Source organism: Phalacrocorax carbo, chromosome 7 (assembly GCF_963921805.1).
Source record: "Phalacrocorax carbo chromosome 7, bPhaCar2.1, whole genome shotgun sequence".
Classification (NCBI taxonomy): Eukaryota; Metazoa; Chordata; class Aves; order Suliformes; family Phalacrocoracidae; genus Phalacrocorax; species Phalacrocorax carbo.
The window spans coordinates 6,863,946-7,008,124 of NC_087519.1; the positions used below are offsets into that span (position 1 = coordinate 6,863,946).

At 41.5% G+C, this 144,179-nt stretch overlaps 1 protein-coding gene across 1 annotated transcript; it reads right to left on the reverse strand.

Annotated features, from left to right (window-relative positions):
* Positions 1-2,778: 2,778 nt before the first annotated feature.
* On the reverse strand, positions 2,779-110,249 carry MCTP2 (multiple C2 and transmembrane domain containing 2). The gene is made up of 22 exons (XM_064456166.1): positions 109,719-110,249; positions 104,961-105,023; positions 103,689-103,797; positions 92,255-92,397; positions 91,383-91,459; positions 90,100-90,211; positions 88,024-88,059; positions 79,381-79,545; positions 77,407-77,537; positions 70,421-70,607; positions 69,487-69,580; positions 65,443-65,545; positions 62,955-63,057; positions 52,469-52,570; positions 51,613-51,687; positions 50,694-50,813; positions 26,834-26,956; positions 23,956-23,997; positions 13,310-13,419; positions 10,851-10,960; positions 8,456-8,553; positions 2,779-6,148 (listed from the first exon to the last, which is right to left on the reverse strand). Exons 1-22 carry the CDS (start codon positions 110,190-110,192, stop codon positions 6,080-6,082), a joined length of 2,646 nt encoding a protein of 881 aa, XP_064312236.1. The 5' UTR covers positions 110,193-110,249; the 3' UTR covers positions 2,779-6,079.
* Between the last annotated feature and the right edge of the window lie 33,930 nt (positions 110,250-144,179).

Sequence of the window (144,179 nt, forward strand, 5' to 3'; positions counted from 1 at the left end):
AGGCTCTTGTGATGAGCAGTGATTTAATTACATGACAATCACCGCTAACAATGCATGGCGAATACCAAAAATATGCAGAGCAAGAGTGGCAGTGATAAATGCACGGGAATGGCATTGACTTTCAGTAAAGTCGTCTACTGCCAGAGATGGAGGGAGACTTCCCCACCTCCCCGCCCCTTCTTCTAAGGTTGTAGCTGCTGTGCTACTCCAGATACTCCGTGGAGTGAGTTGACCACAGGCAGACAGAAGGTGGAGGGAGAAATCAGACAGCCATGATCGAGACAAAATTTAGCACACAAGTCAATGAAACTAACAGTCTTTTTGTCTGTAGGAACATATGCTCTTTCTACTGTGCATCTCCACTTGAAAATTATAACAAGACATTTACTCTATTTTGGGAGGTGGTGGTACTGAGCAAGTGAATAATATATGGTTTTGCTATGCACGGCCTCAGGACCTTAGAAGCAGTCAAATCCCACCTTCCACATACAGTAACTAGAATAGAAGTAGCAGCAAGTATTTGCTTTTTTGTTTTGCTTCTCTTCAGGTGATCTCCTTAAAAAAAATACGCAAAGTAGGAATGAAGGGTAGCGTCACTAAGACAAACACCCTTTTATTCACTCACCCCTATGGAGGATACAGCTAAAGTGCTTGCCAGCATCTCTGAAATCACTGCAACAATACTGGTGACCAGACTTTGCACTCCTCTGAAGGAGTTTGGATCCAGCACAGTTTTATTCCCACATGCCTTTGAGAGTGAGGAAGAATCTAAGCTAACCATGCATTTGAAAGTGTAAGTCCCAAGTCCTTAGGCTTTATCTAGTTCGTAGATGACAGGTAAACATTTAATATTCTTCCCAGTCATAAAAGTAACTTACCAAAAATGCAGAGATCAAAAGCAGAAAAATTCTTCATTCATCTGCTAGAAATTTGATGACAACAAGTCAGGTGTAGAGGAGAAATGTCTAGCTAAGCAGTCCCAGATTCCCTGGGGAAGCAGCCCCTAGAACAGTTTCCCTACTCATACCCATCCATCTACCCCTCAAATCATTGAAGCTCAGTGCCTTATCCATCCTTCATGAGCTGAAGGCTACTCTTTAAATGCACTAGCTGTGAGCACATAGCTTTATGGAGCCATTCTAGCAGCCAAAGAGCACTAGTGCGAGGCACAATCTGTTGACCATCTGAATCTGACCATGGTTGGCCCTGGAAGACCCAGAACCAGATGTATGTGCCCAGTCTATGAGCATGTCCTACCTTCCTTCTGCAAGGAAGCGCTCAAGAGGTGAGAAGGCCTGTTGCACTAGGATATCAGCACAAATGAAGGTTACACCAGCATGTCTTCCAGCTCTTACTTTCTTCCCCTGTAATAGGCATATCATCTTATTCAGCCAAGAGGGAAATCGCAGGTGTTCAATGCAACACACAGGAACTGATTGGCAACATTCCTTCACGTAAAATTTAACAAGAATCACCAGCCCTCAGGTTAAAGCCACGCTGAGAACTTGAACTCATGCCCGGCCAGGTGCTGCTGCTCTTGCAAACATAGAGACCTGAATGCTGCCTCCTGCTTCCCCATGCTCAGGTTCATGATTCATGTCAGAAGAGCACGTCTTCTATTCAAAACAAAATGACCTTCTAAATTCTTTTGAAACGCTGCACTGTTTTAAGTCAAAGCATCACAAACGTAGGTTAAAAATACTACAATCTCAAAAGGCTGGTTCTTATTCCAACATTATTTCTAAATTATTGTTAGTCTTAACAATAATCATAAACATACCTTTTGCTCACGTGTTCCTTGAGCTATATAATTGCTGTTGCTGCTGAGGGTCTTCCCCACTAATAAACTGTCAGGCTTTGTCCCAAAATGATGGAATTTCATCTGGCTTAATTTACCCCAATTTGAAACACTCCATCTGCAATGCAGCAGCTTAACAATCATTTGTAGTATCTCAGCTTCCTTCCAAGTTGCTAACTTTAAGGATGCTAAAGAGCAGATATTCTTATCATGGTCCCTGTGTGATTTGAAGGGGTAGATGCACCAGAGCCCTGACACGTGTAGCTTTACAGATAAAATACACACACAATATTAAGTCAGAACAGGACTCCCTTCTAATACATGCCATAGTCTCTAAAGTCAAAGCTAACATTTCCCAAACAGTCTATCAGCTTAGTTTAAAGAATGGAGAATCTAAAGGTTAAGGTTTGATTAGAATGTGTTTTGCTGATTTTATTTTTTTTTTCTTAACGCATCAGAGCTGCCAAATTCCTTCCTGGCGCGAACCTACCAGTCTGATGGGAAAATAACTCTAGTTCCACTTGTGGTAATGCCTGCAGGATCGGGCCCTCCAAATTAAAAAAATAAAATAAAACATAGCCCCATGTAGAGTACAGGAAATTAAATGGCAAGTCTCTGTTTTCTAGTGGGACAGCCCAGTTCAGGGAGTGGTTAGCACTCTTACCCCAGGCACTGAATTAGCAGCAGCCAGTCTAATTTCTAGGGGCCAAGCACTTTCCCTTCCCTATGCAAACGGGTGCAGGGAGGCCGGTCTGCGGGCAGCGCTCTCCGGTGGGAGCCCCAGGTGAGCAGGGCAGGGCCTGAGCCCTCCACCGCTTTGTGGGTGGCTCAGCAGAGGACTGAGCGGGAAGCAGAGGGACGAATGGCTACGGCTGAAGGTTAAAACTGAAGCTTTACGAGCAGAAAAGAAGAGGTGCGTGACATTTCCACTGACTTTGCTTTATTCAGTTGTTCGCTTGCTTTCCACAAGGTGTGTTTCAGTGACTGAGTTTTACTGACAGTGATCCATACGGGAGCTGAGTCCTCAGTCCTATTCATGATTATTCATGAAACCAACCTGCAGCAGCAGCTTATGCTTGGGCAAACATGAGCACATATTTCATTTGCACATATACACCAAATCCAGTTATTTACACAATGTACAAGCAGCGGACATTTTAGTCCTATTCCCATATCTTCGTGATTCTGTAATCCAGAGTCATCCAAAAGTCCCATAGTTACATTTAAATTTCTGAATGCCTTCTGTTCTGTAGACTTTAGACTGCAAAAGTACATATTATTGCACTGAAATGACTTCCTTAAATTAAAAATATAAGTTTCTACTACCCATGCTATACACTGAATAGATTGACAATGTAAAACCTGATCATTCACAGGGACAAATGGACACACAGAGGTAAGTATCAACTAATATTCTTGCTTTAAGAATGAAATGAAAAGTCTGAATGAAGAGTTTGATTACTGGAGTGTGCAGTAAATGCACATAATCCTCCTTTCCTTTAGGTAGGGCCTAGAAAATCCCACTAAATAGTTGTAAGCAGGTGGGGTAAAGCTTTACCTCATCTCCTGCTGCAGCTCAGTCTCCGTTTCAAGTAACCTCCGGCATTAGTTGTTACACTGCACTGTCAAGCGACGTACTTGCTTACCTAGTCAGATATTAAATATTGTAGCACAGTAAGCATTTTGCAAAGAATGGGAAACACATCTCCTAATCCCGACAAATTAAAAGCATCAGCTTAACCTCAAAGGTTTATTTCATTTCAAACAGTATTTATCAAAACAAAGAGCTCATTACAACATATATAGTTACTGGACCATCCAAAACCCTTCATTTGGTATGTCTCCAGCATAACAATCTAATACAAATTATTCTAAAACACAACATATCTACATTTAAAAAAAAAACACAACTATTAAAGTATCAGTCCCAACTTCTGAATAAATAAACACTTTTCCCTGCAGTTGAATGTTTTCACTCAAATCAACAATCAGATCTCACATGCCTGCTTAAATATGTCTGACTTTGGTCCTTACAAAATGACAAGACTACAGTATGATAAACCAGATGATCCTTTAAAGCGAGACAATGAGGCATTGTTTACACAGAAGATTGAGAAACTGGTTTAACGAAAGGGGTGCGTGGACAGCTATTGTATGTACAAGAAGGAGATTTACTGGAGATTTTATAATTTCTACAAGGCTCTTTCCAACCAGCTTCATTAACTTGAAGTAAATCAAATCATGCAGAGATCTGGCTCAGCCAGAAAGACATGCCGGGAAAGATACAAAATGAAGAAGAACAGACGCAAGATGATAAGCTTTAGAATCTTTGGCATTTTTCAAAAAACATTTTCAAGGTTTTTAAATCTGTATATTCACCCATTTTCCCCCACACACTTGCCTATAAATACATTATACATATACTCTTCTTTATATACAACTCTGTATATTCATGAGTACACAAGCACACGTGCACACAAAGAGGCATTTTTGTGGCTTTTTAACCAGGATAATCTTTTTTCTATCTTGCCATTTGCAGCTACACACAGCTTTGCATGAGCAAAATACATTCTTTATCCAATCAAGTCTATGAAAATGTGCCTCTTCTAATTCAAAGGCACAGTTGGGCTTGTTACTTTGAAAAATAAACTTCTTGAAAAATCACTGAACCTGGCTAATAATCCACTGGAAGATACTCAGCTGTTAGCTTTCCTTCTTCAAAATCATGCAACAGTCCCACAAGATCGCTTTACTGAAGGACACAGCATGGCTACAGTTGGATCGCCGATCCACAAGCAACGTTTTATCTGTTTTACCTTTAGTTAGATAACTTCTAAAGTCTTTTTACTGTGAACTACCCCAGGGGATGCTGGTGGTAACCCCTGCCTGGGAATCACAAGCAGCAGCTCCAGCTCTCGTGCTTCCAATGACTTCTTGCATTGGCAAGTCGCTCCCACAATGTCCTTCAGCACCTAAAGGAGCGAGGGCTACACTCCTACCAAAATTAAGCAGGTTTACATAGGATTCTGTGTTTCAATTTCCCCCGTGACGTAACATGGATAATGCTGGTTACCCCAATCTTATAAAGCAAAAGCACAATAGCTGAAAAAGTGGTAAGCAAGCAAGAAATCACATTCTCCTCAGAACAGAAAACAGGGTCCTTTCTCCTGTTTCTTCATTTGCTCAGTTTCCATAAGACTTCACTTTCTGATCCTCCTCTTGTGAACCACCAGGAAAGACTCCAATGAGACATCAGTGGTGGACCAAGGTCTACACACTATTGCACAACCACGTCTGTGGGCACTATGCTCTTTCTGCACAAGCACTTGCTTCTTTAAGCCTATGAAGTGTTTTTTCTCTTGGATCTGTAGTGTTGACCCGTCTGGATTTAGACAGGAAAACAACAGTTACGCTGAAAATATCTGATGAGATGGAATTATAAAAGGCAAGCCAACAGGGTCTCTTCAGGTCAGTGAGTCGGGCTTTTCTACAGTCTCTTAAACCTTTCATGCAGAAGGTTCTCATGCATCCATCGCCAGCAATGGATCTCTGACGATTCCAGTATCCAAAGAGTTAACCACAGGGTGAGCTTTAAAAACAGAAGGAGGAAAAAAAAAAAAAAAAAAAAAGAAAAAGGAAAACCCGCAAGGGCTGGATGAAATATTGAGATACCGTTGGAGCTCCTAGCTCTTTCTGCTAATTATGATAAAAAACTTTTTAGAATGTACACTGCTTGAACAGAAGATGGGTATCAAAGACTCGTTAATTCAGAGCTTAAACCTTTCTAGGCACAGTGATTTAACTCGGAAAAGAATAGTTTTCATATCTTAATATAAATCTGTTGGATATGTTAAAAACTGGTTCAGAGCATCTCCTCACATCAGCTCAGTTGATCTGCTACACTAAGCGGAATTAGCTCTTCCTACATAAAACAGGGGGTGCTGCCACATCCTGTCTTGCCTCTGCAATCGAAGAAAAACAAAAAGAAAGAAAAAGAAAAGGTGCAGTTGCACCATCCTTTCACATTCTCCTCCCCACCCACAATGTAGTTCATACGTTCCACCTTGCTCTTTTTTGGGCTATGACTCCATGCCGAAAAGACAACCCAAAAAAGACGACCCAAGAGAAGTGTTTATCAAAAACCACGTCTTAGGAAAAAAAAAAAAGTGTGCGGCAGTGGTCATAGTGTTGTTCTGCAGCAAGAAGAAGGGGACGGGGAAGCGCATGTGCACACGTGGGGGGTGCGGGGGGAGATGCTGCATTCTGAAATTGCACTGCATCCTATAACGCACTCCGCTTCTTCCTAATGGGACTGGAGCTGCTGTATGGTTTCAATTCAGCATGCTGCACCTGTAAAAACAAATAGACATGACGTTTGCAGTTAGGTAACTCTAGCTCACTACAGTGTGTGTTAATGGCTCCCTGAGGACAAACCAAGGGAAACTAAGGAAGGTTCAAAAGTAATGAATCATTTTCTAAACACTGGAACATGGGGGATTAATTGCAGGAAGGATTTGAGAAGTCATGCATCATTTCTTGAAACGAAAATATTAAAAGCAGATTTTTCTAATGAGATACATGGGGTTCTACCTGATTTCAGCAATGTAGGCTAGATCTTTGGGGTTTGTTTTGGTTTGGGAGTTGTTTTTCTTACCTTTCTGGCATTAACCTATAAGTTTAATAAACTTCTCTCAGGAGTTTCAATTCAAGAGGATCCCAAAACGCAGGAAGATGACAGTTGTCAAAACTGTACACAGACCTTGGGATGCTGACATACTTAATCATTTCAAAAAAGGAAAATATTTTCCCAAATAGAACCTGGGCAAAGCTGCCTCCACCTTTCAAAACAATTTCTTATACAATATAATGGCTAAAACATGTGTGATACATGTAGTGATAACTGACAAGGATGGTGTAATCTCCAAATTGTCTGTTGCGCTACAGAAAAGTATTCCCACTGAAATCACAGGGAAACTTTTGCTGAACATGCCATCTTTTTCACTCCTCCTCTGCCTTTGGTCCAACACGCGTGGGTTGTAAATGGCTAATGAACAGAGGTAATTTCTAACTCATTGCAGTACCACAGTGAAACGATGAGGTACTGATAGCATGTAAAACGAAGCAGACAGAGGGGCGCTGGGAGCTGCCATAGATGACTTTTCACTAGAGTGTGTGGCTGTCACACAGGCTCACTGTTTTTAGCACTAGTGGAAAACTCTGAGAAGGTTTGGCCCATCCTAGGAACTTCTATTACTCCTCCCATAGAAAATAGTTATCATTTTCTTTGGAGAGCTCAGAGGATCCCAAAATGATAGAAACCACTCAAGGAAATGTTATAAAAGTAAATATTAAGTAAAGAATAAATAGAAAAGCAGCTTATCTTTAAACATAAACACTAAAAGGGCATATGCAAACCATCACTGCAAATTCAGCGTGCTCTACAAGAGCAGTGACAAAAAAATAAAAGTACACAGCAGCTTAATGGCTGATAATTTCTGTTTGGCATTTTTCCTCCCACCAGTCTATGGCAAGAATTCACTCAAGTTATTAGTGCTGCCACCAACCAATCTGGTGGCCCCTTGAAATAAATGTCACCAGAAGCCTTTTCCAACCTTGTTTCCACCAGATGCCCCCACACTGCTTGTGGGAAATTATTTTTCTGTCTGCAACAAAGTAAAATCACCATAGGCGAGATTGTGATCCGCTTATCCACAGTGAGCAACACCCCACTGTGAAAGTACCAAGATTCACAGGGGAAGGTACAATGTCAGTGGGATCCAGGGCATTGGGATCAGGGCTTGAGGACACGGATTCCAGTTGATTAAAACAAAAGAAAGAATCCTTTATATCATGTGGCTTCGTTACCCAGCAAGACTATTTTTCTTCCTCCAAGAGAAATAAACAGATCTTGACATTCTAAAAGACTTATTGTTCAAATAATTTCCAGGAAGATAGGCGAGATTACTGAAGACAGTGTTGTTGTTTAAAAGAAATAAGAAAAGAGACAAGACTTGACTGAAATTGAGGGAGAATAGATTCTGGTTAGATTAAAAGTTATAATTCCATAATGGTAGAAGATTGATCTGATCAACCGCAGAATATTTTATACACATCTCAAGGCTTTCTCTAAACAAAAAGACGAGCAGAGCATTGTCCAAAGGAGGCCTGGAGTTCAAGGTGGGTGGGGAGGATGAATTTTGAGGGACAGCTGATGTGAAGAAAACCACAGCAAGCACAAAGTAATGGAAATAATGTCATGTGTCCCCCCTTCCCGTCTTGAGAAAACAGACAATTCAGCAAATCCTTTTGGATGGTTATCTCTATCAAAAAAAAGACTATTTTTCTCTTCCCTCCATACAAATACCGGAGCAGAAAGGTGACGGAGACCAGAGTTCAGCAACCACACTGGGAGATTTTTCCAGATCGTTTTTAAGTAGGCCTTTTCAGGATAATTTTTCTGCAATCATTTTATCCTTCTGACAAAGGACTTCGGCTCCCCTCTCTTCTAACACCCTCACCCTCCTCCCTTTGTGGATTTTTCCAATTCCTTATCTCTGTTATTCAAAAGTGCACTGCCATCGTATTCCCCAAGCAGACCACCCAGCCGCTCTCAGTGATGCTTGTTGCCTCTGTTGGCGGTGGCCATTCATTACCTACCTTTTGAACATCAGATGGTACCCTGGAGAGGAAATCTAGTAGCTCATTGTTGTCAATAGCGTAGGGATTTCTAAGCTTCTTAGTAAATTTATTTATGCCTAGGAAAAAAAAAGCAAACAAAATAATACAACCCCTTTCTATTCCCTCCCTCCTATATTCTTCAGGCAAGGTGAAAACGGGAAGAGAAATTCACAAGTAAAAATTAGTGTGAAAACAGTGCCTCGGACTTAGCACATGTTCCCTGTCATGGGGAATCATTCACAAGTGCCTCCTGGAGGAAGCAGAGGGCATTATTTATAAAGGTATCTCTCTACTTTGGGGATCACCTGTTGTCAACAACGTGGCAAAAAAGATTGCAGCACGCATTCATTCGGGAGGATGTTGTGGGGAGAATACACAAATTTGCAGCTGAGACTACCGTTAAATCTGCCATTCTGCGTGACCAAAGACATTCCCTCTCCTCATATCCAGGCAACTGCAGGGCTCTGAAAAGAATTAGGCAGGATAAAGGCTTTTTGCCTTCCATTTCTTCTGAAAATGAAAGCTTCCCTTCCCCATCACGTCTTATAGCTTGTACTCTCTTCGCAGAACCAGATTTGACAAGTTGGTCATATTACGATGCTGTGGGAAACTATAAAACTTATCACAAGGTTTACTTTATCTTGGTTTTAGGGTCAATAATTTGACTTATTAACTGCAACAACAGTGTTACCAGTGTTCTCCCATGGACTTTGTTATGCTTCAGCTATTAGAGTCGTTCCCTGGTGAGAGAAGATCCATAGGACTGTATTGTTCATGTTGTTGTGGGTATCATAAGGCCTTCACTTCTCCTGCCTTTGAGGACAGGGAGCGATGAGCAGGCCTCAGCCAACACCATCTCTATTGCATGGACTAGGATGAGAAAGCAAGAGGCCTGAGCACCCTTTCCAGCTCTCGCCTTGGGCCAATGCAGCCACTTAACAGCCTACTGCCACCACCTCCCCAGTGAGAAATAGCAACTAGTAGTGTGGCTATGTAAAGATGTGGTAGAAGAGCAAAGGATCATTAGGCGAAGAAAATCAGCTAACCCGTTTTAAAGAGTAGCAAATAAATTCAAATGTCGGTTGTCTCTGAGGATCATAATACAGCTTTCAATTCCATCATGCCCTGTCCAAAATCTCATAGCAGTTTCCCTGAAGGTGATTTCAAATGTGATGGCTGCTCCAGCCTTCTCCTTTCTCTGAAATGTACCTGCTTCACATCTGAGATTCAGCTTTTAAGCCATATACTTGTAGCAAAATGCCAACACAAGTTTCTGTGTACCTGATTTTTAAAAAACAGAAAATACCATAAGGTCTTTTAAGGCCTTGCCACAGGGTAGTTGTTTAACATGTATCATATTTGAAGGCGCTGTCAGTGTAGATGATGTTGATCGGATGTATAGTTTTCATGTACTCACCATGTCTTCCATACAAGAACAGCAATATTTTGTTACTGAACTTTTTACTCCTAGCAATTTCTCTCCTTCCCTTTTGCCCTTTCTTTTGTTTGATTTAATCCTTTATTTCATTTATTTTTTGCCCAAGAGTGACTTTTTGTCCTGCCACCTTCTCATCCCCTCTCTTTTCTGCGCCCAGAAGAGCCAAGACAGCAGCAGATGGCTCAGCCCTGGAAGGGTGATGGGGGATCCCTACAGCCCAGAGTCACACCAGGGCTGAGCTTCAGTGGCTTGGTGAATGTTACCTGTACTGTGTTCTCAGCCATTGTACCTCAAGGCTGAGATAAAACCATCACCCTAAATAAGATAGAAGGCCATTTTCAGATGAAGAAATTCTTCAGCAGCTGGAATGCCGTCTCCTTTTGTGAAAGACCATCTTACTCTTCTTCATCCCACCACCAGGAAAGTTTTCATTTTTAAAAGCTCATCTTTTACTTCTTGATGCACTTTCATACAAATGTTTTCTGACCCATGACACAAAGAGATGCTCAGTGCCTCCTATTGGACCATGGGGTAGTGGGAACGCTGTTCCTCCTGACTACAGGGGAGTTAAGACCCAAAATGCTCCTGGGGCCCAGGCTTCCAGCTCTTCAAACATGTTCTGTCCACTCCCTACCATTTCCCAACCAGGGGCTCCAGAACCAGGGAGCTAATTACTCTCCTGCAGAATAGTGACAATATTGAAAGTAGCTTATCTAGACCAATGCTGCTTTTGTGGTACTGTTGGAAACTTATAAAGAACCCTAAGAAAAGCAGATCATCGGACCACCTCGTGGGGGGCGGAATGGTAATTATAAGAAGTTCAAGCACCAGCACTTCATTTTCTGAGTAAAAGTTATTTAAAGCTTGCTTGATTTCATTCTGTACATACACATATTGTATTTATTGCATGCAAATGAGACACAGTGGAGTACTTACCCCAGATTAAAACAATGTACCTCAGTGGTATAAAATACAAAATGACTGTTGCTGCTGCCAGGACCAAGCAGGCCAGGACAGAGAGGAAAGGCACCGTCCAGTTGAATGTGCTGTAAAGAAAGACAGTAAACCTGCTCAATGTTTCTGCTCTTGGACACTGTACTCTGCTTACCGAATAATAGTTTAATGACCTCTTTGCAGCGCTCGGCATTTTCAAATGCACTGTAAATTGCAGTCCCTTTGGAAGGTGGATAAGTAGATTCCTGCATCTGGATGCTGTAACGGATTAAGGGAGATATCTGAGAGGCAGATATCATGATAAGGAGAGAGATGATAGTCTCCGGGGAGCTCAGTGAAGTTGTTAAGCATGTAGCAAGTTGTTTTTGTTTCTTCTTATACGTGTCACACTTGTTACACATCTCTGCTCACCAGTCAGCTCTCCATTATTCATGGGCAGCTTATCTGATCTGGAGGGGAGGCCGTGCCGCAGGTGCGAGCCATCTGAGCTGGCTCTACTGGGCCACAGTGGAGATGACATGGGATGTGTGTCAGCGCGTGACTCAAATGTGGCAGGTAGCCGGGCTCAACCCTGCCAATAACTTGGAATGGCTTAATGATGACTGATGCTAAACCTTAAGAGAGCCGTTAAAGTCATTTCTCTGTATACTATTAGGGAATAATATTCTATATAAAGCTCTCAATATTTATATATTTGCCTCTATTTCCTTATGTTTTCAACAATTCCATACTACACTGTATAGAGGAGGCTGTCCTGCGTAAGGTAAATGATGCTAGCAGCAGGCCAAGCTTCCGCACACCAACCTGCATCAGGTTTTTATCGAAGAGGAGCACGCTCAGGAGGCTCGGTTACTACAGTCATCCAGAATTTTGCAGCACTGCAGCACAAAAGAGGACCTCCTTTCACTCAGATCACTCATCTGTAAGCCCGCAGTAGACTTAAGGTGAGCAGCCATTTGAAATTCTTTTGTCCCCCTGTGCCCTTGTACGATACAGCTCTACAGCATGCACCAAACATGGAGAAACCTGGACTACATGAATGCCAATTCGTCCATAGATGGATTTATGGATCTGGGCATCTCTGTTTCACACGATCTGCCTGCTAACTCCATCACATCATGGTGGCGGTGAGTAGGAAGAAGAAAGAATGAATGTGGACCACTTATCAGGCTATAAAATAAGATGAACTTCCCTTGACAGATAAAATTAATAGGACGTTAAAGGAATTACTTTTAAGCTTCAATATATGTATTAAATATTAAGTAAAGATAGGTGGGAGAGGACCCATCATTATCAATCAACGCAGCTTAAGCTGAAGTAAAAAAAAAGCAAAACATCTCAATTCAGTTAAACTATTAAAACTCCCTACGCTTGTATAACTAGAGTGACAGACAGAAACTGTAGCACAATTCAGTCTGTCACTTACAGAAAAACTTTGGCGGCAATTTTTTAATGGTACATTACTGTTGAGATACAATGGAATTCTTCTGAAATTACATCGGGCATCCACATTAATACCCAATGTGTTCTTTAAGACCGTTGTTACCAAAATGAATAAAAGAATTAATAGTGCTTAAGCACTCTGACTCTTCCTGCCATGCAGCTGGGCAGAACAGTGCCTTGTTCATAGACTGGAATACATCTTGGGCCACTTCCACCCCAGCTGGGGTGTCCGGCATGGAACCACATGCGTTTGCTGTATTTTTAGCTTGAACCCAGCTCCTCATTAAAGTGTGGCTCGATCACAAACCATCACTGTGCTCAAAACAGAAAACAATGTGGGTCAATTAAGCTCCAATAAAGATTGGGTTATAAAAGTTTGTATGTGTTTGTGTGGGGGATTTTTTTTTTTTCAGGCTTTTCACCTCCTTCCTTGTAAGGTCAGGAATACCCTATGTGCCTCTCCTTGCGATGAGACCCAGAAAACGCCCTTTGGGCTTCCCTGTGGCACCGGCAGGAAGCAGAGAGCTCAAAATGGTAAAGACAGAAGATCAACCCATAGGGCAGGGAAATAAGTGACTGGTAACCCCTGTAACAAGGCCAGGGTGGGGAGGGCGTGGGAAAGGCAACATCAGCCATCAATTCCTACCTATTTTCCATGAAGGAAATGAAAAGAAATTCCTGATACTTCTGTGCTTACATAGTCAAGCAATATTTTCCCTTGTCTGGCATCATGACTCCCTACCCCATCACAAACAGACAAGACCAGAAATATGGGCAAATGCAAGAGCTGCATCAGTAGAGCACATGGCTTCTCCTCTTCTCTATGATTTGGGAAGGTTTTTGGAGTAAAAGACCCCAAGAGAAGAAGTGGTGGGACTGGCCAGGTTCTCCCGCTACACCTTGCAGTCATTTTTTGGAGCAAGACATTCACTCCATCTTAATCTTCCTGGCTCTGCTTCACTGCAAATCATGGCTAAGCAAGAAAAAATATCACTTACTTTTTAATCCTCTCTCCAAAAGATGCTATTTCTTCTAGGATGCTTTGAACAGCTATGATGATCTCTTGGACCATGTGGATTCTGTCAATTAAGCCCTTTTTCTCAGATTCCTAACAAAAAAAAAAAACCCAAAACTTTTTATACATTCAGTATAACAATGTTCATGTGAAGAAAGTAAGATTCCCAGTACTGCTGATGCATCCATGAACTCGAGTATATCACTGAAGGAAGGAGAGAACACACACCCTGGGTTTATCCCATGCAATGACTACGAAGGCATATAGTTCCCTATATTTTCTCCTCTTGCTCAGCTCATGGGCAGAGGTTTCTACATCTCCTAACACAAATCAACCGCAGGATCTCAAACCAGGCTTTCACTGAAGAACCCAGCTGCATGCCAAACCAGAAGAGATGTTGAACACCCCTAAACCCGGTTGACCCGTAGGGGTGTGCTGGGTGCTCAGCGCTTCCTAAGAATATTCTTGTGCAGAACTTCTGGGTATCACTTTTCCGAGCTTTACAGGCTCCCAACAGCCATGCTGTTTTCTGTACATAAATTAGCAGCAAGACAGTGAATATAACAATTTTTTTAACATTCTGTATACAGAGACCTATTCTTTTACTGGAAAAAAAAGAATCAAAGGAAAAAATGTCATTTTCTTTTTACAGCAGCCATCTCACAACTTCATTTCTTACTGCTTATTTTAGGCAGCAACATTACAGGACATTACTACACATGTGCAGAAATAAAAAGGAAGCACAGAATGAATTAAAAATCAAAATTACTTAAATCAGCCTTGGAAATCAGTATACAATTATCAGCATTCAGCATTTCTTTGCCAGCAATCTAACACACATACAGGCATGCAAATTGGTGTGGTTGCAGATATTCTAGCAAGAAATCAGCAAAACATTCACTTATTACAAAATGCAGAGCCCTGGACACCGATTTTACATCATATTTACACTCTCCAAAATCAGCTCTATTTAGAAAAAAGACATTTTAAGTTGTGTTTTAACCAGTCAGTGCCCAGAGAGGGGAGACGCTGGTAAAACGCAAATTGCATCCATGGTCTCTTGTGGTCCTCAGCAGGCAGGGCAGGGGAAAGGGGGGGTGGGAGTAAGGAAAGGCCAGAGACTCTTGGGCCAACACTGCTGCAGTTCTGCTTCTGTGCTGTGAACCCCCGTTATTTCTCCACGCAGAAGAGAGGGTCGGAGGCTATTTAAAGCTGCACTAGGCCAGACAGGTGAAGGCTCATTGCCTCAGCCTTTTGGCGCTACTGCTCCACGAGAGGGTTTGTGTGCATCAGGGAGGGCACCGCACTGCATCGCTGTGTGCTGGAATAACGTATGAACCACCCCTGGCTGCTGAGAGGCAGACATGTCAGTACAGCCCTTGTAACCCTTCGAATGAATTACTGCCTGTTTCTCTTCATAGTAATTTTTAAGTTCAAAAAGTCAGCCAAAACCACCACGGAGTTATCAAGCTCCAGACATTTGAATATTTGCCTTTAGGTTGCAAGCGAGTGCACAATGAATAGAAGCGGCATTTTAAATAATCACACATTTGGGTGTGAAAATGAGTATTTTAACATTAATAAAACAACCAGCAAAAAATCAAACCCTTGGGGTGTGAAATAACCCCGGAACAAAATAAATAAATAAATAGTCAGTTTATGTGAAAATAGCACCAAAAAGTCATTTTCACACAACTCCAGTTATAACCTTGTTAGGCTTAAATGTAAATTACACATTAAGATTATATTTAATTATTCACTCACTAGAATGGTACAATGGCCCCTTAGCAATAGTTGGCTTTTTTGCACTAAACTTGGAAGTAGAAGCTGGGGGAGCAGCTCATGGAGAACCAGGTAGTGGGAATTTCATTGTGTCCAGATTCAGACAGAGGGGTAAAGAAATCACTTTAGATAAAGTGATATTCCAGGGCAAGCCTACTCTTGCTACCCAGAGCTGCAAGGAAGATCATCTGTCAGCTCTATCTGCATCATGCTGACTTCATTTACACGTCTTCGATTGAGCTTAGAAATGTGGTGATAATACAGTTTAACCAATACAACATAAATTCTGCTGTAGCCACCAATCAGGCTAAGAAAATCAAACTACCAGTTCCTAGGATATAATGGCAATTGCATGCATATTCTTACCTAGCATGCATGCTAAAATCACCCCTAGGCAACGGCATTTTCAATTTATAAAACAAAATATGCCCAACCAAGGAAAAGGAAGAGACAGACTGGGATTAGAAAGCCTCGTAAACTAAATCATTTATTAGAGAGTAAAACAGGCTAGCGACTGCCCTCGCAGTATGCACTGCAATGTGTGTGCAGAATCTTTTGAAAATCCTGGAAATTTGTCAATGTTTTTCCTTTGTTATTATTGTTTTGTTCTGGAAACCTGCAGTCTAAACACATCTACAGGACGATTGGGTCACTGGTTAAGCAAGAGAGAAGCAGACAAATGAAGTACGAAAAATGGGGTTTTCCAAATTATTTAGGTTTTGGAGTGCTGTTTATGCTTTCTGAAGTCATCAGCTCACAAAACACTGTCAGAAGCAATAAGAGAGTTCATAGTCCATCAAGACAACTGTCACTGGTCCATATTTATTAGTAAATGGCAACTGTCATATAGAAAGCTATATTTGAATGTTACTATATTTGTGGAAGATGTAAAAAATTATCCTAAATACATCTTCCACTGAATACGCTTTCCCATCTGTGCAAGGCCCCACCACCCAGATAAATTTTCTCCATCTTCCTCAGGCATCATTCGTTTCTGATTTCTTTCAGAATCAACATATTTATGCTGCTTGAAAACAGGATTTGGATACCTATGGTTTAAAACCACAGCTCAGAAGCTTTTGGTTCAATTAAAAATAAAATATCCTGCCTGCTTCTGGCATTTTTTTCCTAACACTGGTCATGAAGCTTCCATTCCTTCAAGGCCTTTTCCTTCTTTATTTCTTAGCTGATTACAGCACTGTAGGTGGACCAAAACTAGGCTTCAGCCTCTGGGAAAGAATTAACTCCATCAAAATGAATTTACAACTGAGAATTAATTATATAATCAGTGTGTTACTTCAAATCTTCCTCGCATATCCTGATTTAAGAAACCTTCATTTCTACATTAATTGCCTGAACAAAAACACAAAAGGGGTCTTACAAAAGATTAAGCATGTCAGGGGAAGCAAAAAAAAAAACAAAAAACAACACCCAGCAAATTCGGAAATTAAGTCTTTTGTGTCCAGCTAATATACATCAACTTAAACTTGTAAACGAAGACACCAAATCTCTGCCATACCGAAAAAACGGTGCCTCTAGATTTTTCTATTTCTGAAATAGGTAACAGTTAATAAACAGGACACGTAAGTGCATTCCAAGTGTTACTACAGCATTGCGGTCTTCCTTCCCTACGACGTTATGCTGCTCCCAGACATTCAGGGACAGTTGCAAAAGAAACTGTCACACGACCACAAAATTGAGGTGCTTCCAACGATCATGACTTTCAAGGTGTGTGAAATATGGGGCAGGCCAGGAGAAGTCATCTCCAGCATTAACACAGCAACTAGCATCGGGTGAGCTACCATGGTCAGAGCTGGGCTTGCACGGGGAAATCATAAGGCCTGTGGAGGAAGAGACTAAAGGCAAAAATTATCAATCGTCTGGTGCTCTGCATCAAAGACCAAATAACGTTAGTTACTGCTTCAGCAAAGCACCCGTTACTGAATTGAAAACTTGGGTGGCGGAGATCATTTACTTCTTGTGATCATTTGTTTCAATGATTAATATCTTTAATCTTCACAGAAAGCAGTGGTATATTTTTTAAATCTATCCTTCAGGTATTTTTCCTCTGGGTGCACCCGAACCAGTAAGCAACACTCAAAACACACAGACAATTTTTAATGTTCTCTGAGTGTATTTCTGATGCATACTGTAAATAAAAACTTAGGCTTGAAGTCACAAGCAAGTTCTAAATATTTGCTTGCTTGGACTTCATATAAAACACTTGCACAAAATGAAATCTTGCATGAGACTCTGAAACAAGTGGTATTCATCAGCAGATTTTTTGCATGCCAAGGGAAACTCAGTATATAAAGCTGAGGAACACTTGGGGGCAAAGATGAGGAAAAGGGGAAGAGGAAAAATAAATAGGGATTAATGCAAAAAGTGGAAGAAAACAGGATACAGGCGACTCAGTCAGAAATGAAAATCTTTAATATCTTCAGGAATTTGAAGAGTTAGTCTGCCTAGCCCTGGGCTGGCCTAACTTTCAGGTTTAGGTTTTTTACAGGAGCTATCTCATTACACCACTGCTGCTACGAGCACATTAGGGCAATGTTTTACCTGGATTTATCCCACATAACCAGATATTTTTTCCCCAGTGTATTAGCAACAAACAAGACTGATGGAAAGGTGAAAGAAAGCAAAAATGTTCAGGTACGTACGCCTTTTTGTTACACCATTATTCTGGGTTTTTTTTTTTTAAAAAAAAAAACCACTGAAACAAAACATGCTGTAGTCACATAGAGAAAAGCAGGCTTAGCCAAAGCTGGATTTCACTTGCAACTTGCTCTGTGCTAGACTACAAAACACCAGCCTCAGCAGCGTCCAGCAAAACCTGTGCTAAGCAACATCTTAAGGCCAAAATACTCATAGATGAACAACTTCTGAAACCAAAAAGATTATATTGGATATAAACAGCAGACCACTAGCCTCTATTGTCTGCAGGGAACACTTCACTAGCAGCTTCAGTCTAGCAGCAGAATGGAGCTCTTGTGGGAGGTGGCAGCCACGGAGCGACAGACAGTCTCTTGGTAGCTAAAATGAATTCCAGGCAGAGCTTTGAAAATAGTCACCACAGCAACCTTGAACTGGATCCTGCCTTCGGTGGGAGCCAAAGGGGGCTGAAACGAACCCAGCAATCTGCCTTGCTGAGTCACTGTCTTGCCCTGTGCTGCAATGTCTGCTGCGTGTCGAGGAGGGCTTCTTGGCACTTCCAGGAGGACGGGTACCCAGGGAGGATGGCTGCCAAACTCTGAGCGATTGCCTCGTGCAGTCCCAAAACTGTGCATCACAGGATCTTTTTGTTTATTAACACCATGCTGCAAATGTGCCTGTCTGACTGTGGAAATTCAGCGAATCTGAGTGTACTTGAAATAATTACCAAGTAGAGGAAATGCAACACATACAGGTCAATTTATGCTCTCAGTTAAAAAGGCGTGAAATCTGGAATAATTCCACCAGAGCCAATAGAATTACTTGAGACTGATATGAAGGAGAACACCATCAGCCTTAAAAGGACACAGAGTTTAACAGCCGGTACATCATCCTACAGCCAAGGCTGGGAGACCACTGGCTAAAAGGCAGAAGATGACCACCTCATGCCTTAAGCAATGCTTACACTTTTTTTTGCTTACGTTAGACAAATTTTACCTATGCACAGAGGACCAGCAAAAGTCTCCTAAGCCCAACCCAGAAAAAGTCTTATATGGGGAGGCTCACGTCATAACTCTGTTGCTTTCCCCCTGCACAGGCACGAAAAGCAGGGGGTTTAAGAGGCATTTTCTGTTCTTGTTCACGTTTTCATGGGGACGTAAAGTAACCCAAAGTCTGGCGGTATTGCAGTCTTAAAGCAATACCAGGAGTCACAACAGAATTCTAACGCCATTCAGGTGAGGAACACGTGCATAAGAAGCAACAAGAAAGGAGCTTGAATGGAGATAAAAAGTCATCAGTCATCTTTGATTTGAAAAAGTGGAAGGAAAACAACTCTGGCCAAAATAAGCACTTTCTCCTGGAAGTACATGAGACCTAAGAACAATCACATGGTGATTAGATTTAAACTACTAGATCATCTTCTATAATCTAGGTAATGATCTTCAGCAATTTGGGGTACAGAAGAAAGTTAGACCTATTCATACATCTGCTGAATTCAAAAGAAATTTTAATAACATTTTAAATTGTTGGAATTTTTAAGGGACAAGAACCCCCTAAGGTTTATGTGCTTGGTCCAGTGGCCTGCCTAGTGCTACTTAATATTCGTCCAGAGACTTAGAGAAGTTACATGGTTAGATTACCTACCTCTGGGGCAAGAGGGAGAATTTTAGACTGCTGTATGGCTGCTAAGGTTTATGCATGAGATGAGTCATACCACCGTTCTCAGGATACCTACAAGTCCTCTGCAGGTCCCTCCTTTCAACTCCTCTCTCCCATCAGTCCTACACCTATGAATGGGTGGGTCATGATGCTGGGATAAGGATTGTGCCAATTTATGGAATGCCTACAGATAATAGCAGTCCTAAACAATGCTGCAGTTTAAATAAGAAATAACAACAGACCATTTATCTTCCAGTTTCTTGTACACAGGATGCTCCTGAGCAAAGAGCAAAGCACAAACTGAGCAACCCCTGCACTCTGTCTTAACTAGAAGTTGATTGGGTTAATAAGAAGCTTGGAGAAAACTTACAGAATCTATAATTGTGTCTTAAGTGATACCTGGAAACTTGTACTACACTTTAGTCAAGGCGGTTGCAAGACCAGATGATTATGTGTGCTTAGAAGTGCCCATTCGTCCAGCTTTGCACCAAGCATATCTCGGGCAAGTGGCAGAATCTGCCCCTTAGGCTTCGCAATCACTAACGTATTCGTGGCCTGTGCATAGACTCATTAAAGCAGTGAGGGAGGAGCCACAAAGAGCCACCTGAAGAAAGAACAGCAATTTAAAGGAGTCCACACCTACACAAAAACACACCTTGGGGGTTATTTTAGGACATGATCTTGCAGAGAAGGTGGGTGCTCCCTGTTAGTCAGAACATACCCTGTCTATCACGGGGCATTTTCAAATATTTACCATCATTTCTCTTCAGCAATCTTAATGGGAGATGTTGAAATATTATATTGCAATTGTTGCATTGAAAAGAGGAAAACTAATGAAATTATTTATACTTTCAGGGAAGAAAACAATGAGATGATATTGTCTTGAATGACCTTTCCTAAGTACGGGGATATAGCATCTTACACAATAGACTCTTGGTTCATGTTTCAATTACTGACCTTTACTGTGGAGAAAATTAATGCAATTTTCATCGTAATCCACCCGTACAAATAAGATCCATACAGAAGGTTTCCACATGCTGAATCTAACTCAAATGGAAAATGTCAGCTGTTTGCTACTGGATGAATTTGACTTTAATTTGTTCAGCTGGAGTCTTTTTGAACTGTGTTCATAAAACTTTATATATTTTTGGTACCTATTTTTGACAGAGAATTTCCTACTTTAGAAACACTGGAATTTTCTTTGGGGATTTTTTTTCCCAAATCTCTTTTTTCCAATACACAAGACAGATACTAAACATTTTTGGAAGTTGCCAAATAACTTGGCTTAAAGGCCCAGTATCATCCGAGCCTTCCCTATGACATCCCACTACCCAAGCAGGGCTACATTGGCTCGCTGCTGGATAGAAATCCTCCAAGAAAAAAAAACAAACAGGAATTGTTATTGATTTAGTTTTGTGTCTGATTTTCTTTTGATTCAGTTACTAGACCTGGAAATAGTAGTAATTTAAGTTTTGTCTGTTTTGGAAGAGATACAAACTTTTATCCAGACAAATTAAGATCATGAGAAGACTCCAGGACTCTTTCCAGTCGGGTGCTATGACACACTCATTCAACAAGGTAACTGTCTGCTTGTGAAGCTCTACAGTCGTCGTCAAAGAAAGGGGGGGGGGAAAAAATAAAATAAATATAAATGGTCAACAATTAGACAACTTACATTCTGAGCTGCATGTAACTTGTCTATACCTTTCTACTGGTGGGAGAAGGATGTTTCAGTGATGTAATTTTAAAACAATCCTTATTCAGACAGCCTGACAGACCCCAGAGCTGACAAGACTCAGCCTGAACTCTATGTCCAAGATGGCACGAATCCGAGAAGGCATTCATCCACCGAGTAGCTTGTGCCAAAGGGACAGAGTGCTGTTATCTTTTACAGTCCTCCATGCTGGTATACGGGGAGGGGAGAGGGGGAAGGAAAGGGGGAGTTGGCAATTAGGCCCTGTCATTTCAGACAGATAGTTTAGGTGGAGGGAGTTAATCTGCTCTTGGGTTTTTGAACTAAGCGTCTGTGTATTTATAATTTGTAAACAGTTCGTCTCTTAGAGGGTGTGTTACAATTCCCAGAAGCATGGCGTGTTATGTCTAACGTGCAGCAGAACCCAGAAAGGCTATGTGTGAGAGTATTTTGATACAGCACGATGATAGGAAACAGAAACAGTGACCTCTTATTCCACAACCCAACTAACAGATTTCAACTTTAGGAGCTCTTGTATTCAGGAGGAAAAAAAATATACAGACTTCTTTTTAAAGTATAGTTGTCTGTTTAAATGTTGACATTGCCATGAGATAATGTCATAAAATTACATTTTTCTTACACTCCCTAGAGAGCATTGGCCACCCTCAGACTTGGAAAAGTCAGTTAGAATAACTTAATGTACTTAAAGATGCAAGCCATCAGAGCGCAAGCATGGTGCATCGCTGATGCAAAGGGCATATACCCAGGACAGGACGAGGACACTGAGGCAATGTTGCACAGCACTTGACATGGGACATACATAGTGGCTGGCAATTCTCTCTTCTGGTAATTCTGTGTCAGAATTCCATAGACCCATAACACTAGTATATCAATTAATACAAGTTTTGAATTATTATTGCTCTAATGTTGGGATATAAAACCTTATCTTGATGAGGAAGCCTGCTGGATGTGTCTACTGTGAGCAGCTTTAGCCAGTGCTACCATCTCTCTATTTCAGAGTCACTCTGCTTGCATGAAATGGAGATAGAGGCAATGCTGATTACAAAATAGGAGGGCCAAATCATCACCAGCTCAACACCGATTCTCAGGAATTTTCCCAAATCTGCGTACCTAGTTAAAAGAAACCAGGAAAGAGAATGACAGTGAAGTTGTTGGGGTTGGGAGGGAGAGTGAGGAGGAGGGGAATGCAAAGCAATTAGATCCAATTTAAGTGACCCGGGTTGTGGTTATGGAAAGAACTAAAATGATGGAGTTAAATCTAGGGTAAATTTAATATCGAATATTTTGGCTTTGCAGCAATGAATCTGTTGCACAGCACAGGAAACAGAGGATTAAATACCCATTTAATACATTTTTACTTTTTTTTTTTCCACTTTAGCACTTGCAAATGAAAAAGAGGAATATTAAAAAAGAAGAAAGTAAATGGGATTGGTTCCAGCAAATAAGTTACACCTTTAGGCATCACACAAATAAGATGTAGGGTCAACATTTACAGGTGTCTAGTTTTGGGTACCCACAAAATAGGCATTATCTACTGTTAGACATACACAGTATTCCTTTGAAAAATATGCAACTTTCATTTAGCAACTTCTGATGAGTTCCAGATACCGGTCCATTTCCTTGACCAATTTTACAATGCAAAGAGTGAATTATAAATGAGAACATTTAAACAATCACTGTGTGTTGCAAGAAACCTGTAATTCAACTAGATTGTCTAAAGTTCACTTTATAACTTCGATGAATTTCTGGTTGCTCATTAAAATATAACCGCCACAGAAGAGCAGGTTAAATTTAAATAACTATTCCCACCAATTAGTCTGCGAAGCTTCAATTCTAGGGTCTGTGATGGAGAAGAGTTAAGGTGCACTTGCTAACAGCGGTATGGATTTAGTTCTCAATGATCAACAATTTCACTGTAACACTCTTAAAACATAGAATATCCAAGAAGAGTCTTATTAACTTCTTATGCAATTTGAAAGTTTCACATTGCTTTGTGAACATTTTCTTCCTAACAGCTAATGTTCCTTCCCATGCTGTTGCTCGTTAAATAATTCACCTTTTAGCTTTAGAGTATTTATAGATTACCAGATCCTCCTTCACTTACTTATGTTTTTTCTAGCTGTATACACTAAATTTTCTTAATCTTTCTTCTTATGTCATGCTCTCTAATCCTTTTACCATTTGTTGCTGTGGTTTCATAAACTTAAAGAAATCCAATGAATTTTTCACAGTGAGAAGAATGAGTAAGTACACTCCAATAAAATAAGAAACAGGCCTTGCTAATTCCAATTCTTTCTACATTTCAGCCGATGAACTAAAACCATTTTTTTCCCAGGCTCTGAAAGAAATGTTGAGAAAGTTCTAACCAGTCCTCCACAGACCACACCAATTCTGGCCTACAGAAATGGAAATGCCAAATCATTTGGGAAAAGCCATTAGCACAGAGTGTCATCCAACACTTGAAATGGAAGTGATCAGGGATTTTTGCCTACTCGTGCATATCTTTGCACCTCGTCCACCCATACACATACCTATAAGTGTACATAAAGGAACGTGTGCCTGTTATGATTTCCAGCACAAACTGGGGACTGCTCAGATTCAGTTAATGTTCAGAGGTCTCGCGTAGGTAACGCCACTGTTGAATGTTATACAAACTCATCTTTTCACCCTTGCAGATTTGGCAACCAACAGACTGGTAACAATTGTTTTCCCAGTTAACAGATGTAATACATGAAGATCTCATGGACGTAGAATGGTGGATTTGTGCTCTCCCACATCCCTTCTGATTCTAGCTAACACAATCGTGAGAGATTCTTTACCTTATCATCTTCATCCTCATCTTCATCCAAGCTCATAAGATCCTGCAAAAGCAGATGTCCATATTACAAAACATTACACTTATTTTTCAGTGACAGGCAATGTTCAAAAAGCTTATGATACTCCCACAACATTTCATTACACAGTTTTCTCCCACTTCCATCGCCAGTCATCAAAAAAACCCACCACTTTCACCTTTCAGAAATAACATTTTGTATTCAAGGACTTCTTATTTTTTGTTTGTGATATCCAGAACAAAGCAGGCAATACCCTATACAAATTTTAAGTCTAAATAAAGCATTAGTGGCTGTGTCCAGTAGTTTGAAGGCAACAGGCTTTCAAATTCATTGCCAACTTTTACTGTCTGTAAACAGCTTTGTTCTTAGTTTGACAAATGAACCAGCCGGTATGTCAAGGCTGAGGACTCTATACTCAACTTGTTCCATCCTCACTGCTACAATGACTTCTCCCTCCCTTTAGGGCCATTACGGAAACATTAGACTTTAGAAAATACATTAGTATGAACATAATCAGTCTCACGAATCACAGCCAGGTTTCTATGCAGCATTATTTCCTCCCTTTAACTTCTCTGCTGACAGGTAGGGGAGAAAACAGAAGACTTGGCTAAGCCTTGAAATTAGGAGCACTTGGCTTTCAATTGAGGTATTTAATAAGCTGAGCCTTTAACAGGGTCCTCCGAGTTTTCCTTGGTTATTTAATAGGTACATTTGAATTGGTGTGCTACAAGTTTAAATACAGCAAACATGCAAAGAATGTGAAGAATCACAATAAAAGATGTTTTAGATTTGGAAGTTTTGGGGAGTTGTTTTTTCTCCCAGAAAAGCAGTTGCATCTAGTATGCAGAAGGTACTGAGAGCTCAGATACCCAGATTTACTCTTCGGCTCTCTGGAGCAGCTGAATTAAGACTGATCATGGCTTACATTTCTAAAGAAGCTCCCCATCTGTAAATCATAAACCATTTTACCAATATGCATGAATTTAGCCTCCTGGCAACTGGATCATGCATACAAGGTTAATACCATTATTCCCATTTCATAGCACAGAAATCAGAGAGCATTTGAGGTCCACTTTTGCAACGTCTATTTCTCACATTCCTCTGTATACATGAAATGTGCATGCTGGCACACAGAACCCAAAGGTAGCGCACATGCAGCCAAGGTCTGAAGAAGCAAAAAAATAAATAAATGACTGTAAAAAGTAAAAAGCTTCGGTATTTTGAAGAAAACCTTTTCTCATCTGCAAGACAGATGTGACTAGGGGCAGCACCTGATTGTCCATTTCTGACCTACAGATGGTTAGAATCACAGACACACATAAAAAAGAAATCAGGTAATATTAAAAGCACTTTGACTACTTGTTCCATATGATCCTAATCCTGCAAAGCACTTAGGTAGATGCTTACGCAAAATGCACCCTTGACCTTCACAGCATCGCATGGCTCACAGGATGTGTGACAGCGAAAAGGCCAACCTTCTGATGAACCTTTCTTCAGCATTACTAAAATTAACCTGTATTTTCAGATATAGCCTTTTTGTAGTAGCCACCTAAATGATGCACTGCTCAACTTTGCTGACTTATGTGAGACTCTCCTCACTTGAACGTGCAACAGACTCACCACAGGATGAGTGATGGGTGCTGGAAGGTATTCTCTGTGTATTTTTTCCTGGGTAAGTTGTTATTATTTTATATTGTCTTTTGTTTTAAAAATAAAAAACCTGTTTGCCTGGGATTCTCCCACATGGGAAGTTCTCATTTTCTTGATGAAATCAAGTAGTCACTGAAGACACACAATATCTTTCTATGTTATTCTGTGGACTTGGCTAAAATTGGAGAAAAGCATTTCTTTTACCATTCGTTTTCAAATGAAGTCTCTGTCCTGGGCTGGATAATGTGACTTTCCCTATTTTCTAACAATCCTTTCACTTCAGGATGAAGTGAAAACTGAACTAGCAGCAACTTTTCTTGCTAAAAATAATAAACCAACTATTGACCTTTTTAATTCAAGGGTATTTTTTCTATGTATAAAATCCACTTGATTCATTTGGGTAAAGCTATTCTTCATGGGCACAAATGTCCATCATCTTTTTATCAAAAGTTAGAAGGAAGATATAATTCAGCCTGTATTTTGTTTCTGTACTGATTAAACACTTAAAAACAGATTATGGACATCCATGAATTTACTTTCATTTCTAACTGTAATTCCATTGTTATGTAAGTAAATACAGTAGCCAACATCAAACAGCATTTCATATCCCAACAGTAGCACTTTGCCACACATGTTGTAATTATTTTTGAATTTAAATCTTTTTTCTCCTAGATCAAGTTAAAAAAACTGAAGGCTAAATTTCGGGGGGGGGGGGGGGGGGTGTGTGTGGCGGGGTGGAAGCATTTGTCATTCAAAAGTTATGGGGTAGGATTAAAGGCTTTTTAAAGTCTCACATCACAGGACAACATTTTAAAACAACTAACTTCCCTCGCAGCTTCTATTGACTTTCGTCTTCTGTGAATCATGAATCATCAGTGTGATGCAAAGTGTAAGAGCAGTAGGGGCATGGGTTTTAGGTACTTGTTGCTTTGTAAGCCTTTCTTAATTCAACTAGGTTAAAAATGTCTGTAGTTATTTAGCAAGTAAAATCCCCCTCCTACACGCTCTCGTTGTCTTCTCCTAGTACTCTGAATGCTGTATGGCTTGAATTGAATCATCAAAATTGAAAGGGTTGAGGTTTCTTTTCAGTAACTTTGAAATAAAAATGTCGTTTAGTTACACAACTAGCTTAATGCCATTAAAATGCATGACACTACGCTCAAGGGCAAATTCAAGCTGGGGCTGCCAGAAATGTTACTGCCACTTTACTTACCTGGGCATCTTGGGTGTTGTTGACCTTCCCTGTCGTGACAAGGGAGAAGTTGTATGCAAAGAGCACCAGCAGAGCCAGGGGCACCATGTACAGTTCCACACTCCATACGGTGACCACAAATACCTGGGAGAAATAAAGCAGCAGAAGGGAATACGTACAAGTGTTTAAAGAGAAAGACATGTAAGAAGCCTTTCAGTCATTATCCCTATGTACCTTCATCCTTGAATCTCTGTTAACCTCATTCATACTATTATTTTGGCAAAGAAAATCTGCTCGCAAAGCATGCTCTCTTTCTTTTCTGTCTGAATCCATTAGGCTGCCATTTGTTATCTTCTCCTCCCCTGCATCTGATGAAGTACAAGGCCATGAACATAAGGGTAGTCTGAAGGCATTATTCACTCCTTCCTGGGACCTCCTCAAGCCTGAAAGCCCTTTGTCCTTAGTGCTAGTGCATAACAGCCCCACATATAGAGGTAAACCTGCTCCCCTTCATCAAACCCTAATTGCCAGGGGGTCTTTCACAGGCTAGAGGAGAGTTTCTTCCTCTTGGAAACAGGAGCCATCCGATTCCCTCATCATGCCACAGGGGATGATCAGCAAATGCATCACCATTGTTAATCCACCTATGTTCTTGGCATAGCAGCACAGGGAAAGGACCATCGCCTTCCAGGAAGCAAGGCTTTAGGTTGTATGTGATACATTATTTTGGAAAGGGATCCAGTAAGCCTAGCCTCCATTCCCATACCCTTGCCAGTTTTCAGCACAGCATATTCTGATTTCACGGGTTGCATGGAGACTCCCTGCCCAGAAATGGCATGAGTTTGTGTGTTTAGAGTCTTCTCTGACAAAATCCACTAATAGCAAAACCAGAAACAAAATTTTGAAGTTCTGTTCTGCAGATCAGATCAGCAAAACATGTAACTAACATGATGAGGATTTAAAAAACACTTAGGATTTTCTTAAAAAAAATGATACCAAGCCAAACTGCAACCCTACCTTACAAGTACCAATGATACCTGAACAGACTCCAAACTTGGAGTGGTTGGCAATGCAAAGTTAATAAACTAAATCCAGAACTGCCATAAAATGCATTTTGTGATCCCATTTCCTTTTCTACTCATAGAATCATAGAATCCTTAAGGTTGGAAAAGGCCTCTAGGATCATCAGGTCCAACCATCAACACTACACCACCGTGCCTCCTAAACCGTGTCCCCAAAGTGCCACGTCTACATGTTTTCTGAACACCTCCAGGGACGGTGACTCCACCACCTCTCTGGGCAGCCTGTTCCAATGCCTGACCACTCTTTCAGCGAAGACATTTTTCCTAATATCCAATCTAAACCTCCCCTGACGCAGCTTGAGGCCGTTTCCTCTCATTCTATTGCTTGTTACTTGGGAGAACTGCCACCTAATGCTGGTAGTAACTTGAAGCTATTTTAAACAATCTCCTTTAAAGACAAGCCACAAACACATTTATCTTGATTTTTCTTCCCCCAAAGGAACCTGGAATGATCAGAAACAAAAATCACATTTTTAGAATAATACAGGTAGGTGAAAAAGAGTCAGATCTAGTTAACGTATCTCAAACTGCAATGAAGGGAAAACTCTATGGTGATCAGAAAGCTAAATCTCTACCTCCCTTCATTCTTGGGCCATCAGATGTTACACAGAAAGGCAATGCTGGCACTTGCAGAATGGGATACTTACGGCAAGGTATTTTGCGTTACAGACCTGAAAATCTAACCACACTGTACCAAAGAAGCACTTTCCACTGCATTCAGCGGGGTGAGAATTTATACCTCTTTATACCTCAACAGCAGCTGTTGTACCTTTTAAACAAAAAGACTTGTCTGACATCAGACAAATGGCCAGTTTATATCTACCAGGGGCCAAACATACACCAAGAAGCAATGACTGTGTTCGTAACCCCGCCCAAACAACAGTTGCATTTCCTAGAGTGAACCTGATTTTATGTTAGCTGTTGCTATGCAAAGAATTAGACTGTCATCCTGTTCTTGGCATTTGTAGGCCCATAAAACAGTCTTTGAGATATATTCTTATATAAAATGGGCTGACATCCAAACAATGTATCCCCATATTATTTATTTGCAGCATAGGAACGTAGAAGAGGATTTGGTTTTGATTTTTTTTTCCCTTTTTGATTCTGTTTTTCAACATACTAAAAAACTAGAAGTGATAATGATTCCAACAGCTACATCTCATATATAATCAAGGCAACAGAATCACAAGAATCCTGGCCAAGAAGGCATGGTACTTGATCCATCTTACAGGAGTCCTGCATGGCTTTAGTTAATAGAGACTTCAAAAACTGTGATATTGCAAGCTAAAAATTCTTCCATAAATGGAAAGTTCTAACCCAAACAAGTTCCTCTGAAGCTATTCCAACTCCCTTGGATGAATCTCTACTTGCTTTGTAAGACAAAGGAAAGGTGACACCAGCTCCTGTCCTTTCTCAAATGCTACTCTAAAGAACAAGGACCTGTTATTGTACATATCTATACAGATATCTATTCCAGGTACATATATATACAGATGAAAATAGACACACACATATAAGTATACATCTGTTCTGTATGTAAACTCCATGGAAATTCATATTGCAGGTATTAATGCAAAACATTTGCTCCAGCGTTAAAGCAGGTTGCATTTACATCACCTCCCCGGGGTATTAGCAAACTCAGTCTTCTCTTAACACAGCAATAAGACTCCACCACCAGTCAGCTAGGCAAAGTCCTACAGGAGTCAATGAAGCTCTTGAAGAACCTCTCTTCATTCATCCAATTGCAGGACTTGAACCAATTTTAGTGCATCTGCCACCATCCTAGATGAACATCACTTTGCTCAGTTGCAAGTACAATATAACCTTGCAATCACAGGTCATTTAGGCAAGATACAAAACCAAGACCTTGGTGATTTTAGATCCAACAGTACATTTTGTGTATTATTAAGTTTGAGACCTTAAATAAAACTTAAAACTAAATTACAAAACTCTCACTCTAGTCTCAGTGGATAGCTGAGGCATACTCCTGCTTCCTTTCCAATGCCGACTGGTTAATCAGTTGCTGAGTTATAACTCAGGCAGCGGTCCTTTGAATGGGCTCCCACATCTCCTTAAGAAGAGTCGCTTTACTGCTACTGCCGCAGTAGATGGAACTTTCATTACTGTGACACAACGCAGACACAAGACAAATTGAGTTAGCTATTCAGAAATTGTTTAGCCTTGGAGGTATGGGAAGTGATTGCTGTGAACGTACAGTACATAATAAGAGTTCAGAGGGTGTTTACAAAGCGAATAGAAATATTTCTGTATTCTAACAGCCTTTTGAGTAGTTCTGCAGCATCAGTTGTCAAAGTGGTTCCCAAACAGGCCCATGTCCTATTTCAGCAGCTCTCATGCAGCTCCCTGACACTGACTACAGCATCAGCAGCCCTGTGATACAGACACCCACTCCCCAGATTACAAGGTTCTCAGTCACGCATGTTTTTATTTTCTCCTCAGTGATACCTTTTGCCTGGGAGAAGCTCCCACATGATCCTCCCTAAATTATTTTCTTAGCAATACTTTTTGCCAAAACTCCAGAATGGTTCAGCCGCTGATGTATATAATGGCTATTGCAAGGAACAATATCTTCTTGATTTCTTGCAACCCCTGGTCTGCCTTTTGCCTAATACATGACTGGTAAGGGAAGCCATTAACAGGTTCAGATCACTTGCTCAATATCACAGAAGTCAGGGGTGGAAACCAAGCCCCGGTTTCAAATGACCCGGTTTTAACAAACCATTCTTTTTTCAAAGTTTCACATCATGGTTAGACCAAGTTCTGTCCAACACAATCCATTACATCACCGATACCTTTTCTGCTGGGCTTCACGCTGTGCGTGAGAGAAGTTAAAAAGACAGTAACCAATTTCTAAAATAAAAGTCAAACAAGCGGAAGCTAGCTTTCTGCGTTACTTCGTTTAATGCAATTTGAGAGCATAAAAGCCCATTATAAACTGTGCAATTTAATTCACAGCATTATAAAACAATGATCAAAACAGAAACAGAAATGGGATAGACGTACCTAGAGGGGGGAAAAGGAGAAAAATAAAAGAGCTCTTGAAACTAATATTTAGACTAGAGTTCTACCTAGAAGAGAACAGCAACATCACAGCCTGGAGAAAGGACCACTTGATTTCAGCTGATTAATGTGTTGCTATTTCAAAGGGCCTAATAACTACAAGTTAAAGCTCTGGAGGTTTGGAAGCTGTTTCATCTGAAAATCATTGAAGAGGGGTCCAACTGTTCCTGTCATGAAGCATGGAGTTTGAACAACCATGAGAGTGGCCCTTTTGACAGCAGTACGAAAGATGAGAGAAGGCAGTCTCAACTGAAAGTAAAAACAAACCCTTAGAAACACGTTTCAAATCTAGTTTTTTCTGCCCCTCTGGTTCTAATTTAAGATCTGACTATTAAGAACAGATTTTAGACGGGTGTCTACTAAAGTATGCCCATAAAACATTTGTCACCAGCAAACCCACAGTCATGGGATAGAACAGTTTTAAGAGGTTTAGAAACCTCGCATTAGACAGGATTTTCTGTGTAATTTTTCTATGCAGTAATTATAACTTTTTAAACTCTAAAACCCAGGCTTTTTCTGAGCTGGTAAGTCTTTGTGGAGAAGTAAAAGATGCTGTGTCGTGTGACAGAATAATTCTTGGAAAACAACAGTGATGGAAGAAGGAGAGGGATACATTCCATCAGATGGAAAAAATAAAAGTGGAAAGAGATTAAGTGCATGCAAGCAACCTATGGTAAAAGGTTATTTTCTCAGCCAGTATAGGCTCCAATGCTAATGAAATGCCTCATCAGTGGAGCTGTGAAAAATATTATTCAAAACCACACACAATTTAAATGAACTCTAAACTACTAACAGCTTTGTCAAAATTTCCTTGCAATTTATAAACACGGTTTATGCAATTCATAAAGTCAGGAGGAAAACTTAAGCTGATACTGCTGTGAGTGTCCAAGTTATGGTTTGAACTAGACCAAAACACTGACTTTGATTTGAGGCACAAAGACGTGCTCCCCTTTATTTACAAGGGAGAGGAATTATATATTCTTAACTTATCTCTGGGTTATGTAGCCTCAAGTTGCCATGTACGCACAAATGGACTCTATAAAAAAGAGAAATTTCTGCAGCTAAATATTCAGGGACAAACACCAGTGGGTTTTTTTAAGCTTTCAATCCCTCTGCCCCAAACAAAATACAGGATATTAGCCAATAACGTAAGAAACTGGCTCCCCAAAAGGGCATTCAAATCCCTTGGAGGCAATAAGCCTGTCGACAACAAATTATTTCTGACAGATACTTATTCCTGCCCTTAGAAAGGGAGAGTAAAAGAATAGAGGAGAGAATGAACATACTCACATAGAGCTGGACATTTGTGCATATGTGTATATACATCTGTATATACAGAGCTATCTCTTCCAGATACGGGCAATACGGATGCACGAACACAGTGGTGCTGAGCCCACGCAAACAGAAACCCGGGTACACAGTGTTGGCTCAGCCTGATGTGAGGGCATTAACAACACTTCTGCTCTTGGGCTGGCTTGTGCATTCAACTAGTAAGAATATTTTTAAAAGAAGCCTATAACAATTATGGAAATTAGTCTGATATAGCCCCACCTCAGGGAATGGCAAACAAAGGTACATGTCGAATGTGTTTCCCACTAAAGGCCCTCTCCCAAAGATTTTATTTTTTTTTTTAATTTTTAAGAACGGATCCTCTTCCAAAGATGCATTCAGGATCACTTTTACTAGTATTATTCTCCCTGCATCTATATGATGCTCCCTCACTGTGCCAGCCTCAGCTGAGAGTGCTCCTACACCACTTCATAGCCACCAACCTGGAGCTCAAAGAGAGGTTGGTTATGAGTAGAGTTGTTCTCTCATTGTGATGCAATAAAGAAGAACATGGCAGGAAGAGAAATTATACTTAAATAAACCAGCACTGTCAGAAGAAAGCTATTTCCTTTCGATTCAATTTGCTTTTTGTGTCACCAGCAAAAGAACGCAGAGCATCTCAACAGTGGTATGAAACGTGTGCTGTATTGAAGAGCAATGTCCAAAATCAAAAAAGACCTGAAAGAATAAAGATCTTGAAATATTTATGCCACGTTACAAATTATCTCTGCGTTGCTCCATGCATCAGTGTACAACTTACTTATTTTTTAAGGGTGTATCACAAGGAAAAAGCTTAGGTCTTCCACACAAGATCATAATTGAAAGTGCAAACACAACTGGAATCTAAAAACACAGACACACACACAAAAAATCCACCTAAACACCCCAAAGCCAAACCAAAACATCAAATTTTGCCCCAAAATAGCTCAGTCTGTGTTATATGCATGACAGCATAGAATTGAGAAATAAGAACAAGGAATGTGTTTGTACAATTTGCCACCTTGTAGATCTGACATATTTTTTTTTCAGAAGATGCTTTGGGTAACAGAAATAAAGTGGCCACGTTTGCCCACCTCAGCTGTCTGCGTGGACAAAATGACACAGCTTCACAGCCATGTCCTGCTGCCACACCTACACGTCCCATCCCCGCTTGTCCCAGCTGCAGCTTGCTGAGAAAGTGGCCCAGGATGAGGTTAAGGGGGAGAAAACCCAAGAGGCCCAATTTATAGTGTGAGGATGTGACAAGGAACAGGAGTGACAGAATAAAGCCTTCGAAGGAGGGAGGCAGGAGGATAGGAACTACACTCAACCAGGGTCACAATTTTAACACCAGTTTGAACATTCAAAAAGAAAAAAAACCTCAATGTCTTCCACTCCCAACAAAACAAGACATAAAACAACCAACAAAAAAATCCCTGAAGAACATCTGAAAAATCTCATACAGTTTAAGTCAATATGTGTTAGGGAGGTTTTTATCACTGTCTGGTTTAGACTCTTCAGGGGGATCTCATTTTCTTTGCTGCGCTAGGAAGTAGAAACTCATTTGTGTTTTAGATGAAAGCTGTGATTCATGTGCAATCACAGGACTCTAAGAAACGGCGCTTTAAGAAAAAGCATGTTATTCTGCAAAAGTCACAACGAAATCAGAAGAGTTGACAATATTACAATCTGTTCTCCACCATCCTCTTGGGACACTGCCGTTGGTAACTCCATCAGGGAAGGTTGGGATGCAACGCTTAAGACTGCAAACACTTACAAAATGTCTGCACTCTGATCCTGAATTACTTTTGTCATTAACATGTTCCGTGGATTTATTTTTTTATTCATAACAATGGCTGGAATAAGAAAAAGATAAACAACAAGAAAATAAAATCAAGCCAACTAGACAGTGATGGTTTTCCTTTATTTTGATTATTTTGGTTACATTAATGAGATCAGCCAGCCTAGGAAATTAAAAACGAGATCCTTAGAGATCGATCTTTAATGAGGGGTCAGGGAAGAGATGCTTGGTTCAAGTTTACTTCACTGAACTTATCACCTGTTAAGTTTATAGATTAAGATTTATCTATTGCATTCCAGATATTTGGAGATCGTCTGTCAAATTGGTGTAGATGACAATTTTCAACATAAAAAGCTGTGTGTCTGGGGTCATCTTCTGTGTCCTTTAAGACACATACATTTAAACCCCAAAGCCTAACAGTCCACCACAAGTCTAACGGGGTGCCTCTATACAGTTTTCTTGTGGCTGCTATTTTCTCTTTATCCCTAGCCCCGAAAAAGGCTAATCAAAACAAAACCCACTACAGGAACACAAGTTCTGGGTTCTATATTTACGTACATACAACAGTTTTAGAGTAAAAGACTTCAAATCCTTTTAGGTGGCAGGCACTGAAGAAATACCTGTTTGCTAGCATGCTGACTGGTCTAATCTCTCTCTCATGCTTTTGTCTAACATATTTTACATTTCCTGTGCCAAGTAAAATACAGTTAAGACCCTCAAGCAATAAAGCTTAAAATTGAAAAAACAGGGGAAAAATATATTACAACAGTTTTCTATCTTTTGGGCTAATCCACTGGGAATGGGTCAAGGAAATAAATCTGCATGTTATTTCTAAAGGGGTAACTGTCACAGACAAAGGCAATGGGGGAAGATGCTAAAATAAAGGGGGAGTGGCATGCTAAAAAAATAAAATAAAAATCTGTTGGTTTATGTCATAGCTAAATTAAATGGTCATTTTTATCTCTAATGTTTTGGTTTGTTTATCAGCAGGGTCATAGTTTTAGAATTACTCTCATACAGAAAGTTATGATCTATTTGCAGGCATTATGCAAGCTAAAAGCCTGATCTTATAGTGAATAATTCTTCCAAAAACTGTCAGAAAAACTATCTGTGCTTTTTAAAAGGAGGCAAAAACGTAGGTTAATTTTATTTATTCTGGATAAGGTGAACACCTTAAAAGGGTCATGAAAAAAATTTATTATTAGCTGAGCTGATAAATGTCCACTTACTTTGGAGACATATTTGTTAACATTGTGAGAACCGTTAGCAGTGAGGGTCAGATGGTGACGTAATCGTACAGCGAGTGGAAAGGGGATTTGGTGGAAGCGTTCTTAAAGTTTGGGCTCTCAACATTGGGTTACAATTGGTAGCAAATGAGAGGCTTAAGCGATATGTTTAAACTACCTTAATGACTTCCTCCTTCACGTTCATAGTGTGTATTAGAGCTGAATGAGTGAAGGAAAAAGGGCTCTGTAATAAAGCAAGCATGTTTAATTAGACTTAATTTGCTGTTCAGGAGCAGGAGGAGCTCACATAAGGTTACTTCCATGGCAGTCTCAAACAATGGCCCAGGGAAAAAAAATATGTTTCTGTAAATCCACATAAATGAGAAATAGATGCTTGTACATACTAATGCTGCAGAACTGTCTCGTACCCTCTTCTCCAAAAGCTCCTGTCCTGAAGAAATGTTTCCTGAAACAGAGCAGGAGGAGGAAAAAAAAAAATCCCAGAAAACCCAGATCACAAAACCAGAAATCTAAACCCACCTATAAGGCACATATAAAGCAGTAAGGTGACGTCACTTCAGGCAACAAATTTCAGATTATTCTCTTTCCTGATGCTGTACCTGGGATTCCCCACCACAGCCCCATGCCAGTGCCCAGGTGGTCTCTTCATGTACCTGAGACCCATTTCCCACAGTCAAGAGGAGCAAAATTCATGGCTGGACCCCAGCCCTCCCCACACCTGACACACACCCTGGACACCGGGAACAGAGAGCGGTAACACCACACTTAAACAGTTTCAGCAGGTTCATAATCCTGTGTGACAAAATTGCTGCATTAGAGAACAAATGCTTGAAGATGACTGGGAGACTTACTGTAATTATACCCTAAATAGTTACTACTGTACGTTAGCAACGACAGCAGCAACACAAAAAAATCCTGAGTATTGACAGGTTTTCCTATCCAGAGGAAAACCCACCCTGAGGTTTCCCGCCAGCAGACCTATAGCATCTTGCTTTGCAAAACACAGAACAGTCTAACAAAAAAAAAAAAGTTGCAAGACTCTTGCAATTTCAGGCAGCTGTTCAGGTAAAACTAAAGCCAGAAGATTGTTTATTTTAATAAAGCTATTATATGTGCAGCTCCAAATTAGGAATGGCAGGAGACTAGGGGATGCCTAAACCATCACCACCTGTTTGCCCTGAAAATCAATTAAAGTCACACTATCACAGCAATCCCTTCTTAGCTAATAAAAGTTATACAGCTTCAATGTGTGACTTTAGGTGCTTTGTAGGAATGCGCCTGAAATCTAAATCCTTAGTCTCACGTTACTTCGATACTAAACACAACTCTCAACTAACCACTGTAAAATTTGCCTTTTTGGGGTTAGAGAAGGTGTTAAGGGAAAAGAGATCCCGAACTGCTGTTTTGATGCAGTGGATTGAACTAATATTCAGTAAATTCTAACAATCGAGCCAAGAACGTTATATAGAGTTTTAAGTAGGAGAAAACTGAAGTCCTTTATGACACATGCCTGTTCAACATATTCTGTGCTGCAGAACAGATCCAACTTTACAAGTTGAAAGCAAGGGCAGTAGAGACATCCCAAGTGTTTTAGTAATTAAACGAATATGCATAATGAACCATATGCCCAAAGGGCCTGTTCTTCATGTGGGCCAGATTTTTGTTTGAATTTTTAATTTTTATATACAGATGAAACATTTCATGTAATATAGCAACAGTGCAAAGGAACATGCTATGCAGGAAGGGAAGGAGGAACTACCCATGTGAGAATGATCAGAATACACTTGATGAATTCTGCTCCTCAATTTCCGATTCAGAGCCAAGAGGGCTTTTTTCTTTTTTTTTTTTTAAAAAAAGGCAAAAAAATTCCTTTTCTCCTTTGAACAGCTGTATTAGTCATCTGCTCAGAGTCTAGAAGAAAGGCATTAAATGTATGTATATTTATATAGGTCATATTTATACATTTATATGTGTGAAATGGATTATATACATCAACACATTTAGATGCTGCATGACTAGCAAAAACACAGGCACTATCTCAAATTAAAAAGCTTCTGATCCACCAGAAAAAATAACTACAGGATGACACTCTGTTCAGCAGGACCCGTCGTGTTGTGTGAGCTGCAGTGAAACAGGACACACTCACATCTGTCTGTGAAACAGGAACGGACATTTTTTATAAAGATGGGTCAAATTCCACTGTCATTACAATAACATTACCCTACTGTCAACGCTGGGATACCATAGCCCTGTTGCAGAAATATTAAATCTTCCAAACCCTCCTGGGGCTGAGCCGTGCTTCTTCTTTCTTAGCAACATTCACCTTTTTCATCCCTTGCTCTTAAAGTGCTTTTCCAAGCAAAAGAAACATCCTTTGCAAACAGAAGCCATTAAAAAAGGTTAGTCCTCTAAACTAGGAGCAAAACTATTTGGTGCCGATCTTCAAATGACTAGACTGCAAACTAATAATCTGGTTCTTTTAGGTGGTTCTGATCCACTGGACAAATTTCTGTTTTGCTTTGTAAAACCAGCGATGGGAGTCAGGACTTGCCAGCGTGGACATGCTGGTTAAGCAGCAGAAAAAGCTTTCCTGCAAGAACTTTACCAGGTTGTTTTTTGTTTTTTTTTTTTTTTAAATGTGATTTAGGCTCTCTGAACCAAGGGAAATCAAGTCCTTATCAGACTTAGTGAGGAAAAGGTAAAATTTGGGGTAAATAGCAAAGAGTGCCTCACAGTAACTCAAAATTAGCACTGCAGTTAGCTAAACAAACAGTACTACTTACAACAGCAGTGGCTGTTAGATGCACCGACTTGGTACTGCAGAGGTGCGGTGGGGAAGCACCAGCCATGCTCTAAAGGATGCAGGTAACAACCTGATCCACTTCAGAACTGAAAGGGCGACTTTTCGTCAAACTCGGAGAGTTAAACTTTTCATGGGACTTTGGGCATTCTCATTGCCAAATGGAAATGGAAGGGCATGCAAGAGTGATCCGGTCCCCAACCCTTAAAAGTATTTAAAAGCTGAAATAACGAAGTTGTAAATAATGGCATTCATTGCTCTCAGTCCTAATTCAGGGTTCATGCTTTTGACATTGCCTGGTTTAGGTGATCTAGTGGTCTCCGCGGAAAGACAGATAAACTTCAACAGCTGTCAGAAGACAAAAATTGACAAGGAGCATCACCTTTCCTGACTGTTTAAATCCTTTAAGGAAGTGTTGGAGCAATTAGAGAGGGAGTCTAATCTTTGCAGAGTGCATTAACACTCTCCGACCTCCCAGACAATAGATCAGACCTCAGACACATAATGCTTCCCTAAGGCTTTTTAACCAGAGCATTTGATCTCATAGTCGCTCTGTATGTGTTACTATAGGTATCAGTGTGTACGACAGTATTCACTGGGCACTAAAGGACCACTATCTCTGCTAGTATTCAAACAACTTTTAAAATAGAAAGCCAGAAAGCCAATGCAACACATGCTGTTACAGAAGTACTAATTCCCAGAAAAAAGAAAACAGATGAAAAAAAATAAGGAAAAAAAAAGACTAAAACAATCCAGAGTGGCTCTGCAAAACGTCTTCATTTTTATTAATGTCATGTTTCCTTTCTACTGCCACTGTTTATTTCCCAGCTTTAGAATATAAATCTATTTTTTTTTAAAAAGCATGGATTAGGGTTTTTTTTTATATAGAAACACTTATGTGATCATAATTTCAAAATACTTCATTTCTTAACCCCCGTGGAGGGACTTGAGGGGAAGGGAATTAGGAAGACAGGTCTAGTTTATTAAGGAAATTGAAATATTTCATTGCAAATAATTTTCCCAAATGCGTGCATGGAAGTATCTGGGGAAGTTTTTCTTAACTGCTAGAACAAGTCATCAAGTCATCTTCTAATTCCTGATGGGGATGCTCCGTTAAAAAAAAAAGAAAAAAGAAAAAAGAAAAAGAAAGGCCAGTATCACTGTATCAGTTACACATTCCCGTTTCATATTCTAAACATTTTAAGATCATTTGCTTTCTATATTTTTTTAATGCAGTTAGACTTCCTTGCCATCATGTTCTGACAGAGGCCACATCTGAACAGTTCTCGTATGGACAATGCACAATAGGGTTTTAAGACCAGCTAACTGGATTCCCACCCACTGCTAAATAACGGGTGCTGCGGTCTCGCTAAGCAGTGGGTTTATTTCCCCCCACGCGGTGTACCTGAGGTACAGTGCTAGCTAACAATACTTCACATGAATCTATTAATATTTTGTATTAGCTGCAGGATTTTGTTTTACTTTGCTAGACCTACAAAAAGTGCCTGTTGTGAAGTACCTGCATTCCAAATAGTTTTTGCTGCTGCTTAAATGAGTATCTCAAATTTGTCAAGCCAAGTGCATCACAAATGACAAAAAGGTCACATATACCTAGTATATTTAAAAACAAACAAGCCTTCAAAGTCAAAGTGTAATGCAGTTATTTCTAATCTGAACAAACAATAGAATACATCTGATGAAAGTTGACAGTTGGCTTTGATACAGAGCTGTGCAGCTCCTCTGTTCCATTAAAAGATGAAAGCTGAAGGAAAGTACAGAAGACAGCAAATTCTCCCAAAAAGCGAGTAGAAAGTTCTGAACCTGAGCTAGTTGAGTAAATAAAGGCTGTTTTAGTGGAGACTTTTGCTCACATACAACACTCAACTTTCAGTAAACATGCTGAGTTTACGTGGGTAATGTTAAGGCAAAAATAAATCAGCATATTAGACTAGGACAAAACACGGCATGGTTTACATATTTATTAACACTTCTCAAAATCACAGCACTGCCTTTAAATGAAAAAACACCTGACACCAGGCTAAGCTTGCCTGCATTGTGGATGTCACTGTTAAGATTAATACATTTAATTTTCATAAAGTGGTGGGGGAAGTGATCAAAACTGTATTGATGCTACTGATACCAGTGTAAGCCTTTAATGTGGCAGTAGTCAAATCTATTAATAATTAATAGTACAGATTGTGGGTTGTTTTTTGGGTTTTTTTTAATCAGATTTCTGGGATTCTTTAGTTATCCCATTGCTCCAGCTTTATTTTCCAATAAATACTAAAAATAATGGAAGGGACATATTAGGGTATTTTTATTGCTATCCTTAAACAACTTGAGAACTTTCTGGTTCCTCAGGACTAACCTCTAAGTCAAAGCACACCTTAGCTGCAAGTGAAGGAAGGTAAAATCAAAAAAGAACAGGCTTTTAAAAAAATATATATTTGCTCTGTAGCTTCTATACTAATCCCCTTTTATTCCAGATCTTGTAAAGGATCCAACTCTTTCCTACTTAGAGAAAAAACAAAAAGGCAAAAAGAAAGTCCCACAAGAAGTAGAATGCTTTAAGAGAAACCCCTCAAGGCGCATCTGTCTCCATCATAAAACCAAAATGTTGCATTACCTTCAAATAGGAAATTTCTTCCAGTTGTCAAGATTTCTGCAACTAGTGTTAGATTAGCGCTGAGAGAACGGGTGAATTAAATTAAAAATAAAATAGTTCAAGCAAGAGAAAGAAAACCTGCCAGAACAGTCTGACAAAAGCCTGAGCGCCAGAGCTGGCTCATTCATGAGGGTCCATCGCCACCTACAGGATTTTCCTCCTCTTCAGAAAACCTGCTACTCCTATTCACACAGGATTTGCGCCAAAATGAGGACGGAGATTTTCAGCTGATGTTAAATTACATCGTTTCGCTGAAGTTAATGGAGTTACAGTGATTTAAACCACCTACAGACATGTCTCTACTTATTCCCTCATTTTAGAAGAATAAAAACTTCTTATATGTTTCAATGGAATGCACTGTTTGAAGCTTATATCTGCTTTACAAAAAGGATTTACCTTTTTAAAAATTAAAAAAAAAATAAAACCACACAAAATACTGATAGGGTCGCCCCAACAATGACAAGGGAGATAACAGTCAATATCTATAATCCTTCTGTAAAAATAAGTGCTTTAAATTACTTTCTAAGAGGTGCCAAGTCAAAGTAATGTGAATAATGAGACAAAACCAAGCAGATCCTGACTGAAAGAAAAATCAACACACCTGGGGTTCTGGGGGAAAAAAGCACATACTAAGAAAGTAAAGGAATTTTTACTTTTAATGACAAATTCACTTCCTAATACTTAAGTTTTCCATAATAAATACCATGGGTTTCCTACCTTTTTTGTTTGGGCTGAGCTGTATACCTTTTCCTATACAGCTTGCATAGTGCAAAGCCATGCCAGACTTTGGGAATTTTACACATAAGCTTCTCAAATTCTGGTATTTCCAACAGTGGTGGGTAAGTAGCTTCTCTCTCACGCTCCTGTTTGATGAGTCTCACACAGATGTAGCACTCATTAAGTTTAGCATTTCATCTTTGTTTATGCAATTTCTAATCTATGAATAAAGTGAACTTTCAGGAAAGGCAACAGGTAAAGTGGGAAAATAGAAGTGACTGGATCCTGATATGGAATATCATCTCATTATGACCAGATAATCTAGCAAACAGTTACAAGTAAATTCCTCTTGGTTTTCAACCTACCAGTCAATTGATAAGAATTAAATTACTGCTTTCTCACAAATTCAGAGGGTGCTCAAGACATTTAATCCGAAGTTCCTCTAAAGAATCTAAACCTGCAAAAAAAAATACACCGAAGGGCAAAGCCGCTGTCAAGCAGTGTGCACACTTCAGTCTCTCCTACAATTTTTTGTAGCAAATTCCTAACATTGGGATGTAGATTTGTAAGGCAACAGTAAGAATTGCGAGCTAAACTCGCCTTTGGCATATGCAAGCTTTGCAGTTCCACTAAGAGTAAAGGAACCAGTGCTGCCTTCATGGATATTGAATTTGTTTTTTTTATATAACAATTAAACAATAGTCAAAGGCAAAAAACCCCATAATTAAATGATAATCTGTGATTAGTCTCACAGCTAGGATAACACAGCATATCTGCTAATGTGTGGGTAGAAACAGGAGTTCAGCAATGTTAAATATACAAACAAAACCAGCAACAGGCAAGAGTACGATTTTACCCTGCTGGACAAAGGAAAATAAATACAAAATGTATAAAACAGCATAAGATCAACAATAATCTCTTACAAAACTTCAGAACTTCAAAAGACACAAGACATTATATTATTGGGGGGGGGGGGGGGGGAAACAACCCAGGCTTTATAAATCAAACAGTTAAAGTACAAAACAATATAGCAAACTCCAGCCAGACCACAAAGAGGGTTCGCTCTTCATAAACATCAGATCAGGCAGCTAAAATTATTACCAAAGCTCCCTTGTAACTGTCACCTGTGGTGGGTATAATTACAGGCTACTGCTGCAAGCACGCCCACGTCATATGGCAATAAAAGGACCTACAGCTTGCCAAGACCAGGCAGACAATGGAGAACATACACCACCTGACGAGAGCCCAAAAAGATCAGCCAGGGAGACTAATAAAAATGACAGCTTCGAAACAAATGACAAAGCTTCAACTGCACACACAAAAAAAAAGCAATATCAAATTAGCTGGAAATGCAAGCGCCGAGCAGAGTTCTACAACAGGTCACAACTCGAGCAGAAAGCCAGTCAGAACTGACTGCAGATGCATTTAGTTCAGGTTTTAGCTATAAAGAGCCCTTTTTCATTAGTGTTTAGTTTTGGTTTCTTGGGCTTTTTTGTGTTGTGTTTTGTTTGGTTTTTTTTTAAATTAGATAAAATGTTTGCACATTTGGGCTTGGCTTTGCAGGCTGTTGATAGCCAAACAGATGAAAACTGCAAATTTCTAATCCAGTTCTGGAGATAGAGAGAGAGAGACAGACAGATACATGTATCTTAACGCAGGCACCTTCTAGGGATGTACTTATATACTGTAACAAAGCTGAATTTCTTTCTCACTGCCTTAATTCTTTACTGGATGCCTGCACACACATTCCTGCTGGCCAGCTGTACAGAGGCTTTTCCTCCAGCAGATCCGGACTTTTACCTGAATACTTTGACTACAAAGTTTAACATACACAACCGAGTTATTAAAAGGCTTTATCATCAAGTAAAAACAACATAATGCAATTAAAGAGAGCGAGGCAGGGATTTGGGTCTCTCTCATTTCCACATGCGAGGGAATTATGCCTATGTGATGCAGGTTTTGAGTCCACAACACAGAAAGTACTACTATTACTCAAAAATACAAGCACAGCATAGACTTAAATTAAGAGGAAGCTCCCCAACCCCCAAAGCGAGGGACTCTCAATATAGGGTAAGTGCCTTATTAAGCGGGCCCATAGGAAATGAATATTACTCCTCAGATGCAAAATATGGGCTTGTTTTTATTTTTGGTTTTGGAACATTTCACTGGTAAAAAGCAAATGCCCAAAACCCCTGAACTGGAAACGTAACACCATCTATCCTTTGCAAAGTTAAAAAGGATATTTGTACTGGTCTCTGCTCAGCTCCGTCTCACCCCGACTCCGAAGCTTCACACTTTGCTTTTTAAATCTTGTTTATTGTGTTGTCAAGCTTCTAAGTGGTTATTTCCCTATTAACTTTGTCCTTGTTTGTTCTTGCATTTTTGAAAGAGCTGGAAATAACATGTGTTTACTTTGCTGTGTGTCTCTCAGCATCATCAATATCACTGTTGCTATTCCAGGAATTTTAACTGCTGCAGCAAAGCAAAGCCTGGGATCTCAAACTTAAATCGTATTCCCCTCAACCACAGAAGAATAATACTGAAAATGTAAAAATTGCTGGGAGAAAGGTAAAACCATCTCCTTTAATTGTCTAGAGAAGCCTGTTTCTCATCTCAGCAGTTCCTTGCATGTGTCAGGTAACGTGCCTCTAACGGCTTTGCATGCACAAATGGTGAATTTTCACAGGCTGTGCTGTGAGCAGCGCGGAGGAAGCGGGACGTAAACGTTTCCTCCGTCATTAGGAAAATGCTTTTACTGGGATATAATAGCTCAAAATAAAAACATACCTCTGATCCAGCCTTTCCAGTGCAGTTCAAGACAATAATTTTAAAGATGTGCCTTTGCCAGGGATTTACAGCGGGAAAGCAGGGAGGGAATACTAGTGGCTCTGAAGAGTTACTTACTAGGTCAAATTCCTGAAACCCTGCCTTTCACTGCTCCTCCAGCATTAGCTCTAGCCTTAAATATGAATAAATTTTTGTACCAGAGCATTATTCTACAGCTCCTCTATTTAAATAGAAGCTGCATTTGTCCCTTTGCTGGCTGCTTCTTTAAAACTGTAGAAAAACACAAGCTGCAAATGGGCTGAGAAAAGCCCTTAGCAAAAGCTCTACAGTAAAGCGGAAGTAAAGACCATCTCTTTTGCATTAATACTTTTTGTTTTCTTTTCTTTTAAGCTTTTTCTTTTTCCAAGTTCCCTATTCAGTATTTGAAGAATACTCATTCTTCTCTCTTTAGGATTACATCTATTCATTTTATTTAGCTTTTAATGTGGAGACATTGTAATCTATCATTTACTTTAATGCTGTTCCCGAATAGTTTGGGAACAATGATTTAAATTTCATCTTCAGCTATGAGGATGAAAACACACACACAAAAAAAAAAAGGGGGCGGGGGGGAGAAGACTATACCCTTCTCATCAGTTACACATGTAGCCATGGCAGGGTGATTTGTGCTTCGTATCCAGAACTGCTTGTTCAAAACTAGTGGACAATTCATGGGGTAAATAAGAGAGATTTTAGGGAAGCTGATGTGAGAGCACATCTTCCTTCCCCACTCTATAGAAAAGTGAATTATTACCATGTACTGGTAAATCATGAGCAAAGTCTCAGTGAAAATTATCCTCTATCCTCTGCTGGGTTGGCCAGAGGTCTAAGTGATATTTGGTGACTCGGTCTCTATCCTAAGTTGTTTGGCTTTCATAGCTGCTACTCGTCTCCGTTCTCAACAGATTCCTCATGTTCCCCGTTAAAGTTTTGTACTAAGAACTTCCCTTTATTGATCTATGTCTCCTCCCATCAAGGAAGAAAAAAAAATCACTGCGTTACAAAACAATGCACGAGTTAAATTGGATGTTTCACACAAGAATTGTTGTCATGTCTAGGGTTGAATTATGCTTAGAACAAACAGGACTGGAACATATTGTATTTTGCTTGGGAAAGTCTAACCATAACATGCAGGAGACACTTGTCCACATGCAGAATGAAAAATTTACCCCAAGTAAACTCCAGAAGGCTTAGATTCTGAGTTAAGAAACATCTGTCCTGAGGAAAAAGAATATTTCCCTCTTTCTGATACACAGCCATTTTAGAGGACACTGTCAACAAGCTAATGGCCTTTTGCCTGTAGGTCATCAGTATAAATATAGCCCAGCTCAACAGGGATTAAAAAGTTTCCGTGTCTAATAAGGTGGTTGGTGTCTTCCTCTATGAGATGAGTTTAACTGGGCCCAAATCCAGCTCCCATATCGCAAGCACAAGTGGCAGCATGTTACATGGCACACTCAGCTGAGATGCCCGGAAGTTCATGTGCTGTCGAGTCTAACCTACCTCTCTGCTGCTATCCAGATTAGGATTAAGCAAACTGGCACACTAATGCACAGATGTGCAATTCCACCCAGCCTGCCCCATGACTCCTCAGGCTTCCAGTTCCCACAGCCCAAGAAGCCAGCGCCAAAAAATCCTCTGGATTTAAAAAGCTTTGGAGATCTTAATGGAGAAGGGTGCCAAAATCTCACCTCTGCAGCAAGCAGCTCAAAAGCTTAAATTTGGGTTTCCTGCTGCATCCGCAACCCCCACCAGTTCTGCTGGGCACCCAGAAATCCCAGGGCTTCCCGACTCTTGCACCAGCTGGCTTTCTGGAAAGCCCAAGCTGCTCCAAAATGATCCCACGCCTGTCATTTTCCCAGCTGCCCACCGTTAAATAACTGCAGTCAGTTTGACCAGAAACTCCACATTTCCAACACTTTACGTTGCATCACTACATACACCTTCCTTTCCTCCCGGTACTAACCCATCATAAAATAATTATCAGACGCACTGCGCTGTCACTGCAAAATAAATAAATACTGCCTGTGCATGCAGCATTCCTTGTCTGGCTGACCCTGGCTGCCAGCTAGGGCTAGGCCTGAAAAATAGCTCCCACCTGTACCCACCCTGGCAGCAGCCTTGATTAGCAAGAAGCCTAAACCTGATATAGTGGGACATTCTGCCAGTAAAAATGAAGGATGCTGGCATGGGTGAGTGTGCAGGGACCCTGAAGCAAATCAGCAGTGAGCACTGCCAGTCACACCAGAGGTGCTGTGGTGGCTGGTTTCCCATTATTTGCCTGATCCTGTCACTGTCTCTTGCAACTATCATGCAAACTTTAAAGAAAAAAAAAAAAGAGGGTAAAAATTCCAGTCAATATATCCTTTTAATTTGCACCAGATTATAGCTTTTTTTAATGCAATTACTGTAATTTCATTAAATGACATAATTACCATTAATGCAGAGAAAACTGTCAATAGAAGGTGTAATTATGTTGTATAAAATCACAAGCACAATGTGCAATGATGCATAATTCCCCATGAAAATCATTCTGTGACTAAAATTAACTTTTAAAATATTTTAAAAATACGTATTTTACAGTAAGAATGATTCAGTCATTATAGATTTAACATCCACGACCAGGGAAGAAGGGGGAGCTGAGCAGGCAGGGAGTGTTTGCCTGTGGAAGGAAAGACCAGGAATTTGGTTTAAAAGTGCATCAGGAAGGTAAGAAACCAAGTCTTCATATGCACGAGTGGGAAAAACAAACAGCTTATAATCATGCAGATATACAACATGACTTGTGAGCAGACATTCCCCATGGCACATTTCACCACCCAGCTCCAGCTTTTTGAACACCAGCAACGCAGCGTGGAAGTGATGTTTCAATGGAGAAAGGTGTGACAAGAGGAAGGAATGATGAGGACCAGGCTGAAAGCACAACATTCACCCTGGAAACTGGGAGCAAATTGTCCAGGGTAGGATATGGAGAGTGTCAGGCACACAGGCAGAACCATACAGGGAGGTACTAGACTACGTCTCTGGGTATCTTCAAAATACAGACCTTTTTGAGAGGTATGTTTCAGTCAAAACACACAATATCGGGTTGAATAGAGATAACTATATCAAAATTAAATAAACAGAGTAGAATTCCTGAAGAGCTTTCTGATATTAAAAATCTACAAATCCCCCCAAATCCTGAATTAATGGAGGAGAACACACAGACAAAGTCTTTTAAGATCTCTCCCAGTACATGAACACTATTAACTCTACAGGCAACATTTTCCACCTGTGGGAATATTCCTGATATTCCCAGGCAGGCACAAACATGTGTGTCCATTTTTCACACCAGAGCAATGATGCAATGTGCACTATAAAGAATCCAGGCAACCTCTGCGTGCCTCCTTCCTCTGACCTGGGATGTTTTTTCTAGAATTTGTGTAACACAATTTGCACCAAACACTTTGTGCACAGGGCAAATATCACCAAAAGTAAAATTTTGCTTTTCATCTCACCTCCCTTTCCACCCTTTTCCCAAAGCCTCTATACCTGAACAATTTCTGATTTCACTTGTGCCTGAGCAGGCCTGATCAGTGTCCTCTGTGCCTGTACGATTAATTCAGGTTAAAAGTCATCAGAATAAAATCACAGAATGCTGATGAAAAATATTATTTCAGAAAAAAAAATTATCTACTCCCATGTTCTTGGATTCTCTTCTCTCACCATCACAAACTAATAAAGAAATTTAGCTTGGGATGATGCACCTTACAAATGAGAAAAACACGGTGATCACATTTCTCTCATTCACTTGTGTCCTGCTTGCGCTGCCCCCTGTTTCCTCCCCCATTATCTGTCCCTCTTTTTCTCTGGTGCACCCAGAAGCAGCAGCTAATGTCCCTGTCACACACGCAAGCTGTCAGCCCTAATGGGGAGGGAGGTGCACTGTAATGAAGACTAAAACAGGAAGGTGTAAGAATCCACGTCCTGGCCTATCACCATGCTCTGATGATCTCACAAATATTTTCCTCTGTCTGGCAGTGGTTATTGTCTGATTACTTAAGAAAACAAGGTTCACATGGCTACACTGCCTCCTTGTCTTCCTCCTCCTCCCTCCCTTTAGCCCCTCCTTGGAGGAAGGGGCACGGGCTACCCATGGAGGGAAACCAAGGGCAATACAACAGGGAAAGGAGGCCCTAAGGGCCACCCAGTCTCTGGGATTATCACAGTGGAGATATGGGGTATATGTAGAATATGGTCACAACAATTATTGCCAGTGGCACAAGGGACAACATCTGTAACATTAAAAAAAGGCATTTTATGGTTTAAGGGCCTGGCTGGCATTTAAGCTACCAGCCACGGTTTCACGAGCCCAGCTGAAAAATCGGTGAGGAGCTTTGTGCATCTTCCTCACCACTGGTGTTCAGTGTCACGTACATTCCCCGCTGTCGCTGGGAACTGATGATTCTAAAAATGTGATATTTAGTACACCTTTCATTTAACCTGTTAAGAGTGGATTTTACATACAGAGCTGGGCCGTGAGGGATGCTGCACCTACCACGCTGTGTGCGCCTTTTCAATACTATGAACACACACGCTGGAAACAGTGAGGAGGTAAAATGGAGTGCTAACTATGTAAGCTGAATTATTTCCACATAGAAAAAAAAATCAGATAGAGTTAAATTTTGATTTGCAGAAGAAACCTGCAGTAATTGTTCTGAGAGTCATGTATTTTTATTCCTTTCCCATTACCCACTTTCAAGAAACCAGGAGTATTATAGTATCCAATAAAGAAGTTAATAGTCTGTAACTTGTAACCTGCTCATCCTCCTTTTCACTAGGAAGCAACTCCTTTTTCTGTGGACCCACTTCCCCACCTTCTTATTTTTCTGCCTCTCCACCACTTCCAAACTTTTCCAAAGCCTAGAAAACTGAACTTCACAGCTGTAACGTCACAAGTATTTTGGTACAAAATCTCTGAGGAGCAAACCTCCTAAATACGTGTTTAGATTCTTGCTGTATGGTGATGGTGGGACATCGGCACTGTGATTTTACATGTGTCCCTCCCTTGCAAGCCCCAGTGTGCATGACCATCCTATTCCCTTGAGCACAACCACAGAGCTCCCTTGCACAGCCACACCTGCTTCAGCGAGGTGCCAGCTGCTCTGCTCTCCGCCAACTCTTGAACCATTAACTTTAGATATGATCTAAATGAGCTTTAAGCAACAGGAAGGGGGAGGGGGGAAGATAAAAGACCCTCTCATCCCACCTACTCTTAGTGCCAGTCATCCCTCTAACCTGCAGGGGAAAGAGCTCCTCTGGCTTTGCTCTGAGCTTCTTTCAATCACGGATGGTCCACTTTACTCATCTGTAGCAAATACACTGTGAAGTATTTTCCTCAAAAGAACCTTTAAGAGATTTATAATTCACAGACAGTAAAAAGGGGAGAAGTCTTGGAGATGTGGCTGTTATTTTGCTTAATAAACACTCAACTCAAAAACTTACTTTCTGCATGCTGGACCACCACAAAATGATTTTGCAACCTTTAAAGGCATGCCAAACATTTCAAGCACAAAGAAAATGTCACACCGCAGAATGAAAAGCAGGCAAAACCTTTTTGTGCTTGAATGGATTATGAGAAAACTGCAAATGGGGTGTTTACTACCAAGAGGAAAAAGGAGAGAGCTGAAAAGTGGGACAGGCAGGTGGAGAACTTGGCTTTTTGTTCACAGAGTGCAGCAGAACTCACTGATCAGCCTTCTCCTTTTCTCCTTTTTTTTTTTTTTTAAATCACATACTATTACTGTCAAGAGAATAGATTTGCAACAGGCAATGTCATCAGAGCCGCTTATGTGCCACAGGGACGCGGGCACAGCAGGCATTGATAAGGTGCAGCAAAATGCCACCTCATCGCAATGGAAGGTGGAAGGGACAAGACCCATCAGCTCATTGCATCACCCAAATCAAAGGCATCTCCCTGCATCAGCCCCTTGGCCACCACCTGCCTCCTTTCCCACCACCCAGGCACCATGTTTAAAATCAATCAATCAATCAATCCACGGTCATGACATGGTCACAGCCTTTTCAGGGTGGCATCACCCACCATGGACACGGGTATCCTTAGTGCTGCGTGCAGGCTGCTGAACACCTCTGCACCGAGCAAAGAAAGGCTATTCCTGAAGGTCTAATTTCCATGCTCATCAGGCCCAACGTGGCCCAGGCTGCCTTGAAACCCGCAGCCCTGCAGCCACAGAGCTACAAAACACCAATAACGGCAAACGATAAAGGGCTTCACGCCGGTAGAGAGGAATGAGCGGTAACACTCGAGATCCTGTATCACTTAGCCTCATGCAATAAAAGAAGAAATTCACTTACCACAAATGCTATCACGCTCTTTACCGTGGACTCCCAGAGAAAGCAGCTCCGAAGGAATTGTATTGTATTCCATATTGCCATGGTGATTTTTTTCACGCGAACAACATTTCTTGATAAGATCTGATAAATATTGAGTGGGAGGAGGGGAGGAGAAGAGGAGTTTAATCAAACACTAAATATCCTACTATTGCTTCAGAAACAGGGATAACGTAAGCTACAAACGCATGTCAGGGCACATATTACAAATAAAGCCTCTATTTCAGAGACACACTCCGGCTCCTGTTTGCTTTCTGATTACACTCAAACCTTCCAGATTTTCCTCATCCCTTAGAAAAAGAGAAAAATAACAAAAACACGTCTTGATGCCAAAACTAAATGAAACAGTAACACAAACCCACCTTCTTTCCCCTTTAATTTTCAAAATACAGCAATGTCTCAGGAAAAGGGCCAGAGAGAATGTAATGAGAACACCGAACCTCTTCTCTACGTGTTTTAGTTTAGTCCGTAGAAATAAATAGGGAATTTTAGCCTTATTATAGTGCACCTTTATTTTAAAAAAAGGGTAATGGCCACTGTTCTAAAATCCTATGGACTTTTTAAATAACTAACTGAGACCTGGTTTCTTCCTTCCCAAAGACAGGAATAAGGCTCTTATTGAGCTTTAGGTGCTGCGAACTGTGCAACATCCACAGCTATCGTTTTCCCTGCTCTGAAGCACGAAGCAGAACTACTGACGGAAACTAGATCAGAAAGCAATTTCATGTTAACACAGACAAACCTTTTAATATATACAAAAATACACAGAATTTACATCTGTTCAGCATTTTACGCATTAATAGGTTTTGTTCTTGCAACTGCACTACAGCAATTCAAATCATTCCAACACAGATGCAAAAGCTTAGCCCAGACACAATTTCACCTTTTTAGAAAATTTGCGGTTCTCCTCAGTAAAGCGCTTTTCTCGGGGCTTGAATGTTCTAAAACTTGCTTTTACCTAATGAGGAAAAAAAATATAATTAAAAAGATGTCATGTAGCTTTAAGTGCATTTTTTCAACTTTGTATTACCAGTGTGGATTAGGAATTTCAGGATCTTTCACTCTTTTCAGCCTCTAGGAGACTTAGGAGGAACTGCTAGGAAAAATGTGGATGAGAAATTGAGCAAGGCTGCCCAACACGTCAGCAAGAGCAGAGCTGTGGTGTAGCCCACGATGGCCTTAATAAATAGGATTTAAATCAGTAAAAGGCTGTAGGGCATAAACAATTGAGACTGACTCAGCCACCTAAAAACTAAGTGCACCGTGTCCATGCCTCATTACTTTTCCTGTCAACACCTGGGAAGAGAACATTGTGGGTCAGCTTTTTGGGGAAGAAGTAGGTGTTAAAAGTATTGTATAATAATCTAAACATTAAGCCCTTTTCTGGATGTTGCAAATGAAGGCGTCACATACAGTAATTGGCACGTTCTTCCTAAGGCGCCTGTGGTCACTGTCAGTACAAAAACATCCCTACGTTGTCCCATCCACCCGGAGGGGCCACCGCAGAGCTCTTATGTCCCAATGCTCCTTCACCCAAGGTGCGAAACACACACACACACACACACACACACCACCCCACACCACCCCCACCCTCCACCCCCCCCCACCCACCACCAGGCCGTGACTTCTCCTGCTTGGCTCCTGGTTTTTAAAGCATCACCCCCCACCCTCGTCCTGTCCTTGCAGATTCACACGTTTCTTATGCCAGAGATAAGCAAAGACAAAGTATTTCAACTTACAGGATTAAATAGGACATCCAGCTCTAAGTAAATTACTCCTTTTGAAGCACGTTCCAAGTCTTTATTCTTCAGCGTGTAACAACTTTGTTTACCGTTTCTAATCTATATTTGGGGGGAGAGAAAAAGCATCAATATTTTCCCAGCTGTAATTCACAATATAATTTAAAGACACTACAAACAAATAGATAAATAAATCGCAAGCACAAAAAAAAAAAACCCTCCCCAAACCCTGATAATATACTTGGAGCCTGAAATACCAAATGACCGTTGGATTAGAGACCTATAAAATTGCAGATTAAATCTCTTATGGTCCAACTTTAATTTACAGACCTTGTACTTTACAGTAGAGCAGCACACGCAATAACCAGTCTGAAAATTCTGCCCTGGAAGCCAATGAGTTGATGGCAAGTAATCAGCCTCTGTTATTACAGGTTTAAAATGGGGTTTTTCTTCCAAAGTTCAGGAAAAGAGCCACAAACAGCAACTTACCTACCTAGTGCACGCTCCAGTACGAAAACCCACTTCTTAACGCTTAGTTTATTGCAAGGTTGTCAAATTATTACCCATGAAACAAACACAATCCGAAGAAATTAATCAGCTTAAGTGGAGTGAAAGCTAATGTAACAAATGTTCAAAATTAACTAATTCATGTAAAAGACTTCTCCCCCCCCCCCCCCCCCGCCCCACGTCTGCATTTCAATACCATTTCTATGCTCTAATCTGCCGGTTGGCCCTATTGCATTAAACGTCTATTAAAAAAAAAAAACAACCAACGAAAAAACCTCCCTCACCATTTTGTAAACTATTTGGCTCAAATCAAAAGCATTCACTCTTCAAAAAGTGATGGCAGAAATGTATTTATTATACACAGTAGGATATGTATTGATTAAACATTTGGCTTTTTAGGAAGCAGACCAGTTAATTCTAAACAGCAGTAACATAAAAAAACCTGCAGCTTACCAAAAAGCTACATTCAGGGACTGTAATGATCAAAGATTAAAGATAACAGAGGAAATTTGGGGGCATGAAATTGCAACCATATTTAAAGTGGCTATTGCTGCTCTGGCATTTAAAAGAGGCACTCATATAAACCACGGTAGAAATGAGTAAGGGGAAAAAATTAAAAGGCATAACAGGAACCAAGTGATTTCATGAGACAAGGGAAAGGTCACTTCCCTTCCCCATATTGCTCCATCCTTTCTCTACCAAATAGCTCATCAAAGGGTAGGTGGCTTTTCTGGCTCATGGCTGAGAGAGAAGCGGGTACTCCTAAGGACCAACTTTGCATCCTCTCAGTGTCCAACCAGCTTTTACTATGTTCTCATCCAAAGCTTTGACAGGATGCTGGGAGTTATGCAGATGTATGTGTAATTTATTTAATAAAAATAGATAATAACAATAACAACAATCTTGATTTCACTGCAAGAGAGTACACATTGGGTTGGAGATGGCAGCAAAGGATGCTGCAGCTCCCAAGAAAGGGACAGGCAAAAACCTATTTTGCAGACCTTCAGGCTCAGATAATCTGCAGCCCCAAAACAGAGCAGCCAGTGAAGTGGCTAGCGCCAAATGGACCTAAACCAGAAGGTCCTCAGGCCAACTGCGACATACAGTATTGTCAGCCCATCATAAAGTTTATTTTTCCTGCCCTCAAGCAAGGGCAAAAAAAATATTTTTAAAAGCTACTGAATTAAAACAAAGCAAAATGTTTTTTGAAATTAAAGATTTTGTTCAGTTTCCCAAGTTAACTGAAAAATGGGTTTACTGATGGCAGAGATAGAGGGTCAGAAGGACTTGGTTTGTGGTTGTTATCCCTCTGGTCCAAGGGGATGCCATCACCAGCAGATTTAGACTGAGCTTCGATTCATGGACTCTCCTGTAACAGGATAGAAGGTATGTTGTTCCCAGTGCGTCTGCTGAGATGTAGCTGTCCAAAACATATCACAATATCATAATTCTGGATTCTTCATAGTCACATGATTGGGAAAAGCCAACGCGGCTTCACTAAGGGCAGATCGTGCTTGACAAATCTGGTGGCCTTCTATGACAAAATGACTTGCCTGGTTGACATGGGGCAGGTGCTGGACTTTGTTTACCTGGACTTTTCCAAGGCCTTTGATACAGTCCCCAACAGCCTCCTCCTGGAGAAATTAATGCATTATGGCCTAGGCAAGTGGTCTGTGCAGTGGGTGGGGAACTGGCTGACAGGCCGTACCCAAAGGGTGGTGGTAAGTAGCTCTTTTCAAAGTGCCAACCTGTCACAAGGGAGGTCCCCCAGGGATCGATATTGGGCCCAATGTTATTCATCATCCTCATAAGTGATCTGGATAACGGCATCAAGTGTAGCCAGACGAAGTTTGCTGATGACACCAAATTGAGTGGGGAAGTAGACACTCTAGAAGGGAGAGCTGCTCCGCGGGAAGATCTGGATAGGCTGGAGGAGTGGGCCAACAAGAACCTTATGAAGTTCAACAAGGACAAGCGTAAGGTCTTGCACCTGGGAAAACATAACCCAGGAGTGCAGCACAGACTGGGATCCCCCTGGCTGGAGAGCAGCTCTGTGGAGAGGGACCTGGGGGTCCTGGTGGACAGAAAGCTCAACATGAGCGAACAGTGGCTGCTGCGGCCAAGAAGGCCAACAGGATGCTGGGTTGCATCAAAAAGGGCATCGCCAGCAGAGATACAGAAGTCATTATCCCGCTCAGCTCAGCGCTTGTCAGGCCACACCTGGAGCACTGCGTACAGTTCTGGTCCCTGCTGTACAAAAAGGATGTGGGCAGGCTGGAAGGGGTCCAGAGAAGGGCCACCAGGATGATCAGAGGACTGGGAAGCTGCCATACAAGGATAGGCTGGGAGAGCTGGGTTTGTTCAGCCTTGAGAAAAGGAGGCTCAGAGGGGATCTCATCACCAGGTACCAGTACTTAAGGGGCAGCTACATAGAAGACTGAGACTCCCTTTTTACAGGGAGTCACATGGAGAGGACAAGGGGGAATGGACACAAGTTGCTCTTGGGGAGATTCCGATTGGACACCAGAGGGGAAATTTTTCACAGCGAGGACAGTCACCATTGGAATGATCTCCCCAGGGAAGGGGTTGGCTCGGCCATGTTGGACACTTTCAAGAGTTGTCTGGACAGGGTGCTGGGCCAGCTTGTTTAGACTGTGCTCTTCCTAGAAAGGTTGGACTAGATGATCCCTGAGGTCCCTTCCAGCCTGGGATTCTGGGATTATTTTCCGGGTTGAATTTCCATGTATTTCAATTACACATATTTCTCCTAAGGTTTCCAATTACTCTAGGAGTAACAACTAGTGGGAAGTTCTCTTTACATTCCTTGGGATATACTTCTTCCTTACACCTTTCAAGAGCATCACCTACAGGGAAAAAAAAATGTCACGTGCTGCTAAATAGATAGAAAAAGGAAAAAAATGCTATCACTACTGAGAAGGTCTGAGTCTGATGTCATGGTATCCTGCAATCAAAAAAAGCCCTGACAGTGGGGAAAAGCCTCTTTGTTTTAAGAGCTGGAGCTGAATCAAACATTTTGGGTGTGTCTGCAGGTGCATTCACACAGTAAGTTTCAAATCAGCAACAAATAACTTCCACCTCTGTCTTTGGAAATAAGAGTGGTTTGTTGCTTGGGAAACTTTTTAAAATGGTGTCATTACTGTTGTTGCTGCTATTTTAAATTTGAGCAAGGCAAAAATTCATGCAGTGCAAATACAGCTTTGCAGCCAGCCTCATTTGGCATCTTTAATTCTAAGTGTTTGGCTTGTCTGGTAAAAGATATACAATTATAACTCAGCCTAAGACTAAACATTCATACAGATATCCTAGCTTTTGACCTTCTTTGGTGGGGGGGTGGGAAAAAGCACAAGATAGTCAAACAACTGGCTACGAAATGGCATTTCTCCACTGCATTTTCATTTGGATAAGAAGAAAAAACCCTGCAAGAAAGTCACAGAGAAATACCTCTTAAAGTTTTGGCAACGTGCTAAGCCAGTGCAGTTCAGCAAAAGGTGTAGGGTCATTCTAACACCCATGACTGCATGGAGACTAGATCAGTGGCATGTCTCAACTCTGCCCAGAAGAAAACATCCAAAATAGCTTTTAATACTCTGCCTTTTCATTACATGCTGTTCTTGGGCCAGAGTTCAGATTCTGTTCAACATCTCCCTCAACCTTGAGAGACAGCCAGTTGTGTTAGTTTCATTTTGGATCTATTTCTTTCTCTTCTCTGGATACTTTTTGCTAGTCTCTGCTGTTCACAAAGACTGTTTAAATGCTTCTCCAGTTGTAGAAGAGGCAAGCAGCCAGGTCTGGGGTCCTAGGATGAACCTAAACGTCAGAAAGATCAGATTCCTTCTATCACCCAGGCACCTTCTGCTACGTACCTGGTCTCACACGGATTTCACGCCAATGTTCCTCATAGCTGTGTCTAAAATAGGTTATCTTTCCTACAAATGTTTACACCTACTTATGGGAAAAGGGAAGAAAAGGACTATTTAAATTAAATGTGAAGATATCTGCAGGTGAGGTCCTTAAAGAGACATAATCAATATTATTCCTTTATTGATGATGTTTTATATCCTCACTGAATACTAATGCCTGCAGTTCTCTGAAAGCTTCTTAATAGCATATGACACACTGGGGCTCAATCATCAACCGAGACAGTCCATAACCATGTGATGAACAGGAGGACAGCAGTGCCTACTCCACCAACATGCCTCATTTTGCAAGATCACCACCAGAAAACCTCTGAAATAGCATCAGGATTTTCATCCCACAGGAATTGATGGTATTTGGGGCATTTCCCTATTCTGAGTCAACACAAAGACAAAATATCAGTATTTCCACAGAACAATTCACATATTCTGTATCCCAGACCCTTCTCCATACAGGACCATGCAAAGGAAATGATCTGTTGGAAGAAAAGCTAAAATTCTTTGTGCATTAAGTATTTCGACCTGCAGAGGCACTTCAGACCGAGGCAACTTCTAGCAGTGCTTTAGCTGAAGGAAACATTCAGGTACACAAGACCACCATACAGTCAAGGCCCAAAGTGCACCAGGTTCCTTTGAAATGAATGAATATATTTGCTAAACTCTTCCCACTGATGTCCCCAGTAAAACAAATGTGACTAAACACAGTATTGATGTAGCCAGCCAATGCTAAATCTATTAAGCAACCACCTTCTGACCGCTTGAGAATTTTAATGAAATAGCGAAAGCCAAGATTGATATGACACAAAACACTGAGAAGACAGGACCCTTACGCAGCAAAGGGTGTTTTTTCATTACCCGTGTCTCAAAGAAATATGGTTTAGTGGCTTTTTTTTTTACATTGATTTTAAGAAAAGTTCACTCTGTATCCAGCTTTGATGCAGATTCAATGTCATATATTGATGACCTGACAGAAGAACGCTGGGTTAAACCTCTGTACATCAACATCTGTGACGTGTGGAAAGGGTAATGGCTACTCTCCAAGGGTAATTCATCTAAAGCATTTGGGACCTCTGATATTCCTGCTTGAGCTCATTGTTGATGCACAATGTCATACCATTTGCCCTGAATAACATAAAGCTGTCTTGTAATAGACACACACCTACCCTTATCAAAGGACATATTTCCCCAGGAAAAGATGAAAGCAAGGCACATGTTTGATCCACCTGCATGTGAATAAAGAGTTTTTTGTTTCTCCCCAGTCTTGCAATATACCTTGATTCGATTTTGTACAAAATGCCCACTCATTCATCCCAAAACTCTTTGCCCCAAATATTTGACTTTTAACTTTTGACTTTTAAAAAGTAGAATGGAAATTTGGGTTCTAGGCAGAGGATTGATATCCAAAGACCAGATAGATATAGAGCTGATGGTCTGAAAGAAAGCAGGCAACCACACAAGAGCTTCCAGGCAGTCTGAGGAGGAGCTGAAAACCCTGGGAGCACAAGGATTGTAGGTGGTACTCAAGAATAATGTTCCTGTTGATACCATTTCAGTGAGTAGTGCATGGTTGGGTGAAAATTTAATTTCAGAAACAAGGCGTAATTTTTTTCTGGAAGAGATGTGGGGTTTTTTCCCCATTCCAAAATATCTCATTCATGATAGGGCTAAGAGTCAGAATAGACTATCCACTTCACAGCTGCCTCTGCCAAATAAATGCAGCATTTTCACTCTTCTCAAACTCTAAAGCCTTCTCCTGGAAAAGGCTGAGCACTTATGGTCTAGTGCTCAGGAACTGCAATCATCAGGTGTCTGCTCTCTGAATCCAGGCCACGTTTTAGATAATTAAGCTTGTGAAAGTCATACTACTTGTTTTCACTGTATCATTGGCTACCAACCTTGCTTGGCACTTGAAAATATTTCATAGACCTCTTCCTGTTTGCTAAAAAAAGGGTGCAGCTGAAGACTATCTGAGCTGATAATTCAGCAGATAAAAAACATTCCATCTGTGATACAACTCTTCACTCAAAGGTCTTTCTACACGATGATGTTTGATATACTCTGCTTTCAAATTCATTGAAGCACACTATATGCTCCCGTGTCTCTAATAACTTGCAGCCTTCTAGGAGACAGGAGTCTCTTGAAGCAAAACAAAAAAGACAGACCCTCACAAAGAGAAACACGGTTACTTTTACTAAGATCTAGGGCACAAAGGAACACAGAGATGGAAAGGACTTCTTTGATAATTAGTTCAAGTCCCCCAAAACCTACAAAACTTCTAAACCTAGCAAACTCTTTTCTTGAAGCAATGAAGTTTTTGCCCTACTTCTCTGTTCTCCAGGATCATCTTCAGTTTCTAGCACAAAAGCCTGCTCTGTTCAGTGGTGTAAACGGACTCCTCTTTCATTCCCCAGGCTCTGAGAAAGCAGCCTCCCTTTCAGCCCAAAGGTTAGGCAAGCCAGACTCTATAAGTCACCTCTGGCAAGAGAAGGGTCCATTTTGCTGAATATCTTGGTAGCACTAATCTGTGTCTTTTCCAGTTTAAAGTCTGCTTCTGCAAATGTAGCTGACCAGAGCTGTATTTGAGATGAGGTCTCTTATACGTGCTTTAGAGGACAGTAGTTTGATGTAGAGAAGGGCAGGAGAAAAAAAAAATACAATAGGTTGATTAACATCTTGCTAAATATAAAATGCAAGCCAATAACCACTTTTCTCCCTCTGTTCCCCACCTACCTACAAACAGTGAAAATTCCAAATTCAGTGTAATGCTATCAAAATCAATGTCTCTACAATGCATTATTAATAGAGCTATATGAGAAACAAAGCAAATCGTGTATTCATCCAATATGCTTCATCATGCCTATCAAAAGAACATGAAGTTTTCAGCTTTATTCATCATCTGACGCTTTAAAACTCTTCTCATGCTGCCCAATTTTTTATGGTTCTTATTTGGTGGCTGCAGCAAGACCAGCTCACAGTCAAGGATAATGGAAAGCATAAGTAATTTTACTGTCTCTGAATTTTTCTGCGGTAAGGTTATTAGTGTGTTAATGTGATGATGAAGGTGTACACATGTTTGCAAAACGCTAGTGTAAGACTCCTGAACACATTTAAACCAAAATTCACTGTCAAATTAATTAAACATTTCATATCCCTCCAACATATACTTTATTCAAGGCAACTTTTCATTAAGAAAAGAACCTAGTCATCCATGAACAATTCCTGAAGTAAACTTACTTCATGTGCTGACAGCTCACAAGTCAAACTTGTGCCTTTTTAACAGAAAAAAAAAAGGCAAATCCACTTCTATTTTCAAAAGGGAATTTAATGCAAGGTAAATATTAGGCCTGATTACCTAGAGAAATTAAACCTGTACGATTTCCAAGGCTTCCTTGAGTCTTTAACTATTGTTCTCTTTCAGCATATTTATCTAAATGGTTCAAAGGATGCATTCAAATTTATAGTCAAAATGACAACATATATCAAACTTCCCATTTCAAGAAAAAGAGCAAAGAAAATTGCCGTTCTCTGTCTGAGCAGACTGAGTTAATAGGTGCAAAATGTTTTTTAATCAGAAGCAGAGATGAATATATTTACACTAGATTTGACTGAAATAGGAGGCAGAGAAGTTTGGACGGGAAGGAAGAAGATCAGTTGGCAAGAGAAAGCATAAACAGTTTTTATTTTATTTTTTTTTCCCCCCTCAAACCTTGGACAAAAAACCTAGGCTGAATAGTTTGGATGTTACCACACACATGCACTCCCCTCCTCTGCCTTGTTACATGCTTCCTAAGGGATACTTGACAAATGCCTATAAAATCAACAGAAAATCCAAATCTAACATCTTCTCACTGTGAGCCCACACAGCCTGCTGCCGATCATGCAGACCATTTGGCAAGCACTGGATCTGCAGGAGAGCAGCTGCTCCAGCCACTCTCTTCCAGTAACATCAGAGATATGAGGACTTGGGGAAAAATTAACAAAGTGATCAAAAATGGAATAAAAGATGTTAAGAGGTTTTTTCCTCCCTGTAAACATCAAATCATCCTCCGTGCCCAACTGACTCTAACAGTGTCCTAAAACTGGAGATATTGACAACTCAAGCCACTAAAATAGACAAACAATCTAAACTATCCCCAGCCTCAAAAAGAACTTGCAGTCCAAGCCATGGAGGGAAGAGGATTGCAAAGAACATGATAGTGTGTGAGGCGCCAAGAGCTCAGTATTTACTCCTCAACTTGAATAGCTTAGGCTCTTCTTATCCCCAAATTGCAGTGGTCCCCCTGTTCTGGTCCCCAGTATAACTTGGAAAGAGCACACAGTGGATGAATACAAACGCATTTTTATGAAGAGATTCAGAAGTCACGTTGCTTTTAATTCACATACACAAGAAATACACTTATTTAGACAAAATAAGAACAGAAATGGAGCATATTAGCCTATTTCTTTACCACTATAAAGCATTCCTTAGGTAGGGATCATCCCCTCTAAGCCAGCTCAAGAGTTTTCTGGGCAGTTCATTATTTATTTGGAAACATCAACTATTTGCAGTTCTCCTCTCTGATCTTGCTTGGTCCCTTACCTAAACTATGCTGGACTCTCTGAGGCTTATATGGCCCGCTTTGATCAGATGGGACCTTTGCTTTCCTTCTAGAAACCTCCCATTTCTCCAGCCTCTGCTAGGACAGAGCCCCACTAAGCCGTTATTGCAATACTGCCTTTCCTGCAGCAGCCCACCTCTAAAACTCAAAGACAAACTCTTGCCTTAACCATAGAGACGTGTGCCAGCCTTTCTGCAGAGGTGAATATGCTTTCAAAGAGATGTTTCAAAACAATACTGCAATTTTGTACTCTATAATTTCAATCAGGATTCACCGTCTGGCTATTCGAGAGTGCTATTACCCACAGCATCATGCTGTGCATTACCGAAAGCATCTGACTACTGCATGTATCACTTGAATCATGTTGTATATTGCAAGTGTGAATGTTTGTACAGGGCTCGATGGAGTTCTCATTGCATAAATACCTGTCACAGCCTCTCCTCTGCATAGGGACCCTACTGCAAAACACAAGTGCCTTAAAACTCGAGGAAACCCCCGTGCTTACAGTGAAGTGTGTTTACACGGCTTGACTGACATGAGCACAAGAGACCCGTGATGTTTCAAGCCTCATCTGCGAATTGGTTTAATAAAAGCCACAGCCTAGGAAGTTTTTCTCAAACTTTACTGCAGAAGTTACAGAACCTTCTGTGATACTCCACATACACGTGGAGCTGTTTACACCCTCTTCATCTGGTTTACTCATTCTATTACCACAAGCCTTGTTCCAAAATTAAATCAATCTTACCAAACGCAAAGCTGCCTTTACCCCATTTCTCTATTAATGTCTTTTAATGACCCCTTTATGATCCTCTCTCTTTAGCCTGGCCTTTTTTGGCCATTTCTGAAAAAGCTTCAACTCTCCTTAATCTCCAGAGCAACCGCTTTCCCCTGAGCTCGCTTTGTTTCCAGTTTTGATTTTATACTCCCATGGTACTGCTCACTCTTCACATATTTGTTTACAGAACAAAAGCCACCAGTCTTTAAAAGCACTACAGAGTAGAAAACACCCCTTTTAGGTAATTTTATTCAGCTGTGCCAATAACAACAGCTATCTCTAGTCAATCCTACTGCGATGTGCAATTACTTTCTTGGAGTAAAAAGTAGTAAGACAGAACAAAGACATGCTTAAAACGTTACCTTCAGAAGATGATGTGGAAACACACAGAACAACTCCATTATGTTTTCAGACCTACATGGCATATAGTACAGATGAAGTACAGACACTTCTGCAATTTTCTTTCCAATCAACCAAATTTGTACTAAAATGGGTTGGCAACGCTCGTTACACTAAGGAGAACTATAAACACTGCCAACTAAGGCATATATAGATCAAAAACCTGTTTGTCTCTAAATCTGTGTTGCTTTGTGCTATGGGGAAAAGAAATGCAACTCATTCCCAGCAAAACCATCAATGTTTGAATGATATACATGGCAAAGGTAACTTACAGACAGCAAAGGGATGGCAACTTTTCCAAGAAAATCAGGGGGTTTATCTCCATCTTCATCAAATACTGTCACTTCCAGAACATCATGAATATCTTTAATAGGGCTGGAACAAAAAGTGGAGACACATAAAAAATAATATTCGATACACATGCACACAGGCTCCTCCACAAAGATCTGAGAATACTGTTTTACTAATTAAGTTTGTATTACCTTAGAGTATAAAACTAGCATTTAATTAAATTCCCCCAAAATATGAATCAAATGGTGGGTATTCCCCAAGCTTTCCCCTCATCTTTCCGTCCCATAACTAGGTGAAGAAAATAACTACCAGACAGTGACATTTTTTGTGCATTGATGTTGATGCTAACAGTGTAGAACTCGGCTCTCCAACAGAGAAGGCCGGTCACTGCAGAGGTCAAGGACTGAATTCAAAACCAGGCTTCAGGACACTAAAGAAATAATCTAGGAAACAAAACTTTTATAACTTAATTTGACTTGAACAATTACTGAACTATTATCCCCCTTTTAAGGTACTAACAAAACCACTTACTTTTAAAAATACCCTAACAACCCTAATTAAAGGCCAAATGTAAAATATTTTTGTTTCATTCAGTGCAAATGCTCTACTGATGTGTCAGCTGGCACTTAAGTATTTATCAGTTCATTAATAAATCACTCTCATTTGAGAACAGTTATATCTGTGTGCCTGCAAACGCATGGGTAACTGGGGACTTACGAGTTGCATTCATTATCTCCTCTTTTCCTTTTTCCATGGGCTAAAGAAAGAGGTAGCTGGTACAGTGTGTCTTTGCTGTTTAACTCAGTGCAGCTGTTCTGCCCAAAAGAAGGCTGTTTCAGAGCAGTCCTGCCCCTGAAACTTCTGCCTGGAACATGGTGGAGTTGCTCCTCATGGATCAGAGCCTTAACCTAAAAGCCACTTGGTTGTCTCTTCCAGCTAGCAGTCGTAGCGTGTTCTGTGATGTGACCCAGTGGCAGCCGAACAACCATGAAATGTACCATTTTTCAATACATTATGGCTTTAAAATACATCAAAACCTGCCACTTCTGCAACCATACTTCCATATTTCTCTCCAAAGCATTATAATTTTCCATATAATAAAGCTACCAGTAGTATAAAATATTAGACCCCCTCAGTGACACGGACAGATATGTGTGTTGCAGAAAATCTGAATATGATGGGAAGGGCTCTCTGGCAGTATTAAACACTCCAGCTGAAATGGATTCATCCGCTCAAAACAATCCACTCTGCTCCAAAATAAGTCTAAATCATCAATAGCTTTTAAGGCACTTAACTGAAATTTTTAAAACTGGCCAAAAATCTAAGGAGAGATGTGAGAGCCTGGCTGGCTCTGCAGATTTGGTGCTTGGACTAGCTGTGCATTAGCAATAAGAAAGTTAGAGACAGCCCGCAGCTGACATTTCTGAGACCCACAGGAAGTACAGACACAAACTTTCTTTTTAAATTAAATAATTTTGGATTCTTATTAGATCTATTTTGTTGGCTGAACATCCGACAAGACTCATCTGCTGGCACAATCTCAGAATAAACAGTGATGAGTGGAAGTTTCTTGAGAACAGACAAAGTAAGGGAAAGGACTCCAAAAGACATGCATTCAGCTGCAGCCATGAATTAAACAGAAATCCGTCAAGGTACTTCTGTCAAAGAGATCAGATACTTTTTATTGTGTTTGCATCATGCCCAGTATTTATGAATGTTGCGTTTGAAAGAATTCCACCATTCTCAAACTGTTCTGCCAGTGGAGACATGCAAATAGCATAAATGCCCCACTGCCAGTCCTCGCAGTTGCCTTCCTTGCCACAGACTACTACAGTCTTGGAGACGTTTCTCTAATTCACAAAAAAAACTTTCCCAGCATAAAGCAAGGTCAAAAATTGTGCTGCCTAAAAGAAATACCTAAATTATCACCTTCATAATTAATAAAGTTACCAAAAAAAAAAAAACAACTTTGCTTTCCCTAAAAATTTAACCTTCTAATTTGGGGTAAACTATGTTTGTCTAGTTTAGATTCAGAAGATATACCAGGAGCAACATGAGCCCTAATTTTCTGCTTGCTTACAGATTAAAGAAGTATTATTCTACAATGGTTCAATGAAACATTTTATTTTAAATTACGGAAACTGTAGGCGTGAGTATCTGGTCTCTACTTTCTGTTATATTATCTCTTGGATCCAGCTATGACTCCATTATGTCTAGTCATGATTCTTCCTATAAATATCACAGTAATTTTTCTTTTAATGACTTCTATTAATAAACTCCATGCAAGAACTAGTAAAAGGCAAAAGGCTTAATTGAGTTATATTTGATATTTCTCCAACAACCTCTCTGACTATGAAAAAATGACATAGCTTAAACTTGACATTTGTATTTTCCCAGAGTCGATAGCTTTTAGAGTTAAGCTGCTAACTGTGTGGTGTTGCCGTGTGTTTCCAAAAGCAATCCACTTACAACGTGAAAACTTTGTTCCACTCTGGATTGAGGTTCTTGTAAACAGTGTGTGTTTGAAGACTGTCATTTCCCAGCTCTAATACACAGAAAGGATCACTTTTACCTAGGGAAAGATCAGATGGGGGGAGGAACAAACATAAAATAGAAAAATGAAGTGGGTCAGTTATTGTATTTAGCATGAACACTGTTTCTTTGCAGTAGGATTGAAGAAGTGACTGGCCAAATAAAAATACGATCCATTTCAGACAACTGCAAATTGCCTCGCTCTGTTGGAATGACTTCCTAAATAAACAGTATCTCCGATGCATCCTCAGTCCTAGAAACTCTAACACTTACCTTATAACTCATTCGGGTGGCTTCACTCTAATATCTGAAATCTGAGACTTACTGTGAATCATCTCTAAGTCTTTATAGCAAGAAAAAAATCTGCTCACGTTGACAATTATTCAGACGACATTATGAAAGCAGTACCGTCATTCTGACTCAGGTAAGCATCAGTGCTGCAGCTACAGCTCTCTACTTTAGCCTCTGCTTAGAGTTTGTGGTCGTCTTCAGTTGATGACAGTACCCACGCCATGAGAAGAGAAGCACAGCACTGTGTCTGGGTCAGTAGCATTTCTTCAATCAGTTCCACGTGAGCAGGTCCTTGAAGCTATGAAGACCCTATACAGTGCCACAGCTTAAACAAAACCCAACATCAACCGGAGAATCCATGTGTGAACCAGGTATCGTACTTAAAGCAAACCAACCCCTCAAAACAAACAAAAAAAACCCCAACCTCCTTTCGAAAGAAAGATGTCAAAGTGAAACCTATTATGGTGAAGACATGTTTGCTAATGTATTTTTTTTTTTTTGATAACTCACATTAGACGAATTTGTAGCTTTCACAATTTATTGCAGCTCAGCAGTTTCCATCGTGAACAGAATACCCTTTATCAGCATGTCTGGCTCAGTATCTGAATTAATCTCATCTTCAGTGTTCATGTATAACTCAGCCACAGACACTCCAGCCTAACTTTTATGTAGGCAACTAAATATGCCAGCGAGGCAGGGATTTAGCTAGCAGACAAAAAGGATATTTAGGCAAAAGCTGTCTTTTTCTTAATCCTTATTTTTAGTATTATTAAAGCAGAGCGCTTAAGGTTCTTCCTCTGAGAAGTTTATACACTGAACAGGAATCTTTTCAGTATGTAAGCAATGGATATTAACTAGTCAATACTGGTAAAGTTTAAAGACCATGTGTATTACTGGAATCTATTTGTCTTCTCCTTCTCAGCTTACGTGCCCATTCTCTGATAAGTGTGGAAAATGCATGTTGCCTTTCAGAGAAACTGCTTGAAATGCAAACTGGTATATGCCAAAAACAATCCCACTGTATAATTTGGTATTCTGAATGCTATTTTTTGGTCAGTGAGCAAATGCAGTGTTTGAGAATAACTCTCATGCGTACACAGAAAACATCCAACAAAGCAGAAAGTCATTTTCACGTCAACAAAACTATTATCTAGGAATATAAAAGTATGGAAGGCTCACACTGGGCTTGCTGTGGCTGGAGAGCTTCTACATATTTGATATATCTGTGTTGAAACTAGCCTAAAATTTAAATCTCATGGATTTTCAAAACACTGTTCAAAACCAAAGCAGATACTATGTTGTTTTCTGATAGCTATTATTATAGTAGGCTAAAAACTTGCAATTAAAATCCATAATGCCGACATATAATCAACTGACAACAGAAATCCAAATCACACGAAAATCCAATCTTTACTGTGGGAATAAGGTATAAGGTGGCATTACAGTTATCAGATAACTGGTCTGCAGAAGCTCACCTACGCAAGACTCATGACTGCTGTAGGACAGGACAGGGAGGGGATGCTACCTGCTCGCACTGCTCCTCAATTAACCCTTGGAAATCTTTGTACCCCTTATTGTCTCTGCAATTATCCCTTTATCAGATTTTTAGCTGGACTTTGAATTTACTTTTATCAATAACAATAAATCTGAGCAGTCTCCCTGGCAATGCAGGAACTATGGCACTGCTCTAGGAGGGCTCTATTATGGAAGCCCATAATTGCTGCACTAATCATTTATGAATGGCTCAGAACAGATAATTAATCTTTATGTCTCTCATTTCACGATCAGAAATTATGCTATTTTTACCTAAAATGGCTGCATCCTTTTGCAATTTGGTGGGTCTATTACTGCATAATACTAGGATATTTTCAGCACTGCCATTGAAAAACAATTTGTCATTTGCTTCATGAATCAGGCTCAAAGCCTGGGTTATTTTGAATATAATGACAGACTGAGTAACCTTTTACTTAAGCAGAATTTCATTCTGTGCTATGCACAAGGAATGTGTGTCACATACTCTGTATGAAAAGTCTTTGAATTGCAGAATCAAGAACCTGCATGTCTCTTCCAATGTTCATTATCCACCCACATGCTCCTGTTTAAGTACTGAGGGAAAGGGGGCCAAATCCATCACTGATGCAACTGCATTAGCAGCAGTGAAGTTTTCCAGAGGGTAAATAACCTCCTGGGCTCAGCTTTTTTTCCTGGGCACTGTCTATATTAAAAACCTCCCATATTTCTAGGTAGCCCTAGCCTTGCCATTTGCCAAAGGTTCTGCTTTGCTCTGGTACACTGCTTATTAAATCGGTTGGTAAGGTGCAGTTACACTCCTAATAGATGTATACATTACGTCAATTTAGAAATGCATTTCTGTACAAGCTAACGTTCATTATTGGCAGGGGTTTTTTTGTTTGTTTTCAAATTAAGTTCTTCAGGTTTTTTAAGTACTGCTGTCTCCAGTAACCACTTTTTCTTTATTCCCCCCTCCCACTGCAGGGTTAAGCAGGGAATTGAAACCGAAATAGTATTGTGATTAATGTTGGCCTTTCTCCTTCGGTCCTTATTTTAGGAGCAGCGTTCTCATATGTTACAATGTCTGCATGAATACCAGAGAATGGAGCGGGAGTGTTTTCTCTCTAGTATCTTTCCTGCTTTTATCAACAAGTTATCTAAAAAAAATGATTATGTCAGCAAATATACAACACACAATGCTGTGTCTGTGAATTACAAGCTGCTGCACAATACAGAGGGGAATTAAAAGGTCTCCAGAATTCTGGAGAAGATGATAATAAAAATAATAATATCCAGGCATTCACTCCAGATATGTATCAATTCCCTAGACCTTCCCTGGAGAAACAATACAAGGTCATATTTTTGGTGTCCATTGCTGTCAGGACCAAGCACAATTTGAGGTACAGCGCAGTGGAAAACCCATTCTTTCTTGGAGTAAGAGCACCAGAAAGATCATCCCAAACTGAAGCCTCAAACAAGTGGTAAGAGAAACCATCGCACTCACTTCCCCATCGCTGGCAAACTTTCTTTATCAGGTGACAGCCTGCAGCACCACCCAAACCCACACGCTCAGCACAGTGTCAGATGCCCCTCCAAATCCTTCAGTCTCATTCACAAACTCACAAAGCATCTGATAAAAGATGGAGAGGCTGCTTTGCAGGCACCATCATTTATATCGACTCTTACTTTACATATTCCTGCTGAAAAATACAACAGCACACCATGCTAAGTGCTGTTATTGGTCACGCTGCTCAGATCTAAAGGGGAAAACAGATTTCCACCCATTGGACCTTCCCACATACTTTTGGGAGTCAAAACCATTTGGTATCTCAGTTCCCTGCGGCAGGTTTCACCACTGGAATAACGATATTTAATTTTCCTCGATCAACTGACAGTACTGCACAAAGTCTAAGTTGCACTCACGATATACTATGGCATTTCACAGTATATTATAGAATCATAGAATCATTAAGGTTGGAAAAGACCTCTAGGATCATCAAGTCCCACCACCAACCCAACACCCCCAGGCCTCCTAAACCATGGCCAAAGTGCCACATCTACATGGTTTTTTAACACCTCCAGGAATGGCAACTCCACCACCTCTCCGGGCAGCCTGTTCCAATGCTTAAATTTTATTACTATAGCGCCATATGCTGGAAAATAATAATAAAAAAATACCTGCAAAATCTGCTGCCAACAGGTCCACTGCCTTTAAAACTTTAACTTGTAAGAAGCCAATGTCCTTTATGTCTCGAAAGGAATTCTTTATACACTGCAAGGAGGAAAGCATAAAGATATATTTTGTTTGTAATCCAGTAAGAAGCAGAAAATATTGAACTACTAACTGTCTTACATTTTCATATCCATCACTATTTCTGTGGTGTTTCATTTCAGCAGCTGATATACCCATAAACACATCTCCACTATCCCAGCCTCACTGCACCATGACCCCGAGGTTCACAACTTCACACGCCACCCGCTCCTAAGGAAATTCTCCATTCACATAAGTTACATGTTAACTCTATGGTGGAGACTGAAAGGAGCCCCGCGTCTTTATGCAAGTATCATTTACCCATTAAAACAGAAAATGTCAGGAAGGCAGCACGCTCACTTGGGAGTGAGGAATCTGTCCTCAAAGGTAACTTTGACTTGGACTGTGCAAATTCCTCATGTCTTAGTCTCTCACCCGATTGTAGAGAGATAGACATGCTTACTCCTCCTCGCCCAGCTTTTGAGGGTTGAGGCATGGAAGTCATCACATGGGTTTATCTTCCAACAGTTGATATTCCAGAACATATCCTCCCCAAAGGAGGAAAGAAAGTTAAATATCCTATGACGTCTCTGCGATACTCAGTGTGTCTCATTCCCCATGGTAATCTCTTAATATAATTCAAGCTTGCAAAGAAAAGTATTAGTTGAAAACTCAACAAATACAAGCAGCCAAATTGCTTGGGTCTATCTGCCCTGCCAATCTCCTTGTCATTCTAAACATAATAACTATGCTGTGCAATAGTTTTCTCTTGTAGGAGACATGTTATTATGACTGGACACATTTTTTTTCCTGTAATTTTGACTACTTTCATAACTGAAGGAGAAAAAAATGCAAACTCACATAGCGCTGTAAAATCTGTTGCCTTTCACTGGGGTCTCCCAAAGGGCAGACACACAGATCAGAGATAGACACTCCCGTACACGGGGCAACAGCAATCAGCATTAGCAGGGACCCCGGATGTTTTTCCAGAGGCAGCTCTAAGCAATTGGTCTGCTTCGTTGGCAGGGCAGTAATGTCAACTTGGCACCTAGAATGACATTGCCACGGGTTAATAAGAAAAAGGAGCTGGAAAAAAGAAATAAAGCAACATTTATATTGATTTCAAGTAGCAAGCCGGGACCAGAACTTATTCCTTGTTCAGGATGGAAAGAATGCAAAAAAATTTTAAAAAGCATCTCAAAATTAAACATGGGAAACCAATTAGCCAGTTTCTATTGCACTTACTGTCAGTTTTGCTTTCTGGTTCACCTACTGGTAAGCAGAGGTAAAAGGTTTGGGCTCTAAGTACAGTAGGAACACTTAACTCTGGCCTGCCTCACTTCCCCTCTAAAATCCCCTAGTGCTTTGTGATGGATTTGAAACACAATTTTATTTCACCTAGGGGAAAAGAAAAGGGGCAAACGCAAAATTTAAAACATTAGGCTAAAATAGATTAGTTTCTTTAAAGTCACATAATCCATTTTATGCTACATTATACTGTATGCCCCAATCTCTTTTACAAGCCTTACTAGAGCTACATTCTCAGCGTACTGTTATATTTCCCAAAGGGAAGGATTGTCTTAAAAGTCCCCCCCAATCCATGCACGTAATATGTATAATTAACCTGATACTTTCCCCAAAAAAATAAAAATAAGAAGGAAAAGAGAAACATTCATAAAGAGACAATAATAAAAGGTGAGTATGGGCTAAAGCAGGGAGAGATCACTACACAGCCTAAGTGAAGGGAGCGGTTAAACGCAACAGAAAGCCTAATCACTTGGCTCGGCTAAATGCCTTCTATTTAGAAGTCCAGTAAATGGAGTGGAACTTTTCTGAATCTCCGTGGGGCTTGGCTTTTAAGAACAGGCTGAACAAAAGTTACAGAAGAAAAAGAAAAAAAATTAAGGAAGGAGAAGCTTTGTTGCTACAGTGCAAGGGGAGGCACATTTCTCAAAGGGATGGCGAGCGGATGATGGAGAGCGAGAGCTTTCGCTCCGCTTAATGCCTACCGACAAGTTTTTATTTAAACTAAACTTGTTAAGGTGTTGTCTTAATAGGCTAAAATTCCACGGGGTTCCCCCAGGTGGGTTTCTTCTGGGTAAATGGTGCATGTAGTGTTCCTGATTGATCCCATTCCAGTAGTAGAGCTGGAGCGGTTTATACCCATCTGCTATAAATTGCATGCTTTCCGCTTCTTAACAGCCTATTTTCTGCAAATGCTAAGGGGGGCAAAAAAAAAAAAACCAAACCCAAAACATTTCAGCCTGAAAACCCAAACTATGTTATGAAGTAAAAGTCACTGCTCTGATGAGTTTATAAGTCATCCAGTAGTCCCACATAATAAAGCATAGATCTTTGTGTAAGAGTCTTCTGACCAGAATCAATGGGGATGACTTTGCCTTAAGTGTGCTCTTTGCTATTCACCACACTGAACATACAACAGGTTGCAAGTTTACTCTTATTAACTGCTTTCGAGTGCTTTGAAAGAGAAAGAAAATAAACCAGGAAGAGTACCAACGCTGCACGGCGCGTAGGCTGCCTCTCAACACAATTCCTAAGTGAGAGAGGTTGCATTTAAAACTCATTGCTCTGCCTAGACTCTTCAGAAAGATATGACAAGAGAAGATAGAGCAGAAGGGAAAACAAAACAACAACAAAAAAGGCAAGCCTTTGACAGAAAGACCTTGTCAATTCCACACTGGAGGTCAACATCCCCTTGGCTGCATTAACACAGTTGCTTCTCAGGCTGCAGCGGTTTTGCTGATACTTTAGGTATCAGTGCAAAAGGGGGAATATATCTTTATCTTGGGGTTTTGTTGGTGCAGTTTTTTGGGGGTTTTAGTTTGGTTTGGGATTTTTTTTTGTTGGTGGTGTTTTCCTTTTTGGTTTTTTTTGTTGGGTTTGTTTTTTTTTTTTTTGAGGTGAAGAAACTGAAGCAATGAGAGGGGAAAACTCAGGGTCACCCAGCTGGTCTGTGATTCAGCTGGCAATACAGGCCACATCTCCCACATCAGCATTTCATACACCACCCACTCAACAGAGTCCACAGCTGGGAAAAGCTGCATTTGCTTTTTTAGGTTAAGAACTTTCCACGGGGTAAAAGAGAAAAGACGACTCGTTCAGACTGCGATGCATCTCACACCAATAGATAACCTCAGAAATGTCTCGTATCTCAAAGACAAGGTTAAATATAATTCTAGCTTGCTTCGGCAAATTGGAATTGTTTCTCTTATTAAAAGAATTTGATTAGCCAAAGGTCAAAGAAAAGATTGAGTATAAAGGGCGTAGGGGTAGGAGGGACGCACATGTGGAGGGGAAAACAGCAGGAGGTGGAATATAAGCATTTCTTCTTCAAATCATGTCTGATTTCCGTGTAAACTAACTTCCTTAAAACATCTGTGTTCACTCAAGGTGATGGTATGCCTCTGTATTTTCTTTTGAGGAACTGAAAAGAAAATCCACATTTGCACTTGCAAATGGCAAAAGGCTTAAGGAAAAAAAAGACAACCTGTTTCATTTAGGTTATACAACATAATTGATCAGACTGCAAAGAATGCAGCTTGGTAAAACAATTAGGCATTCAATTTACTATATAAATTCAGCAGCTTCCACACAAACACTTCTACGCTATTAGAATGAGTCTAATGATTTCCAAACTACTTCCCCCATCCTCCTGAAGCAGAAACTCTTGCTTTTCCTTCTTTGTCAGCTTTCTATCTGCAAGAGCTTATTACAGATAATTATTTCACAGGGTAGTGGTAAGAGACTATGGTGATGGGCACAGTATAAAACTAACGGAGGCAATCTGCTTTTTGCTCAAAAATTGCCCGAATGCAAAGAGCAAAACTCTCAAATTATTTGTGTTTTAGGTGATACAAATGATCTCCCGAGTTAATTCTCAAAATTGTAATCCTATCTCAGAATAGGATAGCTCTGCTTGTTGTCATCATTTGCCACATTACATATTAAATTCAGGTATAATCTTTCACCCACATGGCTATAAGCATGATCTATAGGGGATACAGTTCTGAAAGTTGAGTGCATTATGCACACAAATGTATCACTTTTTTAAAAAAAAAAAACACAATTAATTAAATGCTTTCCTTCCTCCTCCTGATCAATATTTAGGTCTACACCTCTATATAGACCTCTAGTCCCGTAGAGGATTATACCACAGCTTTAGTTCTCATTTAAGGCCATTCTTTGCACTTACAGACCTCATCTTTAGCTGCCAAATTTTTTTTGCCCTTTTTTATTAATTTTGCAGAGAAATATTACTTGAGAACACTATTCAGTAAATCTGAGGTTAAATTATTTTTTTTTTAACTTTATCAGGGAATCAAATATTAAAATTCCACTAAAAGGTGCCTCTCACCAGTAATCATGGAGTTGTATTTTATTACTCAATCCACAGTTCATCAAATTATGATGAGTAAGTGTCCTTAAATATATATAAATACTTATGAAAAAAATCAGCACAAACCATTGACACTTTTCCCCCCCCGCAGAACTCTTGAAAGCCGGTCACAAAAGAGGCCAGAATCATTATCACAGTATAGAGTAAGGTGCATCTATGATTAAATTTGGGAAGGAATTTCAAATGCCACAAGTGTCAGGGAGACACTTAATAAGGCCTTATTGTGATTTATTCTACAGGTAAGTTTTGGTTGCCTGATTCTTCCCAAATTGATAACATTTAAATGGAAGGTTTGGACGGAGCTGTAGTGGATTTTACTGCTCCATCACCGCAGCATGGTCCTTAAAATAAGCATTGTTTCTTGTTGCAAAGACACTGTTTCCTGGAAACATTTATCATAAAGATATTGGATGCACTCCAATCTCATAGCTCATGGTCTTAAGACTAGCAGTTTTTTGTAAAACCTCTTTCTTGAGGTAAATATGTGAAGAAAAAACCCTAATGTTTTGCAGCATCGCTTTTTTCAAAACATCCCTCAATACAGAAACACTCGCTAACAACTTGGCATAAACAATTTAACTCTGCCTGGACAAATTCTGCACATGTTAACACCTTTGTTTATTAATATACACTAACATCATCTCCTGTTTATAGCATGCCTCTTATCCCAAAGGACAGAAAAAGTGCTCAGTAAGTGTTACTAACAGTTCTGTGCAGACTAAATAGAGGGATTATTTCATCCAGCACCAAAACACAGCTACCCCTCAGCGTTGGACCCTGGCAGCTGAACCACTCTATGCTGCAGTATTTTAAGCCAGGAAGAGAAACTGGATCCAGCTGAAAATCTAAGGAGGACACAGGTAGGCTGAAGGTAATAATTTAACTTGCGGTGTGCACTGTGAGGGTTCATTTCGTGATAGGAGAAGGGTGACATAAAATGGCACCGAATGTTTCTTCACACTAATTCAGAAGCAGACAAAGGCCCCAGGTGTTAGTGTTTAGTACCGGAGGTCTAACACATTTATTATTCTACATGTTCCATAGTCTCCAGAGATGCTTCAGGTCCTATTTCAAGAACAATATTTTACCTTGAAACCAAATTATGCCTGGGAGAAGAGCCATGTTCCAGGGGCTTAAGGCATCCATCCTACATGAAATCCTGGGTCTAAAGGAATTAACAGAAGTCTTTATTCCACAAAAGTTCAGCAGTCTGGGTTATCAGACATGACTCCACCTTGTGCATCTCCTCAACTTCATTTATATGTTAAATATACATATATATATAAGGGTCTAACCAACACAGTTTAACCTACATGGCTCCGAGGGAGCATAATGAATTCTAACTCTATCCACAAACCGATCACAGACTTTTTCATTAAGACCCAGAAAATTGTATCTTTTCCTTAAAACCATGCAAATTATTTGGAGGCAGTTGGGTTGTACTGCTGTTCGTAATGACCGAACATAACCCACAAACATTTTACTAAAGAATCTTTCTTACAATGATGTTGTGAAATTCAGAAATCTCAAAACTCAACTTGGAAGTCACGGAGACAATAAACATGGCACCTCATAATGCTTTTTGTCTACAGAATCCTCTTCCAGATTAGACTGCACTTGAACCCTTCATAAAAATGTTATTTTTTGGATGTCAAAAGTTTCTACACTGTACAAGCAAGGCTTGTTATTATGCGCTTGGTGTTTACCTATTCTTGCAGTCGCTCTTTAAAATCTAGTATAATTTTTCCCTGTTTTGATGCTATAGAAAAATTGCTGTGCTTAAGGCAACAACAGTAACATTTTTTCTCTAGATAGACAGCAAAAATAACTTGAAGGTAAATCTAACATACATGGGCTTTCCCAGTGCTGAAACCTTTAATAATAGAATAAGCATTTTGCTGATAATTTTTCTTCCCCCCACTGAACGCCACCTGCCAGAAACCAGTACAGGAAAAAGAAAAAAAAACAGGGGGGAGGGGGCAGGAGAACGTAAGGAAGAATTGCTCCAGCATCAGGGAGACTGAACAGAGGCAAACCACAAACACTGATACATTTCCTAACCCTAAACAGAATATCAGAAGTAATAAAAGTAACTGTGAGCATGGAAGGAACAGATTCATCTTCAGCCTCTTCTCCATGTGATGAGCAATAGCATTCAGCCAGAAAGCATTTCCTGCTCTGCAAAACCACAAACATTTGCAGAGCCAAAGGGCATTGTTCTTTTCAGTGAATAGTTTCAAACTATTTGAATGCTTAAAGTAAGAGAATGTTCTTATGAGTTACTGTTATTTAGTCAGCAAGTTGTGAAACGCTTGCCAGGTGAGAATGGCAAACAACTGCAGACAGGACCCCTGCCCCTAAGAATTCAGAGGTTGTGGCACTGACCCTGCAAGCAGATAAGCACGGACAGACCGAAGAGGGGCTCCGATAAATTAAATGGTTCTTGGAGCTGCTGCATGTAGCCAACCGTGCAGATGCAGTTTGGGGCTGTGGGCCCAGAGGACAACACTGCAAGCCAAAAGAAGGGAGCAGGCAACCAGAGGAAAGATATGGTGACTACTAGGAAACCAAGAGTGTACTAATCCTGCACAAAATAAGGAGTTAGAGTAGAGGGAAAAGAGCAGGACACAAGAGTAGGAACTATATTCTCTTCCCATTAAGAAATTAAAACAAAAAGTTCAACTGCTAACCCACAAAAACTCTCATCTGCTAACGTGGCATAAGATCATTACTTGAGAATTTGAAGCTATAATAAGATAACACAGTGGGACAGAATCCAGTATCATCAGGAGATGGGTAAATCACCTGTGAGGCTGCCCCTGAAAATGATGTTTCAAACAACATGAGCTTGTGCAATGGCGTGGGGCACCAAACCCAAGAGGTCAGTCCTTTGTGGCAATGGGGAAGAGCTTACCCAAATAAAGCAAACCCAGGTAACAGGACCCATGTGTAAAGGAGGCTACAAGAAAACACCACCAAGCTGCACACAGAGAAAAGGGACGCCAGTGCCACTCTCAAAAGAAGCACAAAGATCCCCAAGCTGCCACCAGCCTGAAGCAGCAAATCAGCCCTGCAGAGCACAATGGGTCTGGAGCAATATCGCCATGCAAATGCAGACAACTACTGCCTCCTTTCTGCCACCGGCTCTCCCAGAAACAGCTGCCCCTGAGCTCCTACGGTATTGTGGGTTTTACAGTCAGCACTGTGGTGTCAGCTTGGGTGTCTCCACATTCAGGTCATGGTTAATCAGTTACCCAGTAATAGGTTTTGATAAACATGCCCTTAAAAAGGCACCTGGACATGACAGGAGTAAAGAGAGAAACAGCCAGTATGATACTGGTAATGAAAATAATTTGATCCATTTTAAAAATAACAATAAAAATCACATCATCTTCTGTACTTACGCCCCCATAACAAAACACCAACTTACGTTCCCAAAAGCTCCTCGTGCTTTTTGTTATCCTTTCTCCAGACCTCAATGTCCAACATATCCTTCCTGTCAGAGAAGTAGTGAAAATCAAACTGTTCCCTCCACTGAGGATTTGCACTCTTACACAGTGTCTAGAAAACATGCAGTTATAATATTTACTTTTCTTAAACGGTACTTATTTCCACAGTAAAGCACATATCAATTCTTCTACAAGAACAAGGCTGGATATTAGGGCATCAGGTGTTACTAAGATCATTCCAGCCAAAGCTCCCCAGCCCATCATGAAAAGCCTTATCTATCTTAAAAAAAAAACACCTCTTTCCTCTCTCCCAATAGTGATAAATACACAAGCATGACATGAACGAATGGCTGGAGAAATTCTGAAATACAAGGTCGATCCACTAGCTCCACTTTCAGTAGACCACGGTCATCATTCAACCTCACTCACACACTGGGAGGAATCAAGAATAGACCTTCTGAGGCCAATCAACTGAAAACAGGTTTGAATGAATTCAGGAATCCAAACCAGTATTTTTTACCCTTCTGCGTCAAGATATAGGCAAAGAGCAGCCTTGAAATTATTAACACCCTGTTAATTTGATATCTGTAAATTGTCCCTCCGCGTTCAGTGAGATTGTTCGTGTGTTCAGGTTACTCTGAGTATTCACTGCACTGGGAGTTAAGTCACTTGCAATTCTTATTCCACTACACCGCCCACCATCAGTATCGGCATAGCCACTGAGAAAACAGGAGATAGGATTAGCCGGACCATGACAGAGATTTCTCCCACCTTGTCTGCTTTTCTAGACCACGAGAGATTGCACTTCATAAGTTGAATAAACTCCAGGTAAGAACGTGAAGTACTGGCGATTTGAAGTCGTATTAGGGTGCAAAGGCAGCAGCCTTTGCTGGACCCCAGACAAAACACGAAGCAATTAACTCACTGCAGACAATGTTGTACTTGACTCCCCTTTTTAAACTTTTTAATTTTCTGTGACTGCAAACAGTGCAGTCTTGCAGATTCATGACATGGGCTATGGACCATTAAAGAGAAACATAAAAAGGGATCTTAACGGGAATAACGTATATTTATTCTAAAATAACTAAACCATTTGTTATTTTTCAAAGCTGCTTTTCTAAATAAAAACATTCTATCGTGACCTTGGTTCGAGGTCCGATGTGGCAGACAGAGTGCAGGTTTCAGATGCGCCTACAGCAGAACACTATGTTCTGTGAACTCGCTCTGTACATTTTGTACAGGAGGCGGTTTGTTTGTTTCCTCCTCCTCCCTCTGCACTTCCAGTTCGTGACATGCAGATCTCTTGCTTTCTCAACAGAATATTATTTTAATTATAGCCCCTCTCTTTATTAGACTTTGGAAATTAAATAGATATCTTTGGGAACCCCATTCCTTTCTTAGATTCCCATGAAACAGTACTGGATGCAAGTAAACACAGCCTAAAAGAATAAAAATTCAAATCAAAACCATGGAATATTCTGCGTGGTGGATGGGTTGGGGAGGGTGGGTTCTGCTATACTGAACATGTTTTTCTAGAAAGGTGCTTTAAAAAATAATAATAATAATAATTCCCCTGCACTGAGAACCATTTCAGGTCTGCTTTTCCAGCGTACCTAACATTGCAAACCTGACTTCTGTATTGGCAAAGAACAAAACACATGTGTGATGCATGTAGCTTTATTTTATTTCATATTAATATCAAACATCCATCAATATGATGAGTATGTTTAAATGCACAAAACCAGATACACACAATATTCCTAGCTTCCAATTTCTATATTGGCATGTAAAACACATTAGTAAAATGTTAATGCCCCTGTTCTGCTCTCCTGGTTTTGATCTCACTTACATAAAAGAGATTCAAGAATAACTCCCTCCGAGTTAGCAACACTTGTAAAAGAAACACCAAGTACCTTATTGGCTTCAGCAAACTTAAGGAAATCCTTAATACTTACCTTACTCTTGTATCTTTGATCTCCCAGTTTGAGGAGAATAAAAATCTCCGCCAAGCCCCCTCCGGGGATGTTCTTCCCCTCCAAGAGCGTGATGGTGACCAGCCCGTTCCACAACTGGTTCTTGCGCAAAGAGTCGGAGAGTCGCATGCTCCGCATGAAACCCGACTGAAAAGCAAGCCAGTGACATGAAATATTTATATACCCAAGCCCACATTTTTACAGTCAAACTGACCGTGATATGAAAGCACCTGAAGTGAGACAGGTACCACGATCCCCTAGGAGTAAGGAAGGAATTGAGGGCAGCCAGGTGCTATGGATTTTCTGCCTGTACTGTACTACAGGCTGGTCCCGTGAAGGGACGATGCTCAGCATCAGGGCAAAATCAGCAGGCTTAGCTTAAACCTCCAGAGAAGCCGACTTCAGCTAACCTGGCCGAGCTTCAGCAAGAGCAGACCTTGAGCGTTGAGAGCAATCTGTTACCTTGGCTCAGGGAAAGACACAGGAGAATGACCGGGAGGAGAGGTGGAAGAGGGGAGAAACTAAAGTAAACTCTTAAACGTCTCCTGCTATGTCCATAAAACACGGGTCTGTCCTTTCTGGGGAGACAACCACAATCATAAAGTCTACGGCCAGGTGAAAGGCTGAGCATGCATCTTCCACCTCCCCAATCGCTCAACCGCCTGCCGTCTGTGTTAGCTCTTCGCCTGCTGCCTTTGTGGCTCCCGCTTCTAGAAACCGAGCTCACGAATCAAAAATACTGATGCCTGCTGAAAAAACACTGACACCGCCGGGCTCTTTATCTGGAGTTATGTTTACCTGGTAGCTACATTTGTTACCTTTGTGGCTTCATCCTACACAGCACGGCTGCGCTAACAGTTTGCTAACTGGCAATATTTTATTGGACAGAGGATGATTAAATAGGCCTTTATTTGGGGGGAGTGAGCTGGAAACATTAAAACTCAAGGCTATACTTTTCTTCTCACAGTAAAAATCCTGCCATATTTTATTCTCATGAAGCAACTTTTAACTCGCCACACTTCGGAGCTTCAATCATGTCATGTACAGGTGGGAGCAAGACGGAGGAGAAGATTTCACAAGTCACTTTAAAACAGGACGTGTTAGCTTTAAAAGCAAGTAAGAAATGTTGCTGCTAAATAAAACGATTGCAAAAGCACCTGATGTCTGAAGATTACTTTTTATGGATCAATTACCCAGCAACAAAATTCTTAAATCATGGGTGGTGAACTCACAAATTTTTTACTCGATTTTTACTGGTTAAAATACCCAAACCTTTGAATCCCACAAGCATCTTAATATACTTCTATTTAAACACCCCGTTTGGCTTTCCTGGCACACTGATTAAAAATTCCTACCTTTAAAAAGAAAACGAGATTTTGATTCATAAATCCAGCTGCAATGTAATTTCTTTTTTAATATTTTTTTTTAAAGTTCGTCTTTAAGGCCAAAAAGCTAAAGCATGACTGTTCCCATGGACATACTTCAAAGTCCCGGCAGATATATTCCTCCCTAAACACTGAACTATTTCAAAATCCTTTTTATAAAAAAAGGGAGTAATGTCCACAAGGGATCAAAGGGCATTCTACAGTCTGGCAATCGCCTTAGAAAAATGGCAGTGCTTCCATGAAATATGCCCTAAAATAATTTTGCAGCTTGGTATGTCCTAATTTCGAATTGGATGTTTATCTTGGAAAAGCTTCTATCTAACTTGTCCATAAAACAGCTCCACTTAGCTCTATGAGCCCTGTGAAAATGGAATCCAAAGCTGGCTATTAAAGGGGCCTGGAGATTGCTTCCATATGGCGTAACAGCATGGGAGTGGAGGGCTAAGGCCTACAGCAGGCGCTGCTTGGCTTGAGCTCCCCATCTATCCATGGACACTCGTTGCATTACACCATAACATCTGGATTATTGCTTGTAATGTCCCTGGGAAATATCCACTTCCCATCAAAGCCTTTATCTATCTCAGTTGTACTTTGAACATTTTAGTATTTAACATAGCCATGTTTGATGTGATGTACTTGCTGCTTTAGGACCAAGGATTCCTCCCCCCCAGCTCCTTCCTCAGAGGAGGAAGAGGTTTTTGATGTCAGTTCACACACAAAAAAAAAAAACCAGCAGACAAAGTTTATTATCTGCATTACAATTTCTTTTAAAAACAAAGCATCCAGTTCCCTTCAAAGCTTCCAGGCTGAACATGAAAGACAGTTGTTATCACTCAGTTTTAAAATCAAATTTGGATTCTTTTCACTTTTTAACCAGGCCTGTATTTTAGGGAGTCATTCAGCATTGGGGGTCTTCCTACCTAAATTCTGTACCATACATAACCCCACCCTTTTAGCCACTGACTTGACAGTTCAAAGGACTCTTGGAAGCTACCCAAACCAGCACAGATTCCACATGGTCCCAGGAAAAATCAGTGCCTGCAGCTCAGTATTACTAGAGCACATTGCAATGCGTCAACTCTGACCTTCCAAAACAGGTGACCCCTAGCAAATGACCTTGGGCACCCCCTTTCTGGATGGCTGCGCAGCTGCAGAAGCGCTCTGTGCTCCTCTCAGAAGAGGGGTATGGTGGTCTCCAGCTAACAGGACCTGGCTACTTTCTGGACAATATCTAGCATCACTTTAGAGCATCACACTGGGTAGATAAGCCAAGATGTTTGCAACTGGTTTAGGGCATAGTGCTGATCTGCAGCACCTTGACACGGGCTCGATGACTGCAGTCTGCTTCCTACTTTCCCCCAAGCCAGCTGTGCCATCACCACAAACCTCTCTCCAAATGGAGCAGCACGGAGCCTGGGATGGCTGCTTGCCTCGCACCCCTGCAAGACAGCCCATCACGTTAGGAATGCTTTGGTTTTCCTGCACATGCCCAGGTCTTTCCCACAGCATGTGCTCAGCAGGTCTGGCATGTCTCCTGTGCCTCGTATCGTCTATGCACGCACCAAAGACCCGCTCTGTGCATGCTCTGTAGCCACCTCTCCAGCCTCCCCGGGTACTTGGCAGGCTGTTCCTCTGACCACCCTGATGGAAATCCCAGCCAAACAGGCAGTGTCTCAGATTCCACTCACATTTTGTGGAAGGAAGCATGTCTGGGGAAACGCAGATGTGTGGTAGACCCACAGACCTGGACAATCAATGAGTCAACTTTAGTGTTGCCTGGGGAAGTCTGCACTACAGAAAATGCCTCCCAGGTGACAAGAAAATGCTATTGCATTATTTATTTTAGAAGTCTTACCTCCTCTCTGATACTCCGCACCTACTCATTTCAAACTGACTTACACAGAGTTGATGATTAAACTTCACAGCCTCCCTCCGAGTTGGCAAAACTATTACAGAGCACAGAGAAGTGCACTCATCAGTCCAACAAAGCTACTTAGGGCAAAACAAGCACTGAAAAAACCACGCCAAACGCTACCCTAACGTGCCTTCACAATGAGACACCAGAAAAGTCAAAGCCCCACTTTACACTGGCCAGAAGAAGAGGACACAATAGCTTGACCAGTGACAGTTTTGAAGTGGTTTTATCTTTCCAGCTCTTTCCCCTCCCCGTTACCTCCCAGGCGACGGACGCCTCTGCACTTGGGTACTTCAGCTCCTCCTGCTGCTGACCCCAAGCTCCTTCCAGCTGTGCTCACAGACTGGATGCCAGGTCCTTCAGACCTCTGCTGCTGCATTTTCCTGTAAACTCTCTGCAATCAGCCAGCTCACACTCTGGCTACATCCCAGACCAAAGTGAAGGTGCTTTGCAGAGGTACAGAAAGGTTGGATGAAGCTAGGATCAGACTATAGGGCTGGAAGTCAGGAAATGTATGCTTTATGACTGAAGTTGGCACACGTCCCAAGCGCAAGACATTGGACTAGTTTGTTTACGCCTTCCTGTCCCCCCATTACTTCTGAAATCAAGGTAGCCTTGAGACCAGAATTTGAGGGGATGTCTCCAGTTACAGCTCTGATATTGGCTGGGTTCTGAGTGCAAATAACCAGTGAACCTATAAAGGTCACCTTTATGAGCAGTTCACTGCTGTAAAATGGATAACAACCTGAACAAAAAGCATCTCTCAAACAAGCCAGGTAGAAAGAAAATAGTAAGCACAAGAATATCCAAGAAAGCTATACTCTTAAAAAACAAACTAGGTGTTTTTAAAGGCTAAAAGCCCATATCAACTGCAGATTTAGGGACTTTGTAATATCAGGTAAGCAACAGGTAACCTTTTCTGAAGAAAAAGTATGGCCTGGTCATAGAGCAGGACCCTGCCACGAGAGGAACAGAAGATGGTTCTTCTCGCTGCTGCTTAGAAAGAACATCTTCTCAGAAAACATCCCACGTCTCTGAGCAGAAACATTCAAAGTCAGTGCTCACAATACCATCTTCAGAATCTGGTTTCTGGTTCCAAAATGAATATAAAAGCTTCACACACCAACTTTCAAATTTTTTGGTTACTTTCTGGCTCTGGTTTAAAGAAGAAAGCTGGACAAGAGTGAGCAGGTGGGCCACGTTCTGCCTTCAGGGAGGCAAATACACGAGATGAGCAAGAATGCCAGAATTCTGGAGGGGAAAGAACCGGCTCGTTGACCCAGCTTCACAAAATCCTTTGGGAACTCAAGTCTCCCTGCTAACACCATTTGTATATAATGTCCCTCTATAGGCACCCAGCAAATCCCCTCTGGTGCATCAGGGCTGCTTTCAAATCTGTCTCTTTTCCTGACACATACACACATGCCCCAAGTTCAAACTTGTTTTTGAAGCAATAAAGAGATGCAGAAAAATAGTACATTTAAATGACACGGCGAGGTGGCCAAGTGTGAAGCGAACCCATCTCTCACATCTTTCATTTAAAAGGATGAGACAGGACAACAGAAAGCCTGCTGCAATCCCTGTGAAGAGGTCAACGTCGAAACTGGGCCGTGTAATTTGCCATTTCAGAAAACAACAACACGCAAATAGGAAGACTCTTTGGACCTCTCCTCATTAGGCAGGGAAACCATTTTGCAGAGGCAGTCTCCCCCTGGGAAAGAGGAGAGGGCAGCGAGAAAGGCAAGTGAACCGACACAAGATTGCCGCCACGATGCGTGACCCTGTGGCAAGCGAGTCCCTGCGCTCCGCGAAACGCTCGGAGCGCGCCGCTGCCCACGGGGTATTGTGGGAGAAAGCCAAATACAATGAGGCAGGCAAAAATGAAACCTAACAGCCCACACAGGAAAAAAAAAAAAGAAGAGCGAGGGATTTTCCTCTGTGATGAGACGCAAAGGAGCGCTTGGGTCCGGTCAACCTTTCAGCCAATTTAATCAATCAGCTTAGGCTATCAAGGTGGCAATTGCATCGCTTTTGTTTCAGGACTGAACTGCTGTGGGTCAATCCACCCCAAGCAAACCTGCTTATTTGCTTCTTATATGTTCAACACTTAAAGGTTAGTCAGCTGTACAAATGCTGGAAATAGTGCGTGGGGCACTCGGGGTGAGACTCAAACCACCCGGGACAAACAAGGCTACCGAGCATCAGCACATTGGGCTCCATCAGAGGCAGCTACCAACAACTTCTGCACCTCAAAAAGAGAAACAGAAAAGAGGGGAGAGCTTGCCCATGCACAGATAAGACTGCATAGGTTAATACTGCCTAATAGTATCCTCTTCCCTTTGTAATGCTATCCTCCATGAGAAAAAGAAGAAAGCTGCACTCTTGGAGACAGCTCCCACAGAGGACAATGCTGTTCTCAGCTCCCATGAAAAATGAGGGATCTGGACTCCCATGTCTTGGGAGTCCGCCCAAATGTGTGATGATTCCTTTCTAGCAGCAGTGAAAAATATATACTGTGTAACCAACAGAGAGCTAAATCATCCAGTTCAACAGCTCTTGCACCAAAATGATTTAAAAGACAATATACACTTGCTGAAATCCTTCCTGCATACTATCTGTAATGACCGTGAGACAACCATAGCTAGACTGGAGACCTTGTGCTGCTGTTTTCGTTGTTGTCTGAAGCATAGCTTTTCCTTCTAAAAGCAGCTGAGCTCAGAGTAGACACACGAAGAGTGCGTGGTATCCACAACCGCTCCTGTGAATGCCTTCGCCAGACTGACACGGGTGCTAATACCATCACATGGGGTACTAACCATTTGGGAAGCCAGCAAGAATCCCGTGACCGATGTGACAAGACTCACTTAGGACACTGATGTGCCAAATCTGCACCAAGATAACATAAAATGGTCAAATTAGAGTACAACAAGATTTCTTTGGTATAGGCAATGCAGGTTAAAAAAAAGCAGCTGTGAAAGTTATGTTCATTTTGTCCATCCTTAAAAAAAATTTCCCTGTATTTGTAGAAGAAAAGCTAAATACTACAATACAGGTCAGCTATAGTTCAGCACAAAAAAACACTCAGGAAAACAATTTCAAATAGAAAACTTTTATTTGCTTAAACCTACAGAGATGAAATTTAGATCTGTTTCAGTTCAGCTGCTCAAATGGGAAGTATATGGCCTTTTCTCCCGCAGCAACCAGAGTCAGCTCAGTAGCCAAAAAAGAGACGAGTTCTTGTATCCGTTAGAGAGCTCTCTCCATTTCCCCTGCCCCCCTTGTTCCCGTGTCTTTATCTCGTCCAGCAACATTGTTTTCTACCCCATCATACTCTCTGGCTATTCTTCCATAACCTCTTGTGCCTTCCCTAGACACCTATATTCCCCATGCACACAATTTTTCTTTCTAGCCTTTATGTTCTGCCACAAACTGCTAGTACTGCTTCCACAGACCAGAGTTTCCTAACTAAAGACGGTTATTGATGTACAGTACTAGTGTTTTAGTGCAGTAGCAGAATCAATAAACTAGGAAATACTGCTTTGTCAGATTTTTCCAGCGCATGCTGGGAAATATTTTTACTGCCTTTGGATGGTCACAGAGATTTTCTTTAGAGATCACACTGGAGCATGAACTGTCTTCCCTCGGAAGAACTGAAGCTCTCCTACCCTCTAGTGACTGGAATAGAATAGAGCACAGGGTTGTAGCTCTTTTTTTTTTCCCCTCTCCTTTTAAAAAATACTTTAATTTCTCCTAACTCAGTTCCATGCTTCAGCATCTCTTAATTTGGTTTAAAAAGATGCTAAGGCATAAGCCAGAATTCTGAGAACTGGATGACCCAGCAGTATGGCTTACAGCTAACGGTCCAAAAAGCTGTATGTAAAAAAAATTATTCAAAATGCAATGAGATATAGGGTACAACAACAACAAAAATGACAAAAAAAAACCAACACAAAACCAACCAACCTCCAGTGACAGCAACCGAGACAGAAGTTTGGCTATTCTGGACAAAAAGAACCAGAGTTTAAAAACCTGGCTCCCTTTCCCAGGACCCAAAGCCAACCAGCGTCAAGAGACAGCTGTGTGTGCATGCCTGAGAAAAAGGGGGATCAAGCTACACTGATTGAGTGAGGGCACAGTAATTTCCAGAGCATTAGTTAAAAACTAAAGTGCTGAGCTCTTCAATTATTCCATCACTTTCTGTCATACGGCATTCAGGGATGCCTGGCGGCTCTCTGCGCCGAGCAAAGGGCTGCGCATCCCCAGAACCGGGGCTCGCCAAGCTGCCGTCCAGCTCCAAGGGCTGTACTTTGCACTTCTTCTATTGACAAAAATATACTTGCTGGCAAAATACCTGGGAGGGTTGGCTCCCCTACATCGCACATCACAGTTGTAATGAATAAAACAAGAGGAGGTTAATTATTCAATTTATTTAGGCACAAACCAGTAGTTATATATGGAAAATATCAAGATGCATGTGTGTTCTTCTAAGAGCCAAATTCTGCTTTTCAGAAGGTTAGACTGTATAGCTCTCAAGCTATATAGCTCTCAAGCTGGGGCCTCAAGTTTCTATATCACTGTTATTTACTCAATAGCAAATTAAAGCTTTACAGAACAAATAAAAAGCCACAGTCTGTTTCCTGAACAAGTTAAAATCTAATGCAAGAATGGGACAGTACAGGAATATAAAAGTAATGGAAGCCTGCAGGGATACTACAAAGACCAAGGAAAGCAAGTTATGTAGATATGTAGCAGCACACAAATCTTGGAAATCCTGTTACATTGCTGGTAATGAAAACTGCCTGCTCAGTTTCCATCCCGAGAACAAAAGGAATTTCAAAACCCACAGGAGCAACCAGGAGAAATACTGCCTCACAAAGTTCCTGCTGTGGCGAGAGGCGACAAAACGATTAGACTGGGGTCCAGGAGACCCATGTTCAACTGCAGTACCAACTACTGGCCACCTTTCAGGTATCCTTAAACACTCAAATTCTCCACAGCTCCTTTTTTTTGGCTGAATTTACACTTCTTTCCTTAGCATAGAGTTTTTCTCTCTTTCTACAACTCTTTGCTGAATGGGGTCTTACTCTCACTTGCCACTAGACACTACCGTAGTGCCTACAATAATTCTACACTGTAGAAGGTGCAGCAATTTCTCATCATATTGAAAAAAGAAAAAATAAAAAAGCAAAGGGTATCGCAGCCATCACATTAAGACAGGTTGCATCCATACATCAGAGTTTTCCTATGTTTACATTTGTTTTAGAAGAGGGAACAGCTTTTGGGAGGAGACTTTTATTTTTTAAGAGAAAAAAATACATGGATTACCTTGGATGAAGTTCGCTTCTTCCGACTTGACCATCTCTATTCATAGGTCCCCACCATTGTACGAAAGAGAACCCAGAGACAGGAAACAGAAGGAGTAAATGGAGAAATTGTTTAGTAAAATAATTCAAACAGCAGCTTGTCCAATGTGTTAGAAAAGCTTAGTAATAAGTAGGGGGCTGGATCTACAACTGCATTCATCTACGTCCCATCCCTCATGGAATATAACAATCAACAAACTCAAAATACCTGCATTGCACCAAAAAAAAAAAAAAAAAAAAAGAAGAAAAAGAGAGGAATTTTAAAAAGTAATCAAGAATAAAAAGTGGAGGGACCCAGAGCCATTAGTAAGAAACATGGCTTATACTTTTGGTGCCATCTGGTTCTACAGTAAGCTAATTTAAAAAGAAAAAAAAATCATCTTGCTGTTAAGTGCTAATGTGGACAGAGCCATTTCACTATTCCGATTCCACTGGAAATGGCTGAGCAATTTGCATTTGAAATATGAGGGCTTAAAACATCATCTTTAAAAAAAATTATAGCGTGCACCAACTCTTCTATCATCTGCACTCTGAATGTTAACTAAGCACCCAAGAGTACCAAAAGCTGCTACTTTAAACCAATGTATTTTCTGTCTCACTGGCTAGGTCCATTTTAGCCCATGCCTTCCTAAAAAACCTAGAAGAATTCCTACGGTTCTTTTGGCTAAACTGCTTTTTTGCTGAAGTAACGTTATGTCTTTGCTTCACCCCTTCCTGCAATCCAGCGATACGTGTGCCAACAGCACTCTCTTGTACAAGTTACGGGGGAACTCACATCCCAGATCAAAGCCATCTCATAATATGGATATATAAATACAACTGTGTTTTGAATGTTCTCATTAAGCTTTTACATAATCACATACTGAGGTAGAAATAACTCTACAATTATCTTAATGTTAATTGAGATTTTACAATTCTCAAAAAGGCAACTATTTGAAAAATAAATAGTGAGCGGCAGACGTCCCACATCAGCTTTTTCTTCTTTTGGTTTCCAACCCTTGAAACATTTATGTTTGAATAAATAATCCCATTCAGACTGGAATTCCATACCTATAATTCAATAATGTGCTGTAAACAGCAACTTTCATACTAGACTATATGGAAGATTTGTAGGAATATTTTCTCTTTATATAATTGTATTACACATATTTAAAATTAACCCTGGTTTTCAAGGCAGTCGAAGTAAATGCCTGATCTTGGCTTTTCCCCATCCCTTGCTCACCAGGAGCAGGATGAATTCACCAACACAGGTATGCTCCACACACTGTGTAAAATACTAGTAGGTATCTTAAAAGATGAAACAAATGGAAAAAAAAAAAAAACCCACACCCAAAAAACCCACCACCACCACGTGCAGGACCTGGAGTTTTAGAACTATCAGCTTCAATTACGGTGTTCCCAGTCTCTGCCCAGGTTCTTCTGGATTTCTAGCGTCACTAGATGCACCATATTACAGCATCAGGAGCTGAGTTGATTTGAACTCAGTCAAGAAACTGTCAGGGGCAAAATCAGGGGTTTTACAGGCAACCTCTTCCTCTCAGCCAGTGTGCTCCTCCAGCAGGACCGGTGCAGTTTAAGTCTTAACACCGAATCTCTGCTTTTAGATTTCACATGGATCTATTTTTTCATTGTCATGAAAAAAGAGGAAAAAAAAAAAGAAAAATATAATAGCTTTTTTTTTAAGTGCTGAACTCCCAGGTGGAAGCCACCTATGCTCCAGAACAGCAATCACAGCAGGTACTGTTCATACACTCCCTTCGGCAACCCGCACGTTGCAGTGGCGGACGCCACACCCCTGATACGCAGAGAGCACTGCCGCAGCGCGCCGCTGCTACCAGGCAGGACCATCCAGCTACAGATGGCTGAGCAACTCTTACCTAGTTAAATATGTGGCTTTTTTTACAGTTATGATCTATCTCGATTTCAATACTGAGTCTCAGAGGATGAAAATAAAGGTGACATTTCCAAGCAGATCAGATTAGGCCAGCTCTTCCCCACACACATTCCAGCTATAAATTTGATTTCCTAAGCCACTTACATTTCTCTTGAAGTCTTCTTGCTTGACTGCTAGACTCAAGTTTAATACAATCACTCCCATGTCATCTTCTAAACTGTTGGGATCTTCCAGTTTTAAAATCTGTTCAGTAGTTCTACAAGCAAAAAGCATTTATTGACTCCAGTTAACTCGAGTTCATTATTAAAGGTCACGCTGAGCTGTGCAAATTTCAGCTTCTTGTCTGAAATTCCCAATATTGAGTTTAAATGTTAAAACAGGAAATCTGGAGGGTTCCTCCTCAGTTCTGACAAAATACACCCCCCCTTTTAATAACCCAACGTGGTGTTTATATAGCATTACTTAATACTCATAACTCTCCATATGCAGATACATGCCGGATTAAGTTACTACTACCTCCACTTCACAGGGAAAAAGTGTGACAGGGAAACTCATCCGAGTGAATTTTCTAACATTAATGGCTGGGATTCGACTCTGCAGATATTTGTTCTGCCTTATCTCTGCCTGCATTTAATCTCCCTCCGTGACTCAGTTCCCTCTCTGAAAACGGGAATGCTGGTATTTACCTGGTGGCACTATCTCACGGGTAAATTCATTAATGTTTCTAGAAATTCAGATGCAACAGCCGTGGGAGCTATAGTATACCTGCACAGGGAGAACTCATTTTCTCCAAGAAAAAAGGCACACAGAGAGGGAGTACAAAGGAGAGAACTAAAACTGGAATTCCTGGCTTCCAGCTCCGCATTGAGACCAGCAGCAGCAGCAGCAGACAAAAGGCGCAGGGCTTGCCTCCGCACTAAATCAGGGCCAGATGAGCTGCCGCGGGGATGGACGGCCGGGGGGGGAGGCTGGAAACGGGGCGCTCGCAGCCAGCCAGGCACACGGCTCCCCAGCCCAATTATGTACAGAAAAGGCACCCCAAGCTACGTGGGGCTAAGAAGGGGTCTCGGCCTTCTTTGCCCTTTCTTCTTCCACCTCCATAAATTATTCTGGTGTAGCTCTCCCTAAACAATGCCGCGTATAGAAACTCTTATTCTTATTCCTAGCTGTGAAAAGGAAAAGATGCCTTCTGCTGAACTGGGCTCATCCAGGTACGATCTGAATCCTGTACATCATAAGCTGGATAAAAACATGCGTGTACAGGATTTCTCTCATGCAATGTCTTTTTTTTTTTTTTTAATGTGCTCCCCACCCTTCTACCAAAATAAGTTTTCACAAATTCCGAGCTAGAGCAAAAGCATTTCATTATTTTCCTATGTTTCTCAATTAAGCTGCATTAACAACCTTTAATTAAACAAACGTATTACCTATTGAGTTCAAGTTCAGCGAGTGCTACAAATGCTGAACCCATGAAGTCTGAAGAGGTTAAATCTCGATCGTACACCTGGTAGCAAAATAAAATAAATATTTATAATTTTCACATCATAAGCCAGTTTTATCCTGGCCAATAAAAGAACAGATATTTTAGTCCCTTTCAGTTCAATTTTGTGTTTGAAAGATCAAAGCTTAGACATAATTCAGGGATAATTTTCCATCTCCCTGCTTTAATTTGTATTTTTAACTAAATATTTAAACAGCATTTTGGAAGTATCTTCTTAATATTATGTAAACAGAGACATGTGTGCTGCTATGGATTGTGCCTGTTCCTTTATGCTCCGCGCGATAGCATAATGAAACGCTGCACAAAAATCAGGTACTTCTGGCTACAGATGTTTTAGCAATTAGTGCTCGCAACTGGTAGCTTGCAGTTCTGGTAACTGTAACATTACTCATAATGAGAAAAGGCTTTACTACTTGTCACGGCTGCATCCCAGGTAATAATTCTGTTCAACCCAGCCAAATTACACTCTTAAAACGTGCTTATGAAACCGCTATTGGTTTCACTGAGTTGCACAACCACGGTAAGAGCGAGCAGAATTTAGCTCCATAGCTTTAAACATATCCAGTCAAGGAGTTTTATTTCAACTTGGGTTTTTGCAGACGGAAAGCAAAACACGCGAGTAAAATCTGGAAAAGACATATGTGCATTTTAATTTGAAATTGCTGAAACTCTTAAAGCGGATTGTGTTTTATGTTACGCTGCTACAGTGAATAAAAATCAATACGTTTCTAAAGTTGAAAATAATTACTTAAAAAAAATATTGGCCCATCTTTCCAAAAATCTAAAACCAAAACTTACCTTGATCCAGAGTTTTTGATCGAGGGTCTGTACAGGCAGCACAACAGTTTCATCCCAAACTGGGTTGAGGTTCTTGTAGACTACCTTACTTTTGTATAGAGTTTTCCCATTCAGTTTAAACTTCACATACGGGTCACTTGTACCTGTTAAAAATCAATTAAAAATAGATTAGCATGCTCCCACATAACCTCACAACCTTAAATTCTATTTTCATTAAACAATAAATAACAATAATAAATTGTAATGACTTATTTTTTATATATATGCATATACTTAATCACCTATATAAAAATTGCTAGTTCACACAGGGAATCAAGAGGACAGAACCAGAAAGTTGTTTCAAAGCAGGCAACAAAAATTCTTCACAGTCTGCTTGATCTCTGCCGTGTTATTCTTAAAGAACATTACTTATTCTTTAGTAGCTTAGTTAGCATTTTAATTTGGGAAAAGAGCAACCAGAAGCAGGGATGAAGGACTATTTACAGGCCAACTAACAACACAGACAGCAGAAGAGAGAAATGTGATCCTGTGAATATGAATACGTAAGACGACCAAAACTCAAAAGCATCGTTACTTGGATAGGACCTCCAAGGAAACCAGTAACAATAGCTAAAATACCCATCAGGTTTTCATTACTGGTGTCACTTGCCAATTTACTCAAAACCAAATTTCAAGTTTCAGTGAAAAAAATACCGACATTATTCACCAGCTCAGGTTAAAAACCACACACAGAACAGACTCCATAAAGACAACAAACAATATTCAGGTAACACATTAGTTAATCCAAGTGGCACGATTTGCCATGGCAATAACGGCCCATATTTTTATGGAGCAGATGTCCATGGACAGAGTGTGAGGCTCGTGCCACTCGGCAGCAATAGAAAGACTTGCAGCTGTCAAAGGAGAACAGAAGAGGGAATCAACTTTTTATTATTGTTATTAAACCGGTGGCATCTGCACTAACACCAATCACTGTGCAGGACACCGTACAAAAGAGGGAACAAGGTACCTGAAGGGTTTAAGTAGACGGTTGATTTAGCAACGCAGACAGACTTCGCAAAAAAATCTCACAGGCTGCAAATAAGGGAAAGAACAAAACTGAAGAGTTGCAGCATGTACAATTAACTGATCGCAGGTGCCGTTCATCTGTCATTCAATATTGGCTGTATTATACCTTATATTGGAATTAAACTTCCCTCCTAACAGTTCGATTTCATTAGGAGAATAACAGCTAACACGATGGTCCTGGCTGCCCCCAGCCTGCAGTGGGGGCTGCCGGCAGGAAAAGACCAACTCCTAGCCCAGACTTCACGTTCAGATATAACCTGAACCTGTCCTCCCTGCTTCCTACTGAGATACTGGCCGACAAACACATGGCCGTTCAGGATAACCCAGCGTAAGACCAATACTCAGTCTTGTCATTGGTTTGGTGAAACAGCGAGAATGTGAAAAATCCATATTTAAACGCCCAAAGCTCTGATCAGTGTCATGTGAAGGCAGACTTAGACTCAAGGAAGAATAGTTACGTGTTAGCATCTATTCGGAACGTACTATTTACATAGTAGTGTAAGGAGCTGTGCTTCTGAGACAATCAGACTTATTTTTAAGAATTATAGAAAGTTTTTATTCTGTTTTAATTTCAAAAGGGAAGAGCTGTAGAGCCCTGGCCGGTTCTGAACTTAAAGGGTGTTTCATTCACAGAAGGAAAATAGCAGTTGGTTTTCAAACACTACCTGCAGCTGATCCTTTTCCTAAACAGTAAATGCTGAAATCAACCCCTTTTTGTTAAAAATACTGCAAACCTAAAGAGAAGTTTCTCTTCTTTCTCCTCTAAGACAGAATAATAATAATAAGGGCCTCATCCAAAGCCAGGGAAGTCAGAGGGCAGCTTCTCATTTTTTCCAGTGTCTTAGAGCTAGACCTTTCCCTAGAATAATTCTCAGAACTAGGATTATATTTTTACAGAACATGCAGAGCTTAAAGCCAGCACACCTTCCACAACGAGTGGGAACACACAGATAAACCGCAGCCCCACAATATGGGCAGTCGCCCTCTGAGGATGCAGAGGTTAAGAAATAACAGCATTGAGCTCTCTGCTGTTAGTTTCTTCCAGCTCCTTTAAAAAGAGGAAAAAAAACCCAAACAAAAGAACTGGTTTTTTATTTACAGGATAAGCAGGAGCAAGCTGTGTTATTAAAAATAACAACAATAGTCATAATGTCCACAACCTATTCTGTGCATGAAATACCAACTGGCTGAGACAAGGAAAGCGACTGATGAAATGAAAGCATGACGAGGGTGAAGGAGGCAGGTGGTCGGCGGCCATAACTCATCTGGGTTTGGCACAGAAAACGCACGAACGAGGGCAAAACCTGAAAAGAGCGAGGGAAAGAGGAGACAGAGAAAGCAAACAGCCAGCAAGTTCAACATCTGCAAGTAAAAAACTCCAAGGCCTTTTCCTGAGGATGGGAAGCAAGAAGACTATAGCTAAGTAAGCATCCCAATTGCATTATTGCCCTGAAAGCTTTCCAGGTTGTTATAAAGGAAAATAAAAGAGGGGGAAGGGCTGCCCAGCACCGCTCATGTGATTCAGGCTTCAGCAAGCATTCGTGGGTTTTTTTATATATATATATATATATATACACACACACATATATAAAAATATATATAAAATAATGTCTTCCTTTATATTTACATATACATATATATATTTATATATAAAAAGCCATATATGTGTATATAAAAGGAATATATATATTTATATAAAAATATATAAAAAACAGTGAGGTGGGAAAAAAGCTATAATAAAAAGAGGCCTTTAATTAAATAAGATTGCCACTCTGGGATCAGGCCTTCATGCTTGTCAGCTTACTCTCAAAATAAACATCTCAAACCGGGGCCTCAGTGGTGTCACTTACTCCGGCAAGGCACACTGGGTAATCCCTCGCTATCTTGACAGCTACATAATGTTCAAACTGTTTCACGGGTGAACGGCGGCACTCGCGCGAAAGAAAATATTAATGCTGGGAATTAATAGAAAAAGGGATGGTGGTTTACAAAAGCCAAACAAGGAAAAGGTGTCAAGGTAGTACCGGCGTTAATTGTTAGGGAAAATAATTGCGGAGGGGCACGGGTTTCGGCGGCGCTCGCCTGTCTGGCTGTCAGAGGGGTAACATCTCAACTAGGCAGGCGGGGGAAAGGGGTCAGCGGCACGGGATCATACAAATGACGGGCTGACACGTCCGCGCCGGCAAACAGATGGACTTTCACCTCCGCGGCGGGAGCTGGCGCGCACCGGAGCTCGGTGGCGTTGGGTCGGGTGGACCTGCGTGGCCAGGAGAGAAATGATGTGGCACTACCGGCCCCTTTTGGAGCCTTCACGGCTTCCCCCAAGTTATTCCTGGGATGTTGACGAAGCTCCTGTACCTCCCTGGCTCAGGGTGCCTGTTTCTGTTTTTCTTTAAGATACCCCAGATTGTGTCCAGGTGATCAAAATAGGTTAAAAAGGAGACAGGGAATGAGAAATAAGCCAGGTGGAGAAGCCCCGGCTGACAGGACAAACAGCACAGACTGCAAATTATTAAGTGAATTTGAATTCAAGGCTTGAAGCCCTCTAGATTCAAGACCGAAGAGATGTCTGGATCTATTAAAAGCTATTTATTAGAGACAATCTACAATCTAGCCAGAAAAGCACAACTTTTCAAACAAGTGCCTAGTGATTCTGGAGATTAACCTGTCTAAAAAAGGATATATTTTTATAGTTTTCTTTTAAGCATGACAGGCACCTGATAGTCTTCTGAAGAAGCCAGGCCATTAAAAACATTTTAAAAAATAATGTTTTTCAGCAGCCATTTTCTACTGAAGGCAACCAAGCCAACTTTTAAGCACGTGCATCCAGGCTCTTCTGCAATGCAGGGTCTGAACCGGGTCATCTCGGTCACATCAGCTGTAACCACGTGTCAGCAGGGTAACGTGAGAAGACTGATTTTGACTGGTTTCAACTTCTTGAAACCAGCTGACGATTTAGCCCAAGAAAAATACTTCTCTGGTGGGAAAACCAAGGCGTGATGCTTTGAGGTTAATTTAAATGTTACGCAATGACAAGAAGGTTTTCACACAGTAAAAGATATAGACAAAATATATAAAAACTGAACAGAATCATCTACTTCTCAGCCTAAAAAAAAAAACAGTAAGACTAAAACGAAAGGATGACCTCTAAAAAAATAAATCATTCCATCAGCTAGACCTGTTTTCTGATTAGAGAAAGAACATGCATCTCAATAGCGATGCTCCCTTGAATTCATTTCTGTAATATCTATTTTACTTCTATTTTTTTTCACGACTACTAAAAAGCAACGAGTGCAGGCAGACCAAACATCAGCTAAAATCTGAGCAAGCTTCAGTGAGCAAAAGTTGCTGGGGCACACCAGCAGGACAGGGTTTAGCAGCCCAAGAAACTGTTAATGGTGTTTTTAAATGGATACTGCTGCCCTCTAGCAGCTACCACGAGATGTATCACATCGACAGTGTTTAATACCATCACACGCTTGCTTCATAACGAGGGGAAAAAAAGCCAAACCAAAAAAAAAAACCAGAAGACTTAATATAATTTCAGACCACACACTATATTATAACAGCAAACTTACTGGAATTGTAGCATATGAATCGAGTCTTGTTACATAAATAAATAAAAAAATACCACCAAGTTGCCTTAAAATCCTGAAAAAAAAAAAATCTAAGAACAGTGTGAAATATAACCTAGACCATCTTAAGTTTTGGTTAAAAACCTAAATTTTAATCTGAAGAAGGAAATTAAGGATTTATTTTATATGCACATAAAGAACAAATTTCTTAAAATCTTCCTAGAAATAGAATTACTGAAGTTATTTACAACAAGGAGCAAAAGACACTTTAAAATGGAACACACACTTTTCAAGTGGGAAACCACTATATTCTTGTAGTGAAATAGCTGAGATCAAGGTTTAAAGAGGAAATTGGAAAAAAAAGTATTCTGCTGGCAGGAAATTCAGGTAATTTTTGAAAGTTTTTGTGCCCAGTTAGTTTTACATGGCCAGATGGAAGTGAAACAGTGCTTGGAAACACGCATCACCAATAGACTCCAAGGGAAAATAAACCAACAAGCAAGCAAAAAAACCCAAAAATAAACCCACCACAACAAAAAACAATAAATCAAAGAGACCAGAAGCGTGAAGAATGCATACAAACCCACAGTTGATGGGGAAAAAAGAGGGGGGGGGGGGGAAAGCCTGATATGAACTTTAATAGAATGAAAGGAACAGATTCAGGATGTTCTGTGCAAGACACTTCAGAAATAGTGCTTAATAAAAAAAACAGCTAAAATAAACAAACGAAGAAAAAACCCAAGGCCCTACCGAAACACCACAGGTCTAACTGAACACCGCATTCCCAGTCGGGGCTCGGGTATGAACACGCAGGAGGGCGCCAGGATAGGGGAGAAGCCACGTCTACGTTACTAGCCAGCACTGAGGACCTTGGGTGTAAACAGTTGCACGTTTTATTCTTAAAAAAAAAATAAAAAGCCCTTATAAAATCTCCTTATAGGGGCTCCAGAAAGACCCAGTATGAGCTGTTACAGCAGGCAGCTGCCCCGAGAGCCAGCTCTGGCAACTGCTAAAGCTTGATCAGTTTAAGAAACCTGTTATCTAAATTACAATTACCTACAAAAGAAGAGTCATAGGATATTCTCTGGGCCCTACCTATTCTCTCCCAGTGCTGCCATCCCTGTATTTCTTAACCTGCCATTAGTTTACTAAAGGTGCTAGACACATGTTGGATTAATCGCTTTTGTTTTAACTTAATTGTGCATTCATGTCCCAGGGCCAGCCCCGGAGGGAGCCTTGCAGGGATCACCGTGCGTAAGGGCAAGGTTTCAGCCGCACACATTTACCTTCCAGAAGCTGGACTTGCTGCACACCAACGCTCACAGCACAAGCCGCTGTACGCAGAGCTACACGGGATCCAGAAAACATCAAAATAAGTACCCAGCACCATTCAAATTCTTAGCATTTGTAAATTAGCCATGATTACGCCTTTCAAAAAGAAGTGTGAAAAGTTGCCTAATACATTTCAATAATTAATAAATCTGAAGGACTAATGATCTAATTGCAGATACCCTGAAAACAGAGGAAGTCTAAATTAATCAGCATGTTTGCAGGGAGCGATTCAGCCTAATTGCTCTGAGCATTTGCTTTCCAAACAATGGACTGGCTCTAGGCTGACAAACGCCCAGCACAGCACAAACACATCCCTTCCTCCAGCACCCCGGTATCAGCATGGATCCAGGCAGCTGATAGTCCAGAGCCGCGAGCAGTGGGCTACTGCAGGTTCATTGCTGCATAGAGCTTAAAAGGACATGCTATTTTGTCCTCTTTCATTTTATTTTGCCCCTGGGAGACTGACCTTTGGCACAGCTGGCACTGATGTGAGGAGCTGCCCATGCAACTGAGCAGCAGGGCCTCTCTGCCAGCTCCAGAAGCCCACCAGGACCAGCAGTGGGTGGGGTTAGATGTGAGAGCAGATGATGCTGTGATCTGGACAGGGGAGGCAGGATGCACCCAGAAAGGTGACAGCACTTTCTGTACTCCTGCAACCCACCCTGCTCATTTCGTGTGTTCAGCCGTATCACGAGAGGAAAGAAATGAGAGCAAAACCATAGCGCAGCAACAGGAAGCAAGAAGGGAAACCCAAAAGAAAAAAAAAATAAAGATAGGGGCACAAAGATCCTGTAAAAATCTAGAAGACACAAGACCATGTGGAAAAGAGAGACACAAAATTCAGGCTCAAGCAACAGAGTTGAGGGTTTAAAAAAAAAAAAAAAATAGCAACCACAGCCACTCACCAGTTGACATCACATCCGAGAAACATATTTCTTGTAACCACACCATACAACAGATGAAAAAATACACCCAAACCTTGAAAGTACAGGATTTGGAAACAGGAGGGGCTTCTCACCCTTAACAGGCACTCAAGACCCAGTTTCCGGGGTTTTTTGCAGCAGTAGAGCTGGGTTTGTCAACTCAAGGAAGGTAACACTTCCTTACAGCTGTGGCATCATATTGCTGCGCTGTGCCACAGCATCGCTGTTGTGCAAAGGTGACTCGTAACAGGCAGCAGTCAGATCACCTCCGAGCCCTGAGGGAGCAGGACATTTCAGGTTTCATTAGACTGGCTCAAACAAGCATGAAGCTTCACCCTGCCCTGTGAAAGCGAACCAGCAAGTAGAAATGGGCTCCGGCCTCTCCCAGTTCAAAGCAAGTGGAGTTGGAAGTTGGGAGCTTCACGAGAAAAGGCTCAACAAGGCCATAAAACCACTAAGGGGGCAACAAAATGGCAACACTTCGAGCAATGGTGATTAAGAATGCTTCAATATTTTTTTAAAGCCAAATAAAATATAATTATCTCTCTTTTCTGCAGGACTACCAGTGCTCCACAGATATTTAATTAATAAAATACATTTCTACTTCCTTAGCGCTTAGAGTATTAAAACTACATAGATCACAAACTCATCTAGTAACAGTAATACTTTAAAAAGTACAGAAAACCCAAACTATTGGTATTGTATATACACACACAGATCCCTAGCCTTCAGTGTTTGGTTCATCAGCTACAAGAACTGTAAACATGGGACCCACGCACCGTCTAACATTCAGCACCAAAGCTACACGCAGGCGACGTGAACGGCGCTTGCCAAGCACACCCTACCACCTGCTTAGTTCCTAAAGTATGACTGAGTTAGAATCTATCCCAAGAAGCAATGAGAAGCAAATAAATTAGACTCCAAGCAACTGATGACTAACAGGTAACACCTCTCTCGTCCTGCATCCCTAAGAGGGGACGCTGCAATTTTGACCCAAAGAGGGATTTTTCAGAGCCTCTCCCCTTTCTGCTACAACCAATATCCTGCTCTAACAGGGCTCTTGCCCAAGTACATATATTGGGTGTTGCTGTATGGAGGCCTTTTTTCCCCACTTACACTTAAAAAAAAAAAGGAAAAGAAAAAAAAGGCGAGGAGTAAAAACCACTGTGACTCTGACATTCCTCCTGCATTGCTTATGCGCTTTACAGGAAGCAACAGGGAGCACACGCAGCTGAGCCAGGCTCCTGGGCTGATGCACTGCACCCTCTCTAGAGAGAGCGGGTACAGGAGAGGAGCTACAGAAGGTCAGGGGGTGGAGAGACACAGCAGACAGACAAAAAACAAAGCAAGAGACAAAAGTGAAGAGAAAAATAGGAAAGAGTAGATGTTAACAAGGGATAAAGAACAGTGTGAAAGAGGGGGGGGGGGGGGGGGAAGAGTAATAAAGATCTGGTAAAGCAAGGAGGAAATTAAATCACACCGAAGGGAACATATCCTGGAAAGAGCAGTACCTAGCGAGTCAAAAAGTCTGGAGAAATACCTGGAAAGCTGCGAAAAAGTAAAGTCACTTGCTGGTTTTATAGCTTGCAGTTATCAGCAGAACTACTGCTCACCTTTACTCGGCCAAGTGTAATTAATTCCTACTTAATAACTGTTAAGCATATCATGAATAAATTCAGGGAGAGCCCCGTGAATTTGCTGAGTAGAACCAGGAGCTTTCAGCAACAGCTGTTTCCAATGGCAGAAACGTTTCTCCTTTGCCACGCACCTTCGATTTATTCCGGTACACTTGCACGCGCGCCCAGATGCGCGCCCAGATGCGCGCCCAGATGCGCGGCTCTCCCCGGCCGCGGCTCCGGCGGCTGCGGGGAGCGGCCGCGAGGGGGCAACCACGGCCCGCGCTGGGGGGGGCCCTCGGTGGGAGCGGTCGGGAAGCGTACAAGTAAGGGCAGGCGTGAGAAGAGGGTAGGGGACCACACTTAAGTGACCTTTTCTTTATCTTTGATTAGATACAGAACTTCCCCCCCCCCCCCCAAAAAAAAAAAAAAAAGTAAACCGATGGGTCTGATGCCGGCTTCGAGGCTTTTTCGGAGCAATTGCTGAGATGGTAACGACCCGATACCAAAATTCTGGAAACTTACAAAACTTACGTAAAATCCGATCTAGCCTAAAGATGCTGGCATACACTTTTCGCTCAAACTGAGATTTTCATGTGAACATTTTGTTATTTAATGTATAGCATGCTCCACACAGTATTTGGAGTTAGTTTCCATCCATGACCAGGAAAGAAGTTACCGCTAGTTATGACCACTTTATTTGAATAAAAGGACATGGCTACTCCTGCCTACGCACTCCAACACTCTGCCACCGCTCCTGCTTAACCAGCGCATTTTTGCCGTTGCTCACACAAGGCTGACCAGAGAAGGTTTCAAACTCCGGCACACACATAAAACACAGGACCAGCAGCTCAGCATTACCCACTGGGGAGCTCCAGCGCCTCGCTGCACACAGAAAACCATGGGGGCGAGGGAGCGACACCCCCTCCCAGCTGCGTCAGGCAGCATTGCCTGGTTAGCTCCAGAGGTTTGCTGTTCCCAAAACGTGAATGGGGCCGAGCTGGCCTTCAGCCCAAGCCGCAGTCTGACTCGCAGGGTACACGGGCTGCGGACAGCATGTTCCTATATTCAGGTTATTCAGAATAGGCTGTACACCCCAGCACGGCGGCTCTATCTGGCGTTGTGGTAGGGGGAGAAGAGGGAAGTCACATTCTCCTGGCCCACAAGTTTTCTTTGAGGTTTTGTCATGCTGGAGAGATGAGCAAAGGTGACAGCTTCCCGCGTTTAAAAGCCCATTGCAAAAAGCGCAGTGGTTGCAGGTCAGGCCTGAGTGTCACGCAAAGATCCTAAACAACCAGCACGACAGCAGAGACCTACAAAGATGTGCATCAGCGGCATGCTTGTTTTTTTAAGGAGCCACCACTGCAGCATGATGGTGACTGAAGAATAATCATTAAATCACTATTTTTCTCCCTCTCGGTGTCTCTGCAAACAAAAGCAGGAGTTTTGTTGAATGACGCACCACCTCACATACCTGAATGAGTGGTCATTTGCCCCAAAGCAACAGAGACCATCAAAATACCTTTTTTCCCCCCTTGCTTACGTTGTTTCACTGTGTTGTCCAACGCTTCACTAAGACAAGCGTTTGCTTTCTTACGCAACAAAACACAGCCTAGAGCAAACTACGCTTCGTCTTCTTTAGAAATACTACTCTGCTGGAATTGCTCATTTGTAGCACCTTTTCCATACAAGCAGTTGGACGTGTCCTGGCTTGTGCAGCTTGCTAGTAAATCTGACAAACTGCTACACTGCTAGGAAATCCATGCTTCTGTTTAAAGAGTAAAGATCTTAATCTAAGTACTCATTCACTCCTTCCAAAAGGGAGCTGGGAGGAAAACCAAGCACACACTTGGCCAGGAGTTACTGTTTGTTGAAGACATGAAAAACCAGCATGGAAAAAGTTAACTGAGGTAATAGATAAGGGAAATCCCAAAAACAAACACCCCATTCAAGGTTTCTAAATCCGTACGGGTCCCTCTAGATGCAAAGTTTCACAGGCTGCGAGCTGTGCACACTTTAAAACTGTATGAATAAACCCTATTGCTTCACCTCAGAGCAATTGCTCATGCATTTTGCAACGCAAAAGTATTTGAACTGTTTCTACATGCAGAAGAAAATAATAAAGAATAAATCTAAAATGCGGAGAGATGGGACATATGGCAGAGCTCTCTGACAGGTCCAGATCAAAAGCCCCGAAGCAGCTGCTGCTGCAGAGCGCTGCAAGCCTGCGCAGAGCCTCCGGCAGGACAGCTCTTCCCTCCGCAGCAAGTGAAGAAATGACCAACCGGCTGTTTATAAGCACTTTTACTCTCTGTTGCAACAGCCTGAAAAGAAGCCAGGCTAACAGCGGGCACTTTCACGCAGTTTTTCCAGGAATTCCCCAAAACTCTTCTAATTTGTTTGATGACATCTTTTTTTTTTTTTTCTTTTTTTTTGTTTTAAATGTTGTCCCCCTTAGGTTGCACCCCAGATTAGAGAGCAGATTGCTGGCTCACAGCCCTGCTGCCATGGTTTCCCTTTTATTAAAATCTTTGCAGATAACCTAAAAAGCACACCTAGAACACCTCCATTACTTAATAAATTTCAAAATAACCTTTGGCTTTTTTTTTTTTTCTTTTTTTTTAGCTGAAGTACTGTTTCTCAGAAATCACTCTGCAGCTCCTGAACAGGTACAGATGCTAAGTCCAGCCAAGGAGGCACCTTGCAGCTGCAAGGGAGGAACAGCAAGCAGAGGGCAGCTCCCTCCCCTGTGTACCTAAGGTGGATAAACCCAATTGTTGAGTGCTCTGACCCAGGCAGGGGACGCAAATTAATGACTTGTTGCATCAGAGATAAAAAAAGCCAATTGCTGCCAAACTGAAGCCAGTAAAAGGAGAGCAATGTGAATTTTAAAGGAAATTGGCTGAAAGGTGGGGCTCACCACAGCGATCTCTGATAACCAGGTTCCGGCCTTCCTTCAGGTGGATGGTCAGCAGGTAGGCAAAGGGGCTGGGCAGGTCACTCAAGCAGTCGTTTGCTTCCTCTAGAGCCTAAGGAGAACAAAGAAATCAGTCGCCACCGCACAACTCCTGAAGCAGACCGTGACTGAAGCAGGGTTTCTCTCTGTTTTGCACAAAGTTCTCATTTTTCCTTAAGGCAAGCTTTTACAGAAAGTAAAAAAAAAAAAATTTAAAAAAAAAAATTCTTTCCCAGGCTTTGTTTCATTATGCAGAGAGCTAATTATCAGCTACAGGTACGCTCAGAGAAGCAAGGGGTAACACAAGGAGGGTTATACCTGAAAATGAGCGGTAATATTAACAATCATAAATGCATGCACAGGTTTTCCAAATCCTACCAACTTATTGCATTTTTTTTCCTAGCTGTTTCTTGTGCATTCATAGAATATCTCAAGTTGGAAGGGACCCATAAGGCTCAAGCCCATTCGTACTCATCTGATACCTCATGAGGAAGCACGTGTTTACAAAGCTACCGAGGACAGCATTTCTTTACGCAGTTCCAACAGAGAGAAGCACAGCAGCGAGCAGTGCTAGCTAGCAGGTTTGGCAGTAGCAAACTCCAGAGGGTTCTCGTTCATCAGAGATGCTGCCGGGGTTACGCGCCTCAGCATCAGCATCATCCAGCACGTTCAGTGAAAACAGCCTCTGGACAGCACTTGAGAGGTTATCAGAGGGCAAAGGTAGAGAAGTTCATCCGGGATAGGCAAATATGCTTTACATGAGACGAGCACACGTCAAAACTGCCAATACCTTTTTGGGCTGCCCTAAAAGTGTTTCTTTTGTCCATCAAGCCCTAGAGCCGTGCTATAGTATTTGTTGTCTTTATTTTAATCCAGTTTGTTCCTAGGCTGCTAGTTGAGTATTTATGCTGATGCTTTCAGCAGTTATCAGCACAACACAGAAATTATAGAACACTTTACAAAAACAAAATCCAGAACATTTGGGGCTGTTTAAAACATTAGCAACTGCTTTGCACTACTGATTAAGAAAAAAAAAAAAAAACACACCACAACAAAACACACAAAACCACCACTAAACAAGCAAAAAAAACCAACAAACCAAAAAAGCCACACTGGAGGGATCTACAGAGGCTTCATCTGCTTCATTTTTAAATTTGTAAGAAGCAAAGAACCTAAACCTAAAATAAACTGTTCTTCTGATCAAGCGTCAGAATGCTTTAAAAGGAAAGGACTTACCATCTGATCATCAAAAATTTGTGATGATGTAGAAGAGTCTAGATCCATTTCTCCACATGGGTACTATTAAAAAAAAATACAATGAATTAGACAACAGTAATACAGGGATCAAGAAAATACTCCTAGTTTCAGTCAAGAAAGAACTCATACGTATATGCAACCAGTGAAATTCTTTTACTTCTGCTTATAGAGCCTTCCCCTCCATAATTTAGATATAAGTTTCTTTTTCCTGTTTTACAGTAACTACACGCAGTTTTTTGAGTTTAGCCTAAAAATATAAGTGCCATCTTCCAGTATTGGAAAACATTCTTTTCCTCCCCAGTAGTGACCTGTGCTTTCATTGCTGAAGGTCCTTACCATGAACTCTCCTGATGCCTGAAGGTTACTGCATCTGGTGACTTATCAGTCAGCACTGTAATGCTGACCCCTGTTCCTGAGCAGAATTTTATTTGTTGAATCTCCAAGTACCCTCACTAAGACGAAATTAAAAATGCCAGAAGTGGTGGGCAGGAGCAGCAATATCCTGGGGTTGGAGAGCCAGCTGCTCTCTCACTTGGCTACACTCTCCTTCATCACCCAAAAGGCAAGGTCCAGGAAAAGTTTTGCTCTGGTTTGGTTTTTTTGTGTTTTGTTTTATATTAAAAAAAAAAAAAAAGGAAAAGCTCCACGGGAAAGTTAGAAAGAAATGGTCAAAGGGAAAGGGGAAAAAAAGATGTTGGCCATGTACTTCCCCCCGCTTTCTGCAATAACTGAAAGATCCAAGGAATTTTTATCTAGTGCCCAGCATCCGAGAGGAAGAAAAACATTTCTTCCTAAATACTGACTCATGAAAAACTTGAGGCTACGGTGGCACAGCGTCTAGACTGTCTGGACGCACAGAAGCGATTCGTCGGTGAAGACACCTCTGATGCTATTTTGACTGCTAGAACAGTCTCTGATCATCATTTTAGCTGAAGAGGACCTACGTGCCTGGGCAACCCTTTTGGTCTAATGCCAGGCAGGGCCCATTCAAATACAAAGATTTATGCTAAGAATAACCTCGGTCTACTGAAATGCACACAAGGTGGAATTCGATCTTCATGTGAAAATGTTATTATGTGCAGTGTGGTAACATCCAAATCTCTCAGATGAGAGCTGCATTGTGTGGAGCACTATACAAACATAAAAAAAAATAAAGAACTACCTCCTGCACCAAAGATCATAAATCTCAGAGATATTGCTATGCTGAGATAAATATAAATATGCTTTTGTGTAATTCTTCTCCTCCTCATCCTCCCCCCAAAGACATTTATTACTTATCGGGAAGTACAGCAATCCAGTATTGCAAGTAAAATTTCACTTGCATGACGGATGAAATTTAACATTATGGTTCCCACAGTAATTGTAACTTGGCCACCTTGCAAAAACGCATTAAAAGTAGAAAAATTATCATCATAAAGAGCAGCAGAAGAGACTTCTCGCACAACAGAGCTGAGTTACAGCTGCTAGGGGAACCCTAACTTTGAATTTCCTGACTAGTATGCATAAAATCTCACTTGTGTGCATTAAACCTAGTCTTTCTCGTAGTCTCTGCCTTCACAGGAATCTCCTTCAGGCACCATCATTGGCACTGGTAACGGTTTCTCTTTACAGCTTGTTTTACATGACATAAACATAGAATCAAAGAACTGTACGGAAAATAAGAAAGTACCCTATCTGCTAGCCTGATATAATCTATAATAAAAAATCTACCCTCAAAGTTATGATTTGGTATTTATTCTGCTTTTTGTTCACTTGCATTACATTGACAGATTTTGAACATAGATTACAATTTTAAATAAAAACGCTCATTTTTTCATTTTAGCTCCATATAATGTAAATTGCTATTATTCTAGGTAGCTAATTGCAATAAGAACACTGAATAGAGACCAAAGCCTTGCTGAAAATATGGTCCTGAAATCTTGAATTTTTATCTGACTGCAGTCAGTCAGTTTTCTGAACTTTAAAGTATAAACGGATGTGGCCACATCCACCAAGCGGGTCACAGTCCCAAATGCATCTGTATAAAAACAAATCAATCAAGAGTCCATATATATTTAAAAAATCAATCAAATATTCCTCCTGACAAGATTTACAGCCTTTATCTCGTCTTGTTTTCTGTGGTAGAATGATTCAAAATACCAGGGCACTGAGTGCATCAGCAACGGGACGAGGCTAAGGGTTGCCTGTGACTCACTGCAAGGTGTTAGCAGGAAGATGAAGCAGCAGTGTTAGAGCACTTCAGCAATGATGCGTGACCACGAACAAAACCCAACTGCAAAAAGTGGCATTACTGGTGCCCTTTGCAACCTGAATCAATCAATGCAACTTCAGTTGCTTCTTCAGCCTCCAGCTTTGCCTAGCCGGGCTGCGACAGGGAACAGATAAAGTAACTATCTCAGCAAATGGAAATATGGTGCCTGTGGCAAGAGCCTTTACTGAAGATGGCACGCTCTGAGCACTGACAGCTCTGTACTGAGAGTTTAGACGAGTGTAAAAACCACAAGCCCACACTGAGCATATGCACGAGTCGCGGAAAGTATCTGATGATAATGGGTGACCAAAGATAACCAGGAAATGAGTAGGTGGCATGTGACAAGCAATTCAGGGGGAAAGAAAGCTCAACCTACATTTTTGCTTTTTTTAGTTTGTTTTGTTCCAGGGATCTGCCTTCCTTCTGATTTACCTCACTGATTAGTGAATGATGCTCACAAAAGAACAACGCACGCTATTGTCGTGCTCCTCACAGCAACCCCACCCAGTACTAGAAGACCAATAACCTCTGCAATAAACTGTCCCATCCGAGGCCCACCGAGTACAAATCTTGTAGCTGTTCAATGAAGTACGTGAAAAGCTGAAAATTGAGGGTTTTACCAAATTCAACTTTTTTTTTTTCAATATTCCTTATCTCTTTTCTACTTTTCTTTGCTTCACTCTCTGCTATGTAATCTTTAGAAAAATAAAAAATCTTTCTGCATTTAAAAGTTGTAATTAGAAGCAGATTATAGGAAGGAAGGTAGGACATTCAGATAGCAAGGTGATTTGGTATAAAAGTAAATATTAAATGATTTACACCCACACACACGTATACAAATACACAATTTGGGAAAGCTTTAAATGCTGCAGAGAATAAGCCAGGCTCAGACTGTGCATCTGGAGGAAACCTGAAGTCAAGCCATTCCATCACTATATAGGTACCTCCTTCTCCTAAAGCACGTGGTTTGCCCAAACTCAAAGCAGGATTTAGGAGTAACTTTGGTCCTGCCATGGTAAATTTTAGGTTAGAGTTTCTGGTCTACAACAGCAGGAACGAACTGCTGCTATCACTAAAACCACCTGAAAAAAGCCCTAAAATAATGACATGTTCGTAATGTCCAATCTACCATATACTGAGTTGCCACAGTTTTTGAGTAAAGTTTAAGCACGGAAACAAAATTATATACCATTTTAGCTATTTTTCTTACACAGACCTCTGAATAATTGTACACTCCTGGGAGTTGACGTGTTAATTTAGCAACACTAATCTAGAAGTGATGGTCAGTAACTACCAGTCTAACATCTGCATCACAACAAACTAGGAGCTAACACTGATTTGATAAGAATACAGGCCTTTGAGATGCAGAACAAGCAGTTTCGTAGCAGAAAGGACCATTGTCCCCGTAACAGCAGTAACCATCATGTTGAACGTGCAGTTAAAGAAGTGTTAATTGACCTTTGGAATCACCACTCCCGAAGGAGGACTTTAAACCAAAATGTGTTCCCATTTTTGCATCTCGGATGACTAAGGAAAGCAGCTGCCATAACTGCAGCACCTTGGTTATGGGGGAAAAGGCCTCAAAACAAAGTTCAAAACTTAACCTTCCCAGTGAAAACTCAACAGGAGGAGATACGCTTCCACAAAATATAAATGAAATAAATTTCACCTAAAACATTTCATGCAGCCACAATCTTCCCCTGCTGTCTGTATTACAAAGCCATCATGCAACTCCACAGCATCCCCACAGCATCCCCCGCTTTGCTCAGGCCAGGCAGGAATTACCGTTTCATGCCAGATTTGAAACATTAGACTCTGATCCTCCTGTTCATGGGACAGTATGTCCAGCCACAGAAATACTGACTGCGGGGCTGGGGGAAAAGGGAAGGAGGAGGACAAGAGAGGGAATGCAGAGGAAACGTTTTGAGCTTGCACCTTCTCTAATTAAGCACAACACAAACCCAAAGGACAGCCCTGAGCACGACGCTGCCTGGTCACTGTAGCCCATCACGTGTTTGTTGTGGTTACTTCTAGGTACAGACAGAGTTCACCTCACTCACCCATCATCTTTCATCTTTCACCTCTTGCCTTCAGCTGGATCTTGAGTGGGCAGATGCTAAGCTGATTTTGCTATACAGCAATCCTGGTAAAGCTACATTAACTAAAAAGAATACTACAGCAAAAGTATCAGCAGCACATTTCAGAGCTCAGAGGGTGGCAACAACTTCCAACGTAAGCAGGCAATTCCAACTACTCTGAAATATCACAACCTTGCCAAAATTAAAAAAAATAATGGAGAGGGGTTATATTGCAGCTCCAGATTAATGGAAAGGATATCTGAATCAGTCTCCATAAATTTATTTCATGTATGGTTTATGCTTATTTTTATCCCCCATTCATTCCTTGAATCTCTTTATAACCCAGACAATGAGAAGTACAACGAACCCACGGTGGCCGCTGAGCCCAGCTGATGCCCAAGCACCTACCTCTGCCCCCTCGTCCGACAGCGCAGCGCTCAGGCGGGTGCTCTGCAGCAGCTCAAAGAGGTCGCTGCTGGATTTCCTCTTCGCCTCGGACGCGGGACTGCCTGCGGCTTGCGTCTCTGGGTGGGTGACGGTCACCTCCGTGCGTGACGCCTGCTGGGGCGCCCATGGCCAGTCCTCTCCCACCGGCCTCACCGAAGCGCTTCTGCTTTTCAGGGACACCACAGACCTAGAGAAGCTCTTGGGGGAGCAGCTCGACAACACCCGAGTACTTGAATAAGTTGTTTCTTCTTCCGTAAGAGTCTCCACCTCCAGCATGTCAGGTACCGACACGCTGAGGCGTCGGTCCAAGGAGTGGACCTTCCTCTCCACTATTTTGCTAGACCTCCTTTTCGTCTTCTTCACACTTAGGTTTTGCAGGAACGGTCTAGTTTTCTGCTTCAGGGATCCCCAGACAGATGCTTTATCCAAATCCATTGTTGCAAGGGGAATCTCAGCAATGCCTCCTGCACGAAACAGCTTCAGCGATTCCCAGGGTGACTAAAAGGAATATAGGAAGAAGGCAAGTCAATCACAAAAGTGAACAGCTGCTGAAGATTATGATTCACGTTGTCTCATCTTGAAAATTTCAGTCATTTTTTTCTAAACAGTTAAAACATTAGCAAGAGCTTCCAAATACAATCTGGTGGGTAGGTTTGATTATTTAGGAGGAAAACAGCCAGAACAAGTATTTAATCCTACACTAAAATGCAATGTCTGCCCACTGCTTTATGATTGCTAAGCGGAGACATTATATTTCTTCCGCTGCCAAGTCCCAATCTGCAAAAATTCAAGATTTATCCAATTTGAAACTGTTTCTGTACAAAGTTTACTGATGGGAGTTAAATCACGATAATGCTAGCACACGAAAAATGCTGGCAAAGCTGGCACCATAATTTCTGCTGATGCTTTTGCAGCCTGTGTAGGTTTTTTTGGCTACACGGATTCTTGCATGACATCTTAGTGGACAAGCACAACATGAAAAACAGCTCCACAAACTAAGTGGCTGAGGAGGACACACAGGACAAGAGAAATCCCAGCTGAGACCCCCAAACACTCCCTTACGTTAACCCACTGCGGAATTAATTTTCCTCATAAAGAAGGCAATTGAGAGAAAATGAGGCCAAAAATGGATGGATGGATCACTAACAGATTTTGAAGACGACCTGGTGGTCTCGTCTTTGAGTTGATTCATCCTAAGCATTTGTACAGTAGGGAGGGACAAGAAGAGAAGAGCCAAAACAAAATCACCTACTGTATCAGCATTGTAAGGGATCGGTTGAATGGACACCTCTGTGCACAGGAATATCCTCACGGACAGCGTCTTTCGTGGTTAACAGCTGAGCAACCATCCTCATTCTGTGAGGCAGAGATAGTCAAATCATCATCAAAACTCATTAAGAAAAAAAGCAGATGAAACCTGCAGGTTTACTCATTTACATTCCCAAAGACTCGCGCACAGAGATTACAGTATATACCTATGTCCTTATAAACATATACCCGATAACTACATGCCTGCTGCTTCCAAAACTCACAGCGTATTTACATTCTAACAGTTGCATAGTTCACCAAAAATGACTTATCCCACTGTTTTCCTAATTAATAGGGAACACGCCAGAAAGGGGAATAGAAGTACAACCATTGAGTGAATCCAGATAGAGTAATCACTGCCTGCTTTCAAAGAAATCTCCTCTTACATTCATTAGTTTGAATGAGGCTGTATAGATAGTTACTTAGTAACTTCTTTAAATAATTTTATGACTAACCCCACCATACTTGCAGAGTGTTCAGGCACCTACAAAAAGTCCTTTAACTGTATTACTATGTAACTAAAGCTGCACAATCCTCCCCCCTTTTATATTGGTATATAAATGATTAATATCGGCATCATTATATTCAATACAAAAAACCAATAAGCTTTAATTGCACTGCATGCATTCACAAGGCAATAACAAATTTTCCCCAAATAGGAAGACATGCTAGTATAGATATGTCAGCTTAACACAGTATTTTCACCCCTATCTCCAGAAGTCAGACGCAGTATCAAACTGCACACGGACAAACTGAAATTATTTTTTCCCCTCACAGCATCACTGGGAGGCAAAAACAATTTTCTGAACCTCACAGAGGAAGATCTGAGGCACACAAAGGCATGACGGGGCTTTCTTTTCTTACTGAACTCAGGATGAAGTGCAAGGTGATCAGATTTACAGGGGGAGAAGAACAGAAATGCCAACCACCCTAACACATTTGACCGGAGAGGTAGGAATGCCCATGTAGGAGCAGCATCTGACGCCCTGTGCAAGCTCAGAGACATGGATGAATTTGCTCTCGTCAGCTGATAGCTTTCACGTGGGCTCCTCCCTCTTTAAATGAAAACTTGACACAGCAGCCGCAGGCCTCCTTGGTAGCGTTACATCACATGGCAGTTACAGAAATTATTAGGCCAAATACATTTGCACAAAACATTATGAAACACCACCGTTGGGACTCATTTAAACAACTCATCTACTGCCAGTGCTCTATGCTTTGCTCACCTACATGCATGGAAGCCTGCTGAAATAAAGGTATTGTAAATAAAGGCAGGCCCCAGCTCACAACATCCATTTCCCAAGGCTCTTACTGCTTCCTATCCCCTTCCTGTTATTCTCCACCCCTCTCATTTTGACGACCCACTGCTGTCATTTTTATTTTGTTTGCTTTGAGATTTTTGTTTCCTAGCAGTGGACTTGTTCCTGTGGGTTTTTCCGGTTACTTTCCCCCAGTTGAATTTTTTTTCCAGTTACATTCCTTCAGTGGCTGAATAGAAATGCCCACTCAGCAAGGATGGTGCAGGGACCGTACTGTATCTCTGACACCCATTTGCATTTAACTCAGAATAAGCAGAGTCCTCAAACAAGGCAAAATCACGGGGGGGGGGGGGGAAATAGGGGAAAAGTTTCCAGGCTTTGGTCAAGACAGCAGGGGTGGCTCCAGCTACCCGCCGCCTGGCAGCCCCCGCGCTGGGGCAACGCGGTGGTGATCTTTGCTGCATAGGGAGCACCAGGTTGCCTGAACTGAGGCCACAGAAGAAACAAGCCCATCCCTGGGTCACCAAAGAGTTTGACCATACTCTGCCTCTGGACCTTTACACCCACGCTCCTGCTGCAAATTAATCCAATTGATGGTTATAATCCACAAATAAAAATAAATACACAATCTGTTCTATTCTGAGGAACGGGTAAATACAATCTGAAGGGCAAATGCGCTTTGACATCAGCCATCCACAGACTGCCACGTTTTTCACTTCCCCAGTTCAAGCAGAAGAAACGCATCTCCACCACGACCAGAAACCTGTTCCCCAGAGAGGCCACTGGAAGATGAGGGATGGGGACCACGCTGCCCCACAGCGCAGAGCTGGAGCCAGGGGTGCCAGGCCGCCGGGGGCACTCCCGTACCACACCAGCACGTGGTCACATGCACAACTGTTCTTTCTTTCTACATTAATTCTTTTTTTTTTTTTTTGCTTTTCTTTTCCATACTGAGCAACATCAATAGAAACATGTAATTTTGAAGAGAGATAAATTCCCCCTTGCTCGTAAAAACTGCTGTCTTGGTACAAACACGTTGTTTACATACTCCTTATCCTTCACAGGCCAGAAGTTTTCCTGCTTGCCTCAGAAGTTCAGTGGCAACTGGATCGCCAAACATTCCCTAAGCAACCACAGAGAAAAGTGTACTTTGCCAAATTCCTGGTCTAAGCTTGGCCTCCTTATTCTTTCCCTATAATGTCAAATTGTAGCAAAAAATCAGCAAACAGTAATCAAAGAGAAACTTTTCCTGTTACCAATTTTAACTTTGTGGTTTTTAATTTAATTGACTCCCTGTTCTTATGTAATAGACTAAAAAGATATTTTTTTTCCTATCTTCTTCAGTCTTCTCTTTAATTTGCTGCTAAATCTCAAATGCTCAGAAGAATCCATATAGTTTAATCTCTTCCTGCAGCAAGGCACCTTTTGATTGCACCTGTCATTTTTATTGTAGCCTCTTCTCTTGCTGCCTCCTCCTCTTTTGGAGAAAATAGGGCAAGAAGGAAAGGATTAGTGACAAAGTAGTTGATCACAGCTCACCATCTGACTGATATAACAAATATTTCTAGTGTTTTATCCTCCCTTAAGTATCTCCTAATTACGATCCCTGGGATTTTTTTGTTTTTGCTGTGGTTTGCTTTCTCTCACTATAACACTCCCTACGTACTCCCTTAAACTGTTATAATATTTAGAGCTAAATGGTTTTTCTAGATGTTCTAACAGGTGGCTGTAAGAGATATTTCAAATGCCATCAAAAGCCTAGAGAAATCATTCTGCAATTCTACTTCACTTACTGTCTTGTCAGGAAGCCAGAAAAGCCACAAGTGAGAAATACTGCAAGACAGTCTGAAAACATTATAAAAGTGCCCAATGTAACTAAACTGGCAAACAAACCCAAATGGATTTACATATTGGAAATTATGGAATACACTTTATCCACTAAGTAACCATTCCTTGCACACCCAGAAATGCACAATGCTCACTGAAGCAGCCCCAAAACGCTCCCTGCTAGCACTTTTAAGAAGCGTCCTTAAAGCCAGCAAGAAGATAAAGATGCAGCTGTGTGTACCACCACCGCTATCACAACTTTCATAAATCTAGTAATCATTGTACTCAATTTGCCTATCCAATTAAGGTGAAAACATTGGGTCAGTTTGCATGCCATCCATCTTCGTAACGTCTGAGTCAGTCAGTATGCTTTCAGCTACAGCTAAACGCTAGCCAACATTTCAAGCCATCGCAGCTGAAAATACTAATGTGCATTACAGGCTGTTAGGAAGATGTTCCTCGCTCGCACGCTTCTTAAAATGGGTTCAAACCGGAGGGAACTAATGAAGCTCCCTCGTTGTAAAAACTCTGTTGATTCTGGCTGTTCTGGCATAGGGTATTCACCCCAAGCCCTGCCTGCCTGGCACAGATTCACTGGATTAAAACCTAATGCATGAGACTTTGTACAAGCCACAAGCAAAGCTAATTATACTTCTGCTGCGCAGCATAGTATTTGGCTACTAAAAGTTACACTAAGAGTATAACCCCTTTATATTTATAATTTCTGATTCAGTGCACTAAGACATGAGGCTGCCATCAAGGAAGAGATAAGGGAAAGGGGCTGGAATCCTCTTTTCACAGCATTCTTTCAGCTTTTTGCTATAAATTCTACCCTCCGGCCCTAGGAGCCATAAATTAAACCATTCCTCCCTGAGAAAAAAGGAAAATATCAGGAAAATAGCTCTCAGCTGGTTGAACAACAACTGTATGTGCTGGGTGGTTACTTCCATATCAGATCATACTAAGTACTCCAGGTTTTTCTCATCACTCTGTCTAGAACACAGTCAAATACAAATCACTTCTAAGAGTGGAATTACTTTAGAGAAAAACCCTCCACTTCCTTCTTTGCAATGGCCTATTGCAGTACCTTATCTAGCAACGCAGTAGCTTTATGATAAGCATCAACAGCCACGGAAATAAGAGAATATCATCCAAATAAAGCAACCGTTTGTTCCGAGTTACCAGGTTCTCCTGGAGCTTTCCATCCATTTTTACACTCATGTATGATATTTAAAACATTTAAAAGAAAAGGGAATACATTACCAGGGCAGGATGTCCCCTGGATTATCAACACCTTTAAGCATTGCACTTCCTTTGAAGAAAACCCCAGAATCCCAGGTTGGAAGGGCCCTCAGAGATCATCTAGTCCAACCTTTCTAGGAAGAGCAATACAAGTTCGAAATGAAAGGCTGACCTAGGTGGGCCTGAGGCCATTCCTCTCCAGGCATGATCACAGAAGCTAACAAGGGACACTGAGTTAGATACACACATCACAACACTGAGAAAATGAGACAGCCTTTTCTTCCTGCAGCTGTGTCTTACAGCATATGGTAAATACCTGAACCTAAGTTTGATAGGCACCAGAAAAAGTCTAACCTCAACCTGAGTCTTCACAGGCTAATTACCCTGGGGAAATCAGTGTTGGAATTATTTTTAGTACTAACAAGCGTCAAAGGGAGTGCACTGCTGAAGTGTAGCTAACGTCTTCATTGCATAGGCGACTTGCTGCAAAAGCAGGGTCATGTCTTGGCCAGTTTCCAAAGCGTTTGAGCTTAAGCTTCACCGTAGGGCTTCAAATGATGCCAGTTTGATACAGAACCTGCTCTTCTATTGCTCTGTAGTTACAGACCGATTTGCAAAGTATAGTGGGCTGTTAAACTTAAATATAAAATAAAATAAAATCTTTATCTGTTCCTGTCAACCAAATGAGTACAAAAGTGCTTCATAAAAGACAATTTTATATGCTTCAGTGCTTGATTAGAAATAAGATGACCAAAAGAAGCCAGCATTATTTTCTTGAAGCTGAAAGAAATGTACAGTCTTTGCAGAAGATGATCACAAATACTAGCTAGGGTAAATACAAAGCTTAAGGGAAGCAAGGTTCTTATATGCAGATAATACAGGCATCTTAAGTTGGTTGGTTTTTTGTTTTGGTTTTGGGTTTGTTGTTTTGGCAGGGGGTTTACAGATCCCTGGTGGTTTAGGCTCTGGGCGTTTAGAACCCATGCTTGGCTTTTAATTGGCTCAAATATGATAGGCTCCACCTTTCACAAACACATGAAACAAGCACACATCTTCCTCCACTTACCACACAAGAGAGGAACAGGGATGCTCTAACTCTTCAGAGACTTGCACAATCTGGAGAGCTTTCTTTTCATTTATGAGCAGGCACTAACTATGAGAAGTAACAGAACAACCAGCTGCTACAAGCATCTTAAAATAGCATCTGGTAGTGAAAGTTACTGAAAAAAAACCCGCACCTGCCTCCAGCTTATGAGAGTATTACTTTTGGTTTGTTCCTGTCTATTCTAAAGCAGAAGAAAAATGATGAGTACATATGGGGGAAACGAAGAAGGAAGTGTTTGGGTGTATTTTTTTACCAAAATATTTCACAAGTTCCTTCCACCCTTTCAGCTTCCTTCAAAATACTGTAGCTTGTAATTGTACCTGTGCAAGCCAGAGGGCCCCCGCAGTGCTGTCACACCCGCTGAGCGTCAGACCTCTCCAGGAACACCTATGCATGAAGATATGCTTCCTGCAGCCCTGTACTGCAGGGGATAACATACATATCAACCCAGGCTCCAAGAAAGATCCTGGAGTGACAGATCCTGCCCTTGGAAGGCACTGTGCCATGTGCTGAGATCATGCCAGCAACCAGGATATTTCTTTACCGTTGGCTATGTATGTTTTATAATTTGCCTCATTGTTCCCAGTGGCATCAGGTGATCCCTAGGAAAAGTGGTACCTAGAGCAGGGGAAGAGGGAAAGTGGATGAGCAGCAAGGGGAAGAAGAGATGTAGCTACAAGCAGGGTAAGAGTGAGATCAGGAGAGCTCTAAAATAAATAGAAAAAGGGAAGGTTTATCAGGGCTCACATGAGGAGCAAGACAAGATCAGGAGAGAGGCAGGGACTCATGTGTTGAAGGAGCTAGTGCTCATCCAGAGGAGCTCTGGTGGGAACCCAGCCTTGCAGCCTCCTTCCTCTGCACTGTCCCCTTCAAGCCCTTGTTCATCTCTCTCGTTACAAAAGGTGTATTTTTATAACAAGAGGTGCACAGAAATAGATCATCGCTTTTCATAACTCTCAAGGAAAACAAACCGAGGAAGGAAATTGGAGACTCATTTCCACTGGAGGTCAAATCAGCTAATGCCTTTTACTAGCACTGAAGACATATTTAAATAAAACAAGTTTGTGCTTGTATGCAAATTACTTGTGTGTATGCCAGTATTGCTCCCTAAATCATTACTGTTGCTGTCACACTACTTATCAAAACTAAGTGACTATAGAGGAAAGATCTATTAAAAGCTCTGCGTGATTCTTTATTTAACAATTCACCGAAGTGGCGTAAACAGAACACTTTTGATCTGTAGAAATGGCCTGAGACTGACTCAAACAGGACACAAGCCTGCACTAAGCGGGCTCCTTTCTTTCTTACTACAGTGTGTTCCTCTTCCCAACAGCAACGTGGCACGTGCCAGGGCCAGAGCTCATGGTGAAAGCTGGGTACACAGGAGAGTTGAGATTACTCTGAATCTGCATTAACCTCTATGATTAAATGTCCTTTCACATTTATCAACTCCTTACTGATTGGGTATATCTCTAGACCCAGTGTTTTCACAGTTTCTTAATTCAGAAAGGCAGGAAGCTGAAGACAACTGTCCCTAAAGAAAACAGGTTGGTGTGTTGTAGCATACCACTGAATGAGGGAATTGCACCAGTAATAGCCCTCATTTTCTGCAAGAACCCCAAGTCTTAGAGAAAATCACAGCACTTAGATACCTAATGTTGTGCATTGCCACTGAGAAAGCTGAAAAGGAGACTGGAAAACCCACACACAAAGCCCTTAGGAAGCTCTTGGTAAAGTCAAACGTTTGAGGGTTTCAGTGCCATCTCCTGCACTATCACACAATCATCAGTACAACTACCTTATACCTAGTTAGCAGTACAGAGACTGATGATGGACAGAGCCCACGAATACAAGTGAAATGGAGAGCCCAGGAGAAGCCCAGGGGAGTTTAAATGAAGAATAAAAAAATATTTAGCATTCAAAGCAGTCATCAGATCCTCAGCCTCGGAAGGTGCTTAATCATAGCCGCAGTGAACCTGTGTCTGACCTCTAGGCTACAACTGGTAAACAAGTGTTTACTTGGGGGGAGAGAAAAACTCCTCCTTGTCACTGGCGTGTTCTTCTAGTGAAGTGTTGCTGGAAGACACAAAGTATTTCTTAAATCTACAAGAAATCAGCTGTGAGTATGCAGAACTATTGCACACTTATTCCCACGTTACAAGCCCAGGAACTTAAGCACAAAGCTCTCCCATGTAATTTTTTTCAAAGTACCTGAACTTTTTAGTGTGCTTCGTGGATTCTCAGCTACTCCAAAATTCAGTTACAAAGGATCCTGAGGTAGGACGCTCAGAAAAATACTGAAGCAGGAACAGATAATTACTAGGGAACAACTCCTGAAAATAAAGATCTTTGAAAGCCATGGTTTTGTATCAGCTAAATGGCAATAAGGGTATGGTACACCTGCTACAGAAATGGGGGGAAAGGCAGGTTTAGAAGAAATTTTAACAATCGGCAACAAGCTATGCTTTTACAGATTACAGTAGTTTAGATAAGAATAAGCCATAAGTTACATGGCTGACTTCATAAAGTTAAGCAGCAAAACTGATAACAAATGGTATAGAAAAGAGATACATACAAACTAGTCACTAATGCCCAGAAAAATTCTCTCGCTTAAGCCTGGCTTCTGGATAAAACTTGCAATAGCATGATTCTGTTATACATGAAAAAGCAAGGAAATGCATCAATATACCTTCCTCCTGGACTGAAGGAGCTTCATCCTCCTTATTCATAGCTGTTATTCTGATGAATAAATTTCATCCTGGGCAATAACTTCATACTTTAAATAGGAAGAAGCCAATGCATGCAACCAAAACCAGTCATATTGCTCCCCTGAAGTCATGACAGTAAAACATTAAGTGCACAAATGGCAGCATAAACCTAAAGACTCCTTTAAACTTTTTGTTTTCCAATTGTAGAGATTAAATCTATACCAGTACATGTCTCTAAATGCCAGTCATTTCTCACAGAAAAGAACCAGCTTTGAGGTTTATCTTTCCATGCACCTTTTGAGTTTTCAGCCTCCCGGCACTAGAAATATTCACCTTGCCCCCGGGTTCTGTTACAGCATTATTTTCCCATTGACAAGATCAGATCAAGTTGGTAAATTTAAGTCACGATCATTGACAATTATACTTTGGCACTTCCCAAGTCTTAACGCTTGGCTTTCGGTTTGCTACAGCTGAAGCCCCTAAATACTGACATCATTACCAAGAGACCCACAAACTATGATTCCAGTAACTATTTTAAGTTTTAATAAAAGGGTCAAAAATTAAAATGTAAGTATTTGCTACAATCCCATGCAGGGGTGAATATGCAAGTGACCTGTTCAGGATTTTACCTGCAGAAGTTTAGACAACCTCAACTCTACAGCAAAGCCCAGTTCTGTTAATTCTGGTGCATTCCTGGAAGTGATCTAATACAAAAAGCTCCCCAAAACAGAAATATTAGCATTGCTGAGTTAGGATGATGCCTCCTTTACTTGCACTTGCTGAAGTAATTTAAAAGTCACTTTCAGCTCTTCTCAGTTATTTGTTTTATATGACAAACCTGCTCTGTAGCTTTCATTTTCTACATCTTCGGCATCATTGTAGTTACAGGCAGCTTTTAGGTAGGAACTAGGCTTATTGATGTTACACTGGCATTCTGGTCACTTGATCTGATGTCATGGGCAATTTTCTTCAGTGCTTTCTGTTTCTAACCCAGAATTCTCAGAAATATTCTGTCCTCTCTGAGCCCCAGTAAGGGCTTCTTTGGTATTACACGGTTCTGAGTGCATGCCCCGTCAGCAACTCAGAGATGGAGTCCTCGGTACATGGACCTTTGGTCTTGCCCAGTATGGTCATCATCACATTGCACAGAACGAGTTGCTGGAGCTGCTACCTGTGTTAGCCCTGACTTTGGGACACCACACAGCAGTGCTCGATCCCAATGCCCGCCTCACTTCAGCATCTTCAGCACAACACTTTTCTCATTCACACCTCCCTGAAAAGCGTTTTCGGGGAAGAGAGAAGGATGAAACACCCCACGCTTTGAAGAACGCTCTTATGGACCAGTGATACACAGAAGAACTTGCATGCATCTTTAAAAACATCATTTATTTTCACTGTACATCAAATGATGGGGTGAAGATGAGAGAGACCTTATCTGTTGGCACGAGAGCACCAAACCTCAACATAAAAGTATTTTAAATAGGATTCAAGAGATTCTCCATTTAGAGCCAGAGTTTGCTGGATTTTATTCCATTTCAGTTGCGTCAGACTGAAGAACACAAATCCTGGGTCCAAACAGAGAGCTCCTGGCAGCTACATCCAGGTGGCGGACCCAAGAAGATGTTAACAACCATCCAAGTCAAGCTACTTTTATTGTGAAAAACTGCAGGCACATTAGACAGTCCTTAAAAAACATTTTAGTCCTGATTCATCCAGGGTAAATTTGCCTTAGGCAGGGTGGGGTGAAGTTAGCTAAACTGTAAATACCTTCCCTTAAGCATGTCTACAGCTCCTTGCTCATGCTGCCCAACCGCGCTCATTTCTACGCTGTTACCACAGCAGAGATTTTTTTGGTTTTAATTCTCCTCCCGTGCATACATAGCTCCAGGCGGGATAGTTTAGAACAGATCAAACTGACCATTACACCTGTCATTATCACGCCCCATTCACATATTCTCAGACTAAATGGGACGTGCACAAATTATAACCACTTAGCCCATAATTGACAAACAAAATGCAGAGTTGATTAATCATGGATGTTTAGTTATGGTGAATAACTAAAAGGCATATTAGTTCAGCTATCATAATTATACAGCCTCCTGGTTTTGTTCACGGACTAAAACCACATAGAGCTCAAAACCAAAACTTTTGCAACAGGTGTCAATAAAAACCTTTCAAGATGTAGTAATGCTTTTTAATGCATTTAAGAGCCATCCACGTTCCAGTTACCTGTGTCTAGCAGATATGGGCAATAGCCACTAATTTGGGAAGTGTCCTGAAACACAAACTGCTTGCAGTCAGCTAAAAAGATGAGGTTTGCTGGTTCAAGCACCTTTTGCACCTAAGTAGATGAATGCTTGATCTTCAGCTTTCATTTGCTCAACACCAAAGTCTAGATAGTAACATTTAGCAAAAAATCTATCAGGCATCCAAGATTGCTTGGTGGGTGATAGGAACCAGAAACCATCCTGAACTGGAGGAAACAGGCTGGATTTCAAAATGCAAATGTCTTCTCTTCCCTTGTAATGAGATTTGTGTCCTAAATTATAGTTTTACAAAGCTGAACAAGAGTCAGCCACTTATACATTAAGAAAAAAAAAAATAATCACACCCCAACCACAGAGGTGCTATCACAATTGCCACTATCTGAATTTGGGTAGGGAGTGTATATTCTAAAATAACTATAAGCAACCCCAAGTAGCAGGACTTCTACAAAACCCACTAGAGTATATAACTGGAATTAGATGTTTGCATTCAAAAAGAAAAACAAAACAAAACAAAAACTCTACAGTTAATTGTTTCCAAGCACAAGAAACCAGGAACAAAGGCTGCTATTGAATGAGCATTAATGATTTGCCATTTGGTTCTGCAGATGTTTCCCACGAGGGAAGAGACCAAAAAAAAACATTCCACTTGAAACCCAGGGAAGCAGCAACAAGGAGCTGGTTATGTTACTTCATTCATTTAGATATTTTTATTTGAAACTGTGAAAAACATTAGGATCAATAGGATTTTACTTTAAGAGGAACTTGTATCCAATAAAATTTCAAAGGACAGAGCTCCATAATCCCTTCCCACTTAAACCCAAATGAGCCAGGCTTTTTAAATAAAATTCACCTCCATGACAATATGAGCTGAGGGAGCCTGCCCCATCCTCGCTGACGGCTTCAGATCATCGCCACCTCCTCATCAATGGCAGCAGAGACAAATGCCTGCTCATATAAATGAGTGTGACCATTTCATTTCCATTAATCTCCATTAGGAGATTATGAAACAAGAAAGATTATATAGCCTGTCCTGGCCAAAACTTACTTCTAGAGTAAGTCTTATGTATTTAGGAGCAAAGAAGAATGAAATCCTTTTCAGGACAACAGAGCTGCTCTGCATCTTAATCTTACAGTGTTACACAGGGTTAGAAATCTTTTATTTCCAAATTAGCTCTTATCTCTGATCTTAAGGCAAAGCTATACAATTCCAAGAATCTCCAAAACAATGAAGTCTCCTCAAACCTAAAGTTTCCAGTAAAGCAGAATTTACTTTGCAGACTACAAATGTAGTTCTTAGGAGTGGACAACAGGAAGAATTTTCAAAGGTACAAGTATTTCCCAGAAAGGAAGGATATGAATAAGATATCCCTTTTTTTTTTTCTCATTCCGAAAGGCCAACAAAACAAAGATCTCAAAACCTACATTACTATGTTGCTTGTATTTTAGCAAGTTGTTTTTGTGGGAAAGTGAAAACAAGCTAGTGAAGGAGCATCTGTGTAAATACACATGAAACAGGCACCCACCACAGCAGGCAGAAAAGTCACCCTCTGGGTCATGTAGCTCCAACTCTCACCATACGCTAACCAAGAAACCAGAAGCAAGCAATCAAGCTAACTAGATTTAATTAGGGACCACCAAGAAGCGTTATCAAGATGCTCTCCTGTAAGACCAACGACAGTCACACTAGGCATCCCACCTCCCCACGTGAGGGAGCTCTCTGGTGGCAGGGGAGGCTGGACACCTTCGCGACCAACCTGGAAATGTCCCAGCTCTAATTCCACAAGTGGCCTTCAAGAATTCCAGCTCAAGGGTCTGTTATCCTTAGAAAAGCAGCAGCTGAAGTCAATGGGAAAGTGTGGACACACGCGATTTGTCACCATCAGCCCTGATGCATCGTTTAACAGGAGGAGGTGTCAGTGTAAGGGTCTAAACCAAAGGTTAAAAAGTAAAATGTCTAAAGGTCAGGAGATTGCTTACGTGAAGATAACCAGAAAAATAAGCCTCCTTTAAAAAAAAAAAGCAGTATACATTTAAGAAAACAGAAATCAAGACCAAAATCATAACAGCCTCCAGATTTTCACACAATAATCCAATTATTTCATGAGTGATAAAACAATGGAGCTTTGCAGCAGCAGTGCAGCCTCGCAAAATGTCAGACCAATCTGCGTTCTTAACAGACGGGTACGAACCGCCAGTTAATCAAAACTTAAGGAAACACAACATTGAGCACACTATTTACTGCAGGTTTTTCCCCCAAGTGTGAAAATTGAAGTTACACGTAACATTCACCTGCTCAGAACTGTTTTGGACAAAGCAGTAGTGATCTGAGAAAAACCTAATGAAATTTTCATCACATATAACATGTGAGCGGACCACATCGCTCCAAATATTCAATTTAGCCCAATAAGCTGCCTCTAACTCTGACCAAAAGCAGATGCGTGGGGAAAGAATATAAGGTCAGGAAATGATATAGTAATTCTGCCTGCAAAATAATCTGGTTTCCAGGAATCTGTGATTTAGGGGCTGCTTCAGCTGGAAATTGTATCTGCATGTTTGTGATTAACAGTCCTGGCATACTTTTTCTCTATTAATTTGCCTAACAACTTTTAAAATTCATTTATATCTTAAGCAACGGGAACATCCTGCAGTAATGAGTTCCACAGAAAATATTATGCTTGTGTGAAACAGTATCTTCTCTTGCTGAACAGTACCTCAGAAAAAAATCATTGGATTTGCTCATTTATTCTCACCTCTAAAATCCTGAGTTATCTGAAATTATGAGTAATTGTTCTCCGTTTACTCCCTTTCACTAAGATTTTAACCACTTCTGCATTTTCATTTTCATTCCCAATGATCTCTCTTAACTAAAAAACACAGATCATTCAAGGAGCCTTGTTAAAGTTGTACCATCCAAACATCCTCACTGGCACACGCAGCAGGCGTACAAAATCTTTTTTTTTTTCCTGACAATTGATTTGTCTGAATTTATAATGCAGTACAAAACAATCAAAGTCCAAAACCATTCTAGGAATATGTCAAGAAAAGTTGATTAACATCATCTTTTCAACAGCCTTACCATTCGGTGTAACTTAGCAAGTATTTTTTTAAGTTGAAAGAATAGGTTAAAGGGTTTTTAAATCACCTATTTCTTAGTGCAGCTTTTTTCTAAAGGACTGCATTTTTTTATAAATAAGAGACTTAGTAATTCCTAAATGCTTTTAGAAGTTATAGCAAGACCTTCCTTTCTATCAGGGCAGAGTAGCTACGTGATGAATTAGCGCAAGCGAAGTTATACTCGGGCAGATATGCACCCAGCACAGCGAGATGTGCTGCAACGAGCGCGGCAAAAGTTGAGTTTGCTTTCGCATGTGGCATCCTCAGGACAGGACAGACAGACTGCACACCTGTAGTGCTTTCCTACTCATGCGATACCCAAAATCCAGGGACGATGGAGCACATCTAACAGAAAGGAAGCCTCCATTAACCAGCCTTCCTTATTATAGATTCCTAAATTGGACCAAACCTGCCTGCCCACACAGGATCACCCCACTCCTTGGCAATGCTGGTAAACCTGTAGTTACACCCAAACTAATCCCTTCAAGCGAGAAATTGCCAGGTGTATAATAAGGTGGATCAAATATTTGATCAAACACAGGAGACTTGGCCCAGTTTCTCTTACCGTTCTCTGTCTCGTTAGGACCCTCACGCAGAAGGCAGCGGGGAGTTAGTCCTTGCGCAGGACACAGAAAGCAAGCCTTGCTATTGAGACACACAAATGGCCTAAATATGAAGCTCCCCTCTGCTTCTATAATTTGATTTTATAGCACCGGCAGCTTAGAAAAGAGGTGCGCTGAGGTACAGCTGTTACGCTGATAATTTGAAATCCAAGTTTGAGGTGTTTGTGTTTCATGGCAGCCTCACAATCGTGCAAAGACCAATTTAGTCTTGAGAAACAGGACCCAGGAAACATTTAACTGCTTAACTTTGGTCAGAATAGATTGATGAAAAATATTCCTTTTGCTTATAAACAAGCTTCTATGTAAGTGCGTTATCTAATAAATACAACTGGAAGTAAAATGGGAATGTGGGAAGGGTGCCAATGTAAATCCTCCAAATCTGAGGAAATCGGGAACAATTTTCCACTCAAGGGTGGAAATGGCACAGAGGAAATGCAGAGCATTTTTAGCATGCTTTGCTCTCCTCTCTGCTAAGGTAAAACTTCCCTCTCTTCCACACCAGCAGGCTGCTGCCCAGGCAGGGGGACCCCAACCAGCACAGAGATGCTAAGAGAGACCCCACGTCTCTGTACCTTGGGAGACTGAAATTCAAAGCCCCATACTAAAATTAGTTCATGGTATAGGAGCGAGGGACCAAAACAGATAAAACCTGAGGTCCTTGTAACAAAATGACAGCACAAGCTGTTACACGTGCCCTGCATGAATTTCATGGCCCCTGGGGGAGGCCTCATGGCAACCTCCAGCTTTCAATAAGAATTTAGTTTTAGAGATGAGAAGGGTAAATCAGCACAATGGAGACTGAAGCAGCAGAAGCAGACACTCGGTACTGCCTGGAAATCTCAGTGGGAAGAACTGAGAGGCTTCTGGGGTGAGGTTTATCCCCTGTCCTGAGCCTGAGCCCACTCTGGCCGCACACATGGCCCGACCCCAGCTTCATCACAGGCAGCCCCAAATCCCAGTGAACTTCAGCATTCAAAGCACATCCACTATTCTCCTCAGAAGCATTTCTTGCCTGAGCAGGTACGTTTTTGAATAATTATCTGTTCAAGTAAGAGGAATTTCATCAGCGCGGTTAGTCGGAAAGCAGCTGCTTATATTACTAAATGCAAAAAGCCACTGGGAAAAAAAACTTGCAGTGAAGTTGAGCCAGTTACGGTATAATTACCTCAAATGACATAAGCAGCGCTTCTAGCCCTCTGTTATGGTCTCAAGCACTGGCCAAAGAGGGAATGATTACAGGAACCCACGTGCTGTTTAGACACCCACCTTCCACCTGCTGCTGATGACAGCAGCAGCCCTCCTTGCACCCTTGTTTCTTAACCAACACCTTAAATACATACATCTACAAACTATTCTATAGCTTCTTCAATATAACTAAACAGTCCTTAACAGCGCAAAATTTACCGCCCCTATGGAAAAAATGAGAAGTACCAAAAAATTAAGAGATAAAATGAAAATTTTTCTCTGCAGCATTTTCTTCAAATTGTTCTTCCCACAGCTACTGCAAAATGAAGCTACACATACCAAATCCACCTTCAGACTACACCGTATGGAAGTCTATTTGCTTTATGATAAGCTATTTTATGACAGGGTCGAACAGCAGCAAGAGATCAAACAAATAAGATTATTACACAACTACACCCATTCATCCTGACAGCTAAATCTGCTCACTCAACACTATCATCTTCTGCCAATGAATCAAAATCACTGCAAAACACATGACAAATTCTACAGCTTAATCGTGGAAATTAATATAAAAATATCCAGGTGATAATTCCTGTTTTCTTAGAGATACAGTAGTAATTCAGCTTCCAGTGTGCTTTGAGCAGCTGACTGTCACAAAACTAAGGGCACCGACCGGTTTCTTGCCAGCGTCCATAGTTGTGCTATGCTAACGTCCCTGAGAAATTACGCTATTTTTCATTACGAGCACACGAACAGTTTTTTTTAAAGAACTATACATCTTAAATCCCCCTCAAAGGTACTCTTAAAGCAACTTTGCTACGTTGATGTACTCGCGTGAATATTTTTTGTTGTTTGTTTGTTCTTATTTTAGATAAGCGGATTATTTCTTTAACTAAAACCAACAACCAACCAACTCAATTTCAGGAAGCGAGTACACATAAGGATGAACCGGTTCAGTGAAAGGTGGCTGACAGAGGCGAGCGTTTCTCCAGCATAATTTTCTCACCAAACCACACCAGTTCACGCAAGGTCCACGCACCTCACGCAGCATCACTAAAGCAACACGCAGCAAAGCGAAGCGCAGGGTAACCTCGAGCCTCCCGCTGCAAAGTTACTTCTCTCGGACACCTGGGAAAGTAAGCCCGACGGCCGCCACGCGGCTGGCAGAGCCCCGGCGCATCCCGCCGAGTCCCCAGCGCAGCAGCACACAAACCCCCCGCCCCTACAGCCAGCTGGGCTTTTTCTCGCGAAGCGGCTTCACTCCGGATTTAAAGCCGCGCGACGGGACGCGCCCAGCAAAGGGGAGGGCGAGCAGGGGGTCCCCCCCGGGGAAGGGGTTACCTGTCCGCCGGGCAGAGCCCGCGGGGGTCCCGCGGCCGCCCATCGCCGCTGCCGGGCTCGCTCGGCGGAGGCGCGGGGTGCCGGGGCGGCACGTGCGGCTGCCGCTGTCACCGCCGCTGTCGCCGCCCGCCCCCGCCTCCCGGGGCGGTGCCGCCGCCCCGCCCCCCCCCTCCCCACCCCCCCCGCCGCTGCCCGGAACCTCCGGGGCTGACCGCAAGCCGCCCCCGGGAGCGTCCCCTCCCCAGCATCCCCTCCCCAGCACGTCCCCAGGGCGTCCCACCTGCCGGCGTCCCCCGCTCCGCCGACCGTGTCCCTCGGGGGAGCCCCAGCCCCCAGAAGAATCCCCTCCCGGAACTTCACCCTTCCCCGCCCCCCCCCCCCCATTATTTCACCCAAACCATTCCCCGACCAAACCCAAACCCCCAAGGGTTTTGTCCCCAAAGTCCGGGGCAGGGGGAAGGCAGTGGCAGAGGGCGGGAGGGGGGTGGCAGCGCTCCCCTGGAGGGCCCTGGGTGAGGGTGGAGCTGGAAAGGAAACTGCGTGCATGACTACAGCCAAAGGGAAATAAAATCAACAGCAGCACTGCCACGTAACGCTTTCTTGGCTGCATCTCCTGGTGCCTAACAAGGGAGCCAAGTACCACAGCTGTGGGTCCCAGGCAAGGAAACTGAGGCAGGACTGGGCGAGAGGACTCGCTTACCTGGCACGTCTGCAGCCGAAACAAGGTCCCGCACGTGTTTCTTCATGAGTTTGCCACGGCGTGGAAAGGCAAACGCTACCCAGCAGCCCCTTCAACACCAGCTTGTTTCTGGAGCGCTCTGCGTTTCACACTTTACCACACACCTTCGCAGAGATCTCGCGCACGTCACGCGTCACCACTCCCGCCCGTGATGCTTAACCACCGCTGAGCATGGTACCGCTCCGGAGGTGCGGAGCCATGGCGGGGAGGGGAAGCTCCGTGGTGGAATTTATTTACATTCCACGCCTATCATTCTGATCAACAGAAACGTCATGTTATTTAAGAGCATAGCTGACATAGTGACACTCACCTCATGTCATCTGTTGCAACTTGGCGATGCAACCGCGTTACACCGTTGCAAAACAGAAATTGCCACGGTAAGAGTTTCTCATAGCGCAAAGAATCGTTCTACTAACCACTGAATAAAAACGTGGGGAAAACATTATAAAAGCCATTATTCCAATTCTTTCAACCAAATCTGGAGAGGAGGAATTAACAGATACATACAGTCCCTCATGGATGCAACAAGATCAGGAGCAAGGAACTACACGTCAGTAAGATTATTGCTTGGACATGTGAGCAGTTTTACAGGATCAAGGTAAAAAAAAAAAATTGGCAAAGCTTTATTTTGCCTCCTGACTTAAAGATCATGCTTGAATAGCCAGATCCCAATGTTCCAGCACAGCCTCAACGACAACATCAGTTACTGTGGTCAATATTATGTCAAGAAGTATGCAGCAACTCCTAAAGTGCATATAACTTTCGGAAGTTTGCTGAATGCTGAGCAGGCCAGTTTTACTCTGCTCACGCAATCAAAAATTTAAGGGGAAGTTGGCTGAGAACAGAAAACTAATCAACCACCTAAACTGAAACCTGAGAAGAAAGAAAACTCGTGCCACTAATATTTTTATCATCCTTTCATCTAAACCAGGAAAGGTATCAGATTCAGATAATTAGCTAAGTTTGGAACAAGACCAATGTAATCTTTAAGATACTTTTCTGTTAGTTCTGTGAACCCACAAAATGTGTATCAAAAATAGTTCTGTGCGTGTTTTGTCAAAGGCTACAGCCAAAAGAGAAAAAGCTGTAAACACACCCAAGGGCAGTCTAATAAAGAAGGCTGCTGGTTTTTGAGTAGCAAAAAAGAGTAGCTTGCGGGTGTCTCTGCCAAAATAAAATGTAACATTGCTCCTTGGATGCAACAGGAGGAAGACAGAGATACTAAATATTCAATTCTTGCACCCAGTATCCCCCAAATTGAGAAGAGGTTGCCATGAGTTAGTGGCAATAAAAAGCCAAATCAATTAACTATTACAAGACTGCCCAAATACAGACTCTTAAAAAAAGTTCGCTCGAGAAATGTTCTTCCCTTAGACATCATGTAACTGTATTAAGGTCTGAGTAAATATTAAGGTGTCTTTGGTGATAACTGCTGCAGCTGCCTTGGAACGTGCCAGTTACCAGGACTACCCGTGGCCTTTGTGTTTTACCTCATCAGGACCGTGTCACTGCTTGTATTTGTCCTACCACAGTGCATATGCAACAGGTGGGAAACCAGGACATGTGCACCGAGTGCTGTGTTGGGAAAATAGTAGAATGATGGGACTACAGTAAAAAGATTATTAAGGAGGTGCTGATGGAGCTGAAAAAAACCCACCAAACCCTTGTTCTATAAACAGAATTGGTTTTGCTTGTTCGCTGAAGATGTGCCACTGCAGATATATTCAAAGTGAGCATTCACATCTGGTTTCTAGTTCCTGTGAAGGCCAGTGGATGTGGCGACTCGTACTACTCCTCAGCCCCTGTAGATGCTTTCCTCGTTTAATCTACTCATGGTCCTTTTTCCTCTGTTTGATGTATTCCTAGTAATCTATAACTTTTTCCCTAAAACACCCAATTATAACAAATAGACAAGAAACCAGAGTTCTTGAGAACTTGTCCCATCTTTATCTTATACTTGAAACAATATACCTATTTACTACTAATCATGTTAACTCTTCATATTTTTAACAAATGCCAGTGCTTACTTTACTTACTCTGAAAAAAAACAAAATAGCCTTTAACAATTCCTGTAGACAGTGTATTATACTGTATGCGTATAGTACATCTGGAAAAAACCTATAAAACAGAGAGATATCGTGTGCTATGGTCAGAGCTCCAATCTGATGGCTTATTGGAGATATTTCTCGGCTAACTAAACATTTCCTGCTGTGTGCTGACTTTTTTTTCAGAAAAAAAGCACACACTTGTTTCTGCTTTCTAAACTCACACTTTCCAAAGCGGAGTTGCAAAAAAAGAAATCCTCACTGCATGGTTGAAAGGGAAGTGACGAGAGAAATCAGCCCAAATTCGGTGAGAGGCATTGCAAGGACAGTGGTGGGATGGTACTGAGGCCACAGCATGCTGAATGTCAAAGCTCTCTGCTACTTCACTGCTGACCATGAAAGGAAATGGAGGACAACACTGGGCAGATCCTCTGGGGAATAACTATGCATCACTGGCAGGCTGAGGGGAAGAGACGATGGGACATGACACTTTGGAAATGTCACCAAAACCCTAGTGAAGGCAGCCAAATATAATTGTAAAATGTAAGGGGGCCAATATAAGGATATCTTATAAATGTATCCAATGCACTCTGAAGCCATCAACAGCCAAGCTATTCATTATTATAATATTACCTGATTAAATATAGGACTTAGAGATAGACACTAATGAAATCCCACTACAAAGCACACCATGAAAAAACGAACACACAACTAAAAGCACAACAAACAAAAACATTTCAACAGGAGAAATTTAAGTGTGTATACCTAAACAAGAATCCTTATTACCTTTCCAGGAATATTCACAAGGAGCCACTGTACACCTTCCCTTCATGCACATAAATGTTTTTCTTCTAGATTTTAAGGATAGCATTATCATAGAATGGGTTGGAAGGGACCTTAAAAATCATCTAGTTCCAATCCCCCTGCCATGGTTGACTAGACCAGATTGCTCAAATACCCATCCAACCTGGCCTTGAACACATCTAGGTATGGGGCATCCACTGCTTCTCTGGGCAACATGTTCTGGTGCTCACTACCCATATAGTGAAGAATTTCTTCCTTATACCTAATCTAAATCTACCCTCTTTCAGTTTAAAGCCATTACCCCTTGTCCTATCACTACATGCTCTTGTAAAAGCCCCCCGCCCCCAGCTTTCTTGTAGGCCCCCTTCAGGTACTGGAAGGTTGCTATAAGGTCTCCCTGGAGCCTTCTCTTCTCCAACCCCAGCAGCAGGAACAGCTGAACAGCCCCAGCTCTCTCAGCCTGTCTTCATAGGAGAGGTGCTCCAGCCCTCTGAACATCTCTGCAGCCCTCCGCTGGACTCACTCCAACAGGTCCGTGTCCTTCTTATGTTGGGGGCCCCAGAGGTCAACTCCAGGTGGGGTCTCATGAGAGCAGAATAGAGGAAGAGAATCACCTCCCTGGACCTGCTGGTCACTCTTCTTTTGATGCAGCCCAGGATACGGTTGGCTTTCTGGGCTGCAGGCGCACATTGCCAGGTCACACTGAGCTTCTCGTTAGCTGTTATCGATTCCTTTGAGGGAAGAAAAGAGAAAAATATATAATTGAGACCAAAGTTGTCATTATCAAATGCTACTCATCTTTTATGTGAATGTCTCATTTTCTCATAAGGGAAAGAAAAAGCCACCTTCTCAGCAAATAAAAAAATACAACTTTTCTTTTGGCCTACTTTTTTTTTCCCCTGTAGCCTGACTGCTGAAAGAAAAGATTACCTCATTAGCCTTTATCAAAACCTGGCCAATGTGGATCAATGTGAAGCTGCTTAAGATATTGCTGTTAGCTGCATCCCGAATGACAGGTTCAGCTGCAGCCTGTCAGAGATGAGTACCCAGCCCACCCCTCTGCATAGCCTGCTTCCAGCAGCACATCTTCAGGGTTATGAGGAAGAAACTTGAGGGTACAGGGGCACAAGGAGATCAAGGGACAGAAGAAAACAGTCCTTCCATGTATGTTAAAACACCCTTTCTCCTGACCTCATGGATAGTGTATCTAGTAACACAAGTCTTCAGAGCTCAATCAAATAAATGCATTTGAGTGATTCCTCCTCAAGTCTCCTATCTCACCTACAGGTAGAGGGTGTTCTCTGCAAACGCCACCAGAAGCTTTGAAGATCCCCTTATAATTCTGAGCAATTAGTTTGCACCTCCTTGTTCACCACCAACTTTACTGACTTGTTTACAGGCGTTTACTGAATAGATTGCTTTTGACACGTGTTAGCTTTGGGCCAAACCCTCAGATATGCCACTGACAAAGGCTTTTCAAAAAACCAAGGTGAAATCTCATGCAAGAGTTAAGTGTTGTGTTTTTTTTCTTTTATTCCAAAGTTGGACAATTGTGTCCCAGCAGTCCTGATGACCCCAACACAGAGAATTACAAGTCTCTAAGGCACAGTTCATTTTCCTTGCAGCTGAGCACCTGGTTTACAGGCTGAATTTGGAGGAGCACCAAGGGTGTGCTTGCTCTCCAGGTCTGTGAACATTAAGTCATTGCCAGAATGCAAACTAAGCTAGCTGCAAGGTTTAAGTCGTTCTATGCAACTACACAAATAAGTGTACTGAAGACCTTAGGACAGTCAAGCATGTCAGTAGCCTGATATTAAGACATGAATGATGATAATTAGTTATGTTTTGACTACTTGACTTTCAACTCAGATTACCCGGAAAAAACATGTATTTTTATCCTACTTAATATATTTATGATTCACCTGATAGGCTAAAATGTGTTATATATTGTTTAGAGCTGGAATGTCTTCTCTGAAGTGTCACTGACCATTTTTTGGCTGAACAGCAGAAGTGTTGCATGGTGAAACCTGAGCTTAAACTTCAAAGAAATGAAACCATCACAACCTCAAATTTCTTCTTTTCTCTTTTCAATCACGTGCCCGGGTCTGCGTGCAACTCAACCATTTCAAGCCATTCAGCACTGACTACATTTTGATTAGCTGTACCTGGTGAGAAAGAATGAAGATATGAGACAGTTGTTTCAACCACTCAGGATTATTATTAGATTTTTAATTTATTTTTAGCTATTTAAGCAGGCTGCATTTTGTGACAGATCTTATAATTTAGTATCTATGTAGTCATTTTCCTGACACAATTCATTGAGCAGCAACGCAGAGGACTGTTTCTTGTGCAAAAAATGAACTTCAAGAACATTTGGAAATTCAGCTTCTGATTCATCCCAAGAGTAGTTCAGAGCTGTGGGGTGGATGTATGTGCTCCTGAGAGCAGCTGACAACTTCCAGAACAAAAATACACTCAGGGAGTTAAATAAGGAATTGTATCCAAGAATCTCCAATGAATTTACCAGCATTAATCAATTCATCCTCATACATCTCAGAAGTATTGTCATTTATGACTAATATGAGCCAAGTTTTTATTTTATGGTTGCCTCAAGGTTAGATAGGAAACCAGCAACAGTCAGGAATAGAACATAAAATTTTGATACTTCCAGTAACAAAGTGTTTGGTAGGGAAGGAAAAGTTTGAGCAACTTATATTTTCATTTGGGTTTTCTGCTCGTACTTCTCGAACAGGGAAAACTGGGTCCCTGGAGTTTTTACCTTCTAATCCTGTGCTCTTACCAGAGCTGCTGTGAGGCATTTGATTCTTGAAATAGGTGAAGCTGGCACCCTGGCTGCTTCCCTGTCCGTTTTTGCTGTTCAGTAGGTACTTCAGGCAATGGTGGGATCTTGCCATGGGAAGATGAGGAGGTCCCAGCTCCTGCTGAGCTCCAAACACATGAAGACCCCAGAGCCAGAAGTTGTTCCTCCCATATTCAATCCACTTTCGCTTTGACCCCAGCTAAACTGCTATGCACATACTGCTCATTCCCCTGTCAACTTCAAATGTTAAGCCAAAAGGTAACTACAGCGTAAAACATACCACTGACACACTATCTGTACTGTGGCAGACAGAAAATACCAAGGGCTCTGGGCAGTGATATGTTAAGGTACTTTTTTTTCACCCCACAGCAATCTCTTGCCTAGCTAACTTCTCTTTAAATCCTCTGACTTCTGTAACCCATGGCACTGAAAGGCGTCACCAGTGTGATGATTTCAGCATACTTACTGAAGACAGAGGATCTTTTCTCTTTAGAGCCATGCTTTTCTTCATATTTTTTCCTTTCTATTCTTTTAAAACGTTTGAAGATGAACTCCAGTAACAGAAGACACAAGCTATAGACACTCCAAACAATGCAAATAAGTTATGAACAAACACAGGGTTGGAAAATAAATTTTAAAAAAAAGAGTCTTTCAATATTTTTCTAAAATTTCCCCTGAATATCGTCTTCCCGTTCCTTCATGTATGGAGTTATTAAAAGCAGATTATTGGTGTACATTATCCCTGCTTTCTCAAAGTGATTCTCATGGGAAGAACGTGCAAACACAAACTAAGAGTAACACAGCCTAGACGTGTCCTGGATCTAGAGAACAGGGACCTGAATTTAGGAGCTGTACTCCGTTCCAGATTCTACCAAGTGACTTTTTTTAATGTTTATTTTCAGAAAAGTGCAAATTCAAGAGAACATTCTCCTACCTTGCAGCACCTCTCTGGGAACTGGCATTTGCTCAAAAATTGTGATCTGAGGAAGGAAGGAAAAGTTACACATGAAAAGTTTTAACACGGGAGAGTCTTCATCTGTGTTTATTAATAACTGATAGCTAAGCAGCAACCTTTACATTCCTCAAAATTGACTTGAATATGGAAATTTAGAGACTTGCTTTCACTTCTGCTACTGTTAACATTTTTCTATTACAGCACTTATCACTTCATTATAGTACAAAAATCTCATCAAGCCTGAATCCAAACTCTGAAACTGCGAGCGCAGCAGACTCCATCCATGTTTCAATAATACGTATTTCCAGTAACTTGTTTAGTCAGACTCACGAGAATTATTGACTCTGAAGGATATTAGTTTTGCACACACTTCTAGAAGTTGAATAAATTATGCAATATTAAGGGTCCTGGACCAGAACGAGTGTTTACATGTAGATATGGCCACAAGTCTTAGAGCCTCGTTTGGTGATGCTCTCCAAGTGTTATCCCATAAGTAAATAGAAAGACTTAGTTTTAAAGAACATGACCTATGGACCCTTTAGTCTTGTAATTTCAATTACCTTTTAATATTTAAGACCCAGAAATGACCAAAGGAGGGCTGAGAACTACTATGACAAAACTTAAGAAGGTTTGATGATGACAACTAAAGGTGGCCAGTCTGCAAAGTCAGGGTAACTATCACAGGCACCCTTAGAGCCATCAGTACATAGATCCCTCAGGGTCTTGATGGGAGTATTAAAGGCTATCATGCTTCCTCTGCCAAGGACAGCTGTACTTGCCAAAGAGGTTACCAACTCCGTCTGCTCACTACCACCCCACGCCAGACATTATCACACACAGACCTGTCAGCAGAGCTGCAGCTGTGAGATCTCATTAATCCTCTTCTGTCAAAATGAACTGCACTAGCAGAACCCTATTAATTGAACTAGTGCACCTTCCTCTCTTGCATGCTGCAGTCATGCCCTAACTAGCTCATAGAGGTGCATCTCTGTGGTCCCCACGTCCCTCTCCTGTTCTGAGCTGCTCCAAGAATGCTGGAGATCACTAAATCTGTAGGAGGTGTTATGAAACTCATCAAGCAAAACGCAGTTCCTATGCTTTAGTGTGATATGATCAGAAATGTTAAAAACAAGTGATGCCCACAGCAGGCTTTAGCTGGATACATGCTGAACGTGATCAAAGGCTGTTAACATCGGCAGGGCTTCTCACCCTGCTCCCAGCCATTGTTCTTCAAGACAGCTATTTCTAACAGGAGAGGTACTTTGCAGAGGGGTTTGGTAGTCTTCAAAGCAGATCTGTCATCCAGGCGATCTTCACAACAGCCTAACGGGAGGGCAGGAAATTGTGTCAGAACAAGGAAATGATAAGAATAACTGCTTATTTTTGTAACTATGAATTTGTTGGTACTGGATCATTCCACTGATCCATCCATCAGTTTCCCTGTCCTGCCTCTGGCAGGGACCAATATTTGTCAGAGCTGAGGAAAGTGGAAACCCCAGAGAAGGCATATGGTCGATTGCACAATGCTGGAAGTTCAGGGAAATTGTCCTCAGCAGCTTCAGGAATGGTTCGTTTGCATCTGAAAGCACAATACCCAGGAGCAATTATTCTAGCTGTGTTTTTCCTACTTAGTCAGTCTATGCACTTCAGAATATAAACAGTAACGCTGAGTTACGGTAACTGGTGAATGCTGGTTTCCCAGCAAAGCTGGTGGGCTCCCTTTCTCATTCTCTTTGCTTATTGTAAAGCAGGTCTGACGATTTTCCGGCCTAGGAAAACCCACCAGTGATGCAAAGCAAGGAGTTTTCTCTGAAAAGGTAAAGATCTGAGGTTACTGTAGAGCATGTTGGTGGAAGAGGCACAGGGTGGAGCGTGAAGTGCTGGGGTAAGGCCTCAGCTGCTATGATTTAAAACAGCCCCTGAGGCTGCTCTAATTTACTTTGGAGCCTTTCCTAGAACAAGGTTGAACATTTTGCAGACAGGACGTGAAACACAAAAGCCTTTTGCACAGGCAAAAGTAAATGAAACAATCCATGAACACGAGATGCTAATCCCTTCTCTTTAAAAGCCCAGGCATTTTGACTGAAAGCTTAAACCCTTGCTTAAGTGAGGCCAGGTGAAAACCCCACCTCTACATACATAGCTATGTTGCCTTTGCTCTGGGTTTGACAGAATCCAGCCTGAGTGCACATAATTAGGAAAAAAGAAAACACAGAGCAGCTTCTGATATAACATAAAAATAAAAAATGGGTGAATTTGAGGTGTAGAAGCAAGAGGTAGCACTTAGCTTTGAGAGCACTCATTAAAATTCATCTTCCACATGTCTGAGTTGTTTATGGAGGATCACCACAGCCACTCAGACCCTATAAACTACAAGTGCCAGTCTAGAGATTTATGGCACTGCAGCCTTAAAAAAAAGTTTAATCCTTGTCTCAGCAGTTTGAGGCTGATATAAAATGAACATATATACACAGAAGTATTTCGAGCTTCCTTCCCCACCCCGATAAACCCAACAGGTTACTGTTAAGGTTTTTAATATAAACAGTTTACCTAAGGACTAGGTGGGTGAAAGGGGAGAAAGAGCACTAAAAGTTGAGTGATGTTTCTAAGTAACAGCCAGAGATGACAGCCAGGTACTTTCTACATCCAGCATCAGCACTGCTGAGAAGACATATGGAGGCATTGATAAGTTGGGAATAAAAGCATATTCTGCTTTGCATAAGGATATGAATAAAAGGTTACGGTACAGAATTACCAAAACAGATTCTTGTGTCTGTACATTTACCATCCTTGATATCTCGAGCTAATATACAGCAAAAGAAAACAGGAAGAGAAAAACAACCTTGTTGTGTGGGAGTTTTAAAGGGCTTTCTAATGCTTAGCATAATGCATGTATTTTTATGGCATTTCTGTAAATCACATGGCAAAATGTTCCAACATTACATATAATTTAAACATCTTGTTCATTTTCTTTATGAATCGCAAATAGATGCAAATAATTTAGTATGAGAAAGATTAGACAGCCATATTAGAAGGGACTTGATTCTTCAAGAAAACCCCAAGATTTTTACCTCTGTTAAAAAATACTTGCTTCTTACTGCTCTGAACATTTGTAGGTACCTAAACATTTTCCAAATTTGGTAAGAGAAATTTGCCGGTGATCCCTTCACAAAAGCTGTGCTGCTGCTTAGGCGAGTACGAAGTCTCAGCTCATTCCATGACCATCTAGAGGACAAACAACAGAAGTTTCAGCACTGTAGGACAATTGTGCTGTTGTACTGTTTGCTTTATAAAGCGTATTAACTCCCTGCAATGCAGACGCTACCACAGCGCAGCCTTAGCGCCAAAGTGTCTTATTGTTACCAAATCCTGAGGACAACTGAAGGTGATTGCATTTTTTTGTCCAGTTCAGTAGAAATCAGAGCCCCAAATCTCCCATGGTTCTGGGGAAAAAATGTCTCGCTACATTGGCTTTTAAAACTTTCTTTCAACACAGCCAGCGTTTCCATGTTGCAAGCTGTGATCTAGCAGCTCATGGAGGAAGTTGTGACATGACACCTCTTACACCAGGAGGATAAGGCCAAAGCATTCTTACTTTCCTTTTAACCCTCATGTACAATTTTTAAAGACACTTGCTGGGTGATGGGAGAGGAGAGGGGATAAACAGAAAGGAGAGTTGTCCAGCAGTAACACAAGAGGTTAAGAGCTGACAGCAGGCAGGCAAATCATGCCACATCTCCTCCTTGCTGGAACTGCTCTGCAATCAAGGCAGTTCTGGCAGCCAGCTGCTGCTACAGGCTGTCTCCGCCTATCTTTTATGAGAAGAGAACTAAAGAGAGCAGTTCTGTGGGATCACGAACCAATTTCGACCATTTGCTGGCAAGAAGAGAGTAGATCAAGTATCTTTTTCACGTGGCAAGACAGAAACTACACTAGCATATATACATCAGAATATAGTGCTAGAGAGGGTCAAATGGTGCCAGTCAAACATCCACATAAATGCCAATCAAGCAAGTACTATTCTCAACATCCTTGAACTTCAAACAATATAATTCACCAGGCACCAGCTACTAAGTGATTTTATTTGTTTTCCTATGCATATTCCTTTCCAAGAGATGAGGCACTCAATTCTGCTTAAGGCCAAGTGTGAAATTATATTTGCAATGGTGTCTAAGTGGAGCGAACTGGGAATCCTTCCAAACTCTGACCTTGAAAACATGTAAGTAACCTGGAAAGATAGATAGGGGACAGTGGGAGGAAAGGGGATATGTACTGGGTAAAGGAAACAGGTATTTGTTTTCTGAAGGAGTCTTCTCCCTACCACCAGTAAACTCCTTAAAACTTGGTTTAAGAAAGAAGGTAGATCATCAGGACCCAGCTTTACAGTCACAGGCAACCCTACTAGAGCTGATCAACCCAGAGGGGCATCCACAACTCTTACTTGCTATTCCAGATGCCACAAAACACCCTCACAGTACCTTAGGACCAATCTAGGTCTATTTTATAGGAGAGCACAGACTAAAGAAAACAATTCCTCAGAAAAATACCAGATAAAAACATCCAGAATAGTTTCTTTTCTAGATTCCTTTAACAGGAAGATAGTAGCTTTATAAAAATAGCAGTGTCCCTGAAAGCAAATCTTTGTACCACATTAGAATAAAGACTCTAAAGGTCCATGCCAATATTGGCACCAAACCTAGCAACCCCCAGAAAATGAGCAATATTCTCCAGTCAGTACCTGAATTATTTTCCATGCCCAGCCTGGCTCACCTTACACCATCCCTCTGTCTGTGGCCGATACTCCAGGATGTTCCAGAACCTGATGGGGAGGCAAAAATCCAAGACTGATATAACTGTGATGGTAAAAGCAGAGATACTCTAAGCAGCAAAACTGAAATAAGCAGGGCATTCACCATGCCAACTCTTACCTGTTCCACTTGGAAGAGGGGGAAGGACACAGCTCCTACCATCTGATGCCCTGTCCAGGGCCTGGGGCCATGGGGAGACACAGGAACAGGCAGCTTCGCTGCTGACTGCTCTGGGACAGCACAAGGTGAGTTACCGCAATATGTTACAATTCCTTTTCAGACTAATGCAGCAAAACTTAGTTAATTAAAAGGTGCCTTCATGTTACCCTCCCCACCCCCTCTAATCCTGTACTCAAGCACCCGATATGTATCTTCCTCCCCCATTGCTGCATTTGTCAGTAATTTTGCTAAACAATTACATACCAGGGAGATAAACTATTATAGAGACTTTGCTTGTCCCAGCATTCATAAAAAAATCTTCCCAAATAGCCTGACCTTTCAGTTCTGCTCTTTATTCAGCTCTGGAAACCCTATCAGTGAGGCTGTTCCACTTTGCCTAGTTTTGCCCCATGTGAAAAATACATGATCTGGTTGTATAAATTTGAGTGGCTATTTTGGCTGATGCAAGATGAAAATCAGGTTTGCCTGAATCTATCTCCTCTGTAGCTATGAAAGAGAATCCCAGGCTGGAAGGGACCTCAGGGATCATCTAGTCCAACCTTTCTAGGAAGAGCACAGCCTAGACAAGATGGCCCAGCACCCTGTCCAGACAACCCTTGAAGGTGTCCAACATGGCCGAGTCAACCACTTCCCTGGGGAGATTATTCCAATGGAGACTGTCCTTGCTGTGAAAAATTTCCCCTCTCATGTTCAGTCGGAATCTCCCCAAGCGCAACTTTTGTCCATCCCACCTTGTCCTCTCCATGTGACTCTGTGTATAAAGGGAGTCTCCATCTTCTTTGTAGCTGCCCCTTAAGTACTGGTACCTGGTGATGAGATCCTCTCTAAGCCTCCTTTTCTCAAGGCTGAACAAACCCAGCTCTCCCAGCCTATCCTCATATGGCAACTGCCCAGTCCTTTGATCATCCTGGTGGCCCTTCTCTGGACCCCTTCCAGCCTGTCCGCATCTTTTTTGTACAGCAGGGACCAGAACTGTACGCAGTGCTCCAGGTGTGGCCTGACAAGCGCTGAGCTGAGCGGGATAATGACTTCTTTCTCTCTGCTGGCAATGCCCTTTTTGATGCAACCCAGCATCCTGTTGGCCTTCTTGGCCGCAGCAGCCACTGTTCGCTCATGTTGAGCTTTCTGTCCACCAGGACCCCCAGGTCCCTCTCCACAGAGCTGCTCTCCAGCCAGGTGGATCCCAGTCTGTGCTGCACTCCTGGGTTATGTTTTCCCAGGTGCAAGACCTTACGCTTGTCCTTGTTGAACTTCATAAGGTTCTTGCTGGCCCACTCCTCCAGCCTATCCAGATCCTCCTGCAGAGCAGCTCTCCCTTCTGGAGTGTCCTTTCCCACTCAATTTGGTGTCATCTGCAGACTTCGTCTGGCTACACTTGATGCCGTTATCCAGATCACTTATGAGGATGATGAATAACATTGGGCCCAATATCGATCCCTGGGGTACCCCACTTGTGACAGGTTGGCACTTTGAAAAAAAGGTATTTACCACCACCCTTTGGGTGCGACCTGTCAGCCAGTTCCCCACCCACGGCACAGACCACTTGTCTAGGCCATCTAGAAGATTAGGTTCACCTGCCTTTTAAACACCGGTGTCAGCTTAAGGGGACCCTGCCTTCTCCCGGCCCGGCAGATGCAACCTGCTGCTCACCCAACTCAGTCCACCTGGGAAGCAGCTCACTCTGCCAGAGCCTCCAATGAGGTAACTGCTTCCAGCGGTGAGATGTGGCATGGATAACCTGGGGAACAGTAGTATTTTCCAGCATCTGAGCTATACGCACAGGACCCCACTGATCACACCCCAGGGTCTATTATGGTTTCTTCAAATCAGACCTTCTCAGTACAATTATTGTTCTTGTCCTGTTTCCCAAAGACAGAGCAGATTAACTAGGTCAGACATAGAATCTTACAAAGCAAGTTGCTTCCCACCTGAAGTGAGTTTCCTTCTAAAGCTTATTTATTAATACTTGGATTGAATCTGTCTGAAAAAAGGGCAAGATTAAAACATTTTCCCTTTTTGGTTCATAGTGCATGGGAAACAAAAACACACAAGTATGGACTCCTGCTTCATTTGCCTTTATGAATATTTCACACAGCTGTATTTTACATAGCTTTAAATCTTACAGTGAAGGAGTGGGAATGCTGAGGAAGTCTAATACAGCATAAACATTCTTAATGCTTTCAGACTGACTCTAATTTGCAGCCTATCCAAAAAGCAACAGTTTCCCTACCACCACCTTTTGTACTTCTTAGAAGAAAAGCTGGAAATTTTGCATGGATATCAGATTTAGTACTATAGTTTTTATAGAGAAATGAAATCTAGGACTATATGTATTTTTTTTTAAAGGATCAAAATGCCATCTTTCCAGAAGGAAAAAAACCCTTCCTTTATAAGTCTAGAACCTCAAAAACTAGGAAAAACCATGAACGAGGAATGAAGTCTAATCCAATAGTGAAGCTGACTACACTGATTTTAACAAATACAACACTAGATGTGAAGGAAAATGCTGCTTCTTTACAAGTCTGTCACTCCCAACAGGTGATATAGTAGCAATATACGTCAAGAATCTTGTTTACAACACAGCTAGTTAGACAGAGAGCATCTTTATGAATTTGCCAAACTTCATTACACAAACCCAAAGTTACCTTTGAGGACCCAATTCAATTGAAACTGGGAAAGTTATTTTTATACCACTAGAAGTATTACAAACATCCTGTACAGGCTACAACATTCATTTCCTCCAGTGGCTGTAGTAAGCTAGGGACTTCAAGGATAAACATTAAGAGCAGGGGAAACAGTTTCAGGAATAGTATGTGCACACAGTCTAACCGTGCTTTCAGTAAGCTAGATCACCTTTTGAGTCATTCTTTTCCACCATGCTATTCTTTATTCAGAGTCTGATGTTCCCATAGGATTTAGTAACATTGAAAAAAAGCAGAAAATATTTCTCTCCAGTGTTGGCAATACAAGATAGCCTTGATGGACATGTCTCCTTCTCCTCCCCCTAAAAAAAGTATTTTCTCCCTCTTTTGCTTCTTACTGACAGGAAAAGACTACAGCGTAGTCTTGTTATAGCCTATTAATTTCTCCACAGAAGACCGTGGATTCTGTTGCACATATACATTCCAAATACATTTCCAGTGTTAGCTGGCTTTCTATTTTAGGTGATCACAGCATCTGAACTGTGCAGAAAAATAGCTGATGTTATTGAAAAGAAAGCTCAGATTCTTCCCCTGTTTGCCTTGAATAGGAATTACTTTATACCGGATCAAATAAGATCAGAAAATCAGCATGTACCAGTTAGCATCACCTGATGTCTTTCACTTTCTTTACCACTAAGCTTCATGGCCACATTACTGAGGAAAGCAGCACCACTTTTACCTGAGGAAGCTAATTAGAAACACATCTGGAGGATCTTCTGGCACGAGGCTCCAAAGCCATCGGCACAGGCTGGTTTCTGCGTACCTCTAGATTTTTGGCAGGTTTGTGTCTGTGGTTTGCTGTTCATACTGGAAGGTGGCCATTTCTGCAGTGTGCATCAAGCCAATGGGCTTAGGCTGTCCTCATCTCAGCATCAAGCAAACACTCCTCCCTTGTGGTTCAGCTGCAGATGAGGTGGAAGGTCCAAAAATCAGAGAGAGCAGATCTGATTATGGAAGAGACAAAAGGTACAGTGGATGAGAAAAATGCAATTGTGCAGCTGTGGTACTGAGTGGTCATTAAGTGTCAACAAAAGAAATAGCAAGCACAGGACAGAAAAGCAAAGAAACACTGTCTTCTGACTTGCCTGAAATGTTAAAGATGATCAGCTGACACTCAATGGATAGATGACGTGAGAGGAAGAATTGCTGTCTGCAAGAAACCCACACTGAAACTGAAAATCAGATAAGGAGAAAAACTGTTAACAAATGGATATACAGAAACATCAAAAGCTTGAGCAAAAAGTGCAGCTAAGGCATCATTAGTGTTCAGACTCCATAAATGATCCCATGTTCTGGAAACTTGGTTTTCAATACAGTGTCAGTTTACAGTTGCATGGTGAGAAGGTGGATAATGTTTAGACACTTTTGCTAGGAACTGAACTAGGCAAT

Coding starts and splice junctions, on each gene's coding strand:
- MCTP2 (XM_064456166.1), bottom strand. CDS start 110,192: ATGGATTTGGATAAAGCATCTGTCTGGGGATCCCTGAAGCAGAAAACT. Junction 103,798..104,960: donor AAATTTTTGATGATCAGATG/GTAAGTCCTTTC, acceptor TGTTCTCCTTAG/GCTCTAGAGGAAGCAAACGA. Junction 26,957..50,693: donor AGAGCGTGATAGCATTTGTG/GTAAGTGAATTT, acceptor TATTTCTCCCAG/GTATTTGTGGTCACCGTATG.